This window comes from Artibeus jamaicensis, unplaced genomic scaffold (assembly GCF_021234435.1).
Source record: "Artibeus jamaicensis isolate MK-2021 breed Jamaican fruit bat unplaced genomic scaffold, CSHL_Jam_final contig_419, whole genome shotgun sequence".
Lineage (NCBI taxonomy): Eukaryota > Metazoa > Chordata > Mammalia > Chiroptera > Phyllostomidae > Artibeus > Artibeus jamaicensis.
The window spans coordinates 659,657-797,224 of NW_026521824.1; the positions used below are offsets into that span (position 1 = coordinate 659,657).

The following is a 137,568-nucleotide window of genomic DNA, read 5'->3' on the forward strand; positions in this document are numbered from 1 at the left end:
GAAAGCTCCTCAAGTGATGAGAACATAGCATATGCAAATAAATAAGCTAAGGGAAGAGGTACCCAGTCTCTGCTGTCCTTGATTCCGTAATTGGTCAAAGGATATAGTTGGCACCTGCAGCATCCTTCTTCCACTTCACCTCACACTTTTCCCTTGCCCTCAGACCTCCATTGGTCTTTACCTGATTGACCCAAACCCTCATTTCTGACATGCTTTTTGGGGGGATCTTTTGTTGTAAGTCCCTTCACTTTCCTTACACAGAAATACCGAGAAGTTCCAGGGAATCCCTTGGGGTTCCAGTCTTGGTCCTCCTGTCCCCCTTGTGTGTCAGTGTTTTCAAATTAAATAGAAACAGGGTCGTCATCCCCCAGGGGAAGCTCCTCGTTTGGGGTCCAAGACCTTCAAACCAGCAAAACCCAATTTTTCCAGGACAAGAATAAGAAAAATTTGTAGTTTGGTAATTTCATTGCAATGCTGAAAAGTGCCCATCACTCTCTGACCCCTTGATCCTTGGACCAGGGTGTTTTAGCTGTGGGGGAGTCCATGCCCTACAACGGTCTCTGGTTAAAAGCATAAGTCATCCAGAAGAGAACCCCATGACCATAACCATAGCAGAGGCTTTAGTGAGCTCAGCTGCATCCTCATGATAGGTAATGGACTAAAAACAGCACCACAGACACAAGCCCATTGCTGCATGTCCTTTGCTGTGAATTGGGTTTCCTGATCAGAAGCCATGCTGCATGGAATGTTGCAATAGTGGACAGAGGTACTGAGATACATGGCAGGCAGATTCGCATCTAGTGTGTGGGTTTATTGCAGGGAAGACAAATCTCTGCCTCTGTGATGGATGAGGCCCAGTGTAGTCAACCTGCTACTAGGCAGCTAGCTGGTCCTTCTAGGAAATGTCATCCCAAGGATTCAATGTTATTCTCTGTAAGCCAGTTAGGCTTTCTGCAGAAATTATCCTAGTGAACTTTGGTCAAGGCAAATCTATGACACTTCAGCCTATTCTAGCCTCTACCTCTGTCTTGATGGCCACGTAGTTCATGAGCCTGCCAGGCCAGCATAGTGGCTGGGGAGGAAGCTAACTCACACCTACAGGGCATGCTGGTTGCCCCCAATCATTGAGCGTCATCTGTGCAGAATCTCATGGGCACATGGGTACAGATAACTGCACAGTCTGCCCACATGGAGAGATCTGTCCCCATCTAGATCTTGTCACTCATGTTTAAATCCTGTTCCAAGTCCTTAATCATCCAGCCAAGCTGTTAGCAATTCCCCATAAATCCATGTAAATCAGTACTTTGGGGCCTCACTTATTCCAGACAAGGCGGGCAACCAGGTGTCCAGGTCCAAATCCCTCCCATTTGTAGGATTTCCTTCATTACTGTCCTGAAGGATTAGCCTCAACCATCTGGTCACAAGGAACACTTGAGGAGGCCATGCACAAGTGTCTTGATCAGGTGAGCCACCTGCTCGTGTAATTTGCAGTAACTTGTAGATGTGCCCAACTCAGTCTCTTAAATGCCATATCCCCTATGGCTGTTGGACTCAACCAACCTTAAGGCTGAGCATGTCAGACAACATTCAGTGTGTTATGGCATCCTCTGCTGCATGGTCAACTTGTTCTATTAAGTCCAAGAAGCAAACAAACTAAAAAGAAATACCTGCAGAAGAGGATATAGATTTGACTTGCTCTGCTCTGAAGTCTTGGAGGGCTGTGCTCTTTCTCTCTGATTGGTCCTTGCTAAGGTCTCCAATAAAGCCTTCTTGTTTGCCCTGGATTCTTAAGTTTGAATGGATCTTCTGGATCGTAATACTCGAGTGGTCCCACCTGAAATTGGGAGCCATGTGGTGCCTCTGTGGATGGATCAAATTAACGCACTGAAATGTATATACTGCCTCCAAAACCCAGCAAGGCCTGTGAAGTAAGCACTGTGCTGCTTTGACAGACATAGTTATTCTCTAATATCCATCAGACTTGGTAGGAGGTGGAGTTCAGAGACTTCCACTATTCTTCCAGCCGTAGTAGCCCTCATCCAATAACCACACGGTTAATGTGGGGGCACTGCTGGTTGTCAAGTGTGCCCAATGTGCACTCACACTGGGGAAATAACCACAAAATGCATGAAATATACTTCAATTTTTTAAAATAAGAATCTGTGTGTTTAATTTCTGGGCGGAATCTCTGAGGGCCAGTGTGTGCTTTTCTGTGCTCCCTTTCCCTCCGCCCTAACACTGGCCGTGCTCAGAGAGTTCAGATGGCAGTGTCCCCATCAGCCAGAAATAGTCTTGGGCTCTGTCAGTAAAAGAATAACTAAAAATGGGCAGAGGCTAGATTTACTCTTTTCACAGAACTTAACATAGTGCTTGGTCCATGATACTCATTGAGTAAGTGACTGTCCCACTTAGCTTGTGATGCCCATAACTACAGGACCCGGGCTGTGCCGTCAAGGCACTCTCAGGAAGGGAAATAAGTGTTGTGTGGTAGTCACACAATCTGAGAAATGTGAACTGCACTTAGAAGTGACATTTTACCAGTGGTTCTGAGCAGAGGCCCTGGGGCAGCTGGGGTCCTGGTGGTGGCTTAAGGCCAGGGCAGCAGGAGCACAAGAGGAGAGTGGGACGGTTTGGCCGGTTTGGCCTTGGAGACGTCAGGAGCACCAGCACAGGATGGCGAGCAGAGTCAGAGCTCGGCCACATGAAAAACATTAGGGGAACAGGAGCTACATCTTAAGGACTTGTGGAATTGCTTCCTTTAGTTAAAGGCTCATGAAAAAATAGAATTTGGTTCTGGGTGCTGCTGAGACATAGAACCAGCTGGAAGAAGGTACAAAGTGGTAGAATCTCAGACTGGGAGAGCACTGTCCCAGGAGAGCCATTGGAACATGGCAATCCCGTGTAGTCAGTTAAGGACAAAAGGATCAGGGATCCAGGATCTCACCTTCCAATGGGCAGGTGAATGTGACAGGGAGGGAGGGAGGGGAGCAAGACTAGGTGTGGAAGTTGGGGTGCAGTGTAGTCATAACAAAGGCCTAAGCCAGCCCTGCAGGTAGCTCTGGGGGTGCTGGGCTGGCCCCTCAGGGTTTGGCCCCACATTGGCTCTTAATGGATGCAGATGGTCCCCATGAAGAAGTGGAGGTATGAATGAGGTGGCCCTGGTGATTAGAGGGTAGTTCCTAGAGAAGGACTCAGCTGTGAGCCACCAACAAGCAGGCCTCCTCTGGAGCAGTACTGAACACTTCAACCCTGGGGGGCCTTGGGGGTCACCACAGTGTCCAGCCACCACATTCTGTTGTATCTCTGACACAGGCACAAAATCCCATCAGACAACAGGCAGGCTGGCCAGTTTAATCCACAGAAAACCCAAAGCACCAGCCCAAACCAATTTCATGGGACAGGATACTGTTTCCTCCCTCAGTTTCTCTGGGTCCCCAGCTCCCTGTCTGCACACAGGTCTTGGTAAATGAAGAGGCATACTCCACGTTTTACATCAGAAGAGATCTGTCCACCTGAAATCCCATACACTACCCCAGTGTGGGAGTTCATTTAAGTTGGAGACTATTCTTCATGCAACAAATTCATGAATACTGACTTTGACTTCTTAGAGCTCCATGTAACACCTCATTGTGTCCTGGTCAGTGGGTTAGCCTGCTCCCACAGAAACCAGCTGGGTGTGGTGGGGAAAGCTTTTCCCAGGAGACAAGAAATGAGTGTTCTAGTTGAGGCTCCACACTTACTGGGGGTGCTCCTGGGGCTGGCATCTTCTCTCAGAGGGCCCCTGGGATTTGTAAGGCAGGAAGGTGGGGAGGTTAACACTGATGGTCTAGAAAAGCCTTTCCAACCCTGATGTGGATGGATGTAAAGACTTTTCCTCCCTGCTTCTGATAATGGTGACACCAATCACTAAATGGGTTTAAGTAGCTAGGAGAGCAAGAGGAAATGTATTGTAAATTAACTGCATTTTTGTAGAATGTTAAAACCAGAAAGGACTTTATAGAAATGATCCGGTCAAATACCCAAATTCATTCATTCAGCAAGTATTTGATGGCCCATATCCTGTAGGCTCTGTTCTGGACACTGGGGGATAAGAAAAGACTGAAGTCCTGTTGTCATGGAGGGTGTGTTGTAGGAAGGGTACACAGGAGCTGCGGTAAGCACTGTGCAGAGGAGACTGTGCAGCAGCCACAGCAGGTGTCTTACACAGGCTGGAGGAGGAGGCTCTGCAGTGAGGCCTCCTTTGGGCAGAGACCTGCCCAAGCGCAGAAACTGGGCCTGAGCTCTGGGGGTGGAACGTTGCAGGTATACGGGACAGTGCATCCGTCCTGAAGAAAACAGAGACAGGAGGGCACTGAAGCGAGCTCAGCGCATCTGCCGTGGGATCCAGCCAGCACTGGTGATTTGTCGTTGACTCTAACAACAGAACATCCACGCTTTGGGGGATGCATGTGTGACCACTGGATCTTTAGCTTGGGTCACAGTCTGTTTTCCATGAGGACCTGGGGGGAAGTTCCTCCTGGTCTGCAAACAAATCTGTCAAGCCTCCCATGCTGCGTGTCCCTGTGATTCTCCACCCTCATAGAGGCTCCTCACTGGGTGAGGAGAGGGAAGCGCCGCTCCTCTGCTGTAATTTTAACCTTCGCTGCCGGGAGACTGGCGGTCAGACTAGAGCACAGAGCCAGGCTGCCTGGGCCTGAAGCCGGTGCTGGCTGTCTTTGGCAGAGCTGCTTGGTCAAACCCAGTCTCCTCATCTTGGAACTGGGGACACTAATAGTACTCCCTCTGTGTGATAGGGTTACTATACAGAAAACCTGAGTTCATATATGTAAAGTTCTCAGAAAAATGCTTGGCATGTAGTAAGATTTACATAAATGGTTTTTAGAAACCGAAACCTGAGATGTGTCAAAGCCTGGGGCTCCTTAGGACCTGCCTTCTGAGTAGCAAGGGAAAATGCAGTTTCTAGCCCATGGGTCGGTCTCCTGGGATACATTTGGTTTTTCCTTTCATTAGCCTTAAAATGAGAAAGTGTCAAAATAAAATAAGAAGGAAAAACCAGGTATTTTGCTAAGCTGGCCCGGGCACTTCCCTTCTGTTGGAAGCAGAGACCCAGTGGCAGACAGCTAGGCCAGTTTTATGCCTGGAACAATTGTTCTCAGGCCTGGCTACCACCCTGGGACCGCCTGGGAGGCGTCCTGCTGCCTGCACCCACCCCAGAGTCTGATTTAATTGGTCTGATCAAGGCATCAGGAATGTTTACACATTGTTTCCCAGAGATTCTAATCCTCAGCTAAGGTTAAGAAACACCAGCCCAAATGGCCTGAGGAAAATCTGAAAGCCAAAAACGCCCAACTGGAGGGTATCTAACCCTTTACAGTCTCCTTTGTTCCAAAAATTATTGGTTGGACAAAAATTCCTTTAGTTTTTTCCATACAGTGGCTCTAGTAGGGCTTAGCTGTCTTCAATTTTATTCAAAGCAATTTTGTTAGATTGTGTTGTGACAGCTGTCATACCAGCGTGCATTAAAAAAAAAGCTTACTGCCCTGGCTGGTGTAGCTCAGTGGATTGAGCATCGGCCTGTGAGCCAAAGAGCCACCAGTTCAATTCCCAGTCAGGGCACATGCCTGGGTTGTGGGCCAGGTCCTCAGAGGGGGGTGCTTGAGAGGCAACCACACCTTAATGTTTCTCTTCCTTTTTCTTTCTCCTTCCCTTCCCCTCTCTCTAAATATAAATAAACAAATCTTTTTTAAAAAAAACATCAAAAATGGTGAATTTTTGTGCAGCCATTTAAATAAGATGGAAGAAAAGATTTCTGTCATACTTATGATTTCACTAAAGGTAAAATGCAATGAAATGCAAAAAACTATGCAGTGTGGAGATAGGGCGCTGTGTCTGATTGAACGTGTCAAAAGTGGTTTTCTAAGTTTCATCCTGGAGGTTTCTTTCTGGACAATGCTCCACAGTCAGGTAGAACAGTTGAGATTAATAGCAATCAAATCGAGACATTAATTGAGAACAATCTATGCTATACCTTGTGGGAGATAACTGCCATACTAAAAATATCCAAATCAATAAAGTTATTGGTGAAAATGAAAAATGTGTCTTTATTTTACAGAAATAACCATGCAAACTTTTTGGCCAACCCAGTAATTTTGAGAAGCTTCTAAAACTGTATCTGATTCAGGGAGAGTTTTAAGGAATCAGGGAGAATCGGAAACTTTGGGAAGGGCATCTTAGAAGGTGGCATTGAAGCTGAAGCCTTCATGGCAGGAGCAGCCCCTCCGACCTAGGTGACAATGGAAAAGCATTCCTAGTAGAAGGAGCAGAAACAGCAAAGGCCCTGGGGCAGGAGTAGGGAATGAAATAACTCTGAGAGTGAGGATGAGTATAGTGGAGGGTGGCAGGTGCTGGAGCATGATACATGCTGAGGTTGAGAGGAAGCCAGGGACCAGACCATGTGAAGCCCAAAGGCCCTTGTAAGAGGCTGGATTTTATTTTGTGTCAGGAACTGATTGGAAGGTTTAAGCAGTGAAAAGACATGGTGTGATGGATATTTTAAAAAGATCTCTCTGGCTTCCAGCTGCCAGCTAGGAAGTAGAGAGCCAGAGAGGAGCCCACTCCTTTCCTAGAAATAAAAAGCTGGATAATCTACAGAGCTGTGTTTTATCTTGAACCCACCCATGCGCTGAAGTTGCAGGGCAGACATTAAGCCTAACATTGCAGGAAGGCAGGTGACTCCAAGGAGACAGGACATGACACCGGCCACCCGCAGCTGTGTGCAGGGAGGAAAGCAGACCAGCCAGGCATGTGGGGAAGAGGAATTCTGCTAAGGCTTTGAAGAACGGCTAGAGGTAGTATGAGTAGAGCTGAGAACTTCAGACAAGGGGAGATGACACCACATGCAGGCTCTTCTTTGCAGACTTCCATAGGACCCTTATAAAAAAGCAAATTCAGGCATACAGTGGGAGACCACACAGAGCTTCTCTCAGGGCACAGGCTTAGGCAGGGATGTGGTGTGGTGCCAGAAGTAAATGCAGCCCCACACAGACTCTTCCACTAGCAAACAAAAGCTGCAAACTACTGAAAAGAGGAAAGAAACCCTGTTGGCCTCAAGATATAGGTGAAAACCCATTGAGGGTGGGAAGAGGGAGAAGGAGGATCCCCTTCACTGTAGTCAGGGACGGGAAAATGTCCTGGGCCTGGAGGGCCACTGCAAAAGCCCAGTCCTCCCACCCAGGATCACAGGGCCTGCCTGAGACTGAGATGGAGCAAGAGGACACACAGCCTCAGGTCAGCAAGCACCAAGTGATGGCCAACTACCACGAAGGAGAACAAAAAAAATGGATAAAGAAGCTTTCGAGGCAGAGGCACACAGAGAAGGTGCAGGGCTGTGAGGAAGGAGTGGAAATACTGGGAACCCAGCCCCCACCCCAGAACATGGACACAGTAGGGGAGTCTGAGCCCTGAGGTGCCCATAGCAACAACAAACCCCACGCCAAGCTGGGTTGACTCCCTCCCTCACACTCTCAGCCTAGCAGGGGAAAAGGTGTGCCCACTTTTAGGCATGGACACTTCCTACTTCAGTCTCTCTATTCAGGTCTGGCATTCAATACAAAATTTCAAGACACACAAAAGAACAAGTAAAATGACACACTACCAATCAACAGAACCAGACTTGGAGATGATCCAGCTGGTGAAAGTATTAGGCAGAAATTTTTAGATAATTCAGATTAATATGTGAAATGTCATAGAAAATGTGGAACACAGCGTGAAAAGATGGGGAGCTTCTGCAGAGAGATGGAACCATGACAGAGTCAATGCAGATTCTAGAAGGAAAACACATGGTAACATGTTGGGAACCACTCTTCCTGGTTTCAGGAGTTGTAACTGCCCCCCCATAGCTAAGACTGAGTGAGCAACCTCTGGAATGCGAGCCACTAAGGAGACAAAGCTTGTCTCTGCTTCCTCCCTTGCCCCCAATGCATAGTCAGTTAGTCAATGATGAGTATGGGCCCTCAGAGGGGGGAAACCTAAGCCAGACATGGTCACTTGGGAGGCCATCATGGAAGGACTCGGGGGGCTGCAACAAAGAGGGAGTAATGGACCCTTGCCCCCCTCCCCCAGCTATTCAGACATAACCCGAGTCCCCTGTCCTCTGGGAGAACCACTTCCTGGCTCTAATCCACTTAAGCCTGAAAACCTGTGATGGGGGAGGCAGTACAGCCCCTTGCCAGCTAGAGTGGGATCTGGGGTGATCAGGCATAAGAAAGAATTCCTAAAAGTCCTGTGAAGCCTGCTTTGCTAAGAGTGCTTTCATCCATATGATAAGGGTCTGAGCAAGAAATGATATGTCTCCCAAAGTTTTTGCAACCCCCTTATCTGACAGACACTAACTCAGACTAAGCCCTCAGATTTCTTTGCAATGTTATCTACTGTTTGATCCTTACCACCTATATTCCTGTGTATTAGAACCCAACATAAGCTATTGAGGAAGGGGCCCCTGACCTTTTTCCTCTGAGAGATTGGCCACCTCTCCTCCCCAAGCAGATCATGTCTTGGTAGTGTTACTTTCATTCGTGGTGGATGGAGGGACTTGCTGGCAAAGTTGCCCCCACAGTAACATATACAGAATGGCTTTTCTGGGCCCATCAGTGAACTCACACAGATGAGGAAAGAATTGGTGAACTTGAAGATTGGTAGAATTTACCCAAACTGAAACACAAAGAGAATAGAGAATTTGGGGAGAAAACAAAATAATAGGATACCAGAGCCATGGGACAATAAACACCAAACAGTTTGAAGAGATAATGGCAAATGATTTTTTAAAAATAAAAAGTATCAAGCTACAGGTCCCAAAATCTCAGACTGCAAAGCAGGATATATAACAAAACAAACCTAAACAAAAAAACACACACACACACACACAAATAAATAAAAAAGCACCTCCTATAGACACAACTGCGCAAACTGCTAGAAAAGGGAAGATGAACATTGTGAAGGCACAGTTACAAAGGAGCAAAGCTGGGGATTTCAGCAGATGTCTTGTCAGAATCTATGCAAGCCAGAGATAATGGAGTAATAAATATCTTTGAAATACTGAAAGGAAAATACTGGCAACCATAAAGTCTATACCCAGAAAAAATATTTTTCAAAAGTGAGAGAAATACTTCTCCAAACTGATACAAACTGAGAATTCATTTCCTGCATGTTTGCACAGTAAGAAATGTTAAAAGAAGTCCTTTAGGTGGAAGGACTATGATACCAGACACTTGAATCTACACACACAAAAACGAGAATTTCCAGAAATGAAAGTAAATACGAAAGGCAATGTTTCCTTATTTTTCATTATGCTAAAATACACCGAACTCCTGCAGCAGACATAGGCACTCTGTGTTGTGACTTTGCAGACTGTGTGCAGGTGGAACACCCAGCATGTGCGTGAGAGGTGGCATGAGGATACCACCCTGCATGGCTCTCTCCCTTGACCTGGAACACTGTAATCTGAATGCTGACTGTGAGTAAAGATGTGTATTGTAAACAACCATTAAAAAATTAGAGGCATAAATAAAACGATTAGTGCTTAGAGGAACAGAGAGTAGAGTGTTGGTTACCAGGGGCTGGGGGGCTGGAGAGATGACACTCAAAGGGTACACACTTAGAGTTATAAGATTAACGAATTCTGGGAGTCTATGATGGCATGGTGATTATAGCTGATAGCACTCCACTATATACTTGAAAAGTGCTAAGTAAATAGATATTAAATGTTCTCACCACAAAAAAAGGAAATGGTAACTATGTGACAGGATCTGGTAGTCATCAATTTGCAATTAATAAGTATCCAACCAACAGCTTAAACTTGCATACTTTTAGGTGTCACTTATGTCTCAAGAAAACCAGGAAGCAGGGCAGGGTTGACCAGCTATGGCCCATGGTCCAGACCCCACTACCCTCCTGAGCAGTTCTACCCAAGCAGGAGTCACCCACCTGTTTCCTTAGCATCTAAAGCTGTGGCTGATAGGACCAAGTGTGTGGGCCCTGCAGCAGGGACTGTGTGGTCCACAAAGTCCAAGGGATTTACTATCTTGTCATTTTTGTTACGGGCAAGATGGCAACAGGGAGGCCAGTGGGGGCTGGTGCAGTCATTGGGTGAAAAGTGACAGGAGCTCAGCTTTCAGTGGCTGTAAAAAGGGGCGAGAATCAGAATATATTTTGGAGAAAGAACCAACTGCCCTTCCTGCCCTTCCTGCCCTTCCTGCCCTTCCTTCCTGCCCTTCCTGTCCTTCCTGCCCTTCCTGCCCTTCCTGAGGAGGCACAGTGGGGAGTGGCTTTGTTAAACCAACAGAAATGCTTCCCCTGGAGATCCAGGCATAGCTGCAGGCACACATGCTCTGCGGGGCCCTTCTGCAGCTGCCCCTCTGCAGTATGCGCCAACTGCTTCCGGCCCCACAAGTCAGCAAGCCCTCTCTGGAGCCTGGTGGACAGGAAACATGTAGGTCCTGGGAAATTGGAGGCTGCAGCTGCATTGTGGGGGAGCCAAGGGAGGCAGCTTGGGAGGTGGGGCCAAAGAATCTTCCCAGCTGAAGACAAGACCGAAATGAGTAGCAGGAAGGAGCCACCACCCTGGAAGGTTTTACTCCTACAAAAGGGCTCTTGGAGACTTGAGTCCAGCAAGCACAGGTGACTTTATTGCAGAAGTGTTTAGATGATGGTGACCTGCAGTAGAGACCTGAGATGAAGACAGTGAGGCCTCCCTCCCACCCTGGCTCCCCTTGCTCTTCCGTCCCCGTTTCCATTGCTCTCCCCCATCTCTCTGCTCCTGTCCCCTTCCTCTCTCTTCCTCCATCTTTCCCTCACTGACCCCTCTCCTCTCCTCTCCTTCTCTCTCTCTGTCTCCCTCCCTCCCTCTCTTTCTTTCCCTTCCTTCGTGCCCCATCCCCCACCTCCTTTCACACAGCTGGGCCCCCATCCTGGGCAGGCCAGCACACAGCCTCCGGAATGCCCTCTGGGGACAAGGACTCCATGCAGGCCCTTTGGGCCACTGCAGGGCTGGGGCAACCACACCTCCCAGTGTTTGTGGGGCTGGGGGCACCCAGCTGATCCGCACTCTCTTGGGTGGGCACCCCGCACTTGGGGAAGCAGAAGCCACAGGTCTCCACAGGTTCCTGTGGCCTGCATGCTGTGCTCCCAGCTTCCATCCTGTGATCTGTGTAGGAAGGGAAGAGAACCTTGGCCTGGGCCCCAACCCCCCTCCTCAGGCCTGTACCCCAGGGACAGCTGGCTGGGTTGTTGGGAGAATAAAATGCTTCCCGCAGATGGCACCCCCTCAAACTCCCAGCCCTCACTTCCCCATGGCCAGCTGTCCAGTGCTGTCCCTCCTGCCTGGGGGCCTGGGTGGGAGCAGGCTTTCACACTCTGCCCCCACACCCCCAGGAAGACCTCCTCCTCCCGTGTTGCCCGGCCTCCTAGGAACCCTCCAGGCCCCTGCCAACCCCGTGACCCTCACCCTACACCTGCTCTTCCTCAGGTGCCCTGTCTCCTTGCCTTTTTTTTGTTCGAACCTGACTCACCAACAAAGGAAGAAGACAGCAAGGTCTCAGACCTCTGCCAGGAAGAGCTGGCCAAATGCCCTCCATTTGGAAGCAGGGAGGCATCATCACAGAGCGAAGGCTGGCAACTCGTCCCACAAGCAGTGGGAGGGGAAGAGCCCCTTTCATGCTCACCCTTGGAGGACTTGGCCCAGGACCAACACAGTCCTGTGGGGCACTGGCAGGAGGACTGGTCCCCACTCCTCTTGAGGAAGCAGGCCATGGCCAAGAGGAAGCAGCAGATGATGGCACCGAGGCAGAGTCCCAGGCTGCTGTAGATCAGGGCCAGCTGGTCGGTACTCAGCATCAGCTGGTCAGTGGCTGCAAGACAGTGGTGAGGCCGGAGTTCAAGAGTGTTACTGCCCTGACCCTTTTCTGAAGTGCTCCCCCATTAGATGGCCGCCCCTGCCCCATAGTCCTCCTTTGCCCTCGTTCGGGCCCCTGCCACCTCCTGCTAGGGATCTGTCTGGCTGCTGGAGGTGGCTCCCGGCCTCACCCTGAGGCCTGGCTGGCATGTGCTCTGGCCCTGGAGGACATCAACATCCTCTACCCCAGGCTGATAGCAACGTCTTCCAGGAGCTCAGACTGGGACCCCTCTCCAGCTGGCCCTGTTGGCTGTCTCCATGTGCTGTGAGCATAGAATAGGGCAGTGCCACAAAAAACTGTACTTGAAAAATAACTAAATAAAATTAATTAAAATTAAAAAAAAAAAAAAAAGAATAGGGCAGTGCCAGGGGCAGACAGATGAGTGATTAGACAGATGAACAGACAGTGGTCTGGGGAGGACATCTTTGTTCTGACCTGTGCTGTCCTCCAAGGAGAAGTGGGTAGCACACTCCTTGGGAGTGAGACAGGCACAATTGCCATTGAATCTGGATGGCAGGTATGAAGCAGGAGAGCCCTGGGAAACGGGGCACTGGTAGCCCTACTTGTTAGGGCCTTGAGCCTCTGGTTTGGGTGCCAGAGGAACACTAAGCCCAGGACCAAAGCCTTCCCCTTGAAATTTCTCACAAATCCAAACTTTTCCTGGGCCCTGGCATTGGGGTGCCTCTTAGGCCCCAGAGTAGAAGGGCAGATGAGCCCAAGTTAATATGATGCGTATATGATATATTCACTTACTGGGGCCGCCTATAAGCTCCCGCTGTGTGCAGGCACTTCCTGCAGCAGCTCCCTTAACCCTCCTGCTCCTAGGAAGGAGGACTGATTACCTGCTTATAAAAACTGAGATATAATTCATATGTCATCAATTCAGCATTTAGAAGTGCCCACCTCAGTGGCTTGCAGTACATTCACAAGGTTGCACAACCATCACTGTTGCCTCCTTTGAGGACATCTGCTCTCCACCTCTGGGACCCACTAGCAGCCACTACCGACCCCCTCCCTGGGTCCTGGCACTGCCTGTTCTGGACATTTCATGTGAATGGAATCAGACTACAGGTGACCTGTGTGTCTGGCTTCTTTTACTTAGCATGTTTCTGAGGCTCATCCATGTAGTGTGGGTCAGGACTTCACTCCCTTTTATGATTGGATAAGATGTCACTGTATGGTTATACCACATTGTGTTTATCCATTCATTTGTTGATGGACATCTGGGTTGTTTCTACCTTTTTATATTATAAATAATGCTGCTGTGGACATTTGTGCAAGTGTTTGTGTGAATGCATATTTTCAACTGCCTTAGGTATATATACCTCGGAGTAGAACTTCTGAGTCATGAGTACACTCTCGGTTTAACATTCTGAGGAACTGCCAGACTTTTCCACAGTAGCTGCACCATTTTACATTCTATTTGGCATTAAAAAAAAAAAAAAACCCATCTCAAACTTACCCATTCCCACTCACGGGGCTGCAGCTGGGAGTGAGTCTGATGGACTGTAGGCCAGAGCCCTGAGCTGGTCACACAGAGGCCATGAGGGTGGACACTGCCCTCTTTTTCCTACAGCTCCATAGAGCCTGTAGTTTTATCAAGTGATGCTTGGAAATGTGTCACTGTGATATTTACAGAGGGAGAACAAGAGCTCTAGGTGGCTAATGCCCCCACCCCAGGCTAGTAGTGCAGAACTTTGGGGCCCACACCCAGAGCTCTACCATGTTGGGAACCGCCCTACCTGATTTCAGAAGCTGTAAACCCCATGGGTAAGGCTGAATGAACGACCTTGGGACCATAAGCCACTAAGGATACAAAGCTCATCTTCCCAGATGGGATCCCTCCTCTGCCCCCTTTACTTCACCCTGTCTGGCCCCAGGCAGATGACTGGTTAGCCAATGATGGGTAAGATTCCTCAAGGGAGGGACAACCTAAGACAGGAACAGTTTCAAAGGGGCCCTCAAGGAAGGACTTGGGGGCTATAGAAAAAGGGGGTGATGGATCCTGGCCCCTCAGCTTTGACATGGCCTGAGTCCTCATTCTGTATGCAAGATGTCTCCTAATCTCTTGGCTGCCTTACTTCCCCTGCCCGACTTAAGCCTGAGACAATGCCAGAGGGTGGTGCAGCCCTGGGCAGGAACAGGTGGGTTCCCTGGGGCTTTCAGGCCTAAGAAAGAATACATAAAATCCTGTGAAATCTGCTTTGATAATATCCTCAATTTAAATGATATGAGTCCAAGCATAAAATGAGTTTGTTTCCCAAAGTTTTATTGTCCTTTAGCTAACTGACCCTGACTTGGAATAAGCCCTCATAGTTCTTTATCTATTGTTTGATCCTTACTGTTAGGATGGGGGGGGGGGGGGGGTAGGACAAAATGGCGGCTGAACTACAACCCGGAAAAGACTGCTGAGGTCAAACCAGGGAGCCGAAAGGGCAGGCTTTGCCAAAACGAATATCCACATAGCAACCTGAGCCACCAATGATATATTGCCGCTTTGTTCAATGGGGACCAATCCCCATCTCCCATGAAGAGAGCCAACCAAAATAAAACCCCACCATATTTCCTACTTGGGGGCAACTTCCCCAGCCCCACTCTTTGGACTGGGGAACCTCGCCTGGGTGTGCAAACCCCAATAAAGCTCTTTATTGCCTGACTTTGTGGCTGATTGGCATTTCTTCCTCAGCGGAGCCTAAGAAAACCTTTTATTTGGTGCCAAAACCCAGGAGGAGTTGTTGTCTGCTGAAGACCATTCCTCTCCCCAGTCCCCAAGGAGGCCTCGCGGCCACCCCACCAGTCCAGACTAAGAACCAGGGTACGTGCTGCTGCCCTTAAATGTCTGGTCCCCAAATGCCAATTCCTGGCCCCCATCTGCTAAGAGAGACTGCTCTCCACCAAAACTGGAGCACTGCATTGGGGTGACCCTTCTGGGAGGCACTGCCCTCCCCTGCTGAGAGGTTCTGGGCACCAGAGGAGACATCCCTGGACCCAGACCCCCATTTTTACCAGACCGGACCAGCAGATTGGGTTGAGGGACACTGATTCCCATTTGCTGATCCTCATGGGACCAGGAATGGGAGGGCAGGAGTCCAAGCCAGATCCTAAGTCACCTCTAGGGTGCCTTCTGAAGAATTTGAAAGTAATTGACCCTGGTCTCAAGCAAAAACGGCTGATTTTTCTATCCACTGCAGCCTGGCCGTTATATCAGCTCGATAATCGTGAAACCTGGCCTCCTGAAGGCACTTTCGACTTCGTTACCCTTACTGACCTAGATAATTTTTGCAGATGGACTGGCAAATGGTCTGAGGTCCCCTACATTCAGGGCTTTTGGGCCTTGCGCTCCCACCCGGATCTGTGCACCCAATGCTCCACAGACCAAGTTCTCCTTACCCGAGGGAAACCTGAACCTGTCCGGCCTCCTAAGCCTACTGCCCCAGAGCCTCCCTCCTCCTTTTCTGATTCCCCGGAAGATCTTGCTTCCCCTCCCTCTCCCCCCTCCTTATCAGCTCCCGCCAACAGCTACTCCAGCCCTGGCCCTCCTCTCTCAACCAGATTCTCCCCCTCCCTCTGAAGACCTTTCTTCCCAGTTAGCTCACAGACTCGCTCCTGCCTGAATCTAGAGCCCCTAAACTCCCATATTTGCCCCCTTCTGGGAGTGGTGGAAGCAGAAGGTGTCATTTGGGTCCATGTCCCTTTTCACTAACTGCTCTCTGTTCAATTGAAAAACGCCTAGGCTCATCCTCCACTAACCCTACCAATTTTATCAGGGAATTCCAGTACCTGGTCCAGGCTTGTGACCTCACATGGCATGACCTGCACATCATTTTAACTTCCACCATGACCCCGGACAAGCGCAACCGCATCCGGACTGCAGCTAGGGCTTATGCAGACCAAACCCATGCCACCAATCCCCTCATGCCAGTAGGGGCTGAAGCCATGCCAGAGGCTGAACCAGGCTGGAGCTACCAGGTAGGACAGGCAGGTCGGAGATGCTGCAACCAAATGGTCGAGTGCCTGATAGCAGGTATGCACCAATCTGCCCAGAAAGCAATCAATTATGATAAGCTCAGAGAGGTCACCCAAGGCCCCAGAGAAAATCCGGCGCACTGTTTTTCAACAGACTAACCGAGGCAATGGTGCTCCATACCTGCCTTGACCCGGCTTCTAATGCTGGGGCCACTGTCTTAGCTACTCACTTTATCTCCCAGTCAGCCCCAGATATTAGAAAGAAACTGAAAAAGGCCGAGGATGGCCCCCAAACCCCATCTGAGATCTGGTAAATATGGCATTTAAGGTTTTCAATAACCGGGAAGCAGAGGCTGAGGCTGCCTGCCAGGCTCGCCTACAGCAAAAGGTGGCCCTGCAAACCCAGACCATGCTAGTGGCCCTGCTGCCAGCAGTAAACACCAGCTTGGGTGAGTCTAAGTTGAGGCCAAAGAACACCCCACTGGGGGCCTGTTTCAAGTGTGGCAAAGAAGGGCACTGGGCCCGCTAGTGTCCTCAACTTTGGCCACCAATGAATCCTTGCCCAGATTGGTGACAGCTTGGCCACTGGAGGGATGCCTGTCCCCTTAGGGGCTCATCCCCAGCGCCTCCACGCAGGGGACCAGCTGATCAAGGTGCGGACTCTTCCCTGCCTGCGCTGGAACTTCTCAGACTCCTGGGCAATTGAAGCAGCCCAGACTCGAAGACCCCCATCACCTTCACTGAGCCCAGGGAAACGCTGCAGGTAGTGGGTAAGTCCATCTCTTTCCTAATGGACATGGGGGCTACCTACTGTGTTTTACCATCTTTTTCAGGACCTCTTACTCCTTCCCAGATCTCAGTCATGGGGGTTGATGGGACACCATCTTACCCACGGCAAACCCTCCTGCTTAGCTGCAGTCTGGATGGCTTTCCCTTTTCCCATTCATTCCTTGTTATACCCTCCTGCCCTATTCCCCTTCTAGGACAGGATGTTCTCCAATTATTAGGCGCCACTCTTCAGATCGCACAAAACCCAACCCCTTCCTCCTCCTTATCCTCCCACTGTTGGAAAACCCAACTCCTCCTCCATCTCCACCCATTTTCCCTTTCCTTGTCAACCCACAAGTATGGGACACTTCTATCCCAACCGTGGCTTCTCATCACCACCCACCCCCCGTAGTCATCTGCCTGAAACAGCCCAATGTTTTCCCATCCCGACCCCAATTTCCTGTCTCCAACCAACACGTAAAAGGACTACAGTCTATCATCACCCACCTCCTAGACCAGAAATGGCCAGCCTCGAGCCCCTCCCCTCTGTGCCCCCCTGACAGCAGGAAGTAGACGGATCCAACACGGTGCTCCTTATCCTATCAAAAAGGTTGGAATATTAGGATGGGGGGGGGGGTAGGGCAAAATGGCGGCTGAACTACAACCCGGAAAAGATGGACGTCAAACCAGGGAGCTGAAAGAGCAGGCTTTGCAAAAACGGATATCCACATAGCAACCTGAGCCACCAATGATATATTGCCGCTTTGTTCAATGGGGACCAATCCCCAGCTCCCATGAAGAGAGCCAACCAAAATAAAGCCCCGCCACATTCCTTACTTGGGGGCGACTTACCTAGCCCCACTCTTTGGACTGGGGAACCTTGCCTGGGTGCGCAAACCCCAATAAAGCTCTTTATTGCCTGACTTTGTGGCTGATTGGCATTTTTTCCTCGGCAGAGCCTAAGAAAACCTTTCACTTACTGCCTGACAGTGATTGATGAGCTTTACCTGTATTCCTGTGCAAACAGACCCAATAAAAGCCCATTGAGGAATAGGCTCAAAGCCCTTCTCCTTTGAGAGATTGGCCACCTTTCCTCCCCAAACAGATCATGTCTTGGTAGACTTATTCTCATCTGTGGTGGATGGGGGTTGGGGGGGAGGGTCAGGGGGGGACTCTGTGGGTAGAGATTCTGTGGGAGCAGCAGACTCTGTGGGTGCTATGCATCTGGAGATTGGGGCCTTGAGAGGTGAAGGGTCCTAGGGAAAGTTCATAGGGCACAGAGCAGAGCAAGGTGACATCCACATTTCTCAACCCCTAGGACTCTCCATCTGTTTGTCCCATACTTGCCTCTGGAATAAAGTAAAAGCATCACACTGGCTGGATCAACATCAGAGATGCAATGTCTAGCTACCACATTGCTGCAAAGTACAAATGAACTTCCATGTTGATTCGAAGAGAAAGACCACCTCATACACTGGAATATTTCAAATGTTTTCAGCATGAATTCCAACACCCAGGCTGATTTTTAGACACTTAGTGAGTGTTTGGAGATGGCCCCCAAACCACCTTCCCACATCCTGCCCTTCATACCAGGCTGGGCTGGGCCTCACTAACCAGGAGAATGCTGCCAAGGTGTTCTGGGCCGGTCCTGCGGCCCAGGCCCTGCAAGGGCCTGGAAGCCTCAGCTGCATTGCGGCTCCTCTGTGAGCCCTGAGCCATATGATGGACCTGCCACGAGCAGAGGCTGCACCGAGAGGGGGAGGCATCTCAGCTTCTGTGCTGAGCCTCCCTGCCAAGCTACTAGCACTGTCTGCCTGAGACTGCAAGGAGACTGCAAGCAGCAGCAGCAGCACTGCCCAGCCGAATCTGATCACTCACAGAATCATGGGAAAAATACAACAGTTATTTGTAGGCCACTAAGTTTGAGGTGGCTTTTGGATGTCTCAGTAGTTGACCAGAACAGAGATTCTGCTCTGGAGGGAATGAAGGACTTATCCCATCTCCTCATCATCCCTCTGTTCAGACCAGTGATTTGAGGTTTCCTGTGGGAGATGAAACAAGTTCCTGCCTGGCAATCTACACATAAGACAAACTTTTCAAAGCCTCTGGAGTAAGAGAAAAGCAAATTAAAACTACAAAAGGTGTCACTTTCCAGTGTCTCAGAGAGAGGCACCTCAATCCTTGGTGGGGGAGGGGGTGGCCTCTTTCGAGGGCCATTTGAACCACCTACCAACTTTGCAAACGCACTTTCCTGATCTTGTGGACTCAGCAACTTTACCTCCAGGTGCGCCCCCTCACAGACACAGGCTTTCATTGCAGCAGCATCCGTAACAGCAAAGCTTGTGGCCTAACTGCCCATCGGCAGGAAAACATTGAATGGGCCCTAGCACACCCACAGCATGCGCTGCACCCGTCACAGAAACAAGTGTGGCACATTGTTTGTCCTGAGATGGAACTGTCCCCCAGAGACAGGGAGTGGTGACAGAGAAGTGAGCATTCCAGCACCTCCATGGCTAGGAAACACACAGGTTTGTATACACCTTAGATGAGAATATGTATGAATGACAAACAAAAAACTAGGAGCGGGCACTGCTCCTGTGGAGAAAAACTGGCACTGGAGGTGGGATGAAGACCTTTCCCCCAGTTTTTCAAATACTTTCTTTTAAAAATGATCTGTGTGGCCCTGGCTGGTGTAGCTCAGTGAATTGAGCACGGGCCTGTGAAGCAAAGGGTCGCTGGTTCGATTCCTAGTCAGGGTACATGCCTGGGTTGCAGGCCAGGTCCCCAGTAAGGGACACATGAGAGGCAACCACACATTGATGTTTTTCTCCCACTCTTTCTTCTTTCCTTCCCCTCTCTCTAAAAATAAATTTAAAAAATATTTTAAAAAAAGATTTGTGTGTATCAGCTATTCAAAGGAGAAAAATAACTCAAAGCTGCTCACACTTCTAAAGATTCAGGTTAAAGACTGACCAGAGGATGGGAAAGACAGAGGTCCAGGAGCTCACGGGGCCACTGCCTGGAGAGCTGCCTCATGCTTCTTTCCGCACTGCGTGGGCAGTTCAGTCACCACTAGGTCTGGCCAGGGGCAGGGCCTGCTCGACTCTCTGCAGTGAGGGCTCCACAGGACAGAGGCCTTACAAGTGCGTCATTGTGTGTGCTGGCTCCAGGAGCACAAGTTTACACTCGCAGGTTTTTGTCAGAAAAGGGATGCATTCTCTGTCCTGGTCTGAAAATCAAGTGCTGGGGTCACAGCCCATTGAGGTGCAGTTCCAGAGCACCACCAGCTGGGGCAACACGCACAGCTTCTGACTGCTGGCCCCAGAGCACAGTTTATTTCCAAGCTGTTTCTTGTTTTGGATTTGTTTTGTTTCTTGGCTGTCTCCAGAGCCATCTCTCATCTAAAAATAAAATTACCTCAAACTACGGCTGCCCTCAGCTCAGGCTCAGGCTGGCCAAGTGGGTAGCATTATATAACTTGTGGCTCAGGGGCAGAGCAAAGAGTCTTTGTGGGGCTTGGCCAAGAATGCAGGCAGCCAGTAGCCTCAGACAGGGTAACCAGGGCAAGGAGGTGGGGCTGTGAGCATGGGTCCGGCAGCCACACCTGCTCAAGTTGAATGTGGCTTTGGACATTATAGTCAACTTCAGGCCTGTTTCTGTTCTGTAAAATGGATATGATATTCCGGTCTCTCAGCAGATGCTTGGCACATGTGAGGAGTACATGTGAAAGCATATGAGAGTGGAAGGTTCTGGCCAATTTCGAAGCACCCCCACAGCTCAGCTAGCAGGGGATTCGTCCTGGGAGCAGAAGTGGGTCTGGGGCAATGGCTGTGTGGCTTCTGGTGTGTGAGGCGTTCTCCTTCCTCACAGAAGACTCAGCACAGGGCTCATGGGAAACATCCATGCAGATGACGCACCCATCTTGCACAGCATCTTGCACTTGCCCATCTTCCCCACGTTCTACACATGCTGGGGATATTGGTTGAATGTTTGCACTTGGGGAGGGGGGCGTTCACATAGAACACCTTCCCCAGTCTCGTGTGTGTGTGTGTGTGTGTGTGTGTGTGTGTGTGTGTGTGTGTGTGTGTAAGAGAGACACCTGCTAGGGAGGGGGTAGGGGAGAGACTGTTTCCAGAATGCCACATCCCCCATTCCACCCACTACCCAACTGAGGCCTGGGGTCCCCAAGTTCCCATTCTTTCTGGTGCCACTTTTCCTGAGGGTGGACCCCTGAAGACACACTCACAGCTGCAGCAGAACCGGGTGAGAGGGCAGCAGGAGACTACACAGACTGTCAGTAGCGACTCCTGTCTCAGCTTCTCCCTGGCCTTGGGTCATGACCATGGCCTTTCCAGGGACTCAGATTCTTCCGTTAACAAAGGAAGTGCTGAGTGCAGTTCCAGCTCCTGCCCTTGCCAGGCCTCCCTCCACAGCCTGCACTCCCCAGAGTCGCCTCCTTTTTTGCACCTCCATTCCTTCACCCTCTCCTCTCTGGCTTCTGCCTGCAATGTTTCATCAAGCAGATTTCACTGTTCAGCCCTGGAAGGCAGGGGCATGTGGGGCTGCTCCACTGTGACATCATACGCTGAAGTCAGGATGAGGGAACACAGTGACGGGAGTTAAGAGACAGCAGCCCACACCCTGAGGTAAACAAACAAAAAGCCAACAGCAGGGACATCATGTTCAGCTTCAGTTCCCAAATGAAAGGAAACCTTGAGCAATTCCTGACACAAAAGTGGCATTGTCCCTGACCCCACAGTGCTGATCCCTGACTTTTCTGGATGCAACCACAGCATAAAACAGCTGTTTCCCACCCTGCACAAATGCCCACAAACCATTGAACTTCCACTGTTTCTTTTCTTCGCACACCTGCTGAGTGAAGGCAGCCTTGCTCCCTTCTCTCCTCCAATCCCTCCCCACCCTGCACCACCAGCAGGCACTCCTCACCTCCTGCTGTCCTGGACACTGCTGGCCCAGCTTCCCCATACCCTCCTCTGGCTCCAGTCACACTGCCTGCCACCTGCCCATGGGGCTCTGGGCCCAGGCTGGACACCCTGAACTTTTTGCAGAATGTATGGGGCCTGAATGGCCCTGCCTTCCACATTCTTATCTGGTGGGAATGGGTGAAAATGGACCCAAAAGTGCATTAAAGGACAGGTGGCAAGGCCAAATGGGGAAGGAGGCCTGGCTTACTGCCTCAGGGATGGTGAGAGAGGGAATCTCTGCTTGTGGAGTGGAAGAACCCACTGCTCTTGCCCATTTTCTCTGGTCAGGGGCCACCTCCATCCAAGGACACCTGGAAATGCCCTTCATAGGGTTCCCTGATCTTGTGGCCAGAGCTGGTGGACACTTGCACCTTCTCTGTGGTGTGACCAACTTCAAAACCTTTCCTCTTGGTTTGTCCTCATGGGCACACAGCTCATCAGGCTCTGCTCCATCCCAGGCCTCTATGGACTCTCTCCTGACCCTCAGGTGCAAACCACCCCCCACATAGGGTCTCCCCCTCCATCCTTTCTCCTCTCACATGGGGGTCCCTCAGTAACCTTTTCCATTCCTGTGGCTACAGCTGACATATTCTAGGCCAGTGAAATCTAAGCACTTCAGGTAAGATACTCCCCAGATCCCTAATCCATGTGGTGGTCCTGGCTGCCCCAAGGCTGGCATCACCTGCCCATGGGAGGACCCAACTCAGGGTTCTTAGGCTCCCTCCTCCTCACTCCATGCAGCAGGTTGAATGGTGCCCAACCCCCATACTGAAGATGTGCCCTCTCATAAACTGCAAATACAACCTTATTCGGAAGAAAGAATGTAACTTTTTTCCACCTTTGCAGGTGTAAGTTAAGGGTCTGGAGATGAGATCATCCTGGATTAGCATGGTTCAATGCTAAATTAAATAACAAATGTCCTTAGGAGAGAAGGAGAGAAGACACACACACAGGAGCAGCCATCTGACAAAAAAGGCAGAGACTGGAGTGATGTGACCACAGGCCAAGGAATGCCTGGAGCCACCAGGAGCCAGGAGCCAGGAAGGATCCTCACCCAGAGCTTCCACAGACTTCCAGCCTCCAGAACTCTTGAGAGCATGTCTGTGTGCTTCAAGTCTCTAGAACTTGCTGGGCACCATCCCACATTCTCAAAACCCAGAATGAATCGGGCCTCCTGAGACTTCTGTGGGGACTGTGAGGCCCGAGTCTGTTGGCCAGGGAGGTGGGGCTAGAGGCCAGGTGCCCGGGGTGGGGTGGGGGGGATGGTGGCTGGTGAGGGCCTGCCTTGCATCACCACCCAGAGCTCCTGGCTTGAGACTCCAGGGCCCCTGGGGAGGGTCTGGGGGCTCCGTGGACCTGGATAGGAAAAGCAAATCTTCATATTCACTGGTGACCAACGGAAAGTTAGCCTTTGCTTCCAATGTGAGCAGAGGCCCCAGACCCCAGTTTGAGCTGTGGCGGTGCCCTTGTCACAAGCAGAGTCACAGGGATCCCCATATCTTACCACAGCAATTTGAGGCAGCCCAAGATGCTCCTGGAAACCCCAGGCACCCCAACCCACCACTCCATCTTGTTATTGAAGATGGAGAAACTCATACATTCACTCTTATATAGCAACATGGGCAATATTTTGGTATTATTTAATATTTAATTTGGGACTTCCACCAAGATAGAGGCATAGGTGGAGACGCCGTGCTTTCTCATACAACCAAGTTTAAAGACAATAAAATATTAGCAACAGAAAACACAGCCAGAACACAGAAAATTGAACTTTTCAGAAGTCCGATAACAACAAATTCTTCAGCCTGACCAGTAAGAGAGGCGAAACCAGCAGCTGGCAGAGTGGGATTGCACAGGAAAACTCAGTCAGATGGACTCAGGCGCGCGGATCCCAGGTGTGGGGTTGCAAAGGGCTGACCCAGTGAGCGACCGGCGGATCCGGCCGAGAGTGAAGGGCGGCGGGTTGACTGTGCTGGCGCATTCCTGCACAGATAGACCGGTGAGGCAGTGAGCCGGGACTGAGTGGGTCCCAGTGAAGGGAGACAGCAGAGACAGCCGCCATTTCCCAGCTCTGACCCGCCCCCACATACAGCGTCACAACCCAGCGACCTGAGCAACCCTACCCCGGTGAACACCTAAGGCTTTGCTCCTCACCCAGCGGCAGGAAGCAGGAGAGACGGCCGCCATTTCCCAGCTCTGACCCCACCACCACATACAGCATCACAACCCAGTGACCCTGCCCTGGAGGCCCTGCCCCGCCCCTAAGGCTTCGCTCCTCATACTTAATGGGCCCGAACAGACCAAAAATGGCTCAAGAAGATCTCAAAGCCCCAGAACCCATAAATCTAAGTGACCAAGAAATAGCAAAACTTTCAGATGCACAGTTCAAAACACTGGTGATCAAGATGCTCACAGAACTCGTTGATTTTAGTCACAAATTAGAGGAACATATGAAGGCTAAACTAATTGAAATGAATGGCAATGCACAGGAAACCAATAGTAATGGAAAGGAAACTGGGACTCAAATCAAAGGAGTGGACCAGAAGGAGGATAAAAATGACCAACCAGAAAAGAATGAAGAAATAAGAATTCAAAAAAATGAGGAGAGACTTAGAAACCTCCAGGACATCTTTAAATGCTCCAACATCCAAATTATAGGGGTACCAGAAGGGGGAAAGGAACAGCCACCAGTGGAAAACTTATTTGAACAAATAATAAAGGAGAATTTCCCCAATCTGGCAAAGGAAATAGACTTCCAGGAATTCTAGGAAGCTCAGAGAGTCCCAAAGAAGTTGGACCCAAGAAGAAACACACAAAGGCACATCATAATTACATTAGCCAAGATTCAAATGAAGGAGAGAATCCTAGAAGCAGCAAGAGATAAGGGGACAGTCACCTACAAAGGAGTTCCCATCAGACTGTCAGCTGATTTCTCAAAAGAGACCTTACAGGCAAGAAGGGGCTGGAAAGAAGTATTCCAAGTCATGAAATCCAAAGACCAACATCCAAGATTCGTCTATCCAGCAAAGCTTTCATTTAGAATGGAAGGGCAGATAAAGTGCTTCTCAGATAAGATCAAATTCAAGAAGTTCATCATCACCAAGCCCTTATTATATGAAATGTTAAAGGGACTTATCTAAGAAAAAGAAGATAAAAAAGATGAACAGTGAAAGGACAGCAAATGTACAGTTATTAACAACCACATCTAAAACAAAAGCAAACTAAAAGGACAGCTAGATCAGGAGCAGAACCATATAAATGTAGATCTCGTGGAGGGTTAGCAACAGGGGAGTGGGAGAAGGAGAAGGGGGGAGAAGGCACAGAAAATAAGTAGCATAGACGGTAGGTAGAAAATAGGGGAGGGCAAGAATAGTATGGGAAATATAGAATCTAAAGAACTCGAAACACATGGTCATAAACTAAAGGGGGGGAATGGTAGGGGTGAGGGGTACAGGGTGGAGGGGAATGAAGGGGGGAATAGAACAACTGTAATGGCGTAATCAATAAAAAAATATATTTAATTTGGCTTACTATTTTGAGGCACTATTTTGTCAGTATCTAAACATCATTGGTTTCTTTGTAACCCTATGTGTTGTGTTTGATGCACTTTAGAACGTTATTCCAAGATGGGGTTTACAGGCTCTCTGAGCCAAGGTACCATGGGCCTGGGGACTGCTGCATGAGATACATGCAGAGCTGGCCCAACATCAGGTCCTTTCCGTCCCACCAACCCCATGTCAGTGCATTGCCCCTCTGCCTCCATCCCAGACTGTTGTCATCTGTGGCCTCCATTATTGCCAGAAACTGCCTCTTGCAGGGTCCCTGCCACCACAGCTACTCTCTGTCCCCAGGGACACAGTCCAGTTCAGGCTCCTTACCCATGGCTGCTCACCTGCCTCCAGGAGCACACCAGTCTGCCCGTTCAGGGTCTGGCAGGCAGGGCTCTCTGGCGTCTGGCATCTGACTCCTCTCTGGGCCTTCTTCAGCTGCCCCTGAAAGCTTGCCCTCCTCCGTCTCAGTCCTCCCTGTGCATGGCGCCCCCCGACCCATGGCAGAAAGCTCCTCTCAGCCTGAAGTCACCTACCATCTGTCTCCTTGGAGTAAGTAGTCAGACTCCACAGTTTGGTGTTCAAGGCTTCCCTGTCCGCTCCCCATCTGGGCCAGCTGAAAGGAAGGCCTGCGTGCTCCCTGCTTTGATGCCAATGGCAGATTCAAACTACATAAGGCCCTACCGCACAGGGGAACACATGCATCCAGCCCCAGCCACCAGGAAACCCCAGCCTGGGCACCTTCCCCATGCTCTTCAGCCACTGCCAGACAAGCATGGGAGCCCACCCTGCTCTCCCTGCTGACAGCCTCGTCACTGTGTTACAGTCTTCCATACCCTCTGGGCCAGTTGAGTGGCACCATCTGTCTCAGTACCCAGAATATTCCCAAATTTGGGTGGAGATCCTTCCTGCTTTTGCAGAGGGGCCATCATGCTTCCCAGCCTGGGACTCCCTGATGCAGGTTTAGTCTCATTCTGCTCAGATCTCCAAGTATCTACCATAATGCCCTCCTAGCCCTCCATGGCTCCATTCCTTCACCTCACAGCATTTGCATGCACTGTTCCCTTCCTCCACCTTGTCTCTTAAACACATATTTTCTTTTTAAATGAGCAGCTACTATATGCTGTGTGGGCTCTCACTTATTTTCAGACTAATCACTTAAAATCTTCTCAACTCCACGAAGTCACATGATCTCGGTCTCACAGAACAAAGGCTCAGAGAGGTGAAGTAACTTGCTCTAGATCACACAGTTACTGAGGGGTAGAACCTGGGCCTGGCTCCAAAGCCTACACCATCACCCAGTCTGTCTGGAGTGTGATGTGGGGCAAGGAAGGGACCATGCACTGAGTTTAACTTATCATTTGCATGAGTCTTGCCCATCTGCTGTCTGTCCCATCAGACTGTGACTTGTGTGGGGCTGGGGACAGAATAGGCCTTGCTCAAGCTGCCTCCCCCATTCACATCATGCCCTCTGCAGTAATTAATCATATTAATGAATGACAGTCTGAGAGAACAAATGAGAGACCTGAAGCAGGGTTGAGCTAGGGCCTACAGTGGTGAGGAGTGAGTAGGGATGGCAGGATTTGGGGAACCCACCATTATGTGTAGCTGGATGTAGCCTGGTCACACATAGTATCCTGCAGTCCCTGCCCTCAAACAGGCCCATACCTGGTCCCTCTCCTGGGCATGTGGCCCCATGTTTCTGTTTATAATCTACACTAGTCCCAGCTCCTGCCCTTCTAGCACACAAGGAATCAGAGAAAAGAGCAGAACAGACATAATCACAGAACTCTGGAGAGACCTGGAGCTGGGCAGGCACTGCAGGACTGGGAGCCAGGGGACCCTACAAGGGCTGATGGTGTTCTACCTCCAAGCCGTGGTATGAGTGCAACAGTTGATGCAAGCAGGGTCAGGCATGGCCATGCTGACTTAACTGTCTCCCCACCATGACCTTACACAACCCCATCTACTACTCATCCTGGAAGATCCATCCCCAGAACCAAAATGAGGCTCCCAGCTTCCACCCAGTGCCCTCCAAGGATGGGCCTTGGCTGGTGGTCACAAACAGGAATAACAAAAAGTGTTCCATGGGCAGCAGGTCACCTTCAGGGAGTGATATCCCATGGACACCACTCTGGGATTTTGCTCTTAGAGTGGAAAAACTTCGAACCCATAGACTGAGCCTGAATCCCAGTTCATTATGCATTTGCTGTGCAACTTGCAGCAAGTAGCTTCAAATTTTGAGACTTAGTTTCTTGATCTGTCAAGTGGGTAGGATTGATCCAGATGGGAATGTATTGCCTCAGAGGTGGGAAGGGTTCCAGGTTTGGCTAGAAGAATCAGATATGTCACCGGCTGCTCGGCAGGCATACAAGTCACCAGATATGGGGGTAGCAGGCATGGCCTCCTGCTTCTAAGGTTCAGCTTATCGCCCCTCTGTACCCGTGCCCTCTGCATGGCAATCTTCAATTCCTCCCATGAGAAAGAGGCTGTGCTGGATTAAAACCCACAACTCACCATGGCTACAAATTTATTTGCCTCTTCTCCCCTGAAGAGATGGCATGTATTTGCCCTTCCTTAAACCCAGCTGGCTTTGCCACTTGAGAATGCAGAAGGCATAATCCAATTCAAGTTTCTAGCCCAGGCATCAAGAGGCCTTGCATTTTCTACCCCTTCCATTTCTGCCATCAGGACCACCTTCCCAGACCATTGATCCAGGAGGAGGATGAGAGACATATGGAGCAGAGCCACCTTTAGCTGGGCCAGCTGAGCACAAACTGGCCCCAGACAAACCACAGAGTCATGAGGAATAATGAGCCACCAAGTTCTGGTATTTTGGCACTAGGCTCTGGCCTCATGGAAATGATATTATGAGGAAAGTCACAGCAATGGAAAGAAACCAACAGGCCCTCTGGGAGCTTCAGACCTGTTGCTTTTCCACTAACCAGCCAAGAGCAATGTAAGCACCAAGTGTTTACGGATCCACATCACACCCCCTCCTATACTTTCTGACACCACAGAGTAGGGGAGGTGAAGCAAGAGGTGTTTTCTGGGAGGATAATTAGATCATTTTTAATGCTTGGCACTTGGTAGATGCCCACTTCAGGGGACACTTCTCATCATGTCCAAAGTGGCACACACAACCCATAAAAGGGACACCCTGGTTAAGTACTAGGGAGATGAGTCATAGGGACCCACAGGAAACCTACTTCATAAGGTTTCCCTGGCAAGACTGGAAGATATAGCAGATCTACCTAACACGTAGAAACAAACAGAGGATGCGGTCAATGTGAGGGGACAGAGGAACATGTCCCATCTGAAAGAACAGCATAACATTTCATTAAAAAACAAAAACAAACAAAATGGAGTCAATTAATCTACCAGGAGCTGGTACCTGAAAAGAAGATAAACAAAATTGATATGCTATTACCCAAACTAATGAAAAAAAGAGAGTGAGGGCCCAAATAAATAAAATCAGAAATGAAAGGGAGTGATAACTGGTACCACAGAAATAAAAAGGATTAATATGACCAATTATATCCCAACAAATTAAATAACCTGGAAGAAATGGATAAATTCCTAGAAACATATAATCTTCTAAGTCTGAATCAGAAAGATACCTACCAATAAAATCAAATCAGTAATCCAAAATCTTCCACCAAACAGAAGCCCTGGACCAGATGGCTTCACAGGTGAATTTCACCAAACATTAAAAAAATTACAACCTATTCTCAAACTGTTCCAAAAAGTTGAAGAGTAGATAGAGTCCCAAACTCATTTTACAAGGCTAACATTACCCTGATATCAAACCAGACAGACACTACAAAAAAACTTTAGGCCAACATCCCCAATGAACATAGATGCAAAAATCCTGAACAAAATATTAGCAAACCACATTCAGCAATATATTAAAAAGATCATACGTTATAACCTGGTGGGATTTATTCCTGGGATGCAAGTTTAGTTCAATATCTACAGATAAATTGACATGATACACCAAATAAAATGAAGGATAAAAGTCATATGATAATATCAACAGATGCAGAAAACCTATTTTAAAAATATCCAACATCTATTTATAATAAAAAGCAAAGTGGGAATGGAGGAGACATACCCTAACATAATAAACGCCATATATGCCAAACCCACAGCTAACATCATACTCAAAGATGAAAAGCTGACATTTTTTTCTTTAAGATTAAGAACAAGACAAGGTTGTCCACTGTCACCACTCTTATTCAATATTGTATTGGAATTCCTAGCCATAGCTACTGAACAAGAAAAAGAAATAAAAGGCATCCAAATTGGAAAGGAAGAAGTAAAACTGTCATTATTTGCAGATGGCATGATACTATATAGAGAGAACCCTAAAGATTCCACCCAAAAAGTGATTAGAACTGTTACATTAATTCAGAAAAGTAGGATAGAAAATTAATATTCATAAATCAGTTACATTTTTATACACCAATAACAAACTATCAGAAAAAGAAATTTAAAAAACAATTTCATTTACAATTGCATTGAAAAGAATGAAATATCTAGAAATAAACTTAATCAAGATGGTAAAAGACTTGTATTCAGAAAACTAAAAGACACTGGAGAAATAAGTTGAAGGAGATATAAATAAATGGAAGGATATACTGTGCTCACAAATGGGAAGAATTAACATCATTGAAATGTTTATACTACCAAAAGCAATCTACAGCTTCAGTGCAATCCCTATCAAAATAACAATTTCATTTTTCACAGAACTGGGCCAAATAATCCTAAAATTTATACAAAACCACAAAAGACCCCAAATACCCAAAGCAATACTGAGAAAGAAGAATTAAGTTGGAGGTATCATGCTGCCTGATATAAAACTATGCTACATGCTGTAGTAATCAAAACACCATTGTCCTATCATAAAAATAGACACACAAATCAATAGAACAGAATAGAAAGCCCAGAGATAAACCCACACCTATATTGTCAATTAATTTATGATAAAGGAAGCAAAAATATACAATGGAATAAAGATAGTCTCTTCAATAAATGGTGTTGGTAAAATTGGACAAATTTATGCAAAAGAATAAAACTGGATCACTTTCTTACACCAAATACAAAAATAAACTTAAAATGGACTGAAGACAAATTTAAGACCCCAAATCATAAAATTCCTAGAAGAAAACATAAGCGGTATACTTTTTGAAATTGCTCTTAGTAAATTTTTTTTGGATATGTTTCCTTGAGCAAGGGAAATGAGAGCAAAAATAAACAAATGGGACTTCATCAAACTAAAAAGTTTTTGCACAGTGAAGGAAACCATCAACAAAATGAAAGAACAATCCACTGACTGGAAGAATGTATTCACCAACAATACATCTGATAAGGGGTTAATATGCAAAATATATAAAAACTCATACAACCTAATACCAAAAAGACCAAGCAATTTAATTTTAAAAATGGGCAGAGGACCAGAGCAGACATTTCTCCACAGATGGCCCATAGACATATAAAAAGATGCTCAACATTACTGATTATCAGGGAAATGTAAATTAAAACCACGGTGAGATATGACCTCACACCTCTCAGAATGGCTGTCATTAAAAAATCAACAAGTGTTGGTCAGAATGTGGAGAAAAGGGAATGCCTATGCACTGTTGGTGGGAATGCAGACTGGCGCAGCCACTATAAAAAACAGCATGGAGTTTCCTCAAAAAATTAAAAATAGATCTACCTTATAACCCAGCAATTCCACTTTTGGTATTTATCCAAACAAATCCAAAGCACCAATTTGGAAATATATATGTACCTCTGTGTTCAATGCATCATTATTTACAATAGCCAAGATATGGAAGCAACATAGCTGTCCATCAGTGGCTGAATGGAAAAGGAAGATATGATACCTATTTACAAGGGAATATCACTAAGTCATAGAACGAATGAAATCTTGTCATTTGCAACATCATGGATGGACCAGACAGGTATTATGCTAAGTGAAATAAGTCAGACAGACAAATACTGTATGGTTTCACTTATATGTGGAATCTAAAAAACAAAATAATGAATAAAAAAGCTCAAACTCATAATTAGAGCATATTTATGGTTACTAGATTTGGCAGCAGGGGTGGGGGCGTGGGGAGGATAAAAAAAAAAGTGAGGGGATTAAAAAGTACAAATTTTGCCCTGGCTAGTGTGGCTCAGTGGATTGAGCACTAGCCTGTGAACCAAAGGGCTGCCAGTATGATTTCAAGTCAGGGCACGTACCTGGGTTGAAGGCCAGGTCCCAAGTTTGGGGTGTGCAAGAGGCAACCACACATTGATATTTCTCTCCCTCTTTTCCTCCCTCCATTTCCCTCTTTCTAAAAATAAATAAATAAAAACTTTTATTAAAAAAAATGAAGTACAAATTTCCAGTTATAAAACACTCATGGGACTTCCAGCCAAGATGGATGCATAGGTAGAAATACTGTTCCTCCTCACACAACCAAATTTAAGGGCAACAAAGATTTAGAAACAAAAACACAACCAGAACAGACAGAAAATTGAACTACACTGAAGCCCGACAACAACAAACCATTCATCCAGACCAGTAAGAGGGGTGGAGTCAGAGGCAGGAGGAGAGGGGTCCTGGCAGGAAGAGGTGGTGGTTGGCACAGTGGGGTATGGGTGAGCAAACTTAGTGAGATGCGCAAGGCAGTTGGCTGACTGGGGACACACATTTGTGTGCAGATAAACCAGGCAAAAAACGGGTAGTGAGACAAACCACACAACCCAGGGCCCCAGCACTGGGAAATAAAGGCTAAAAATACCAAATGAAATAACTTTCCAGGGTTGAGGTACCTAGAGAGGCTCCCAGCCTCACAAGAGAGTTTGTTGGAGAGACCCACAGGGTTCTAAAATGTACAGTACACAAGCCCACCCACCCGGGAACCTGAGAGAGAGCAGAACAAGCGCCATTGCTCCCTCTCTGACCCCACCCCCACATAGAGAGTCACAATCCAGTCACTGGGTTGACCTGCCCTGGTGGACACCTAAGGCTCCGCCCCTCATATGTAACTGGCATGATCTGACCAAAAATGGCTCAATCAGGACAAATTAAAGCCCCAGAGCCAATACTTTTAAGTGACAAAGAGATAGCCAACCTATCAGATGCACAGTTCAAAACACTGGTGATCAGGATGCTCACAGAACTGGTTGATTTTGGTCAAAAATTAGATTAAAAAAACTAAAAGCTACACTAAGTGAAATGAAGAAAAATGCACAGGGAACCAATAGTGATGAAAAGAAAATTGGGACTCAAATCAATGGAGTGGACCAGAAGAAAGAAACATCCAACCAGAAAAGAATGAAGAAACAAGAATTCAAAAAAAAAAAATCAGGAGAGGCTTAGGAACCTCCAAGACATCTTTCAATGTTCCAACATCCAAATTATAGGGGTACCAGAAGGGGAAGAGGAAGAACAAATTGAAAAGTTATTTGAACAAATAATAATGGAGAACTTCCCCAATCTGGCAAAGGAAATAGACTTCCAGGAAGTCCAGGAAGCTCAGAGAGTCCCAAAGAAGTTGGACCCAAGAAGGAGCACACAAAGGCACATCATAATTACATTAGCCAAGATTCAAATGAAGGAGAGAATCCTAGAAGCAGCAAGAGATAAGGGGACAGTCACCTACAAAGGAGTTCCCATCAGACTGTCAGCTGATTTCTCAAAAGAGACCTTACAGGCAAGAAGGGGCTGGAAAGAAGTATTCCAAGTCATGAAATCCAAAGACCAACATCCAAGATTGGTCTATCCAGCAAAGCTTTCATTTAGAATGGAAGGGCAGATAAAGTGCTTCTCAGATAAGGTGAAGTTGAAGGAGTTCATCATCACCAAGCCCCTATTACATGAAACATTAAAGGGACTTATCTAAGAAAAAGAAGATAAAAAAGATGAACATTGAAAGGCCAGCAAACTCACAGTTACTAACAATCACACCTAAAACAAAAGCAAACTAAGAGGACAGCTAGATCAGGAGCAGAACCATAGAAATGGAGATCACAAAGAGGGTTAGCAACAGGGAAGTGGGAGGAGGAGAGGGTGGGAGAAGGTACAGAGAATAAGTAGCATAGATGGTATGGAGAAAATAGGAGGAGGGCAAGAATGGTATGGGAAATATAGAAGCTAAAGAACTTATGACACATGGGCATGAACTAAAGGGGGGAATGTGGGTGGGAGAAGGTGTGCAGGGTTGAGGGGAATGAAGCAGGGGAAATGGGCAACTGTAATGGCATAATCAATAAAATATATTTAAAAAACCCCCCAAACCCCAAAACACTCATGGTATGTCCCCATAGACAATAGAGTTAGTAATATAGTAGCTACTATGTATGGTGTCAGGTGACTACTACACTTGTTGGGGGGATTGCTTCAAAAGTTATATAAATGTCTAATCACTGCACTGTACATCTGAAACTAATATAATATTGTATGCCAACTTTAATTGAAAATTGTTTTTAATTTAGAAAAAGAAAAAGTCTCAATGATCAGGTCTTTTCTTCTCCTGCTTCCTGCCTGCCTGTAGACTTCTGAGTATTTTGACTATTTCGTCTTTTTCACCCTGTGATGACCTCCTTTTACCTCGACTCCTGACTCCCCACTCTGAAGACCCTCTGTAGTTAGTCCTGGTGCCTTCCACCCACTCAAAGACCATGCAGGTAACTTACCTGGACCGGACTCTAAGCCTCTGTTCTCTGATCCCTGGTACCTTCCCCAGTTGTCTGATTTGGTTTCAGCTTTCCCGGTCTTCTGTCTCTTGAGCTCTGATTGGAGGGTCACGTGGCTCGGGAACTTGTTCTCACAAAAGTACATGCATTGTTTAGGGTGACGTCCACAGATAGAGGTGCAGCTGATACAGTCCCTCAGGAGCTGGTCATAGTACCTGCCTTGCTCCTTGTGACAACTTAGTGCCTCTGAAAGACAGATATGAATGATGCTAGTATGTAATGGAGGCCTTTAGAAACTGTGGGTCTGGCCTCATCAAAGGGCATCAGAGTTTTTTAAAAATCACAATCTAGTTCCCCCAAAGCAATTCCATGGTAATCCTAGTCCTTTTTCAATATCCAAATATAAGGCAAACAATAGTACCTTAAGTATTGTTTTAACCATGTCACAGAAATTTTGATATGTAGTATTTTTATATCTAGTATTAAATGGTTTTACTTTTCATTTTTATTTCTCCTCTGACCTACATATTATTTAGAAGTACATGCTTTAGTTGCTATACATGCAAGGACTTTTCAGTTATCTTTTAAAACTGATATGTAGGCAATTACATTGTCACTAAAGTTTCTTGTTTGCATTTTTCAAGCCTCATGAAGAAGAAAAATATTTTATGTCAAAATAAGGATTGAAGAGGAAAGACATCATTCTCCTTGGCAAGTTGGGAGAGGTGGGTGGGAGGAAGGTAGGAAAGCTGAAAATATTGGTAGTTCATCTGCCTTAGTAATACATGAGTATTGCAGGAGTTTATACAGGCATCAGCGCCAAGCAGCAGAAGCCAACCACAGCAAGGGGTAACCACACTTCCATTAAGAGAACAACTTTGAGAGCATAACAGAAATCTATACTTTCCCAGGGCATCTTTCCATTGTCTTTAAAATAAGACCCTATTTATATAAAAATGTGGCTCCCATGGGGGCTTCTAAGGGCACATTTCAGAGGCAATGCAAGACAAAAGTTAACAACACAGCCTTCAAAGCCAAGTAGTTCAACTACTTGCAAGTTGTAGGGTCTTAACTTCTATATGCCTCAGTTTCCTCATTTCCAAGCAAGGGGTAATAACAATATTGACTTTTTAAGGTTGTTATGAGGATGTGAAGTCCTCAGCACAATACCTGACACATAACACATGAATGCTCAGTTAACGGAAGGTTTAAGTAGAATATTCACTGTGCCTCTTTGCAATACAAACACATAAACAAGATTATGCCCTTGACAGATTAATAAAAAAGACCATAAAGATGGTGAAATCATGATCTCAGGAAGTCTCTGATGATCCTGATCTACTAGTGACCTCCCTTGCCCTAGCCCTGCCCTGTCCCCAGGGTTCCACTGAGCCACACAGGACTACTGCCACTGCCATTCATGAGACAGAGTTAGCCTGATGGCTGCAGTGTTCCTTGGGGTTTTCGTGACTTCCTCCCCTCCTCAGGAATCCTAGTGTGGCTGTTGCAGGTGGTGCTTGAGTTCCCCAGACCACCAACCCTCACTGCCTGACTCACAAACCTTTCCTCTGGCCCTTGATCTTCCCTGTTCTGTTTTCCCGTGTCCATGCCTTTGTCCACACTCACTCCTCTCCAAGGGTGCCCTTCCCCCTCACCGGACTTTCACATCTGCAAGCTCTAACAATCCATTTCAGGGGGCACGTCCTCTAAGAACACTTCCGTGCTCCCCAACCTATCAGCTAGAGGTGGTTTCTCCCTACTGTGGTGTTTTATGGTACTTTACCTTTATAGCTTAATACGTAGTCATTTCCCCCATTAGATGATAACTTTCTGTTATTGGGTCATGTGAAATTCCTATTTTAAAGGGGCTAGAGAGTTCCATGAATACTTGCATAATGACACCATGAGTGTTTTACTTCATTAATGGATAATGACTCACAGTCATGGTTTTAGAGTCAAAGAGTTCTGGCTCAGATCCTAACTTTTCCACCACCACGCTGTGTGATCTTGGGCAAGTCATTAAGCCTCTCTGAGCTCCACTTAACAAATATTTATGAAGCACTTGTTATGTGTCAGGCTGACAGTCTGGCAGTTGAAACAGATATGTAACAAGTATATATGACAGAACATAATACAAGTTGTGATAAGTTCCACTAAGAAAAAGAACAAGTAATGCAAAAGAACAGCAAGCAAAATGTATTTTTCAAGACAATCAGAGAAAATTAGGTATGGCCTGAGTAAAACAATGTTAAGGGATTATTGCAGGGGGTGATAAGATATTGATGTTATATTTTAAAGGCCCTATGTGTTAGGGATTCACGATCTAGTATTTACAGGTAAGTGATGTGAAGTTTTTGATTTGCTTTAAAATATAGAAGCTAAAACAAGTGCTTGGGTAATAAAAAGGCAGAATTTTTAAGGCTGATTGCTAATGAATAAACAGGAGTCTATTATGCTATCTTCTCTATGTTTGATAATTTTGTAATAAAACATTTCAAAAGAAAGAAAGAACAGAGGACAGGGCCTAATTTCTGTTGGGCAGTCAGACCTTTGGCATTTGGGCTGAGACCTTGAGGCTGGGTCAGAGACAGCCAAGGGAAGAAGAATGAGGAAATGCTCTTCATGCAAAAGGTGCAGCATGTACAAAGGCCTGAGGCAGGAAAGAACACAGCATGTTCAAGAAACTGCAGAGAGGCCAGTGTGGCCAGAGCAGAGAGATGGAGGGCAACAGGATACCACATTGCACATGGCCCTCCACAACCCCTCCTCAGGCAGCCAAGTGCAGTAGGGCCAGAGGGACCGTGGGGAGGTAAAGAGGGGTGATCCAGCCACCCTCTTGGCTCAGGCCCCAGAACTCACTGCAGAAGGTTGTACAAGAACGTGGAATCCGATGACTGCAGATGGATTTGCAGGAGAGGCAGACGTTCAGCAGGGTGTCCCAGTATTGTTCTTCGGGGCACGGCTCCATGGTGATGGCAGGCTCTGTGGAGCAGAGGGGCAGGGAGCATGAGGGCAGCTGGCACACTGCTGGAGGCTGGACAGCAGGAGACCTCTCCTGTTCATGTCCCCAGACTCTGTCTCAGAGAGCAGAGGGAAACCTAGACAACGCTGGCTCCCACCGCCTGCTGCAGTAGCTAGGGGACCTGGAGCAGCCACCTCACCTCCCTGAGCCTGCGTTTTCCAATCTCCCTCTCATCAGCCATGCCCCTCTTGGCACCGTTCTCTGCTGTCTTTAATGTGCCATGCCTCTTCCTACCACAGGATTTTGGCACATGCTGTTCCACTAACATAAAATGCTCCCTTCCCCCTCCTTAGCTGGTTGTTTCCTCCTCTCCCGTTAGATCACTGCTTTAACTTCATCTCCTCAGGGGACCCTTTCTGACCCTTCCACCCAGACAGACAAGGAGAGACGCCTTCCTTCCGCACACAGATATGCCCTTTAGTTGTCACTTCACTTTTCTGAGTATGATTATTTAATATTGACAGTGAACATCATGAGGGTAGGGGCACCATATAATTTTTTGTTCACTGCTGGGTCCTCAGAACCTAGATAGTGCCTATAATAAGTAGGTGCTCAATGAATGAATAAATAAAAACAAAAGCGGGCCTAGCTAGTGTCCTGCATACAGCAAGCACTAAATAATTGACCATGTCTCTTCATTTTTTAATTAAGGTATGAGACACACACAATGTCATGTGTAACATACACAAATGTCAAATGTGCAGCTTGATAAATTTTTCTTTATGTGTATGGTGGTCTGTCTTTTCTTGTGGGGGATACATTCCAAGAGCCCCAGGGGATTCCTGAAACTGCAGAGAATACCAAACCCTATATGTATTGGTTTTTTTCCTACACATACAAAGCTGTGATATGTGTTTAACTTATAAATTCAGCACAGTAAGAGATTAACAACAATAACTTATAATAAAATAGAACATTTATAACAACATACTATAATAAAAGTTATGTGAATGTGGCCTCTCTCAAAATATTTTATTCTACTGTACTCACCTTTTCACATACAAAAACCAATTCTCAGCTTCTCTTTGGTGCATCTGAATGGGGAGCGTCACCGCCTTTGTGCTCTGAGGTTGTTAAGTGGAGTGACACAAGCAGTGCAGCACAGTGGCGGCTGCTCTGATCACTGAAGTGTAGGCAGTGGAGATGCTGGACAAAGGGGCGGAGTGGGACCGTGTGAAATATCATGCTGCTCAGAACAGTGCACAGTTTAAAACTTTATAAATGGCTTATTTCTAGAATTTTCCATTTAATATTTTTGGACCACTGCTTACTTGGGGTAGCTGAAAGTGCAAAAAACAAAACTATATGTAGGAGGGCATCTGTGTCACTACCACCCATACCAAGGCAGAGAATATGCCTCCCACCCTGAAGACTCCCTTGGGCCCTCTCCCAGCCAATACCCACTTCCAGAGGTAATTCCTCTCCTGACTTTTATCACTGGAAGTTGTTAAATTGCCCATTCTTGGGCTTGATGTCTGTGTGTGTTGGCCCCAGGAAGTATCAGGGACTCCTCCCTGTCGCAGGGTCTGCCAGCAACCTGCCTGCAGTAATGAATTTTTCCTCTGTGCAAACCCATCACCTCTCCATTGTGCTCTGTCTGATTCCATGACACTTGCTTCCCCAATAATTTTGCCTTTTAAACACCCTGCAAGGCACTTAATCTCATTTTTTTTTAATGAAAGGAAGCTGAGAAAAGACCAGTGGCTCCCTGCTTAACATGGCAACTTAAACACATGGGTTTATTTTCTTGTCCTCTTGAAACCCTCCTAAGAGAGCAGGAAAAAATATCTGTTCTCAAAGAAAAGAGAACAGAAGAAGTTACTCTAGCAGGGTACAGATATCAGCAGCATTTTGGAAGATGTGAGGCAGATGGTGGGGGTGAGTGACTTTGGTCTAAGATCTCTCTGCTCTGATGTTCCTAGAGGGGACAGATCCCTGGGCAGTTTCTTGAACTGGAGGCATCAAGTATCTCTGATAGTGGGGAATAGGAAGGCAAAGTAATGAAGAAAGTATTGGTTAGATATTTATATAAAGAGGGCTTGCCCTTAGTCAGATTTTCATCTCCTGGCAGGCAATAGCCCCTTGTCCCCCAGGCGGATGATCAAAGGTCTCCTCAGATACTCTCCCATGCACTAGGGAACCAAAGCCTTAAGCCCGGCATGTACCCTGACTGGGAATTGAACTGGTGACCTTCTGCTTTTCAAGATGACACCCAACCTGAGCCACATCACACTGGTCATGGTGTGGCTATGTTTTTTAAAATTTCTTCTTCACAGTCCTACTGTAATGGGGGAGCACCCCCACTGGAAAGGAGGAGGAGTGGAGAAGCACCAAAGACTACAACTGGCTGGGAGCTAAATTGCCAGAGGGATTGTGAGTGATGCTGCCATAGGGCTCCAGGACCTACCTATCTGGGAGCTCAGTAGACTTGGGGTTGGAGGTCGGGGTGGAGAGGCTCAGGAGGAGGTCAGCAGGGAGGCTAGGGAGCACACAGAGGGAGACTCAGCCAGCAGACTTGGAGAGGGCCAGGGTTACAAGTCCTGTGTTCCTCCCCCAGGTGGGAAGATATGGCAGCTGCTGCCCATCCATGCCCCACACCTCCAGCCCAGGCCAAGCCCCACTCCCCATCCCAAGCTGGAAGCCATAGTGGCTGCTGCCTGCCTGTGACCCATGCCAGTGCAGGCCATTTGGCTATAGCCCCAGTGCAGCTAGGGAGGGTCAGGGCCAGAGTTCCTCCCTGAGCACTTTAAGCTTGACCCAGAGCACTGCCGGCATCAGGAGCAAGGAGCAAGGCCTGTAAGAAGGGGGATAGGAGATTAGGGCCAGGAGGTCCTGGGAGGCAGATCCCAGGAGGTGGTCTGTGGCCCTTCCCTGGCAGAAAATCACTGTGGTGGCCACCCGATGGCAGGTTGCTTGCTTCCCTGGCAGCAGGGGCAAGAGTGGGCATCAAATTTATATATATATATATATATTCCATTTACCTTTCCATCAGACTCTTGTCTCCAGTTATTGCCTATGGGCAGCAAGCAGTGGGACCCCACTGGTTGTTTGGTTACAGCAGTGGTGCCCAGTGTGGGCCCCTAGCTGCTTGTGGCAGGTCAACCCCCACCCCCTGCACCAGGGAGTGGGACTGTGGGGCTTCCCAGTTGCTGGGAATTTCTCTACACACCCGTTGGGGCATGAGCCACTTAAACATGCCTGGTAGATGGAAAGGAAACAGGTCTGGGAAAGAAATAGACTCTGGGAAGGAGGATCACCTGAGTTTTAGGGCTGTGAACTGGAGTCCAGGTGGGAACTGGCCATTGTTGGGGAGGCCATTGCTTGAGTTCACTGATTGTGAGACTGGCTTACAGAAAAACTTGCTGGTGAGCATTTGTTGAAATAATAGAATTGCAGATGCCAATATTCTCTGTATGTTCCCAGGTTGCCTGGCTTCTTTTGGTCATAGGGTTGGGCCTGTTGTGTATCTGGACCAGCAGGGGTCATTCTGAGTTGGTTCCTAGAGGGAGCCCACTGTGTAGATTTTAGCAGACTGGGGTATGTATAGCCATTATCCAATGTCTAAGGAAGTGTTAGTTTATTACTGTAATACCCTGTGGCCTATGTATGTTTTGAATTATGGGGAAAGATGGCCCATGGGTGATTCCCTAGACCACCATACTATTATGCAACTGGAACAGTATTGTCAATAGTTGCATAAGTGGGATGAAATCCATTATTTCAAGGCATTTATGTCATTGCATAACAGGGTTCACCAGAGACAGATGTCCACTTAATGGTGCAGAGAAGTCAAGGGCCCTTGAAACACTTTCCTGACTGTACAAAGGAAGAAAAGAATGAGGAAATGGGCCTTGTTAATGTCCTGAACTCAAAAGACACAAGTTGCATGGCAGGTGTCCCTCTGTTGTCATCCCCATTGGAAGCTACCCATGAAATAGGGCCCAAAGAACCAATGGTCAAACCCCTGTATGATGAAGAATGGGTCTCTCCCTTGAAGACCTATCAGGGGACCCAATTTGACCAGGGAGCCTCCCTATCAGGAAGAAAGCAGTTTCCTTTGAGGCAGTACCCTATAGGTGGAGTAAATCAGGAAGGCCAGCCTGCTGGCTACTATTGGGCCCATATTCCACTCTCCACTTCAGACTTGCTGAATTGGAAGAATTTCAGCCCCTTATACAGGGAAGATCCTCAGAGAATGGCAGACCTTATCACCTCCATTTTTGCCACTCATCATCCAACACAGGCAGGTCTACAGGCTCTCCTCAATGCTTAGTTAACAGCAGATGAGAGACAGCTGGTTATAAATAAGGTTAATGAAAAGGCCCAATGTCTCTAAGAGAATTGTAATAGGATCCCCGACCCAGCTGAAGCAATGCCCTTAACAGAGCCTGGCTGGAATCCAAATGGTGGGGACCTACCCTTCCTGGAACATTACAGAAAGTATATTCTGGAAGGGCTTAAGGAAAGGGTGCCTAAGCCAAAGAGCTTGAACATGATAATACTAGCTCTTTGGCAAAAGCCAGATGAGGATTCTTCTGAATTTTTTGAGAGGATCTGTCAGGCCCACAGAAAGTACACTTTCCAGAGTACATATTCTCTGATGCTGATCCATAGGCACCAGAGAATGTGCAAATGGTGAACATGACTTTTATTGGGCAAAGTGCCCTGGATATCAGAAGGAAACTCTGGTGTTTAGATGGGACATTGGGAAGAATCCCTCTCAGCTGGTAGACTTAGTTTTTAAAGTCTACAATGACTGGGAAGCAAGGAAGATAAAGCAGGGCATGATGTTCTTGGAAACAAGGTGGCGAGACCAGAGGAAGTGGTGGGACCCTAAAGACAAAAAGAGAGGCCCACTAGGTGCTAATCAATGTTCTTATTGCAAGGAGGCGAGCCATTGGAAAAAGGAGTGCTTGAAATTCAAAAGGGAAAGTAGGGATGAAAACCCTCTGGGTAATGCTAAAAAGGTGAGGGGAGTCTAATGATGAATGAGGATGAGTCCAGGGGCTCTTTTGGACATCTCCCAATATATTACTGTATAACCACAGAAGACCTGGGTACAGTTGATGGTGGGGGAACAAGCTAATTGATTTCTTTGTAGATATGGGAGCTACATACTCAGTGTTGAATACAAAAGTAACCAAGGAAAGTTCAGATACAGTAATGGTTACTGGAGTGACAGGACAATTACAAAATCAGGCATTCCTTCAATGCCTAGGATGACATCTTTGTGATTGAAAGATCATACATAGTTTTCTCAACATGCCAGACTGCCCTATTTAATTGCTGGGCTGTGATTTAATTTGCAAACTGCATGCATAAATAACTTTTTCTCCTGAAAAGCAGCAACTATGTATAGAGGTCCTACTGGAAGATGTCCTCCAGCTCCAGACACTTCTGACCTGTCTGGAAGGTCCTGGAGGTGAACTCTTCCCACCTGAGATCTATGAACGGGCGGATCAAACCATTTGGACTGATGGAACCCCAGGTAAAGTAGTTCACATTCAACCCATAAAAGTTAACCTAATAGAGCGGGCACAAATTCCCATGGAAGAAACAGTACCCCTCAAAAAGGAGGCTTTAGAGGGGATTCAGCCAGTATTTCAGAAATTCTTAAAATCGAGACTAATTTGGTCATACCAAGCTCCCTATAACACTCCCATTTTGCCAGTCAAAAAGCCTTACTTGGACAAATATCAATTTGTACAGGATCTTAGAGCCATTAATGACATTTTTCAGGACATTCATCCTACAGTGCCTAATCCCTATACTCTGTTGACCATGGTGCCTGGAAATAGTATATGGTTTTCAGTCCTACACTTGAAGGATGCCTTTTTCAGCATCCCAATAGACGAACAGGCTCAACTACTATTTGCCTTTGCATGACACGATCCAGAAACAAAAGCCACACTCCAGTACTGCTGGACTGTGCTGCTGCAAGGACTTAAGAACTCCCTGACTACATTTGGTGAAGAAAATGACGTAAGGGATATGCGACTGAAATCAAGAGTTCTTCTACTATATATAGATGGCATATTGTACCTAGTAGCACCTATGAGGACTGTTTACTCAAAACCACTACAGTCCTAAATCATTAGCAAAAGGGGGATATAAGGTATCACCTCACAAGGCCCAGATTTGCAAATAAGAGGTGGCATACCTAGGATTTCAACAGAAACAGGGCCCTAGGAGCTTGATAGCAGATAAAAAACAATCCATTGCTACATTAAAAAATCCAAGAAAACTGAAGACAACTTTGTGGGTTCTTAGGGATTACAGGGTTCTGCAAAATTTGGATTCCAAACTTTGGACTCATAGCAAAATCACTGTATGATTCCTTGGATGGACTGGACTCTGAACTTTTCAAATTGACAAGAGATTATCTGGTCACATTTGATACCCTGAAGGAAACACTAGTTTCAGCTTCTCTCCAATTTACAGAAGCCTTTCAAACTGTATGTTCATGAAAGGCAGGGAATCAAACTGGGTTTACTAACCCAGGCTCTGGGAATATTCCCCAATCCATAACCTATCTCTTACAGAAGCTGGATCACATGAAAAAGGGATGGCCCCATGTCTTCAAGCAGGGGCAACCTGTGACATTGTGGAGGAAGCCCAAAATTTCACTTTTGGGACAGCCTACTACTGGGACAGTACTACTACTACTTGGTGCCACGCCAAGTACTAACTCTATTGGGACAGAAAGGAGGGTGTTGGCTGACAGCAGGGCACATGGGGAAATACCAGGCCATTCTGTTGGACAATCCAAATCTAGCCTGCGGACTACCATAACTTTGATTTCGGCCACTCTGTTCCCAGACACAGGGAAACTCAGCCCTCCACCATGACTCCTTGGAATTATGACTCCTTGACCACGTTTATTCTAGTAAGCTTGATCTACTAGACAAGCCACTGGTGGCACCAGACTGGGAGATGTACACAGAAAAAAGAAGTTTCATGGACAACAGCCAATGGCAAGCTGGGTACACAGTAGTCAACTTAGACAAGGTGACAGAAGCCACCTTGCACCAGGAACTTCAGCACAAAAAGTGGAACTCATAACCCTCAGGAGAACCTTAGTACTGTCCTGGGAAAAGAAGATTAACATCTACACAGACTCCAAGTATACCTTTATGGTAGCCCATGCCCATGGAGCAATATGGAAGGAGAGAGGACTCTTAACCTTAGGGAACAAGGATGTTAAACATGCAGAGGAGATTTTACAATTGATAGGGACAATGAATACACCAGACCAGGTTGCTATAATGCACTTCACAGGATACAAAAAAAAATGGCTCCCAAACAAGCCAGGGAAACCAAACTGCTTAAAGCAGCAAGACAAGCAGCTATAGGGCTGCCACACTTAGGGGTTTTGATCACCTACTTGGACTTGGCAAAATTTAAACCTCATTACATGGAACAATATGAGGAACAAGTCCATAAATGAGGGTTCATTAACACTGGTCCCAATTCTATGTGGAAGATCAACACCCCTGTATGATCTTATCGCCCAAATCTGTAGTGTATCCCATCCTCAAACACCTACACAAAGGGACCCATTATGGAAGGGATGCTTTGATGGGCCTCATTAGTCCACTTTTAAAGGGCCCCCATTTACAAAGGACCACTCAGATGTTTACCCAAGGCTGACAGATAAGTGCTAAAAACAATCCTAAGATGGAACACACTGCAGCTAAAAAATGAGTGTAATATAAAGCATTACACCCATCTGAGGACTGGCAAGTAGACTATGCAAATGCCTAAAACCAGAGGGAATTTCAAATTTTTACTAGTTTTTGTAGACATTTTTCCAGATGGATAGAAGCATACCCCACTAGAACTGAGAAGACGACTGAGGAAGTGAAATGTAAAGAAATAATTCCCAGGTTTGGACTTCCACACAGCATCCAGAATGACAATGGACCATCATTCACCTCCAAGATTTCCCAGAATGTTGAATAGGCACTGCAGATAAGATTGAAAACACATGCATCCTGGAGACCTCAATCTACAGGAAAGACCGAGAAAATGAATCACACAGTAAAGAAGACCCTGGCAAAAATATGCAAGGAAACACATTTGAAATGAGACCAGGCACTTCTCATTGCTTTGCTCTGGATTAAGGTAGCACCCAGAAGTGGGCTTAAATTAAGCTCTTTCGAAACAGTTTATGGGAGACACATTTGCAAGGAAACACATTTGAAATGAGACCAGGCATTTCTCATTGCTTTGCTCTGGATTAAGGTAGCACCCAGAAGTGGGCTTAAATTAAGCTCTTTCGAAACAGTTTATGGGAGACCCTTCCAATCTTGGTTCTGGGAATGTTCCCCACCCCCAGATTTGGAGCACGAGTGGAAAGTTAAGCAATATGCACAACATTTAGGGCAAACACTAATCAATCTGCACAAGTTCGCTCATTGCAGGTCTGCCTACCCATCTGACCAGCCCTTCTCACACTTTTTTCCAACCGGAGGACCAAGTCATAGTAAAGACCTGGAAGACTCAAGGACTTGAACAGCAGTTAGCCAAGCAATAGACTGGTCCCTATGATGCCCTACTGTCAGAGTGGGCACAGGTAACCAGGTTCTTGGTGATTGGGACAAAAAATTAAACCAAACACCCAGAGTTTATAACCAAGAACATGGGAGCAGGCCAACTCCAAGCAGAGATTGACCTCATGGGCTGGAGGGACTCTATTCTTATAGGGAAGATCCTTCCTGGCTAGTTTTGGCAGGCTTTTACTGTGACAAATAGTTGTAAAGCTACTGCACATGTGGTCTCCCATGGTTTTCCTGAATTGGCCACCAGGGAAGCGGGCCCCACAATGTTACCTAGTTGACCCTACCTTCTCCTGGGGTCCCCCTGTACTAGGTTCACCTTTCCCTTCACCCGAGAATTATAGCTCTCCATGTTAAGAGATTGGTGAAAAGGAAAGGAATTACTTATTCAAGTTATACAGACTTAAGAGTAAGGACTTAATGTCTTCATCAAAATCCTGAAGTCCCTTAAAACATCCACAAACACACACAGCCCTTTGCCCAGTCCAAGGTACTGTATCTCAGGAAAAGAAATAGAAAGCCGTGTGGTGATTCTCTACTAAAGCTGCGTGATGGTTCTCTGCTAAAGTCGAGTGATAGTTTTTTGCTAAAGCCACATGGTGGTTCTCTACTAAAGCTGCATGATTCTTCTCATAGCTGCAGAGATTGGGGTGGGGGAGGGCCACTCTGGCCAAAGCTGTGTGGTTCTCTTTGCTAAACCTACATGGTGATTCTCTCTCACATGGATCCAGGACTCCCCATTCTGACCAAAAGCACGTGGTTCTCCTTCCAATGGCTGCGCATCTGCATTTAAATCCCTGTGCCAATCTTTCTCTGCAGCTCCATTTCCGGCTCCTCCCACAATCGGCTCCACTTGCCAGGACTCCCATATCCTTCCAGCTTTACTTTGCTGCCATAGTGAGTCTGGGCAGGCATGGCCCCATGGCGTGGAGCCAATCATCTCCAAGCTCTCATGCAGGTGCTGTAACAGGGGCTGGGAGTTGCCTCCCAGTTACATTTTGGGTGGAAGTCATTCCCTTCTCCCTGGCTTAAATCATGGCTGCAGCTATTTAACATATCTGTGAAACCAGTTAAAGGTTATAGGTATGTTAAATGACCGTTCTAGAGGTTATCTGTGAAACTGTTGCTATGCAAAACAACTCAGTGGCCCTGCTTCATGTATCCCATCCCCCAAGCTCAGACTTGTGGGGGTGAGGACATCCCATATTTTTAATATTTCCTGGACACCCTGAGTTCTGGACCCCATTATAAATCCTTCTTTTGGGGGCCCCCTGGCTGCACCCTCCTACACTACTGACAACACGTTCTTCTCTGAAGCTCATGGGAATTAAGCCTTGGATCCACCACACACAAATAAAATGGGCACCACCTGAGCAAGGTGTGAACCCAGCTGCTGTGGTTGATGCTGAAAAGGAAAGCTGGACCTGAACTGGAAGGAGATTTGAAATTTCTATTTTAGAAGAAAACAGAAGGCCCCAGTGCAGAATGACAATGTTCTTTTACTTTATTAATGTGTTTGCATATTTAGGGACTTTTAGTTTGCAAATACTGAGTTTGAGTGTGGTCCATCCCATCATTAAACAGAACAAGGATTGAAAGTGAGTTATAGTTATCCCAAAGTGATTAAGAAGGTCTGTGAAGGTTGCAGAAGGTGTGTAGAAAGTTGTAAGGCATATAGAAAGCTTTAAAAAAAGAGGTGGGGGTGATAGTTGTAGAGGCCATAGAAAGGTGTGAAATGTTTTTTTAAAGAAAAGAAACATCAGTGCTCGGGTTAAGTTATTCATTGCTTTAAGTTTTGTTTTGTTTCTTGCTTTCTGATCTTTTGGGGACTTGGGGAACTTAACAGTTTTGTTTATACTGAGAATCCTGTCTCTGCAGTTTGTATCCTCATGTCATTTGGACCTCATAAAGGTCATTTGCAGTACTGGCTAGCATGAGTACATGCCTTTGCCATTTGGGGCTTTGTGCCATTTGAGTCTAACAAAAGTTAGACTAAAGGCATCTTGTGCCAGTTACAGCAGGCTGGGGCAAGAGATCATGTCTCTGCCATGAGACTGGTTGGTGAGAGCTTATGTCTCTGCCAGTGTACCAGTGGACACACTGGTAGATGGGAGAATACCTCTACTACTGGGGCTTTCATGCCATTGGTGCTGGGTAGAATCAAGCTCGCGTGAGAACATATCCTTGTCATTTGGGGCTTTATGTCATTTGGGACCTAGAAAAGGTCATCCGGTGCCAGATAAAGCCATCTGGGGCAAAAGAATGTCTCCATCATCACAACTTTGTGCTATTTGGGATCTGAAACAGGGTGTCTGCGTGACCAGCTAGTGGGACCATTTGGTGGGAGATAAAATTCTAAGTTCCCTCTTATTTCCTATTCTTTGTAATTTTTTTAAAGGTTTTATTCATTTATTTGTAGAGAGAGGAAAAGGGAGGGAGAGAGAGAGAGAAACATCAATGTATGGTTGGCATTCACGCTCCCCCTACTGGAGACCTAGCCTGAAATTCAGGCGTGTGCCCTGACTAGAAATTGAACCAGTGACCCTTTGGTTCGCAGGCCGGTGCTCAATCCCCTGAGCCACACCTGGCAGGGCTGTAATTCAGTTTTTTGTTTTGGATTTTTTTGGTTTATATTTTGAAATAAAATTCAGGTTCCTAAGGCTTAAAACTTTACAATAAGTTAGGAAGTAAAGCAATGAAAGATGTAAGGCATGGAACTGCAATTTTGGCAGATATTGGAAGGACAAGGATTTTCCTTTTTGCCTTGTATTTTTTTTTCTCCCTACCTGATCTATCTAGAACTTGGCATTCTTAATGAGTAATGTTATAAAATTTTCTTTGCATGAAACCAATAAGATGGGTTTCAAATTATGGTTTGTAATAACCAAGACTTTGACTGGAATGTCATTCCTGAAGAGGGCATGCCTGGGCTCTAGTTGTTACCAGAAAGCCTTGAGGAACTAAGATCGACTTTGGAAGCTAAGAAAAGCCCACTGGATAAATGGCCTGGTACCTCATTTGGTCATGTGGCTAACTGCCCTGTGAAGCTGGGAGTTCCTCCAGCCACTGCAACCCCCACAGGTTTTTTCAGTCAGAGGTTTTGAGGCTTTATTTCCTTCACACTGGAACCCTGGCTACACAGTTTGTCTCACACCCTAATTGCTCCTCCCTGTTTATCCGCATGCAAATGCGGGGCCACCCATTCTGCCATCCACCATTCTCACCAGCTCTGGTCCTCCATCCGCCACCTTGCCATGGGTCCTCTCGCCCTGGCTGCCTGTGTCCAATCCTCCTATTAGTGTGCATGAATGTTTCTTCTTTAACTCCTTGGTTGTCAGACTTCCATACACTTCAATTTCCTGGCACTTCTGGTTAATTTTTGTTTCTACATTTGTTGTTGTCCTTCTTTTGGTGTTGTGAGGAGGCAAAGTGTACCTGCCTATGCCTCCATCTTGGCTGGAAGTCTTCTAGAGAACATTTTAATGGTTGCCTGATGGGAAAGGGGCATGAGAGTTGGGCAAAAATGTGAAGAGATTAAGTAGTACAAATTGGTAGTTGCAGAATAGTCATGGGACTGTAAAGTACAGCACAGGAAATAAAGTAGCCAAAGAATATATATGTATGACCCATGGACATAGACAATGGTGTGGGAATTGCCAGAGGGAATGGCAGTGGGGATGGGTGCAGGGAAGCAAAGGGGGAAAATTGGGACAACTGTAATAACATAATAATAAAATATAACTTTAAAAAAGAATGAAGATGCCCTAGCTGGTGTAGCTCAGTGGATTGAGTGCGGGCCTGTGAACCAAAGGACTGAGGTTTGATCCCAGTCAGGGCACATGCTTGGGTTGCAGGCCAGTTCCCAGCAGGGGACGCACAAGAAGCAACCATACATTGATATTTCTCTCCCTCTCTCCTTCCCTTCCCCTCTAAAGATAAACAAATAAAATCTAAAAAAAAAGAATGAGGAAAAATTATACAGTCATTTTAATTGATGCACAAAAAGCATTTCACTAAATTCAAAACTTTTTCATGATGAAAACAGTGAAGTGGAAACAGAAGAAAACCTCCTCAACATGACAGAAGCCATATATGAGAAACCCGTAGCTGACATCGTACTCAATGCTGATAGAGTGAAAGCTTCTCTCCTGAGAGCAACAAGACAACAATACCTGCTTTTACTATCTCAATCACCAGAGTACTGAAGCTCTAGCCAGAGCAATTAGGCACAAAAAAGAAAGAAAGGTATCCACATAGAAAAGGAGAAAATAAAATGATCTCTGTTTACAGATAACATAATCTTATATGTAAAAATCTCTAAAAATAACACACAAAAATAGCCATTAGACCTAATGAAAGAATTTAGTAAGCTGCAGGCTACAAAAGCAATACACAAAAATAAGTTCCATCCTGATTTCAAAACTTACTGCAAGCTAAAGTAGTATTACTGTATAATGTGATACTGGAATTAAGACAGAAACACAGATTGGTACAATAAAACAGAACCCAGAAATAAACTCTCACATATATGGTCAACTGATTTTCAGTGGGGTTGCCAAAACCTTTCAAAAGGGAAAAGACTATCTTTTCAACAAATAGTGCTAACAAAACTAGGTATGCACATGCAAAATGGTGAAGTTGGACTCTTACCTTACAACATATACAAAAGTTAGCTTAAAATACATAAAAGACATAAACTTATGAGTTAAAACGATAAAACTTTTAAGAAAAAGTAGGGGAAAATGTTCATGCATTGAATTTGGCAATGACACTTTGGATATGACACCTAGATAAATTGGACTTCATCTAAGTTAACTTTTGTGCACCAAAATATACTATCAGGAGAGTGAAAAGACAACTCACAAAATGGGAGCAAATATTTACAAATCATGTCTCCGTTAAGGGATTAATATCCAGAATATATCAAGAAGAACTCTTAAAACTCAATGACAAACAAACAAACAAACAAACCTCAAGTCAAAATTTCTGAAAAGATTCCATTCAACATTTCTCCAAAAGAATATATATATATATATATAATGGTCAATAAGTTCACAAAAAATGTTCAACCTCACCAGTCATGAAGAAAATGTAAATCAAAACCACAATGAGATACCACTTTATCACCATCAGGACAACTATTATGAAAAAAGGGAACGTGGAGGCTGGTCTAGCAGCTCCCAGGGCTCCCAGGGACAGAGCCCCGCAGGCAGGCACCAGGCGACTCTGCTGACTGAGAAAAGTGACTCAACCAGGGCAGAAGAGACCATCAGTGGCTGAGAGACGTGATGTCATCTGTGCCCCCCTTTTGAGGGGCTGCTGGAGAAGCACAGGAGAGCGCCCTCAGAGGCTTCCAGTGACCTCTCCGAGGCGGAGCCTGCCGGCTGAAGTGCCAGGGACGCAGGAAGACAGCAGAGGGAGCGAGGCCCTTCAGAGAGAACAAAAAACTAGGTTGCCCCAGAAGGGGAAACAAATAACAAGTTCAGAAACCCCAGTGCACCCAAGAGGCCTCCTTCGGCCTTTATCTTGTTTTGTTCTGGGTATCAGTGCATCCCCGCCGACCTGAGCGAGGGAGAGCTGCAAAGCCGCGGGGGGGGGGGGGGGGGGGGGTAGTGATGCGCCACAGCCGAGACCGCGAGGCGGCTCCGCCCAAAGAGACGCAGGGGTGGGGTCCTTGCGGCTCAAGCTAAAGGCAAGCCCCGGGAGGAAGAGAGGTAGTCTCAAGGCTGACAATGGTGAGAAAAAGAGGAAAGATGAACAGGAGGATGAAGATGCTGATAAGGAGGAATAAGGTGATTGCGCAGTTTTTTCTTGTCTATAAAGCATTAACCACCCTATACACAACTCAGTGTTTTTAAAGGAAAAAAATTGAAATGTAAGCCTGTGTAGGGGTTGTTTTTAAACTGCACGGTGTCTTTTTCCACATAGTAAATACCCTACCAAATGTGTCCTTCACACGGCGCGCTGCCCTGGCCACATCCTAGCTGCTTGCTGCAATCCACTAGGGCTGCTCCGGCTGTTGGCCTGGAGTTGGGAGTAGGTGCCCACGGGCGTGGCGCCTGTCCGGCTTCAGTGGGCGTGGCAGTTTGTCCTGCCTCGGTTTCGTTGATGCAGCTTCTACAAAATTGTTCTGTGCACTGAATATGACTTGGTAATTGAAAAAACAAAACAAAACTGTTTTGTTGACATTCTGAATGCTTCTAAGTTAATACAGTTTTCTTACTTTTTTAAAAAAGGGAAAATAGCAAGTGTTGGAGAAGATGTACAAAATTGGAAACCTCATGAGAATGTGAAATGGTGCAGCCACTATAGAAGACAGTTTAGCAGTTCCTCAAAATATGAAATGGAACTGTGACCTGCCAATTCCACTTCTAGGTCTACATCCAAACAGATGCCTGTGCACCCATGTTTATAGCAATATGATTTACAATAGCCAAAAAGTACAAAACTGAAGTATTCATCAACCTGAAAGCAAAAATAAAATGTTATATATACACGTATGTTAGAATATTATTCAATTATTAAAATGAAGTACTGACACATGCTACAACTTGGATGAACCTTGAAGACATCGTGCCAAGTAATATAACCCAGACACATGGGGACAAATATCGTATAATTCCACTTATATATGGCAACTAGAATCAAATCCATAGAGTTAGAAAGTAGATTAGAGGTCACCAGAAGCAAGAGGGAGAAGGGAATTTGGCATTACTGTTTAATGGATACAGAATTTATGTTTGAGATGATGAGAAAGTTTTGGGTATAGACAGTGGTGGTGGTAGTACAATAGTATGCCATTTAATGTCACTAAATTGCACACTTAAAAACGATTAAGTGGTAAATTTTGTTATATATATTTTACCACAAAAAAGTAAACCAAGAAGGAAGAAGAAAGTGGCAATGCTGCAAATTCGTGATAGAAAACTGCTTTCAGTATAGAACAATACATATTATCAATCAAGTATGGGGTCAAATAAAGATGTTATGAGGAATACAAGATCTCAAAAATGTTATCTTCCACCCACACACCATTCCTTAGTAAGCTACTGGAGTACATGTTTCATCAAATCTAGGGAGTAAATAAAAAAATGAGGAGAGGGGAAAAAAACAGGACCCATCTTGGCCAAGAGGTGAGTGTAGAAATCCTCAGAATGATGGAGAAGGAAGTCTCCAGGGACAGCTGCTTGCGGGTGTGGAGGCAATCTTATCCCAGCCAAAATAAAAGAAAAGAGGAGGAATTTCTCCAATGAAAACCTGGGAACAATAGATAAGTGAGGATGTTTGACCAATTGACAGGCTGGATCTGTCACAGAGCTGATATATGCAGAGAAAACTGAGGAGTTACCAACTCCTGAGAAATTATAGTAAATGTGAACAAAATTTACATGATCATAAATATGTAAACAACTATCAATGAGTAATTCAAAGGCTTTGAATTATGTCTACTAAAGCATAGTTTTCTCATTTGTGTGAGGACAGATAGACCATTGTCAAGGACCAAAGGCAATAACGCGGCTTCTAAGAGATGGTGGTGACAGAAAACTACAGGACCTTTTACATTCTGAAGTAAACTGATTAGCTGGCAGCAAAAGAAGCAGTCTATAAGCCCCCTGGTTGGCTAGGGGGATCCAAGACACTTTTGGCTGTTTACAGATTCTCTGGAAAACCCTGAGGGTGTTAATATGAGCAGATGTGTCAGGCTGTCTGGCTGTAATGTCTGCTGGTCCTCCCACCTCCACCTGGGGTCACTATGTCCACCATAGGGTCAGCCTCACTCCCTGCAGCAGAGTTGCTCACAAGTCTCCATGGATCTAACTCAACACTGTGCCGTGAGACACTTAGTGGAGGGGAGGTAATGTGTATGCATATGGTGATATAAGAGTTAAACAAGGCGCTTCTAGCCAAGATGGAGGCATAGGTAGACACACTCTGCCTCCTCTCACAACCAAAAGAAGGACAACAACAATTTAAAAAACAAAAAAACAACCCCAACTGAGAGAAAATCAAACTGTATGGAAGTCTGACAACCAAGGAATTAGAGAAGACACATTCATCCAGTCCGGTAAAAGAGGTAGAGACAGAGAGCCAGGTGGAGAGAACTCACAGCAAGGCAGCTGGAAGACCCAGGGAGGCGGAGGCTGGAGGAGCAGGCGGTCCCACATTGGCATGCACATAAACCAGGAGGAACAACAGGGGAGCGAGACAGACTGCACAACCCGGAATTCCAGCCCGGGGAAATAAAGCCTCAAACCATTGATTGAAAACACCTGTGGGGGTTGAGGTGGCAGTGGGAGAAACTCCCAACCTCACAGGAGACTTCACTGGAGAAATCCACGGGGTCCTAGAATGTACACAAGCCCACCCACCTGGGAATCAGCACCAGAAGGGCCCATTTTGCTTGTGGGTAGCAGGGGAAGTGACTATATCCAGCAGAGAGCAGAGCAAGCACCTTTGTTCCCTCTCAGACCCCTTCCCCACAAACAGCATCACAACACAGTGATGAGGTTGCCCCGCCCTGATGAATACCTAAGGCTCCGCCCCTTACTACACAACAGGCACATGGAGACAAAAAAAAAAAAAGCCCCAAATGAAAGAACAGATCAAAGCTCCGGAAAAAATACAACTAAGCGACAAAGAGATAGCCAGCCTATCAGATGCAGAATTCAAAACACTGGTAATCAGGATGCTCACAGAATTGGTTGAATTTGGTCTCAAATTAGATGAAAAAATGAAGGCTATGCTAAGTGAAATGAAGAAAAATGTACAGGGAACCAATAGTGATGGAAAGAAAACTGGGACTCAAATCAATGGAGTGGACCAAAATAAAGAAAGAAACATCCAACCAGAAAAGAATAAAGAAACAAGAATTCAAAAAAAAATGAGGAGAGGCTTAGGAACCTCCAAGACATCTTTAAACATTCCATCATCTGAAATATAGTGGTACTAGAAGGAGAAGAGGAAGAGCAACAAAACTTATGAAGAAATAATGAAAGAGAACTCCCCCAATCTGGCAAAGGAAATAAACTTCCAGGAATTCCAGGAAGCTCAGAGAGTCCCAAAGAAGTTGACCCCAAGGAAGAACACACCAAGGTACATCATAATTACATTAGCCAAGATTAAAATGAGAGAGAGAGATGCCCTGGCTGGTATAGCTCAGTGAATTGAGCACAGGCCTGTGAACCAGAGTATCGCGGTTAGATTTCCAGTCAGGGCACATGCCTGGGTTGCAGGCCAGTTCCCAGCAGGGGATGCATGAAAGGCAACCATACATTGATATTTCTCTCCCTCTCTCCTTCCCTTCCCCTCTAAAGATAAATAAATAAAATATTTTTTAAAAAGTTAAAAACAAATAAAATAAAATGAAGGAGAGAATCTTAGAAGCAGCAAGAGAAAAGGAGACAGTTACCTACAAAGGACTTCCCATCAGACTGTCAGCTGATTTCTCAGAAGAGACCTTACAGGCAAGAAGGGGCTGGAAAAAAGTATTCCAAGTCATGAAATCCAAAGACCTACAACCAAGATTGCTCTATCCAGCAAAGCTTTCATTTAGAATGGAAGGGCAGATAAAGTGCTTCTCAGATAAGGTCAAGTTGAAGGAATTCATCATCACCAAGCCCTTATTATATGCAATGTTAAAGGGACTTATCTAAGAAAAAGAAGATAAAAAAGATGAACAGTAAAATGACAGCAAACTCACAGTTATTAACAACCACACCTAAAACAAAAACAAAGGCAAACTAAGCAAACAACTAGGACAGGAACAGAAGAAGCACAGAAATGGAGATCACATTAGAGGGTTATCAGCAGGGGAGTGGGAGGGGCAGAGAGGGGGAAAAGGTAGAGAGAATAAGTAGCATACATGGTAGGTAGAAGATAGACAAGGGGAGGGGGTAAGAATAGTATAAGAAATGTAGAAGCCAAAGAACTTATATATATGACCCATGGACATGAACTATAGTTGGGGGGGAGGGGGAATGTGGAAGGGAGGGGCAGAGGAGAGTGAAAGGGGGAAAGTGAGACAACTGTAATTGCATAATCAATAAAATATATTTAAAAAGAGTTAAACAAGAAATCAATTTGTAATGTCTAATATTGAAAACTCAAGAACTAGCAGTGTAAGCATATATTCTGAGACTTTATGAGAGTGAACCCAGTAAAGCCACCAGGAACAATGGTTTGGAACTGCTGACTATATATCCCAGGTCGAGCACTCCCTAGCTATGTGGACTTGGGCAGAATTTCATCTCTCTGGAACTTGATGTCCCTGTCCATAAAGTGGGACTGCCATTCTGAGCATTATATGAGTGGCTCACTACCTTGCATTGTAGTGAGTGCACACCAGTAAAGTCATAGCCCCCTGAACTCTTGAATTCATTGACATTACCCTCCTTGAAATATGATGTGCCATGTTTGCCAAAGCCTGGGTCTGGGCCAGGAAAAAAATAAGAGGGCCACAAGGGCCTAACACAATTCCATCTCTTTCTCCACAGTGGTCTGAGAGGTATTGTCGCCATGAGAAGGAGCAGATGGATGACAGTGTTGGCTCCTCACTCTTTTTTAAATTTTTATAATATTTTTTATTGATTATGCTGTTACAGTTCTATTCCCCCCTTCATCCCCTCCACCCTACCCCCCTGTCCCCACCATTACCCCCCTTTAGTTTATGACCACGTGTCTCAAGTTCTTTGGATTCTATATTTCCCCTACTATTCTTGCCCTCCCTCTATCTATTTTCTACCTACCATCTATGCTACTTATTTTCTGTACCTTCTCCCCCCTTCTCCTTCTCCCACTCCCCTGTTGATAACCCTCCATGTGATCTTCGTTTCTATGGTTCTGCTCCTGATCTAGCTATCCTCTTACTTTGCTTTTGTTTTAGATGTGGTTGTTAATAACTGTGAGTTTGCTGTCCTTTCACTGTTCATGTTTTTTTAACTTCTTTTTCTTAGGTAAGTCCCTTTAACATTGCATATAATAAGGGCTTGGTGATGATGAACTCCTTGAATTTGATCTTATCTGAGAAGCACTTTATCTGTCCTTCCATTCTAAATGAAAGTTTTGCTGGATAGAGCAATCTTGGTTGTAGGTCTTTGGATTTCATGACTTGGAATACTTCTTTCCAGCCCCTTCTTGCCTGTAAGGTCTCTTTTGAGAAATCAGCTGACAGTCTGATGGGGACTCCTTTGTACATGACTGTCCCCTTAGCTCTTGCTGCTTCTAGGATTCTCTCCTTCATTTTCATCTTGGCTAATGTAATGATGATGTGCCTTGGTGTGTTTCTTCTTGGGTCCAACTTCTTTGGGACTCTCTGAGCTTCCTGGATTTCCTGGAAGTCTATTTCCTTTGCCAGATTGGGGAAATTCTCCTTTATTATTTGTTCAAATAAGTTTTCCACTGGTGGCTGTGCCTTTCCCCCTTCTGGTACCCCTATAATTCGGATGTTGGAGCCTTTAAAGATGTCCTGGAGGTTCCTAAGACTCTCCTCATTTTTTTGAATTCTTGCTTCTTCACTCTTTTCTGTTTGGCCATTATTTGCTTTCTTCTGGTCCACTCCATCAATTTGAGTCCCAGTTTCCTTTTCATCGCTATTGGTTTCCTGTGTAATTCCATTCTTTTCAATTAGTTTCGCCTTCATATGTTTGTCTAATTTGTGGCTATAATCAACCAGTTCTGTGAGGATCCTGATCACCAGTGTTTTAAACTGTGCGTCTGAGAGTTTTGCTATTTTTTCATCGCTTAGATTTATAGGCTCTGGGGCTTTGAGATCTTCTTGAGCCATTTTTGGTCTGTTTGTGCCCGTTAAGTCTGAGGAGCGGAGCCTTGGACTCCCAGGTCGCTGGGTTGTGACTCTGTATGTGGAGGCAGGGTCAGAGTGGGGAAATGGCGGCCCCCTCTGCTGTTTCTCGCAGCTGGGTGAAGAGCAGAGCCTTAGGTTGTTCACTGGGGCAGGACCACTTAGGTGGCTGGATTATGATGCTGTATGTGGAGGCCAGGTTAGAGTGGGAAATGGCAGCACCCTCTGCTGCGGATTGCCACTGGGGCTGCTGGCTCTCATCCAATCACCCACTCCCTCACTTGTCTATCCACACACGAATGTGCGACCACAGTCAACCCGCAGCCCTGCTCCCTCGCTGTTTCCCCGAGATTGCTAGCTGAGTTGCCCACCAGGTCCAACCCTGCGCCTGGATCCCGTGCCTGAGTCCGTCTGACGGAGTTTTCCTGTGCTACCCCGCTCTGCCAGCTGCTGATTTCGCCCCTCTTACTGGTCAGGCTGAAGAATTTGTTGTTATCAGACTTCCGAAAAGTTCAATTTTCTGTGTACTGGCTGTGTTTTCTGTTGCTATTATTTAGTTGTCTCTAAACTTGGTTGTGTGAGGAAGCACAGCGTCTCCACCTATGCTTCCATCTTGGCAGAAGTCCTCACTCTTTTTTAAAAAATATATTTTATTAATTATGCCATTACAGTTGTTCTATTTCCCCCTTCATTCTCCTCTACCCTGTACACCCTCCCCCACCATCCCCCCCTTTAGTTTATGACCATGTGTCTCAAGTTCTTTAGATTCTATATTTCCCATCCTATTCTTGCCCTCCCCCTATCTATTTTCTACCTACCATCCATACTACTCATTTTCTGTACCTTCTCCCCCCTTCTCCTTCTCCCACTCCCCTGTTGCTAACCCTCCATGTGATCTTCATGTCTATGGTTCTACTCCTGATTTAGCTGTCCTCTTAGTTTGCTTTTGTTTTAGGTGTGGTTTTTAATAACAAGTGTGAGTTTACTGTCCTTTCACTGTTCATATTTTTATCTTCTTTTTCTTAGATAAGTCCCTTTAACATTGCATATAATAAGGGCTTGGTGATGATGAACTTCTTGAATTTGATCTTATCTGAGAAGCACTTTATCTGTCCTTCCATTCTAAATGAAAGCTTTGCTGGATAGCGCAATCTTGGTTGTAGGTCTTTGGATTTCATGACTTGGAATACTTCTTTCCAGCCCCTTCTTGCCTGTAAGGTCTCTTTTGAGAAATCAGCTGACAGTCTGATGGGAAGTCCTTTGTAGGTAACTGTCTTCTTATCTCTTGTTGCTTCTCCTCATTCTTGATCTTCAAAATTTTTCCAAGAAATTCTGTCAGTGGGACTTGAAAAGAGAATATAGTAAAAAGCTCCAAGACAGGAGGAATTTCTCATTCACTCTTTGAGCAAACACAGCGTGAGCTATGTTGTCACTGGTGAAATGTAGGCAGGAGGGGATCCCAGTGGAGAGATGGGATATGGGCCCTAAAACCTGGGTGACACAGGAGGATTGACAATGACCATTTACAACCTCACTTTTATAAATTATGAAGAAGGGGGAGGAGGTAAAGAAGAAGTGGCAGTGGGGTGGGGGGGGCAAGAAGGAAAGGAAGGGAGGGGAGGAGAAGAAGAAGGAAGAGGAAAAGGTGAATTTTTATTTCAGTTAGTTGTATATGTTTTCTCATCAGGCTTCGTTGAAATACTGAAAATAGCTTTTAGACCTGCCCTTGACAGCCTCTACTTCCACCCAACATTAACTCCAGAGATTGTTAGAATGTAAGTCTTCCCATGGAAGACTAAAGTCAGAACTAAATTATTGAATAGGTCCAGTGAAGGCACTCTCTCAGTTTTCTTCCTGTTGTAATTTTTACCTCTTGTTAGCTGATTTTGACCATGAATTTGCCACAGTTCAGTGACAGATGTGTATGAAAGTGACAGAACCTGTGTGATGACAACACAGCTGAGTCACAGCCAGGTCACCCTCAGAAAGGGCCTGCAAAATGCAGAGTGCAGGCTGGCCTTTGCTGAGAAAACTTTCTCAAGCACACATACATGATAAACATGTGCCTGGACAAAGACATGATTGCCAAATGATAGTTAATATTCTGATGTAAGTGGTATAAAAGATAATTGATTACTTATAGTCAATTATATTGCCTCGAACTAGTACTCCAGACCTGGGACCTGCTCCTAGAATCTCAACTTGTAGCCCAAGCATAAAAAATTTCCCCAGAGCTGCTTTGTTACTTTGCCTCTCTTCTGAGCTATATCACAGGTACCTTCCTGGATGATCATGTGGCCTGAGCACCCTCAACCTAATCATGTGTCTAGTTTTGTAATTTGACAGTTGAGGGTGTAGCTCCTTTGGCTCCGTATGCTATGTCATTCCTCTCTGCATCTGGTGCCTTCCATAGTACCAGGCACAGTGTAGGTCCTTGATAAATGCCCAGAAATGACCAACTACCTCACACATAGTTGTCCTCAGTAAAGACTTGTGAAATCAAAAGCCATTCTGGTTCTGGCACCGTGTTACAGACAGCTGGACTGGGATAATATTTGAGTTCCATTCGGTTCCCTCCTTGCTTGATTTCTCTATTCACATAAAACTTAGGGGAACTCTGGCTGGTGTGGCTCAGTGGTTGAGTGCCAGCCTGTGAATCAAAGAGTAGCTGGTTCAACTCCCAGTCAGGGCACATGCCTGGGTTGTGGGCTAGGTCCCCAGTAGGGGGCATGCAAGAGGCAACCACACATTGATATTTCTCTACCTCTCTTTCTTCCTCTCTTCCCCCTCTCTAAAAAAATAAATAAATAAATATTCAAAATAAATAACAAAATAAAACTTAGGGGAAACGATCCTTGATACAGATGAAGTGACTGGGCTAGAAACCAGCACAGAAAATAATTTCTCCTAGATTAAAAAGGAACGGCCCAGTGATTTCAATGTGTAAATAGAATATAATTATTTTTGAAAGGGCTTTCTAATTATGACCCAAAATCCAAAATCTATAAAAGAAAACATTGTTGAAATAGACTACACAAAACAAACAGCCCAACAAAAACTTCTGCATGGCAAAACAAACAAACAAACGAGAACAAAAAACACCTTAAGGAAAGTCCGAAGACAAGCAAAAAACAGGAACAAAACATTTACAACTCATATCTAAAGACTAAACAAAAATGAAAAGACCAGCTACCCAACAGAAAATCAGGCAAAGGCAATGAACAGATAACTCACAGACAAGGAAAAACAGCATAAAGATGCCTGGTCTAGAGATAAACAAATTCAGACTACATGGATACTACCTTCCACCTAGTAAATTATTAAAAATTTAGATGCTTAAAAACACCTGTGGCAAGGTCACAAGGAATATGGCAGTCTCATTATTATGGAAGAATAGGAAATAGGAGTGACCTCATGAAGGGCAATTTGGCAACATTTGTCAAAATTACTGATGTATTTACCCATTAATACAGTGATTAAACTCCGGGATTTGTCCCAAAGTGCAAAATGATAAATGCATTGCAGAAATATTTGTAATGACAGAATATCGAAAATAACCTAAATGTCCACTAATGGGGGATTGACTGAGTAAATTATAGGAAGTTTATAACTGGACTACCAGACAGGTATAAAAAAGGAATAAGAAGGCTCTCTATATATTGCTAGAGAAAACACTCCAAGATATATTAAGTGGAAAAACAAAAATAAAAACAAAACAAAGTACTGTTATAATGACATGGCTTATAAGCTCCCTTCCTGCTTTCCTTCTTTCTTTCTGCAAAAAGGAGGAAAATTGTAATCTGTAAATTGGTATTTTGTTATGTACATAGAGAAACACTGTAAGAAATCAAAACCAATGTTTTGAATAAAATATTTAGGAATAAATTTAACAAAAAATGCAAACGTGGTACATTGAAAACTATAAAACATTGTTGAAAGACATTAAAGAAGACCTAAATAAATGAAGCAACATTCCATATTCATTGATTAAAAACTTAACATTGTTAAGATGGCAGCCCTCCCCCAACTTTTCTACAGATTTAATGCAAACCCAATAAAAATCCCAGATGGCTTTTCTGCAGAATTTGACAAGCTAATCCTAAAATCATACAGAAGTTCAAGAGACCTAGAAGAGCCAAAACAACCTTGAAAAAGAAAAACAAAGTTGGAGGACTCACACTTGCCAATTTCAAAACTAACTACAAAACAAGAATAAAATAAGACATTGTGGTACTGGAATTATTGATAGACTGATCAATTAAATAGAATTGAAAGTCCCAAAATAAAGCCTAACATTTATGCTCAATTTATTGTCAGCAACGGTACCAAGACAATTCTCTGGGAGAAAAGAGCTTCTCAACAAACAGTGCTGAGACACATCCAAGAGAATGAATTTGATCTCTACCTCAAACCATACACAAAAGTTAACTGACAATGGATCATAGATCTAAATGTAAGACGTAAAACCAGACAAATTTAAAAGAAAACAGGAGTAAACTTGTGGGTTAGGCAATTATACCAAATGCACAAATGATTAAAGAGAAGACTGCAAGATTGAACTTCATCAAAATTAAAAACTTTTGTTTCACAGAACACCATCAAGAAAATAAAAAGACAATCCACAGACTTGGAATATATACTTGTAAAATGCTTATCTGATAAGAGATTTGTATTTAGAATATATAAAGAACTCTTATAACTAATAGAAAGGAAAAATTGTTAGATAGGACAAGAATCTTAAGGTCTGGGCCATTCTTACTAAACACTATTCTCACCGACTGTTAAAATGTAGCACAGTATTTTACAGACCACCTGTAACTGGATGAACTTGACAGCAACCCAACCCAGTAAGTGTAGTCAATGGAAATCAATGTGTAATCGCCCAAATAGTACTTATGAGCAATGGCTAAGCCTCCTTTCCGGATGCAGAGCTTTGGATATGAATACATGTTCTCCTTTACTTGCTGAAAGTAAATAAAACCACCTTGCAACAAGCATGTCTCTTTTCTGAATAGAGCATCCCGGGTGGTGAACCCCTTGAGTTCAGTACCAGATTTGATGACAGTGGATGGGACTCTTAAAAGAACTACCCTCTGGGCCTGGTGGGGGCACTTGGAGGAGCAGTCGGCAGTGAGCTCATCCAGGGCTTACTCACCTGCGTCTCCACTGGACGGGGGGTCTGTTCTATGGGAGACTCCCCCTCAGCACTGAGCATGGGAACTTCAACAGCGAAGCAGAGTGGCCACCCGAACCTCTTCCGCGCAGTGCTTCAGCAGGGGAGAGGGTAGTCACTTTAATTAGCGTTTCTATTCCTGTTAGTGTTGTCAGAAAGGTAGTTTCAGTTCTGGTGCGCGCTTGTTTCCGGTTGGTCAGGTAGAAACTGTGTCCAGGATGCCAGATTCAGGGCCTGACCTGAGGGTTGAGGGATGCCTGCAGGGCAATCCAAGACATTTGCAGTGACAAAATCTCTGGTCTGGTTGTCTGGTTGTCTGTCCTGCAGGAGATGGATTTTGTCCTTTGTGTGGATATTTGTGTTTGCCTTGTCTAATATGTAAATGTGCTGGCTATGGGAAAATTAAATTTAATAACTGATTGCAGCCCCTGGGGTGTACTCATTCTTCAGAATTTGATAAAAAGAAGTCTGTTTATTTGACTTAAAGACATTAAGCTCTGCATAAATTAAGAAATATGACAAACGGATCAATGGTAGGAAACCATCCTGTCAAGGTGGCCCTGCTCCAGGCTTGGAGTCGGCTGTGCATTAGGGAGGCACTATTTCCCAAGTGCAGTGTTGCAGGCTGACCAGGCACTGGCCCTGCCAGGAAGCCCAGGGTGGGGCAGCCCCATGCTTTGTCCCAGCAGGGGCAGCCATGGGGGCTAGGAACAGAACTCCTCTCTGCCACACGTGGGCTGGGACAGAGACAGCTGCAGGGAGGCCACACCACCCAGAGCTGTCCTTTCAGCAGACTGGGTCTGCCCTGTGGTAGGTGAGCCAACCAGCCTGGCCTGCCCTCTGCCTCCCACAGGCCCACATGTCTGGGACCTGGGGCTGCAGTAGCAGGTGAGTGCTGTGTGGGTGTCTGCAGCTGAACCGAAGTGAGGCAGCGCAGTGCCTCCTGTGAACAGCCCCTGCCACATGGCTGACTCTCCTTACTTTTCTGTCTCATGACAACCTGTGCCCTCACCTCCTTCCTGACTTCACTGTCAGTCCTGAGCTCTTATTGTTTCCAAAATGGGGACAAGGGGTGACAGAGCCACAGTCTGTAATAGGTGGGAACTGTGGCCTGTACATACCTCAGGTGACCTGCTCTTCTCAAGGCTCATCCCAGTGCCTGCTATGCAGTCAGTTTTGGGAACAAAGAGGTTGCCAGTGAGTGATGCTTTCTCCCCAAATCCTGATTTTCAGAGGGGCATTTGCCTCTGAGCTGCAGCTGTGTAGCTGGCTAACTGAGGGCGGTGTCTAACAGGATGTCTAATCACAGAGGGCCCGGTGCTGTGTGGGCCAGGAGAGGGTGGCCTCATGTGTGTGGCCTTATTCTCCTCCCGTGCGTGTGATTGTATGTACACACATAGAGCTTATGTCCCCTGTGAGCCTGCTGCCTCACAGGGGGCTTTTCTGTGGTGCACTGTCCCAGGGGAGTGGATGCAGAAGGCCGTGTCCAGCTTCCCTCTCCCAGGCCCAGATGCCTTACCAGGTGCAGCTCTTTACTTGGCAACAAGGGTCAGTGTGGCTGAGAAACCATGGAATGCTGACTGCATGTTGTATAGACCTGTCACATCTGGTATCCTTTCCTCCTCTGGGGCCGCTGGGCTTCATCCACTGGGCTTGCCCTCTGCACAGGGTCACTTCCTGCCCAGCTTCTACCTGTCCTAGCAGCTCGATAGGTGACCCCTGAATAAAAACCATGGCTGGGTGTCCTGAATTTTATGGGAAGAGATTCAACTATGATAGCACCTCCCCTTTGCCCCCTTGCTGGCTCCTTTGTCCTCAGGGAGGCTAACAGCCTGGTCCATCTTGCTCACTGGAGCCCCACCAGAGTGTGAGTTCGTGGGTGGCAGGGCCTCCATCTCCATGGTTCTTCCCACTGCTGCCTCACCCCTTGTGACACATGCCTCCTGTTAGAGTAGAGCTCTCTTCAAGCCCTTCTGTCCTCAGGACCCCCAGAACCTAGGGGGCCCCAAGGCTTTCATAAGATAGGCAGCCAGACTTTCACTGCTCCATGTCCAAACACACACTCCATCCATGTTCAACAGGAACCAGTTAGAGAAAGATGGCCCTTGTCCCTATTCCCTTAAGAAAGAGATGTGAAGTTGCAATTTCAAGATGGCGGTGGAGATTTCGGTGGAAGCTACACTTACCTCCTCCCAGGACCAAACTGGAATTACAACTAAAAGAATGGTCATCCTGAATAACCAACTGAAAACTAGCTAAAGAGGAGTCTTTTTTTAAAATAATTTTTAAAAAGAATTTATTTATTTATCTTTAGAGAGGAGGGGAAGGAGAGAGGGAGAGAAATATCAATGTATGGTTGCCTCTCGTGCATCCCCTGCTGGGAACTGGCCTGTAACCCAGGCATGTGCCCTGACTGGGAATCGAACCGCAATCCCACAGTTCGATTGAGTGTGGTTTGCAGGCCCACGCTCAATCCACTGAGCTATACCAGCCAGGGCTAAAGAGGAGTCTTATTACTAAAAATTTATGGAAGAAGTCACATTGAAACTGGTGGGAAGGGCAGAGATGCAAAAGGCCTGGCCCCACTCCCAGGGGCAGTGGCTGAGGTTCCAGAGGGATATCTCCACTGTGGGGGTTTCTCCATGAGAAGTGTGGGGTCTAAACCCAAAGCAGGGCTCTACAGCCAGGCTCTGAGCCAGGAAGGTGCCCACATAACATCTGTCTGTGAAAATCAGCACAGATTCTTTCTACCAGGGAGAAATAGAGTCTGTTGAAGCCACAGACACCCACTTAAAGGTCCGATGCACAAAACCTGGGCTCCAGTGGAGGGAGAGCAGAGCAGACTAAAATCGTGTGAGGAGAGACTGGGGTTTGTGTCTCTGGGGAGAAAGGGAACAGCCACCAGGCTCCCTGTGCTGAGTCACTCTCCCATACTGCAGATACCGTCTTTCCTGGCTGGAATACTTGCCTCTGTGTGGTATCAGCCTGGGAGAAAGAAATAGCCCTACCCTTGGGGCTCTATCTTGCCCCACTCTACAGAGCTTGGACCCTGCTGAGGAGTCAGCTGCCCTGGCCAGGGTGTAGAGGTCTGGGCAGACTCACGAGGTATTAGTGACTGACTTGTCCAGCTTTTGGGTGCAGTCATTCCCCTCACTTTTCCTTGAACCTGACTGGCACATTCACCACATTGGTGATTCAAAAGAACCACCTCCCAGCTCCCAGCAGACCCAATGTCAGGGCTCTGGAGGCCCTACCCACCTGACTCTTAGTGTCTGTGCTCTGCTGAGGCAGGGGAAAATCTGGGACTGACTGAGTTCTGTGGCATGAGGCCAGAGACTATACCAACCATCTTTTCTGAAGCCTGAATGGCACCTTCTTCTTACAGAAGATCCACAAGTCCCATCCTCCCACTGGATGCTCCGTCAGTGACTGAGCCTAACAGACAGCCAGCAGGTAGAGCTAGGTGTAGACAGATCTTGAGGTGCCTTGGGACTTTGCTGACCTGCTCCAGGGCCCACTGCTGGTAAAACCCAGCTTTGATGTGCAGCTTGGTCCTTCTCACAAGCATCCAAGCCCAGCAGATGCAGTCACAAAATGTGCATAACTCTTAACTCCAAACAGGTTGCCAAGGCCCAGACACACACAGCATCTGGCACTGGCCTACACCAAAGTACCTCCCAAGAGGCCCAGAACCAACATACCCCAGTGGCCAGCTTCAGAAAACATTAAAGCAGGATCCAATAAGCTTCACAAAGAGCATATCCAAAGGGAGAACTCGGCAGGCACTAAACCCGACTGAGGTGAATTCGTGTATAATGGTCAGCACCTGTACAATATCTCACACACTAGATCAGGGTTGTGCCTCACAGTCAGCAAGCCTGAGGGTTGATTCCACACACAAATGATCCAACAGCAATAAAGACTCAATTACAACAGGAGGGTACACATAACTCACAGAAGGGATATTCCAAGAGCACTCAGGTCAAGTGATCAAGGAGATCTGTGTCCTGTGGGACTGCACTACTGGGTCCCACAGGACACCTATTATATAAAGCCACTCTGCATAGACTGGGAGTCATAGCAGATCTACCTAATGCATAGAAACAAACACAAGAGGCAGCCAAAATTGGAAGACAAAGAAGAAGGCACCAAATGAAAGAACAGGAGAAATCTTCAGAAAAAGAGCTAAATGAAATGCAGGCAAGCAATTTATCAGATACAGAGTTCAAAGTAATGGTTATAAAAATATTCAAGGAACTTAGTGAGAACTACAACATGTGAAAAAGGACATAAAAGCCATGAAAAAGAACCAGCGGAAATGAAGAATACCATATCTGACATCAAGACTACACTGGAAGGAATAAAAAGGAGGCTAGATGAAGCAGAGAATAAAACGAGAGACTTGGAAGACAAGGTAGAAAACAACACACAATAAAAACATCAAAAAGTCTAAAGAACTAAAAAGAAAGAGGGTAGTTTAAGGGACCTTTGAGACATCATGAAGCATAGCAACCTCCACATCATAGGGGTGTACCAGAAGAAGAGAGAGAGCAAGGGATTGAGAACATATTTGAAAAAATAATCACCAAAAACTTTCCTAACCTGTTGAAGAAAAAAGACACACAAGTCCAGCAAGCACAGAGAGTCCCAAACTAGATGAGCCAGAGAGATCCACACCAAGACACATCATAATTAAAATGGCAACCATTAAAGAGAATCTAAAAAGCATCAAGAGAAAAGCAGTTAGTTACCTACAAAAAAATCTGCCCTAAGACTCTCAGCTCATTTCACAAGAGAAACATTTCAGACCATAAGGGATTGGAATAAAATATCCAAAATAATGAAAAGCAAGGACCTACAACCAGGAGTACTTTACACAGTATCATTTAAAATTGAAGGAGAAATAATGAACTTTCCAGGAAAAAAAGACCTAAGACTTTATTACCACCAAACCAGTATTACAAGAAATGTTAAAGGGCTTGGTTGAAGAAGAAGGAGAACAGGAGGAATAGAAAGGGACAGAGAAAGGGAAGGAGAAGGAGAAAGAAGAACAAGATGAAGAAGATAAAGACAAGAAGAAGGAGGAGGTGAGGAAGAAGAGAAGAAGGGAAAAATAGGAAGAAGAAGGAGGAAGAGAAGAAAGAGGAGGAGGGGGAGGAAAAGCAGGTGGAGGAAGAGGGAAAAGAAGAAGGAGAACAAGCAGAGGTAGATAGATAGTTGAAAAAATAAAATGGTAATAAATACATACCTATCAATAATCACTTTAAATTTGTATGTCTTATATGCTCTACCCAAAAGACATAAAGTAGCTGATTGGATAAGAAAAGAAAACCCATTATTCATTTTTCCTTCTATGAGAAACCCACCTCAGAACAAGATACACAAAGACTAAAAGAAATAGAAAATATATTTCATGCAAATGAAAAGAAAACCTGGGAGATATATATATATATATATATATATATATATATATATATATATATATGACAAGACAGACTTTAAAACAAAGGCTACAGTATGAGATGAACAAAGACACTACATAGTGATAACGGGAGCAATCCAACAATAGGATATAAACCTTGTAAACTTTTATGCACCCAACTTAGGAGCACATAAATATGTAAAGCAAATCTTGATCCATCAGTAATACAGTCATAGTAAGAGATATTAACACCCCATTGACATCATTGGATAGATCTTCTAGACAGAAAATTAGCAAGGAAGCAGCAGCCTTAAATGACACACTAGATCAGATGGATTTAATTAATATCTTCAGAGCATTACAACCAAAAGCAGAGGAGTATACATTCTTTTCAGATGCACATGGAACATTCTCTAAGATAGACCACATGTGTGAAAGCAAAACAAGTCTCAATAAATTTCAAAAGATTGAAGTCATATCAAGCATCTTTTCTGACTTTAATGGTATGAAACTAGGTATTAGTCACAAGAAAAAACCTGAAAAACACACAACGTCATGAAGGTTAAATAATATGTTACTAAACAGTGAATGCATTAACAATGGGATCAAGGAAGAAATCAAAGGATACCCAAAAGGACCCAAATAAATGAAAACGAGAACCCAACAACCCAAAATCTATGGGACACAGAGAAAGAAGTCCTAAGAAGAAAATTCACAGCATATTAGGCCTATTTCATGAAACAAGAGAAAGCTCAAACAAACAACCTAACTTTAGACTTAAAAGAAGTGAACAAAAATTATATACAAAGCCCAAAGTGAGTAGAAGGGAGGAAATAATAAAGATCAAAGCAGAAATAAACAAAATGGAGTCTAAAAACTACAAAAGATCAATGAAGTTAGGAGCTGGTTTTTTTGAAAGATAAATAGATTGACAAACTTTTAACCAGGCTCATCAAGAAAAAAAGAGAGAGAACACAAATGAATGAAATCAGAAATGAAAAAGGAGAAATAACAACTTACACCAAAGAAATACAAAGGATTGTAAGAAAATATTATAAACAACTGTATGCCAACAACCTGGAAAAGATGGATAAATTTCAAGCAACATACAATCTGAATATACAAATTACTCCTAGTGAAATTGAAGCAGTAATTCAAAAACTTCCAATAAACCAAAGTCCTGGACTAAATGGCTTCACATGTGAATTTTATTAACTATTCAAAGAAGAACTAACACCTCTCCCTCTCAAACTATTGCAAAAATTTCAAGAGTAGAAAGACTACCAAGCTCATTTTATGATGCCAACATTATTGTAATTCTAACACCAGATAGAGACACAACAAAGAAAGAAAAATATAGGCTGATGAACATAGATGCTAAAATCCTCCACAAAATGTTAGCAAAACAGATCCAGTAATACATTAGAAAGATCATAAATTATAAGCAAGTGGGATTTATTCCTGGGATGCAAGGTTACTACAATATCCACAAATCAATAAATGTGATAGACCTCATAAACAATACCTGCAGAAAAAGCATTTGATAAAATCTAGCACCCATTTATGATAAAAACTCAGCAAAGTGAGAATAGAGGGAACATACTTCAACATAATAAAGGCCATATATGACAAACCCACAGCCAACATCGTACTCAATGGGCACAAACTAAAAGTCTCTTTTTAAAAATGAAAAAAATAAAAAGCTTTTCTTTCAAGATCAGGAACAAGACAGGGATGTCCTTTTTATTACTCTTATTAACAAGTCCTAGCCACAGCATTAAGACAAGAAGAAGAGGCATTCAAATTGGAAAGGAAGAAGAAAATCTGTCATTATTCTTAGATTGCATGATACTGTATATAAAGAACCCTAAACATTCCATCTAAAAACTATTAGAACTGATCAATGAATTCAGTAAAATAGTAGGATACGAAGTAAATATCCAGAAATCAGTTGCAGTTTTATACATCAGTAATGAAGTATCAGAAAGGGAAACTAAGAAAACAATCCCATTTACAATTGCTTCAAAAAATATAATACCTAGGAATAAATTTAACAAGGATGTAAAAGACTTGTACTTGAAAAATTATAAGACACTGAAGAAAGAAACTGAAGAAGATACAAATAAGTGGAAGTATACACCACGTTCATAAATAGAAAATAATTAATATCATTATAATGTCCATACCTTTAGATTCAACATATGTTTAGATTCAATGCAATTCCTCTCAAGATTCCAATGGTATATTTCACAGAATAAGAACAAATATCTCAAAATTTTATGGGAAACTCTGAAAGAGCTTCAGCAATCTTGAGAAAAAAGAATAAAGTTGGAAGAATCATGCTAACTAATATCAAACTATACTACAAGGCCATAGTAATCAAAAACAGACTATAGATCAGTGGAACAGAATAGAAAGACCAGAAATAAATACATGCCTCTAGTTAATTACTTGACAAGGCAGGTGAAAACCTGCAATGGGGTAAAGGTAGTGTACTCAATAAATGGTGCTGGGAAAAGTGGACAGATGCATGTAAAAATATGAAACTAGATCACCTTCTTACACCATACACAAGAATAAACTCAAAATGGATAAAAAACTTAAATGTTACACTTGAAATCATAAAATTCCAAACAAAAACATAGGCAGGAAAATCTCAGACATTTCTCATAGCAATATTTTTATATCTCCTCAGGCAAAGAAAGCAAAAGAAAAAAATAAATGGGACTTCATCAAACTAAAAAGGTGTTTCACAGCAAAGGAAACCATCAACAAAATGAAAAGACAACCCACAGAATGAGAAAACATAGTTGCCAATACATCTGATAAGGGCTTAATATTCAAAATTTATTAGGAGCTTATAAAACTCAACACACACACACACACACACACACACACACACACACACACACAAACAATTCAGTTAAGAAATGGGCAAAGGACCTGAACGTACAGGTCTCCAAAGATGACACACAGATGGCCAATAGACATATGAAAGGATGTTTGATGTCACTAATCATCATAGAAATGCAAATTCAATCCCAATGAGACTCATCTCACACTTGTAGGAATGACTATCATCAATAAATCAACAAAAAACAAGTGCTTCTGAGAATGTGAAGGGGAACCCTTTTGCACTGTTGGTGGGAAGCTAGACTGGTGCAACCACTGTGGAAAGCATTTAGTCAATGCAAAAAAATTAAAAATGAAACTGCCTATGACTTAGCAATTCCACTTCTTTTTTAAAAATATTTTATTCATTATGCCATTACAGTTGTCCTACTTCCTCCCTTCATTCCCCTCCATCCTGCACATCCCTTCCCCCACCATTCCCCCCTTCAGTTTATGACCATGTGTCACGAGTTCTTTAGATTCTATATTTCTTATACTATTCTTGCCCTCCCCCCTGTCTATTTTCTACCTACCATCTATGCTATTTATTCTCTGTACCTTCTCCCCCCTTCTCCTCCTCCCACTCCCCTGTTGCTAACACTCCATGTGATCTCCATTTCTATGGTTCTGTTCCTGATCTAGCTGTCCTCTTAGTTTGCTTTTGTTTTTGTTGTGGTTCTTAATAACTGTGAGTTTGCTGTCCTTTCACTATTCATATTTTTTATCTTCTTTTTCTTAGATAAGTCCCTTTAACATTTCATATAATAAGGGCTTGGTGATGATGAACTCCTTGAATTTGGACTTATCTGAGAAGCCCACTCTATCTGCCCTTCTATTCTAAATGAAAGCTTTGCTGGATAGAGCAATCTTGGTTGTAGGTCTTTGGATTTCATGACTTGGAATACTTCTTTCCAGCCACTTCTTGCCTGTAAGGTCTCTTTTGAGAAATCGGCTGACAGTCTGATGGGAACTCCTTTGTGGGTGACTGTCCCCTTATCTCTTGCTGCTTCTAGGATTCTCTCCATTTTAATCTTGGCTAATATAATTATGATGCGCCTTGGTGTGTTCCTTCTTGGGTCTATCTTCTTTGGGATTGTCTGAGCTTCATGGATTTCCTGGAAGTCTATTTCCTTTGTCAGATTGGGGAAGTTCTCCCCTATTATTTGTTCAGATAAGTTTTCCACTTGTTGCTCTTCCTCTTCCCCTATGGTACCCCTATAATTTAGATGCTGGAACATTTAAAGATGTCCTGGAGGTTCCCAAGCCTCTCCTCATTTTTTTGAATTCTTGTTTCTTTATTCTTTTCTGTTTAGTCATTTTTTTCTTCCTTCTGGTCCACTCCCTTGATTTGAGTCCCAGTTTCCTTTCCATCACCATTGGTTTCCTGTGCATTTCCCTTCATTTCAATTAGTTTATCCTTCATTTGTTCCTCTAATTTGTGACTAAAATCAACCAGTTCTGTGAGCATCCTGATGACCAGTGTTTTGAACTGTGCATCTGATAGGTTGGCTATCTCTTGGTCACTTAGAAGTATTGGCTCTGGGGCTTCGAGCTGTTCTTGAGCCATAATGTCTTGGTCTGTTCGAGCCTGTTATGTATGAGGAGAGGAGCCTTAAGTGTTCACCAGGGTGGGGCGAACTAGTTGCTGGGTTGTAATGCTCTATGTGGGGGCGGGGTCAGAGAGGGGCAATAACATTTGTTCTGTTCTCTCTTGGATTTCAGTCCCCTCTGCTGCTTCCCTCAAGCAAACTGAGCCCCCCCTGGTGCTGGCTCCCGGGTGTGTGAGCCTGTGCACCCTCCAGGACCCTGTGGGTCTCTCCAACAAACTCTCTGTGAGCCTGGGAGCTTCTCCCGGCACCTCGACCCCAAAAGGTTTTCCAACTGGTGCTTCTAGGCTTCAATTCCTGTCGCTGGGGCCCTAGCCTGCGTAGTCTGTCTCACTGCTCACTCCTCTGCCTGCTTTATCTGTGTGTGAATGTGTGACCGCCATCAGCCAGCTGCCTTGTGCCCCCACTGGGTCTGCCCATTGCCACTCCACACCTGGGATCTGCCAACCCTGGCTGCGCACCTGGGTTGGTCTGGCCACTTTTCCCTGCACAACCCCGCTCCGCCAGCTGCGGACTCCGTCCCTCTTACTGGTCTGGCTGAACGGTTCGTTGTTGTCGGACTTCCGTACAGTTCAATTTTCTGTATTTTGTTTGCGTTTTTATTACTAAAACTTTGTTGTCTTTAAACTTGGTTGTGCGAGGAGGCACAATGTTTCCATCTACTTCTCCATGTTGGCTGGAAGTAGCAATTCCACTTCTGAGAATATATCTGAACAAACCTGAAACACTAATTCAAAATAATATATGCACCCCTATGTTCACTGCAGCATTGTTTACGATAGCTAAGCTTTAGAAGCAGCCCAAGTGCCCATCAATGGTACATTTATAATATGGAATACTACTCAGGAGTAAAAAAGAAGAAAATCTTACCTCTTGTGACAGCATGGATGAACCTGGAGAACATAATGTTAGGTGAAATAACCCAGTCAGAGGAAGATAAATACTATATGATCTCAGTCATGTGTGGAATCTAATGAACAAACTGAACTAATACGTGAAATGAAGACAGACTCATAGGTACAGAGAACAGACTGACAGCTGTCAGAAGGGAAAGAGTTAGGGGCTGGGTGAGAAGGCTGAAGGAATTAAGCAAACAAACAAAGAAAGACTCATAACTTGAATGACAGTATAGGGACTGACAGAAAGAAAGGGGTCGAGGGCAGGTAAAATAAGATAAAGGAGTGATGGAAAGAGACTTGACTTAAGGTGGTGAACATATAATATACAAATGGTGTATTATAGAATTGTACACCCGAAACCTGTACAATTTTATTAACCCATTACCCCCCAAAATCAATAATAAATAAATAAATACATAAATATATAAATAAATTCAATTAAAAAAGAATGAGGAGTGAAAAATCTCAGGGGGGATTTTTAGGTAAGACAAGGATCTCTCAAGCTTGGTCTGGGCCTTTCTTACTAACTGTCATTCTTGCTAGCTGTTAAAATGTAGCACAGTACTTTACAGACCAGCTGTGACAGGATGAACTTGACAGCAATCCACCACAATAAGTGTAGCCAGCGGAAATCAATGTGTAATTGACCAAATAGTGTATGTAAGCCATGGCTAAGCTTTCCTTCAGGGAGGCAGAGCTTTGAATATAAATCCTGCCTCCTTTACTTGCTGCAAGTGTATAAGACTACCTTGTCTTGTTTTTGAATGACTTTCTAGACCTGTCCTCTTACATTTCTTAGCATTTTCTGTGAAGAAGAGCTTTTAAATTTTCTGTTATTGAAATATATACAGAAAATAACCATGAATAATATAACAAAACCCCCATTCGCATCACTAAGAATTATATGTTATTAAGTTTGGCATACTCCCTTTCAATTTTTTCTTTAAAGAAAGAAAACAATAAAATAAAAGTTCTGAAATTCCCTGCCCTCTCCTCGCCTCACCAGGTGGAACCACCATCATCAACACATCTCTGTCTTCCAGGTTTACTTTTATACCTTTATAAATATGTGTTTATTTATGAATAATACAGTAATTACCACTATTTTGCCTGAGTTATTTTGAGGTTTTGACAAAAATAGTGTTGCAAAACACTATTCAGTCTAGATCATTATGCATCTTCCTATTTTCAACCAACATTGTTGAGATCAACTCATATTAATTCATAGACAGCTGGTTTGTTCCTTTTTGACTGCTGTATGGCATTCCATACCTATTCTTCCCTCTACTGAGGAACATTGTGTCTGATACCTTGCTGTTGTGAGCAATGCTATTCTGGCCAGAGCAGTGCAGGCCTCTTTGTGCAAATGTCTCAGAATATCTCTTGGGTGGATGTTCTCAGACAGGACTTCCGAACTGTGGGATGTGCACTTTCCCAGTTTCACTAGGTATTGCCAAACTGGTCGTGCTAATACTCACTTCCACAGGCAGCATGGGACTATCTGCATACCCACATGTCTTTATCTGCATGGGATAACATCAGACTGTTGCATGTAGAGTCAGACTTGTGAAGATCTAACAGATGAGAAATGATAACTGGTAGCTTTAACCTGCCTTTTTCACTCTTGCTATTGAGGCGGTGCACAGACATTCAATTGGCCTTCAGGAGGAGGAGGTGCTTCCCAGAGGCCAACAGGCATGCACTGGGAAGGAATGGGTGTGACAGCAGGGCATATGGTGGTGGAAAGGTGCATGGTGTGAGCATCTGAGCTGCTGGCGAATGCACACTTTTCTCTGCAGATGGCTGGTGGCCTTGTGCTGCATCAGCTAACTTCAGGTAGCTCTCCTGGGGGGAATGTCATTCTTTTCAATCCACAATGTTCCTACGTTTCTACTAATGATAATACTTGCCACCTATTACTGGCTTACTGTGTGCCAGGCACTTTACAGACCTTACTTAATCTTCTCAGGGATTTGTTTATTAGTATTTCTAGTTCATTGAAGAGGAGTCTGAGGGTCAGAGAGGCACACTGACTTGCTTAAGGTCATAGAACTGCTGTATGATCCACCTCCAGTGCCCAAACACTTCCCTTTGTGCAACATTGCCCCCATGCACTCCTCCCACTGCCCAGGTAATTCCCAGAGAATAAAAGAAGGGCTCTGAGGGAAAGAAGAGGTTCTGGTGGTCCTGCCCCACCCCTTGACTGTGAGCAGAGAAATTATTAACCAAGAATGCAGCCCAGCAGATCGCTAACAGCTCTCTGGCCCAGATTTCTGGGTGGGGAGATAGAGGCTGTTGAGAGCACTTTTCTCTCACTGCAGCTCAGGAAGGAAGAGTGGATTTCTGATCTAATAGCTTGTAGTTTGGGGATTGACTGTAGCCAGGGTGGGTAGGTGGGCAATAGAAAGCCAAGACTCAACAACTTGTTGTATCTTATATTTAGGTCCCAAAAGAATCCTCCTTCTCTCTACCTTTCTGTCTCTCTCTCTCTCTCCCTCTGCCCTGCTCCCAAGCCCTCTGTTATAACTGTGATGTTGGGCAGACATATTCCCTTCTCCATCAGCATACAACTCTAAAAGAGAAGTATTACCTTATGGATGTCAACTCTAGCCTGCCCATTGTGTAGGTAGGAAAGCTGAGGCACTGAATCCTCCAGGCTCTGGGCTGCCAGAAGGCATCAGTGTCTTATTTCTCCACAGAGTCCAGTAACCTATTCAGTGACAATATACATTTTACAAATATTTGTTGAATGAATAAATGAATGACTGAGAAGCCTGGAAATTAAAAACAAGCAAAACCCTCAATCTTGTAGCTCCTTTGGATTCTGCTGGGTAGAGGTGACCTATTCAAGGAAGGAGAACCAGTTGTAGCGGCCTGCCCAGGAGGGGGGCTAGCCACTGAATCAATAGGATGAATGTAGTAGCCTGCCTAGGAGGGGGGCTTGTAGCTGAGTCAATAAGATCAGGAAGAGCAGGTAACTAAGTAATAACTGGGAAGTAAGAACAAAAGAATTTTGTATTAACTCCTATCAGCAGTTCTGCTTTCTTGGTTCTGTAAACTGCTTCTTGCTTTCGCACCAAAGGTACTTGTCTGAGAGACAGACTGCCCCCTCACCCTATATAAGCAATTGCTCCCCACTGATCGGGGCCCAGAATTTGGAGACTGTCTCCTCTGGATCCGCATGCATAAATAAAGTTCCAATCTGTACGCCCGAAAGTGGCTGAGTTGTTTTCTGTAACATTTTGGTTTCCTGACTGGGAAATGACTCACGCGAGCAGGGCTTTTTTGCTTCCGGTGAAGGCAGCAGGGGAGTGATGGAGAGGGAGCCTGGTGGCTGAAGGGAAGTGCACACCCCAGTGATTTTGGGTCCCCGACACCCCGGGCTCCATGTAAGTCATCCTCCAGACTGCTCTTCAACCCAGGCAGACGGGGTGCAGACTGGAACTATCCAGACCTGAGAAGGTGCTGATTGGTAAGTGCCCCGGGAACCAGAGCCCGAGACCAGAACCACCCTTGTGGTGGAAGGAGAGACTGATCATCTTTCAGGCAGGCTGTAAGTCCTCTGGAGGCCAATTGGCCATCTGGAAGGGGAAACGTATCCCCACTAGGTTAGGGCAGTCCTACTCGGGCGGGACTGTATAAACTCTTGGATGTTTGTTGGTATGTTTGTATGAGTGACTGTGTTTGTGGCTCCACAGGTGAAAAACCTACAGAGCAAGAGTGGGCCTCAACCTGCGGTTCCTCGGTCTGTCATATGGCATAATGGCTGGGAGTTTAACCCGGATTCTATGCAGGCAGCCTTAGCCAAGACAGACCCAAGCACCTCGAGAGAGGGGAGGCCAGGCAGGCAAAACAAAAAACCCCTTTCCTTTGTTTGTCTCCATCGTTCTGGGAGGATCACCATGGGTGGAGGACCTTCCACTGAGTTAGACTGCATGCCGCAAAACTCTGACTGATTCCGGTGCCAGGAACCTAGTATGGATGCCAGTCAGTTAGAGGTCTTCTGCAACTCTGAGTGTCCAACATTTGGAGTAGGCTGGCCCCCTGAAGGAACACTGAACTTAGGTATAATTAGGGCAGTTCACTTCATAGTAACAGGCAAGCCAGGACACCCCGATCAGTATGTTTATATAGACTGCTGGCAGGAATTAGTGCAGGACATGCCATCATAGCCCTGACAGTGTGAAGGTCAGAAGCCTAAGACAGTAAGAAAGGCTGGTGGTAGGCGAAAAGTGGTGCAATCCAGTGTTTTAGTTGCCTGGTCAAGAGAAACACGCCACTCACCCCTCATTTTCGAAGGAGAGCCAGAGGAAGAGCCACCTATCAGTCTGCCTACCCTAACTATATTCTCTGGAAACTCTCTGCCAGACCCGGGGAAGCAAAGACCCTTGTCTGTGACCTAGATTCTGGCTCCTGCCGGTCTCTGGTAGCAGAGTAGAGACCCTGTTCAAAGGGGTCGGCCTCTCTAAAATATGCCCCAGTATGACAGAGCAGTCGCCCAGCGAGGCAGCAGGCAGTGACCCCCTGTCCCCCACCACTGGAGGGATGGGAGGCAGCTGAGGCCCCCATGGCCCCCTGCACCTGGTCCTGCTAAACGGGTCACCAAGGAGACGAGCAGCGCTGCCCCAGCCGAGGCCCTGTGATTGAGCCAGGAGCGAGCTGTGAAGGCCTCCTGGGCCCACCATGGCGGCCCCGGCAGTGGGTCCTTTGGGAAACCAGATACCTCCCAGGAGCAGGGAGCCACCAGATTGCCTACGAAAGGAAATAGACCAGCACACCGGAGCATGGAACGAGACCGGTGCACCTACTGCAGAGAGAAGGGGTACTAGAAAAGAGAGTGCCCCAAAAGGAAAAAGAAAACGCCCATGGGCAGGCGACAAAGACCAGGGTTACGGGTGCCTACAGTCCTCAGGTTAGCTGGCTTAGATCCAGACCAGACTGCCCCAGGGCTTCAGAGGCTCTCCCACTCCCCTCGGTGAGGCCTTGGCCAGAGATCTAAAATCATTCACCGAGAAGGAAACTGACCCAGTGTTTCTGCGGTGTGTAGATGACATCCTTTCAGCCACACCAACCCGAGACCAGTGCTGGGAGGTGCCTTGCCAGCTGTTTGAACTGCTAACCAAGACAGGGTACCGGGTGTCATTAAATAAGGGGCACAAATCGAAACAGAGTGGGCACAGCAAGCTGGAGACAGGAAACTGCTGAGGAGAATTGGAAGTTGCCAGATGGGAAAATATATGTCCCCCAGGGGCAAGCCAGCAATCTAGTGAGGCAGTGCCACAGCCTCACTCATATGGGCAAGACGTCCCTAGGAAAACTGTTAAAAACGTACCTTTGCTTCCCTAACCTGGCTGCGTTCTGCGCCTCTGCAGCGACACAGTGTGTTATATGTGCCTGGAACAATGCAGCAGGGCACCCAGGGATAAAGCCAGGAGTACAGCACTCAGGGAGGCAGCCGTTCGAGGACTTGCAAGTGGACTTTACCGAAGTCAGACCCAGCCGAGGGTATAAGTACCTCTTAGTCTTCGTCTGCACCTTTTCTGGGTGGGTAGAAGCCTTCCCCACCAGAACTGAGAAAAGCCGAGGAGTCACCTGGCCCTGATGAGGGAAATCATCCCAAGGTAATGATTGCCCTGACTTTGGGAGTGACAACAGTCCGGCTTTCATCTCAAACATAATACAGGAGGTAACAAGGCTCCTCCATATCACATGGAAATTGCACACTGCATACTGACCCCAGAGCTCAGGAAAAGTAGAGCGCATGAACCGGACTCTCGAGGAAACTCTAGCTAAGTTCCACCAGGAGACTGGACTACCTTAGACTGATTTGCTGCCACTGGCACTACTTAGGGTTAAGAATGCCCCTAACCCTTCAGGTCATACCCTGTGTGAGTTAGTCTTTGGGAGACCTCCTCCCATCCTCAGAATGGATAAAGGGGGGCCTCAGATCTCCCATGGTGATGCTGCCTTCTGGGGAGGTAAGGCCCACTACAGCTTCTCCCACCCTGCAAGTGGAAGAAGTCTCCACCACAAATTCGCAGCCTCTGCAAATGGGCTCTGCTCACCTGCCACATCAGGGGTTGGCAGGGGCCTCTTTGGCTCCCAAAAACGGAGCCGCAGGGCCCCCACCTTCACAGGTGGGCAGAGCCTGCTCTCCACCTGCATTGGTGACTGCAGCCTCAGCACACCACCCCTAATGGGTGGAGGATGGCTCTGAGGTGCCCCCATGCCCACAGGTGGAAGGGGCCTTGGGGGCCTTGGGGGCCTCCTTAGCTCTGGAGACTGAAGCCAGAGCCTCGGGGCTGCCAACACAGGTGGGCGGAACAAGAGGCGGGGTGCTGCCATTTTGGGTAAAATGGATGAGCCACGTGAGTGCTCCACCATGGAAGACAGAGCATTCATGGGCATTGCCATCTTGAACAACCCTGCATGCATGGGTGCCACCATCTTAGAACTGGCTAAGGCTTCTTTTCAGATTATGAGCTGTATGCTGCTGCTGTGTGGACACTGCAGCAGTCAGGTTCTCTGTGTAACTAGTTCTGATAAGAATAGCTTTAGTTTTGAAGGTCATGGACTGAGGTCCAAGGCTGACCATCTGATTTATAGGGTGTTTGCAAGGTCTAAGCTTCAGAAAGGTGCAAAATGTCCCTGCGAATCTAGGGACTTTTAGTATAAGATGCCTATAGTGCTAGGGACTTTTAGCTGCCACATACTGAGTTCAAGTGCAGTCCTTCCCAGTGTGGTAAAGGAACAGGGATTAAAAGTGAATTATGGATAAGTCTGGACAGATAAAAAGGCTACAGAAGGTTTGTGAATATTGCAGAAAGTCTGTGGGAAGCTATAAAAATAAATGAAAATGTGAAAATTTTGGAAAGAAATTATGTGGTGTTAGTAATAGAAGGTATAAGGCATGGAGATGCATCTTGATGGGTATTAGAAGGAAAAAGATTCTCCTTCAAGCTTTGTGTTTTTCTCCATACCTGATCCCTCCAGAATTTGGCATTCTGAAAGAATAAATGAGGACATAAGGTTTCTTTGCATAAAACCAATAAGACCAATCATTAATAGTGGTTTTGTTAACCAGGACTTTGACTGGAATGTCATGCCTGAAGGAGGCATGTATGGGTTCTGGTCATTACCAGAGAGCTCAGAGGAACTGGGATTGACCTGTGAAGCTAGCAAAAGTCCACGAGAAAAGCCTAGTACTTTGGTTGGTTGTGCAGTTCGAGCCAGTCTTTCCATGGAAGAAATGAAGGTTGCTTTCCTGAAAGATGGCTAAGAAGGAGCCTATAGGCACAATGGAGGCTCAAGGATTTGCGTGAAACAACTGGTACAGGCAAAGCCAGATGGCAGATGTGTGGCTATGCTTCTGTGCCCCAAGGGGCGGACTGAGAAGTCAATCTAAGGGTTCCTTGTGTGAGTTCCAGCAAAGCGAACTTAAGGATAATAAGTGATCCAGGCTGCTCTTGGCATGTATATGCAAATAAACAGTCAAAATCAAAAGCGAGACCCAAAGTAGTGCCTGTAATAACAGTGAGGGTGATCTTAAGGAGAAAAACTGTGGTTCAAGGAAAATCACTATGCTCAGTATTGGATATCAGAATGGTGCAGCTAACTGTTTTGAAAGTTTGTTTTCATTTAAGAGTTGAAACCAGCCCTGGCTGGTGTAGCTCAGTGGATTGAGCACGGGCCTGCGAACCAGACAATCGCGGTTCGATTCCCAGTCAGGGCACATACCTGGGTTGCAGGCCGGTTCCCTGCAGGCCAGTTCCCAGCAGGGGATGCATGAAAGGCAACCATACATTGATGTTTCTCTCCCTCTCTCCTTCCCTTCCCCTCTAAAAATAAATAAATAAAATCTTAAAAAAAAAAGAGTTGAAACCCAGTTTGTGATGTCACCAGAGATGTATAATTTACAGATGCAAAGGACCTGTCAAATTGCCACTGTTAAATGTCATTGCAGGAAGGACCTTGCAATGGAATGTCTTCCCAAAAGACAGTCTCACAGGCTCAGAGACTGAGGATTATAGGGGATTATTGTGTGAATTAACCTGTGTGTTTTTCTGTTTTCATAGGGCGTATGCCTATGACCTGCCTATAGCCATGAGTGATTGGTTGCAATATAGGCCTCACTTAAGGAGCCCATCTTCGTCATCACCCCCCTAACCCCCAAGACTCAACAATTTGATTGAACTAAGTAGTTAGGTTGATAAAGGGTTGGGGTAGTCTATGGGCTTCACTTTAGAACTGATTTTCCCTTTTCTGTCTTGATAGCTTGGACAGAGAGGGCTCAGAAATCTGAAAGGAGGGAAATCCTAATGTATTCCCCTCGGCCAGAGTTCGGTATAGTGGGCCACAAGAGTCTTGGATAAGTGTAGCATGCCTGTACACCTTCCTCCAGATAAACCATTCTTTACTGAAGTCCCTGACTTTGTCATTTAATAGTTATGATTTAATTGTGCTTCCAACTTCTTGCCTAGTCTGTCACCCCCAGAATATGACCTGACCAGAAGGCCAATGGTCCAGTAATGCCAGCCTTTGGACACCAAGCCCGCAACTTTCTAGTGACATCCAACTGACCAGGATCCTGTAAGGTCCTTCCCTTTGCAGGAAGGACTCCCTGCGTGCCGCACCCCCCCGCCCTTTCAGGGTACCCCTGACCCAAGGGTAGGTAGGACGACGTCCATGTCCAGCTGGAAGTAGTTATAAGATGAGACCTTCATCCATTTTCTTGTATATGATTCCAGAAGGAGAAAGGAATCTCAGAACCCCTCCCTAATAGTAAATCACAGGAGGAGAAAAATGATGAGGAAAGAAATCTCATTAATGCTCTGAATCCAGGGAAAGGGGGGACCTGTATGTTCCTAGGAGAAAAATGTTGCTACTATGTAAATCAGTCAGAGATCATAGCAAAGAAAGTTAAAGAAGAGAATATAAACCGCTGCACCAAAGAAACAGAAAGTTACAATTAGAGAAATTAGGGACTAAATCCCCAGGCCTGGCTCCAGTAGATACTACCCTTCCTTGGGCTGCTAATCATACTTTTCTCAGGTTTAAGCTTCGGCCCCTGTATCCTACAGACCATAGTTCAGAACTTAGAAACAACAGTTACCCACAGGGCAACTGCCAGGATCCTGTCCCTCAAGCAATACCATTATCAGAAATTACAACAGCCCCCTGATGCACAAGAAAAACCGTAAAGTGATGCTAGAGCAGTCAACAGCACTGTCAAGCATCAAAAGGGGGGAATATAGTGGCCTGCCCAGGAGGGGGGCTCACAGCCGAGTCAATAAGATCAGGAAGAGCAAGTAACTAAGTAATAACTGGGAAATAAGAACAAAAGAATTTTGTATTAACTCCTATCAGCAGTTCCACTTTCTTGCTTCTGTAAACTGCTTCTTGCTTGTGCACCAAAAGTACTGGTTGGGGTGACTTTTGCTCCCCACTGATCAGGGCAATTGCTCCCCACTGATGGGGGCCCAGAATTTGGAGACCGTCTCCTCTGGGTCCGAGTGCATAAATAAAGTTCCACTCTGTACACCTGAAAGTGGCTGAGTTGTTTTCTGTAACACAGTGAACCAGGTCCTTCATGAGAAGATGGGGCTGGGCCCCACAATGCAGTTTGGCAAGCTCTCACATGCACAGTTCACTGACTTACAGGTGTCTTGAGCAGGGAGAAGTGCAAAGCCAGGAGCAAAGCCCCACATAGGCTGGCCCCACTGCCACCCTGCTCTCCTCTCCCACCTCTCTCTCCACTCCTCTTGGAGGTGTGCTGGACATCTTCTCACCTGAGGGCCTTTTCTGCTCTCCTTGTCAGGACCACTCAGCTGCTGGCTCTTTGCATGACCCAGTCTTATCTGTAGCAGCCCCTCCTCAGTAGGGGGGCCTTCCCAACCACCTTGGCCAGAGGCCCAATCCCAGTCACTCCCTACCATTTTGACCTGGTGTATTTCCTCTAAGAACTACTGCTTAGAAGGAGCTGCTCTGTCTACCTACTTACAGGCAGATCATCTTCTCCAGGTAAGCTCTAGGAGCCAAGGGGCTTCATCTTGATGTCATTGTCCTGGTGCCTGGAGCTGTGCCAGAGCTGAAAGGCATGACACACACAATTGCTGCATGAATGAGAGAAGGAAGTGGGCAAGGGTCTGGTTTCTGTGTAAAGGCCTCTGGCATCCCTGTCTGCAAGCAGTCAGAGCCCCAGGGGAGGAGGGGACTAGGCTCCACAGTGAAAGTGATGGTGTGTGTGTGTGTGTGTGTGTGTGTGTGCGCGCGCGCGCGCACGCCTGCAGGCTGGGGGAGCAATGGGTGAATAATAAGGGACCACAAAGTATTGAACACCTACTATGTGCCAGGCATAAATTTTATTTTACAATGCTTCAACCTCAGAAAAAGGTAGATGCTGTCATGGCCCCCTTGTTACAGACAAGGGAGTCAAAGCTTAGAGAAACTGAGCATTTGCCCATAGTTTAGGACACAGTAGAACAGAGATTTTCTTTCATGGGGTCTGACTCCGGCGCCTGTGCTCTCCTAGAGGGGCTGTTACAAAGTCTCATTGAGCCTCAAAAGGAGCCTGAGTTCCTGTGTGGCTCTGAGCTCTCCTGCCCAGGAACCCCAGCCCTCTCAGAGAGGACACACAGACTTGGAAGCAGAGTTTTTACTTGCTTCATCCACAAACATTAATTAAGTACCTACTGTGCACAAGGGTGCTGGCATAAATCAAAGTTCCTGTGCTCACAGAGCTCACGGTCCAGGTTTGGGGGAGGGGAAAGGACATCAATATAAGTGGCTGGTGGAAGGGCAGACACTGGTCTGAGCTGGTGTGAAATGCAGTGACAGGACCAGGGGGGTGTGTGTGGGGTGGGGGAGGGTAAATAAGAAAGACCCGGGACCCTTGGAATGGCTACAGGTAGGAGAGGTGTGTGACTTCAGACCAGACATGCAACCTCCTGGTCTTCAGTTTCTCTTTTTGTCAAAATCCGGGAGAGTGGATGTTGTCCAACAAACAGTCCCAACTTACACCTTGAGCATCTATAAACACAGTGTGCACAGTGCTTATCTGATAGGGAAACTGCCAAAGCCACCTTGACCTTCCAGAGTGGGTTTCATTGAGACCATAACTGCTGCACCTGGGCCTGTTGCACCCCAGGCCAAAGGCAAGGTCAACTGGGCCCCCCTCACCACCCCCACTCTTTCCTCTAGGGAGAGACCAGGTTTTCACACAGAGCAGCCAAGGCCCATAAATAGCTGCCATCCACCGGGAGGCCAGCACTCTCAGGCTCAAAAGAGGAAGTGAGAAAAAGGCGGGCATTTGTGTTCTCTCTGCAGAAGAGAACTCTTTCTGCAGTTCCTCTGCCAGGTGCTCCCCAGGGCCCAGGCAGCCCTGGCCCCCGCACCCCACTGCTCCTCTGTGTGGTAGGTGGGCCAGGCCTGGTGGGTGGGGAGAGAAGTACAGACCTCTAACAAGGAATGCACTGAAGATGTGCTCAGGGACCTCTGTCCTGCATTTTCCTATGAATTGCACCTTGTTCAATAGGGTCTCATTGACAAGACTGCAGAGATGGCACTGTGTAAAGAAAGCCCCTGTGGAAAGTCCTCTGAGGTGACTCTCCAGGAAGTGACTCGGGGTAAATTCTTTTGTGAGGTACATTCACTTGCAGATCTAAATAATCATACCCTCCTTCTCAGGTAAAACTCTCTGTTTGAGAACAGCCTGACCAGCCAGGCCCCATGTTGCACTTAGCAGGAAAGATCTGCATGTTGCTTTGCAGAAAGATCTGGCCCTGTTCACTCCTTTCTAAAGAGTTCGTTCCATCAGTTCCTTTTTGTTTTGAGCTTCGTCTGTTCCTGCCCAGATCCTGCTTGATACATCAATAGGGAAATGGATGAATAAAATGTGATATGATCTTACAGTGGAACATTGCACAGCAATAAAAGGAATCAGCCAGGTCTGTGTGTGCCTCTATTACAGACTCTCAAAAACATGACACGAGTGAAGAAAAACAGGTCACAGTGTGGCTTCACGGGTGTGAGTGCACACTCTGACCCCATGCAGCATGGGTGTGATCCATTCATACTCATGTATGTAAAATGGATTGGAAACACACCAACCACACTCACAAGAATTGTTACTTTGCAGGAAGGGAAAGGTGCTGCTGGTGCACTTGTCAGGGAAGGGACTTGTGCACCAAGCTCCAACCGTTACAAATGAGGCCCGCTCACTGGATGTTTGGTAAATTATTTCTTGCACTGTTCTAAATGTTAAAATCTTTTATGCATTTTTCAACAGCTGAATCCTGACACAGAATTTGCTGAGAGCCCTGCTATCTGCCAGGAGGTGGGCATATAGCATGGATGGAACAGACCAAGGATCACCACTCTCTCCAAGTGTGTTGTCTACTCAGGACAGACATGCAATAAACAAGATGAGTGAGTAAAATATACAGCCTGTCAGATGCTAATTAGGGCCCTGAGAGATAACAGAAAAAAGTGTATACGCTGGGCTCTGCTCCTACAACCCCTGTGACTTCCTGAGTGACAAGAGCACAAGTGTAGGAGGGTGCAGCCAGGGGGCCCTCAAAAGAAGGATTTGTAACGGGGTCCAGAATTCAGAGTGTCCAGGAAATATTAAAAATATGGGATGTCCTCACCCCTACAAGTCTGAGCTGGGGGTATGGGACACATGGAGCAGGGCCATTGAGTTGTTTTGCATAGCAACAGTTTTGCAGATAACCTCTAGAACAGTCATTTAACATACCTATAACCTTTAACTGGTTTCATAGATATGTTAAATAGCTGTGGCCATGATTTGAGCCAGGAAGAAGGGAGTGACTTCCACCCAAATTGTAACTGGGAGGCAGCTCCCAGCCTCTGTTACAGAACCTGTGTGAGAGCTTGGAGATGATTGGCTCGATGCCATGGGGCCATGCCTGCCCAGACTCACTCTGGCAGCCCAGTAAAGCTGGAAGGATATGGGAGTCCTGGCAAGTGGGATATGGGAGTGCAGCCGATTGTGGGAGGAGTCGGAAATGGGGCTGTGGAGGAAGATAGGCGTGAGGATTTAAACGCAGATGTGGCAGCTGTTGAAGAGAGAACCACATGCTTTTGGCCAGCCATGGGGACTCCCTCAGCCACGTGAGAGAGAATCACCATGTAGCATTAGCAGAGAGAACCACGTGGCTTTGGCCAGAGTGGGGGGACAAACCCCACCCCCCGCAGCCATGAGAAGAATCATCACGCAGCTTTGGTGGAGAATCACCACACGGCTTTCTATTTCTTTTCCTGAGATACAGTACCTTGGACTGGGCAAAGGGGGAAAGAAGGACTGTGTGTGTTCGTGGATGTTTTAAGGGACTTTGGGATTTTGATGAAGACATTAAGTCTTTACTCTTTAGTCTGTATAACTTGAATAAATAATTCCTTTCCTTTTCACCAATCTCTAACATGGAGAGCTATAATTCTCTGGTGAAGGGAAAGGTGAACCTAGTACAGGGAGACCCCAGGAGAAGGGGGGGTCAACTAGGTAACATTGTGGGACCCCTTCCCTGGTGGCCAATTTGGGAAAACCATGGGAGACCACATTGCAGTAGCTTTACAACCACATGTCACAGTAAAAGCCTGCCAAAACTAGCCAGGAAGGATCCGCCCTATAAGAATAGAGTCCCTCCAGCCCATGAGATCAATCTCTGCTTGGAGTTGGCCTGCTCCCATGTTCTTGGCTATAAACTCTGGGTGTTCGGTTTAATTCTTTGTCCCAATCACCGAGAACCTGGTTACCTGTGCCCACTGTGACACAAGGAGCATCTCTTGTTCTAATGGGATGACTCTGGGTGGCTCCAGGGCAGGGTTAGTCACCAGAGAGACCAAGCCTGGATCAGAAACTGTGGATTCTCAGCCTCATCCCCACATCTCCCTAGAGGGGAGAGGGGCTGGAAATGAAATAATCATCAGTTGTGCCCATGTGAGGAAGCTCCATGAAATTCCACCAGTAAAGGGTCACTGGGCTTCTGGGTCAGTGAACACAACCACACACCAGAAGGGTGACACACCCCAACTCCATGGGGACAGAAGCTCCTATGCTCAGGACTCTCCCAGACCTCATCCTGCATCTCGTCATCTGGCCAGTCATCTGTGTCCTTATCATAGCTTTTGATAAACTGGTAAATGTGAGTAAACATTTTTCTGAGTCCAGTGAGCCACTTGAGCAAGTTAATTGAACCCAAGGAGGGGTCGCTGGAACCCCTGACCAGTCAGTTGGTCAGAAGCCCAGGTGACAACTTTGACTTGGGACTGGCATCTGAAGTGTGTGTATGTGCTGGCAGGGAGGGGCAGCCTTAGGGAACTGAGCCCTCACCCTGTGGGATCTGACATGGTTTCTGGGTGCATAGTGTCAGAATTGAGTTAAAGTGCAGGACATCCAGCTGGCACTGCAGAGAACGGTTTGGTGTGGAGGGAAAACCTTCACATATTTGGTGACCATAAGTATCAGAAGTAAAGTGTTGAGTGTGAGTGAGACTCATGAGAAAGGAAGACATATTAGGGTGTTTCCTTACACAGGATGAAAACTGAGTTTTTCCTTTACAGGCTCTGAGGGAGACTGAGGCAGGGAAAGAAGGCAGAAATTCCAGGTGTGGGAACTGCAGTTTTAATGTTTGGCTTATTAATATCTTGTGGCTGCCATAGTAAACAAGCAAACAAAAGCTTTGTGGCTTCAAACAATGCCCATTTATTTCCTCATAGTTTTAAGTTCATAAGTCCCAACCTCCGTTGCTGGGCTGCCATCAAGGTGCCACAGCACTGGCCCTTCTGGAGCTTCCAGGGAGGCTGTCCTGCCTCTCCCAGTTCCCTTGGCTCTTTCTCCAGCTTCACTGCCCACAGTATGGCAGCTGATCCTTCTGTCACCACTCTCCCTCTGCCTCCCATTCCTGCGGACATAGCAAAGGACTTTCAGGGCCCTGCTGGATAATCCAGATCATCTCCCCATCTCAAGATCCTTTAACCACGTCTGCTAAGTCCTTTTGTCATCAGAGGAAATACCCACAGACCCCAAGGATTAGGACCTGGACATCTTTGTGGTCAGTGTTTAGTCTGCCGTAGGTAGCAAAGGAGATCTCATGTCAAAGTGAAGTTTGAATAAAGACCTGATGCAGAAAGAAAGAGACCAGTGTGGTTCTCTGTGGAAGAACATTCCAGAACAGCACATGCAAAGGGAACAGGCCCTGCAAGTTTGAGGAGCAACAGAGAGGCCTGCAATGTCCAGGCCAAGTGAGTCAGGGGCGAGTTGGGGGAGGGCTGCTACAGAGCAACGTCCAAGCAGGGGGCCTCTGGCTTGGAGGTCAGGTTTTGCTGAGTGAGGGGAACCCATGGAAAGCCTTGGGGAGTCTGGCTGTGCCTTAAGCCCCTGGCCCCACGCTGTCAAGGACCTGCCTCCTCTAGGACACGCCATTCTTTCTCACTGCTGAGTAGCACTCTGTTGCTTCACTTACCAATTCATCTGTTGATGGACATTTTGGTTCATTACAGTTTGGGGTAATTACCAATAAAGGTGTTATAAACCTTCATGTACATGTTTGTATGGACACATTTTTTCATTTCTTTTGTGTAAATATCTAGAAGTAGAACTGCTGAGGGTATATGTTTAAAATTTTGTACATGTATGTTTAAAATTTTGAGAACCTACCTCATAACTTTTCAATACAGTCATACAGTCTATATTCTGACCAGCAGGCAACAAGAGTTCCAATCGTTCCACATTCTCAACAAGACACGCAATGGTCATCCTTTTTTTTTTTAAAGATTTTATTTATTTATTTTAAAGAGATGGGTAGGGTGAGAAAAAGAGAGGGAGAAAAACATCGGTGTCTGAGACATACATCAGTTGCCTGTCACATGCCCTAGGAACTGAACCAGTGGCCTTTTTGCTTGCAGGCTGGCACTCAGTCCACTGAGCCACAAGCAAACCACTTAAAATGGCTTTAAATTTTAAACATTCTAATAGCGGTGCAGTGATATATCACTATAGTTTTAGTTTTCATTCCCTAATGATTAATGATGTTGAACATCTCATGTGCTTATTAGTTATTCACATATCTTCCTTGATGAAGTGTCTGTTCAAATCTTTTGCCCATTTTGAAAAATTAGGTTGTTTTCTTATTACTGGGCCTTGAGAGCTATCTATATATTCTGAATACAAGTATTTTACCAGATATATAATTTGAAAGTATTTTCTCCCAGCCTGTGGCTTGTCTTCTCATTCTCTTAACAGCATTGACTAAACAGCAGAATGAAGTCAATTTATCAATTTTTTTTAATGGATTGTGCCTTTGGTGTTGTATCTAAGAAATCTTTGCCTAACCAAGGGTTTACAAAATTTTTTATAGTTTTGTACTTTTAGGTTTTGCTTTTAGGTCTATAATCCCTTTGGGGTTAAATTTTGTATATAGCATATTAACTCTATTTTATATTAATTTTTAAATTTTATTTATGTATTTATCTTTAGAAGGGAAAGGAAAGAGAGAGGGAGAGAAATATCAATGTACGGTTGCTTCTTGTGCATCCCCTGCTGGGAACTGGCCCCCGCTGGGAACTGGCCTGCAACCCAGGCATGTGCCCTGACTGGGAATCAAACCTTGATCTTTTGGTTCTCAGGCCCATGCTCAACCCACTGAGCTAGACCAGCCAGGGCTTTATTTTATATTAATTTTTGTAAGTGGGTCCAAGTTCACTTTTTTGCATATGGATTTCAAATTGTTCCAGATTCTCTATTCTGTTCATTGATCTATTTGTCTATGGCTACACACTCTTGATTACAGTCTCCACCGTGGTCCTTTTTCAAAGTTGTTTGGGTATGCTAGGTTCTCTGGAGAATTTTGACTTTTACACTTAGTGCTTAAACAGTGTCTGACACATAGTAGGCAGTAAATACTTGTTGAAAAAATTATTAAGCTTATGTTTATTTGTCAGCACACCCTCAGCACCTGGCACTCAGAACAATAAATGTGTAAGAAGCAATGAGGGCAGAGCACTTGCATGAGTCTTTCACAAATGTAATCTTTTCGTTTAAGGCCTGAAAACCCACCAGAATTCTGTCTAATGAAATGTTCACCTTGTGGGGGTCCAGAGTCCTTGAACTTTTGTCCCTAAGATGGGTGACTTCAGAGGCCTTAGACACACCCCTCCTCTTCTCGCCCAGGTTTTGTCTCCACGAGGGTGTTGTCAGCCAAGGCCAGTCTGCTCCCCAGGCAACCAGAGGACAAGCATAGAGACCCTACTGATTGCCTCCAGGGCAGAGTGAGCAGGAGAGAAGGTTTAGGAGATGGTGGCTACTGGCTTCTAGTGGTATGAGGCCAGGGGTGTTGACAAACATCCTACTATGTACAGGACAGCCCCACAGCAAAGAATTATTTGGCCCAAAGTGCCAATAGTGCTAAGGGTGAGAAGCTCTGATCTACAATAGTCACTGATCCAAATGTTCCATGTCTGATTCCCATCCACAAGGCTTTCTGTATGCCTTCCTTCAGAATTGTGCAGCTCTCCCTGGCCAGTATGGCTCAGTGGATTGACTGTAGGCCTGCAAACCAAAGAGTCGTCGGTTTGATTCCCAGTCAGGGCATATGCCTGTGTTGCAGATCAAGGCCCGTAGTAGAGGGTGCACGAGAGGTAACCATACACTGATGTCTCTTTCCCTTTCTTTCTCCCTCCCTTCCCCGCTGTCTAAAAAGAAATAAATACAATCTTTGAAAAAACAAAAAAATTGCACAGCTCTTGCGTGGGAGGTTGTGAAACTAGGTAAAACCACAGCAAAATTTATTTGTTTGACAGGGAACGTAATGGATACCACAGCCATTCTAAGAAGTTTGCATACAGGAGTATTTTGTTTTTGAAAACTGAAATTACAGAGCAAGCACCCAAAGAGGAAAGAGAGAAAGAGCTTCACTACATATTGGGGATCAAATTAGCAACCAAAGTATTCTTGGCTCCTGGAAGAAAGGTGGGCATTACTTTCGGACAGGCACAACTGTAGAGGCCATGGGGTTTTGTTTTGACCAGATCCTCCCCACTGCTGGCACAAGAACAGCAGATGTTTGGGAGACCAGATGACTAACTGGGCAGGCAAAGAACAAGATTCATGTGCAAATAAAATAGTTTTTAATAGAATAAACAGATCTACTTATTGCTAACTCGGAATAAGCTGAGCTGATGAGCTGACCTTGAGATTTGCAGTGTGGCCCGACCAAACAGCTGGCCAGAGCACAGGGAGGACATGAACAAGGCAAGGTCCCACTGGCATTAGCACCCATCTAATTCTACTTGATTATGGCTGTGGAAGGGGTCCCTGGGGAAGTAGCTTCACACTGTTCACCTATATTCTTACTCTCCAATGTGCTAGCTACTAGTCTTTGGTTGCCACTTAAATTTAACTTTAAAGCAAACTGTAAAATTCAGTTTATCAGTCCCACTAGGCACATTTCAGGTGCTTAGTAGCCACAGTGGCTAGTGGCCACAGCTCTGCATCTTGGCTTATTCACACAAGCCACTATGGACAGGACCCCAGATCCAGGCCACCTCTGAGAATGCTGCTTCACTCCTCCTGACAGCTCTGTCCTTTCTTCACTCGGCCGCTGCTGTCGCCGGCACGCCCCAAGCCAGAAGCTATCTTTCCTTCTTCAAAACTCCCATAATCTCTTACATAAGCTTGTGACTTATTATTTTGAAATGTGTGTGTACTTGTCAGAATAAAAGCTAATAGTCCTATGTTGGCATCAAAGCCCTACTTCATCTACCCCAACTGCATGTTTGAGCACATCTCCTGCCTCCCACCCTCACTCTCTCCACCCCAGCCCACACCTGTTTACAGTTCCTTGATTGCTTCAGGCAGATCTTCCTTCAGGGACTTTGCAATTGCTGTTTCAACTGCTCAGAATGCTCTTCCTCCCATTCTCTTACTTCTATGTTGGTTTGTTTAACTTTATTTATATTGTTGAGACTATTACCAATGTCCCCCTTCCCCCCCCTTTGCCCACCTCCACCCAGCACCCCCTTTCCTCTGGCCAACACCACACAGATGTCTGTGTCCATGGGTCATGCATATATGATCTTTTTGACTAATCCCTTTGACAGACCTAGGCAGGCCTAGGAGGAATGGAAAATCACCAGGCAGGAGAACTGCACCGTGGGAAACTACCGTGGGAAACTGCCTGCCTGGGAAACTGCTGACCCTATCCAGGACAAACAGACACTCAGCTAAGATTGGGGTCTTGGGTCGGCCTATCCAGCATAACAAGATGCAGCTTTAACGTGAGGCTGACAAGATGTGTCAAGAACTATGGTCAGCAGATAGGCACCCAGCAACCAGCTCTAGCCAATCAGACTCTGACTCCCCAACCAGTTACCCTTTGCAGGTTTTTGCACTTAACAACACTGCCCTAAAAACAACAGAGCCAGTCTTAATTTCCCTTGGTTGGCTCCACTTTTCTCTCTTATTCCCAGCTAATAAACCCTGCTCCTTGGCTTGCTGCATCCATCCAGTTTCTTGAGCAACTCCGACCTAACACCTTTTACCTACTTTCATCCAGTTCCCGCACCCCCCTACCCCACACCTCTCCCCCCTGCCCCCACTGCCCCCACTGCCCTCTCCACCCTGACAGCTTCCAGGTCTCTGGTCACATTTCCCATTCTCAGGAATATCTTCCTGACTATCCTGTCTAGTATAGTTCACTTGCACATGCGCCTACAACTCCTGAGGCTTATCAGTGAGTTCTGAGACTTGGTGCCCCTCTCCTGCCAGCTTCCTTCGGTGCCCCAGAGGGTGGATCTTCAGCAAGTCCTGCAGGCACACGCTCTGCAGCGATTCCCCTTCCATGCAGCTCGACAGTCATGCCCACTCCAGTTAGGTCTGGGCTGGTGTGGCCTGCTCCATCTCATCCTAGGGGTAGCAGCTGCTCCCTATTCTGTTATTCTTGTGCTCTTTTTTATCTTTTAAAAACAGCTTTATTGAGATACAACTTATATACCACATAATTCATCCATTACTGTGTGCAATTCACTTTTTTAGCATATTACAAATATGTGCATCCATCGCAATAGTTTTAAAATATTTTCACCATCTTTTGTTCTTTTATTTTTAAATTACAGTTGACATACAATATTATATTAGTTTTAGGAATACAACAATGACTCAACATTTGTATACCTTACAAAGTGATCCCTCCAATAAGTCTAGTTCCCATCCGACTCCACACATAGTTATTACAATGTTACTGACTGTATCCCCTATGCTGTGCTTTACATCCCTGTGACTTTTTATAACTGGCAAATTACATATATTAATTCCTTTCACCTTTTCCACCCATCTCCCCAACAACCTTTCAGTCTGGCAACCCTCAGTCTGTTCTCTGGAACTATGAGTCTGTTTCTGTTTTATTTGTTCATTTATTTTGTTTTTTAGATCCTACATATAAGTGAAATCATACAGAATTTTTCTTTCTCTGTCTTGACTTATTTTGCTGAGCATAATACCTTTTAGGTCTGTCCCTGTTGTCACAATTGGCAAGATTTTATTTTTCATTTATCTTTTACTCAGGATAATTTACTCAGTCATAAAACTGAGTAAGATTTCATTGTATATCTGTACCAGTTTTTTATCCATTAATCTTTCAGTGGACCCTTGGGTTGCTTCCATATCTTGGCTATTGTAAATTATCCTACAGTGAACATATAGCTGCACATATCGTTTCAAATTAGTGTTTTGAATTTCTTCAGATAAATACCCAGAGGCAGATTTGCTGGGTCACATAATAGTCTATTTTTAATTTTTTCAGGAACCTCCATACTGCTTTCCACAGTGGCTGCACCAGTCTGCATTCCCATCAACAGTGCGAAAGGGTTCCCTTTTCCCCACATTCTCACCAGCACTTGCTGTTTGTTGATTTGTTTATGATGGCCAGTCTGACTGGTATGAGGTGATACCTCATTGTGGTTTTAATTTGCATTTCTCTGGTGATTAGTGATGTTGAGCATCTTTTCATCAGTCTATTGGCCATCTGTATGTCCTCTTTGGAGAAGTTTCTATTCAGGTCCTTTGGAATTGTTTTCTTCTTTTTTTAAAAAAAATATATGTTATTGATTATGCCACTACAGTTATCCCCTTCACTCCCCTCCACCCTGCACACCCTCTCTCACCCACATTCTCCACCCTTTAGTTCATGTCCATGTATCATACTTATAAGTTCTTTGGCTTCTACATTTCCCATTATATTCTTACCCTCCCCCATCTATCTTCTACCTACCATCTATGGTACTTATTCTCTGTACCTTTTCCCCCTCTCTCCTCCTCCCACTCCCATTGCTAACCCTCCATATTGATCTTCATTTCTGTACTTCTGTTCCTATTCTAGTTGTTTGCTTAGTTTGCTTTTGTTTATGTTTTAGGTGTGGTTGTTAATGTGAGTTTGCTGTCATTTTACTGTACATGTTTTTTATCTTCTTTTTCTTAGATAAATCCCTTTAACATTTCATATAATAAGGGCTTGGTGATGATGAACTCCTCAAACTTGACCTTATCTGAGAAGCACTTTATCTGCCCTTCCATTCTAAATGAAAGCTTTGCTGGATAGAGCTATCTTGGATGTATGTCTTTCCAGCCCCTTCTTGCCTGTAAGGTCTCTTTTGAGAAATCAGCTGACAGTCTGATGGGGACTCCTTTGTAGGTGACTGTCTCCTTTTCTCTTGCTGCTTCTAGGATTCTCTCCATTTTAATCTTGGCTAATATAATTATGATGTGCCTTGGAGTGTTCCTTCTTGGGTCCAACTTCTTTGGGATTGTCTGAGCTTCCTGGATTTCCTGGAAGTTTATTTCCTTTGCCAGATTGGGGAAGTTCTCCCCTATTATTTGTTCAAATAAGTTTTCCACTTGTTGCTCTTCCTCTTCCCCTCTGGTACCCCTGTAATTTAGATGCTGGAACATTTAAAGATGTCCTGGAGGTTCCCAAGCCTCTCCTCATTTCTTTGAATTCTTGTTTCTTCATTCTTTTCTGATTGGATGTTTCTTTCTTCCTTCTGGTCCACTCCATTGATTTGAGTCTCAGTTTCCTTCCCATCACTATTGGTTCCCTGTGCATCTTCCTTTATTTCACTTAGCATAGCCTTCATTTTTTCATCTAATTTGAGACCAAATTCAACCAATTCTGTGAGCATCCTGATTACCAGTTCTTTGAACTGTGCATCTGATAGGTTGGCTAGCTCTTCGTCACTTAGTTGTATTTGTTCTGCAGCTTTGATCTGTTCTTTCATTTGGGCCATTTTTTTTTTCTTGATGCTCCTGTTATATAGTGAGGGGCAGAGCCTTAGGTGTTTGACTGGGCAGGGTAACCCCATGTCACTGTGTTGTGATGCTGTATGTGGGGGGTGGGGTCTAAGAGGGAACAATAAGAGGGAACAATGGCACTTGCTCCAGTCTCTGCCAGATTTCAGTCCCTTCCACCACTTCCCCCAAACAAACTGGGCCCTTCTGGTACTGATTCCTGTATGGGTGGATTTGTGTATGTTCTGGGACCCTGTGGGTCTGTCCAACGAACTCTTCTGTGAGGCTGGGAATCTCTCCTGGCACCTCAACCCCCACAAGTGTTTTTAATCAGTGTTTTGAGGCTTTATTTCCCCATGCTGGAACCCTGGGTTTTGTGGTCTCGGTCCCCAGTTTCACCTGGTTTATCTGTACATGAATGTGGAACCACCTGGTTCTGAAAGCCACCTTGGGCACCAAGCCCCTCCACAGTCTGCTGCCATACTGGGTCTGGGTCTGCCCACTGCCACCTTCCATGCCTGTCTGGTCCACCAACCACCACTTTTTTTTTTTTGCTGTGACCCCTCTCTGCCCGGCCGCCCAACTCCTCCCCTTCTACCAGCCTGGATGAATGTATCTACTTAAACTCCTTGGTTGTCGGACTTCTGTACAGTTCAATTTTCTGTCCATACTGGTTGTTATTTTGTTTCTCAATTTTTGTTGTCCTTATTTTGGTTGTGCAAGGAGGCACAGTGTGTCTACCTGCACCTCCATCTTGGCCTCCAAAGTCTACACTCTGTGTCTGGAATTGTTTTCTTAATTTCTTTCTCATAGTTCATTATTGGTGTATAAAATTGCAAGCAACTTCTGAATATTAATTTTGTATCCTGCCACTTTGCTGAATTTGTTTCTTAGTTCTAATAGTTTTTAGTGAAATCTTTTAGGGTTCTCTATACAGGTTATATAGCTTCATGTCATCTGCAAACAATGACTGTTTTACTTCTTTACAATTAAGATGAATTTTGTGGGTTTTTTTCTAGTCTTATTGCTGTGGCTGGGACTTCCAATACTATATTGAATAAAAGTGGTGAAAGTGTACATGTCTTGTTCCTGATCTTAAGAGAAACACTTCCAGCTATGAGTTCTGGCTTTGTCATATGTGGCCTTTATTATGTTGAGGTATGTTCCCTCTCTTTTCACTTTGCTGAGAATTTTTATAATATATGAATGCTGGATTTTGTAAGTTACTTTTACTGCATCCACTAATATGATCATAATAATTGTTATCCTTCATTTTTATGTGGTATATCATGATAATTGGTTTGCAGATATTGAATGAAATTTACATCCCAGGAAGAAATTCCACTCGATCATGCTGTATGAACTTTTTTATGTATTGCTGGATCCAATTTGCTAATATTTTGTTGAGGATTTTTGCATCTATGTTCATCAGGAATATTGGCCGATAATACTTTCTTTCTTTCTTTCTTTCTTTCTTTCTTTCTTTCTTTCTTTCTTTCTTTCTTTCTTTCTTTCTTTCTTTCTTTCTTTCTTTCCTTCTGCAGTGTCTTTGACTGCTTTAATATCAGGGTAATGCTGGCCTAGTAAAATGAGTTTAGGAGCCTTCTCTTTTCAATTTTTTTGAATAGTTTGAGAGGGATGAGTGTTATTCTTATTCAAGTGTTTGGTTACATTTACCTGTGAAGCCATCTAATCTAGGACTTGTTTGTTGGGAGTTTTTTTAATGGCTGTTTAATTTTGTTAGTAGTTATTGGTTTCTTCACATTTTCATTTGTTTCTTTCTGATTCAGTCTTAGAAGATTGTATAGTTCTAGGAATTCATTCATTTCTTCCAGGTTGTCCAATTTGTTGTCATATAATTTCCTTACAGCCCTTAGTATTTCTGTGATACCAGTTGTCACTCCTTTTTCATTTCTGATTTTATTTGGACCCTCTCTTCTTTTTTTCTTGATGGGTCTGGCTAAAAGTTTATACATTTTATTTATCTTTTTTTATAGTTTTTTATAAGATTTTATTTATTTATCTTTAGAGGGGAAGGGAAGGAGAGAGGGAGAGAAACATCAGTGTATGGTTGCCTTTCGTGCATCCCCTGCTGGGAACTGGCCTGCAGGGAACTGGCCTGCAACCCAGGCATGTGCCCTGACTGAGAATCGAACCACAATTGTCTGGTTCACAGGCCCGCACTCAATCCACTGAGCTACACCAGCCAGGGCCTATTTATCTTTTTAAAGAACCAGCATTTGGTTTCATTGAGTTTTTCTATTGTTTTTAGACTCTATTTTTTTATTTCCTCTCTAATCTTTATTACTTCCTTAGTCTTGCTCATGTTGAACTTTGTATTTTTCTTTTTCTAGTATCTTCAGGTATAAGGCTACATTGTTTGAGATTTTTCTTGTTTATTTTTAAATATATTTTATTGATTACGCTATTAATGTTGTCCCATTTCCCCCTTTTTATTCCCCTCTGTACTGCACCCCTCCTCCCACCAGCATTCCCCCATCCCTGCCCTTAGTTTGTGTACATGGGTCGTACATATAAGTTCTTTGGCTTCGCCATTTCTCATACTGTTTTTAACCTCCCACTGTCTATTTTGTACCTACTAGTTCTGCTTCTTTTTCCCTGTACCTTTTCCCCATTCTCCTCCTGCCCCCTCCCCGCCAATAACCCTCCATGTGATCTCTATGTCTGTGGTTCTGTTCCTGTTCTAGTTGTTTGCTTAGTTTGTGTTTATTTTTAGGGTTTTTTTTTTAGGTTCAGTTGTTGATAGTCTTGAGTTTGTTGTCATTTTACTGTTTATATTTTTCATCATCTTGTTTTTCTTAGATAAGTCTCTTTAACATTTCATATAATAAGGGCTTGGTGATGATGAACTCCTTTAACTTGATCTTATCTGGGAAGCACTTTATCTGCTCTTCCATTCTAAGTGATAGATTTGCTGGTTAGAGTACTCTTGGATTTAGGTCCTTAATTTCATGACTTTGAATACTTCTTTACAGCCCCTTCTTGCCTGCAAGATTTCTTTTGAGGAATCAGCTAATATGAGAACTCCTTTGTAGGTAACTGTCTCCTTTTCTCTGGCTGCTTTTAAGATTTTCTCCTTCTCTTTGATCTTGGGTAATGTAATTATGATGTGCCTTGGTGTGTGCTTCCTTGGGTCCAACTTCTCTGGGACACTCTGAGCTTCCTGGACTTCCTGGAAGTCTATTTCCTTTGCCAGATTGGGGAAGTTCTTCAAATGTGTTTTCAATTTCTTGCTCTTCGTCTTCTCCTTCTGGTATTCCTATGATTTGGATGTTGGGATGTTTAAAGTTCTCCCAGAGGTTCCTAAGCCTCTCCTCTTTTCTTTGAACTCTTGTTTCTTCATTCTGTTCTGATCGAATGTTTATTTCTTCTGTCTGGTCCAAACCATTGATTTGAGTCTGGGTTTTATTCTCTTCACTGTTGGTTCCCTGTACATTTTCCTTTATTTTACTTTGCATAGCCTTCACTTCTTCCTCTATTTTGCAACCATACTCTACCATTTCTGTGAGCATCCTAATTATCAGTGTTTTGACCTGTGCATCTGGATAGGTTGGCTATCTCTTCATTGCTTAGTTGTATTTTTTCTGGAGCTTTGATCTGTTCTATAATTTGGGCCATATTTTTTTTTAATCTCAGTGTGCCTGTTACATTATAAGGGTCAGAGTCTTAGGTATTCACCAGGGCGGGGCAACCCACATCGCTGGGTCGTGGTGCTGTGTGGGGGGGAGGGGTCAGAGAAGGAACAATACTGCTTGCTTGTCTCTCAGCTGGCTTTCAATCACTTCCCCTGCTACCCACAAGTAAATTGGGCCCTTCTGTGCTGATTCCCAGGTGGGTGGATTTGTGTACGTTCCAGGACCCTCTGAGTCTCTCCAATGAACTTTCCTGTGAGGCTAGGAGTTTCTCCTGCTGCCACAACTCCCACAGGAGTGGGGATTCCCAGGAGTTTTGTTGTTTTTACGGTCAGAGGTTTTGAGGCTTGATTTCCCGGTGCTGGAACCCTATGTCTCGCTCCCCACTTTTTCTTCCCGGTTATCCACAAACCAATGTGAGAATTCCTGGCCTGCCAGCCACCAACCCCCTACCCCCGCCCATTCCTCCAGCTGCTACCTTGCCACGCATCCTCTCCATCCCAGCTACCCCTCTCTGCCTCTCCTACCATTCTGGATGAATGTTTCTTCTTTAACTCCTTGGATGTTGGACTTCCATGCAGTTCAATTTTCTGGCAGTTCTGGTTATTTTTTGTTTTGAAATTTGTTGTTGTCCTTCTTTTGGTTGTACAAGGAGGCAAAGTGTATCAACCTACACCTCCATATTGGCCAGAAGTTTTTTCTTATTGTTTGACAAAAGCCTATATTCCTGAGACTTTTCCTTTTAGAATTGCTTTGGCTGTGTCCCATAGATATTGATTGGGTCATTGAATTTTCAATTTTATTTGTACCAAGGTATCTTTTTAATTTCTTCCTTGAGCTCACTGTTAACCCATGCATTGTTAATAGCATGTTATTTAGCCTCCACATGTTTTGGTGTTTTTTTAGTTTTCTTCTTGTAATTGATTTCTAGCTTCATTCCATTGTGATCAGAGAAGATGCTTGATATGATTTCAATCTTAAATTTATTAAGACTCATTTTGTGACTTAACATGAGACCTATCCTAGGAAATGTTTTACAAGATCAGGGTCCCTCAAAAAACTGCAAGTGTATTCTTTCATGTGGGTTCCTTGTAGTACCTGCTTAACCTACTAGGTGAGTGTTTAGAAGCCCATCTCTATCAGTGTACCAGTTGGTGGTGTTGTGACAGGCTGCATTTGGCTTCAGTAAATTTTCTGAAGACTCTTTCAACACATTTGTTCATTTCCTGATGGGTTATTTAGAGAGCACTTGCCCACATGTCAATGAGTGTTCAGCAGTTTTTAGCCAAAAATGGCATGACCCATCTGCCCCACCAGCTCTGTGGATGGTTCCTTTAAGAGAAGTGCCTCTCTCTAGCAGCCCTGTGTCTTTGTCTTTCTTAGATGCAATCCCAGCTGGTTTTCATAGTCAGATGTTACAGGAACTCCTCTTCCTGGCACTGATGCTCCAGGCTGGGGGTCTGGTGTTGGGCTGTGACCCCTCATTCTTCAGGGAGACCTCTGCAGCTCAGACACCCCTCCCAATTCACAACTGCCACATCGTGCATGTGGGACTGTGCATGTGCCTGTTCTTCACCTCTGTCCCTCCTACTAGTTTCAACATGGTTTCTTTATGCCATTAGTTTATAAGAGTTCTGTTCAGCTAGTCTTCAGGCAGTTCTCAGTAATGTATTGCTATGTTCTTTAGAATTATCTTTACCTCTCTTTAGTGAACCTTTGTTACACTAATCCTTTATTAGTGATTCTTTATATTAAACATTCCCTATTTTCATGATGGTGTGGTTTCTGTCTCCTAATTGGACACTAATGAATGCAGAGTGACATTGTTCCAGCTCTGTATCTGCCCACGGAGCCTAGTATGTTCTGCATGTTTGGTAAATGTTGGGTGAATTGATGAGTAAATGATAGCTCTCTTTTCTGATTCATGCCATATAGTGGTTTCTGGTTTTCATCCACCTATGGAAGGGAGCAACAAGATCTAAATAGTAGAAATGAATGAACCTATACCAAGCACCTGTGGTGTAAGGTATTTTCTAGGTGCTGTGGGAGAGCCAAATAGAGTTCTCTCCAAAGAGAATAGGCAAGCTGCTTACATTTACTCAAGTTTACGGAAATGCTACTGGCAAAGCCTGCCATGATTTTTATAAGCAAAAGCATATGGTAGACCTCACTCTACAGGGTGTTGAAGGAAGATGGTCCCTAGTAAATGTGACTGACATCAGCTCTCAGACATGGGGCCTCAGCAGTCTTTGTCTCCCAACTGCTGGGGATTCATCCCTGCTGGGGCCGCCATCAGCATCTGGGAGCTTGGAAGCCCTGCCCTGGGTTTCTAGGCTGTCCTTACTGGCTGTGTGTCATTGAACAAGTCACCTGACATCTCTGAACCTCAATTTTCTCCTCATTGAAGTGAGAGAGTTGAAGTTCTGATCAGGTTGGGTGAAAACAGCTCTCCCCTAGATACTGAGTGGTGGTATAAATGGATTAAATTTTTTCTGAAAGGAAATCTGATAATATAAATTGAGACTAGAGGTTCACCTTGAAGAGTGCCCCGGAGCCAGGTGAAAAAGAGTGAGCTCCTTTCATACACTGGCAGCTCTGGTCTTTTAAAAAAAACTTAATTGAGGTAAAATTGACCATTTAAAATATGCAATTTGGTGGCTTTTAGTACACTGACAGTGTTGTGCTTCCATCACCACCGTGTAGTTCCAGAACATTTTCATCCTCAGAAGGAGACCTCATCCCCATCAGCAGTCATTTCCCATGCCCCTGCCTTCAGCCCTTGGCAACCACTAATCTGCTTTCTGTGTCTATCACCTATTCTGTACATTTAATAAAATTGAATCATACAACATATGAGCTTTTCTGTCTACCTTTTTTCTTTGGTGTAATATTTTAAAGGTTCATCCGCATTGTAGCATGTATCAGCATTTTGTTCCTTTTTGTGGCAATAATATTTCAGCATATGGATACACCACATTTTGTTTTTCTGTTCATCTGTCAGTACATTTAGGTTGTCTTTACCTCTTGGCCATATAAATAATGCTGCTATTAACATTTGTGTACAAGTATTTGTTTTTAATTCTTTTGGATATATTCCTAGCAGTGGAAATGTGGGGTTTATATGGCGACTCTATGTTTAATTTCCAGGAAACCATGCAACTGTTCTTAGCAGCAGCTGCACCATTCTACATCCCCACCAGCAGTGTAGGAGGGTTCTGGTTCCTCCACATCTTTGCTGACACTTGTGGCTTTACTTTTTAAAAAAATTATAGTCATCCCAGTGAGTGTGAAGTGGTATCTCATTGTGGTTTTGATTTGCATTTCTCTAATGAGATTACACATTATTTCATGTACTTGCTGACCATGTGTATGTCCTCTTTGGGAAAAGGCTATTCAAGCCTTTTGCCCATTTTATTTTACTTTTTTAAAGGTTTTGTTTATTTATATTTTTAGAGAGGGGGAAAGAAGGGAAAAAGAGAGGGAGAGAAACATCAATGTGTGGTTGTCTCTCATGTGCTCCGCACTGGGGACCTGTCCATCAACCCATCTTTGCCCGTTTTAAAATTGGGTTGTTTGCCATTTTTGTTGTTGAGTTATATGTTCTTTATGTATTCTGGACACTGGGCCTTTATTAACTATATGCTTTGCAAATATTTTGTCCCATTCTCTGGGTTACCTATCTTTTGATAGCACCCTTCACTGCATGAATGGTATTAATTTTGATGAAATCCAATTTATCTATTTTCTCTTTTGTTGCCTGTGCTTTTGGTGTCAAGTCCAATAAATCTTCACCAAATCCAAGGTAGGAAGATTTTCCCCTTGGTCTTCTTCTAAGAGTTTAATAGTTTTCACTCCACAGTTAGGTGCTTAATCTATTTTAGTTAATTTCCATACTTGGTCAGAGGTAGGAGTCCAGCTTTACTCTTTTGTGTAGATGTTTAACTGTCCTAGCACTGTCTGGTGAAGAGCCTGTTCTTTCCATATTGAATAGTCTTGACATCCTATCAAAATAAAATGACCACTGAGCGCGGGCCTGCAAACCACACGATTGTGATTCGATTCCCAGTCAGGGCACATGCCTCGGTTGCAGGCCAGTTCCCAGCAGGGGACTCATGAGAGGCAACCACACATTGATATTTCTCTCCTTCTTTCCTTCCCTTCCTCTCTAAAGATAAATAAATAAAATCTTTTTTAAAAAAAGAAAAAAGAAAGTGACCATGTATGTTTGGGTTGACTGTGGACTCTTACTCCAATTCGTTAATTTATATATTTATCCACATGCCAGCACCACACTGTTTTTACTGTAGCTTTGTGCTTAGTTTGAAATCAGGAAGTGTGAGTTCTCCAACTTTGTTCTTCTTTCTCAAAATTATCTTGGATATTCATGATCCCTTACAATTCCATATGAATTATAGAATTAGCTTTTCCATTTCTAAAAAAAAAAGCAATTGTGATTTTTATAAGGATTGCAGTTATGTGCACATGGCTTTAGGTAGCACTGCATCTTAACAACGTTAAGTCTTCCAATTCATGACTTCCTTAGCTGTAAGTCTTTTACAGTTTTCAGTTTACAAATTTTTCACCTTCTTGGTTAAATTTATTTCCATGTATTTCATTCTTCTGGATACTATTGAAGGTGAAATTATTTTCTCAATACTCCTTTTTGAATTGTTCAGTGCTAGTGTATAGAAATAAAAATGACTTTTGCATATTGATCTTGTACCTGGAAACTTTGTTAAATTGGTTTGATAAAGGGACTTATCTAAGAAATAGAAGAATATCAAAAACTATGAACAGTAAAATGACAACAAGCTCACAACTATCACAACCTAACCTAAAAGAAACTAAAACAAGAACTAAGCAAAGAACTAGAACAGAAACAGACTCAGAGAAGTGGACATCACATGGAGGGTTTTCAGTGAGGAGGGAGAGGGGAGGAATAGTGGGGGAATGGTAGTGGAATAAGAAGCTTAATAAGTAGGCATTAAATAGACAGGGGGAGGTTAAGAATAGTATGGGAAATGGAGATGCCAAAGAACTTATATGTATAACCCGTGGACATGAACTAAGGTGGAGGAGAATGCTGGAGGGTTGAGGGGTGCAGGGTTGAGGGGGGATAAAGAAGAGGAAAAAATGCAATAACTGTAATAGCAAAATCAATAAAATATACTTAAAAAACTAATAGTCATTCAGTGGATTCTTTGAATTATCAACCTAAAAGATCATGCCTCTTTGTGAATAGAGATAGTTTTACTTCTTCCTTTTCAATTTCTTTCTTTATTTTTCTTCTCTTTTTGCCTAAATAACTCCAGCAATATGTTGAATAAAAGTGGCAAAATGGGCATTTTTGTTATTTCTATCCTAGGGGAAAATGTTCTGACTTTCACCAATGTAGTCTATTACATTGATTGAGCAGCTCTGATTTTCCAAGGAAGCTGGAAGTCTGAATTTTAATAAGAAATCTTAACTTTAAATCTTGAGGTGCGTTTAAAAAATTGAGAGCCAAATTGGCTTAGGGCCACTAGTTTAAAATATTTGATCAAGAAAAAATTATTCTTCCCTTTCATTTATGAATTTCACTTCTAGGAATCTATCCAGAAGAAATGATCTAAACTGTGGTAGAAGTTTTAACCCTACATTTGAGTATTTTTTTTCAAACCCAAACTTGGAAAGCCCCAGACAACCCCAAAGTGAAGGGCACTTAAGGGCCGTGTTTGCCCCAGTGGAACCAAAATTTTGCAGCCACTTAGGATGGTTTCTTTTTTTTTAATTTTTAATTTTTTAAAAATATTTTATTGATTATGCCATTACAATTGTGCCATTTCCCCCCTTCATTCCCCTCTACCCTGTATTCCCCCTCCCCCCCATTCCCCCTTTCTAGTTCATGTCCATGTGTCACAAGTTCTTTAGCTTCTACGTTTCCCACACTACTCTTGCCCTCCCCCTGTCTATTTTCTCCCCACCGTCTATGCTACTTATTCTCTGTACCTTCTCCCCCCTTCTCCTCCCACTCCCCTGTTGCTAACCCTCCATGTGATCTTCATTTCCATGGTTCTGCTCCTGATCTAGCTGTCCTCTTAGTTTGCTTTTGTTTTAGGTGTGGTTGTTAATAACTGTGAGTTTGCTGTCCTTTCCCTGTTCATCTTTTTTTATCTTCTTTTTCTTAGATAAGTCCCTTTAACATTTCATATAATAAGGGCTTGGTGATGATGAACTCCTTGAATTTGACCTTATCTGAGAAGCACTTTATCTGCCCTTCCATTCTAAATGAAAGCTTTGCTGAATAGAGCAATGTTGGATGTAGGTCTTTGAATTTAATGACTTGGAATACTTCTTTCCAGCCACTTCTTGCCTGTAAGGTCTCTTTTGAGAAATCCACTGACAGTCTGATGGGAACTCCTTTGTAGGTGACTGTCCCCTTATCTCTTGCTGCTTCTAGAATTCTCTCCTTCATTTTAATCTTGGCTAATATAATTATGATGTGCATTGGTGTGTTCTTCCTTGGGTCCAACTTCTTTGGGACTCTCTGAGCTTCCTGGACTTCCTGGAAGTCTATTTCCTTTGCCAGATTGGGGAAGTTCTCCCCTATTATTTGTTCCAATAAGTTTTCCACTGGTGGCTGTTCCTCTTCCCCTTCTGGTACCCCTATAATTCAGATGTTGGAGCGTTTAAAGATGTCCTGGAGGTTCCTAAGCCTCTCCTCATTTTTTTCAGTTCTTGTTTCTTCATTCTTTTCTGTTTGGTTGTTCTTTTCTTCCCTCTGGTCCACTCCCTTGATTTGAGTCCCAGTTTTCTTCCCATCACTATTGGTTCCCTGTGCATTTTGCTTCATTTCAATTAGTGTAGCCCTCATTTTTTCATCTAATTTGCAACTAAAATCAACCAGTTCTGTGAGTATCCTGATCACCAGTCTTTTGAACTGTGCATCCAATAGGTTGGCTATCTCTTGGTCCCATAGAAGTATTGGCTCTGAGGCTTTGAGCTCTTCTTCTGCTTGAGCCATAATGTTTTGGTCTGTTCGAGTCTGTTACGTATGAGGGGCGAAAACTTAAGTGTTCACCAGGGAGGAGGGTCAATCCAGTCACTGGGTTGTGACTGGGGGTGGGGTCATAGAGGGAGCAATGGCGTTTGTTCCTCTCTCTCTCAGATTTCGGTCCCCTCTGCTGCTCCCCACAAGCAAACTGGGCCCTTCTGGTGCTGGTTCCTGGGTGGGAGGGCTTATGTACTTTCTAGGACCCTGTGGGTCTCTCCAACAAACTATCCCGTGAAGCTGGGAGCTTCTACCCGCTCCCCAACACCCAAAAGTTTTTTCAGTTGGTGCTTTTAGGCTTTATTTCCCAGCACTAGAGCCCTGGGTTGTGCCATCTGTCTCACTGCTCATTTTTTTTCGCCTGGTTTATTGGTCTGGATGAATGGTTTGTTGTTGTCAGACTTCAGTACAGTTCAATTTTGTGTCTGTTTTGGTTGTTTTTGTTTCTAAATTTTTGTTGTCCTTAAATTTGGTTGTGGGAGGAGGTACAGTATTTCCACCTACACCTTCATCTTGGCCAGAGGTCCATTTAGGATAGTTTTAATGGACATTGTGGAATGTCACCAACAGAGGTAAGTGATTTAATATTAACAATTGCCATTTAATATAATTATAACTGTTGTCTACTACAAATATACTCCTTTTTTTCTCCCCTCACAACAAGAAGCAGAGGGACTCCCTAAGACCTCCCTCGTGACTGGTTGACCCTGGTTGGGTCAACACCAGCCCATTTCCCTACCCATCCCCTACCTCCCCTCTCTTTTCCAAATGTGGCACAATATGTTGACATACCTTTTCTTTTTCCTTTTTGTCACTTTCCACATTTGATTCACAGGCCAGTTTAATCACAGAACCACAATTCCACATACCAATTTCCTTTTTGTGCTTCCATGTTCCACACATGGGTGCCCTGCCTGTCAGAGACAGGAAATGCTTTGGGCAGACATCCATTCCCCTGCCTAGACTATCCCCATTTTCTGTAAGCACTTCAATCAAAACAGTCTTGACCATCATTTCTGGCGTTGCTGGCTGGCAGGGCCCACACTTCTTCAAGAATTAAACACCAGTATTTACTATGCTGCTGCTTTAAACTATTCAATATTTATTTATGTGTTTTTTTTTAATCTGAGAGAGAAACAACAATTTGTTGCTCCACTTCTTCATGTACTTATTGATTGATTCTTGCATGCATCCTGACTAGGGATTGAACCTGCAACCTTGACATATTGGGATGACAGTCTAACCAACTGATACCCAGCCAGTGCTGCTTCAAACTATTTAAACTGTAGCCTTTTCACTAAGCAACTTAGAGAAGTGGGTCTTTTTGAGATGCATTTTGCGACTGAAGGCACACCGCAGAAACCCGACCATTCCTTCCATGGGTTCATTCTGAGGAGCCTGCATTCCAGTGTGAGTTCTCCAGGTCTAGGTGTCCACGACAGCACCTTGATGGGATGGAAAAAATACTGGTGCAGTTTGAGCACTGACTTGGGCACTGTCCCCTTGTACCCTGTAATAGGGGGAGAACAGGGGCTGGGGCTCAGGCTGGGTTTCCCAGAGGAGGTGATGCCTCAGTTGGGGGCCAAGAGGCAGATTCACTCAGGAGAACAAGCTACACAACCACTGTGTCCGGTGCAGTCATAAATGTGATACAGGCCCTACTCGAGCCCTGCTGAGGCTCAGAGGACAGCGAGTGTTCTCCAGGGACCAGGGAAAGCTGCCCGGAGGAGGTAGCATTTGAACCCTTTGTGCTGGGCTTAAGAGTGAGCCCACAGAATTCATGTCCATTTGGATCATTGAATATGACCTTATTTGGAACTATGGTCTTTGCAAATGTAATCAAGTTAAGATGAGGTCATAACGCATCAGGGTGGGCCCTGATCCAGGAAAGTCTGGACTCACGTGCACTGGGAGGGAGGCCACGGCGAACACAAGACAACACAAGACGAAGCGACTGGAGTGTGCATCTGCACTGCCCGCCACCAGAAGCTGGGGCAGAGTCAATAAAGGCTTCTCCCCTCAGCTTCCAGGTCGGGCGGGGCCCGGCTGACACCTTGAAAGACTCTGGCTTCCAGAACTGCAAGAGAATTCTATTGCTTTAAGTCCCCAGGTTGTTCTATTTTTTAATGTAGATCTAGCAAACTACTGCAGCTTTGAAGGACACCTTGTCAGGGACGCACCTCGGTGCCATCCCCATGGTTCCATGGGCCACGCGCTTGGGTAAAGTCCCTAGCGGCCCACTTCCCATAGAACACAGGCTCTCCCAACTGTGGCCAGCAGGGGTCGCCCCTGGCTTACGCTTCAGCCCCTTTCTCTATAGGTTTGGTTCTCGCCCTGGGTTTGCTGCCTCCTGGGGGCCAAGGCCGAAGGTGGGCGTTGGGGGGTGTGCACTAGTAAGCTGTGTTGCCTCCTTATGCAGGGGACTCGTCCTCAGAGGCAGACGCGGTGGGATGAGTTCGTGCTGTATGATGCATGGAGTACGTTGACCAGGAATACCAGGGATGCAGGGATCCAACCAGGAAAAGGAGAGCCCCTGGCACAGAAGAGCAGTGGACCCTCCCCCACACACACTGGCATGGGAGAGCAGTGGGCCCTCCCCCACACACACTGGCATGGGAGAGCAGTGGGCCCTCCCCCACACACACTGGCATGGGAGAGCAGTGGACCCGCCGCTCACCTGTCAGTGGTCTGCTGACCAAACGATCCCCAATGGGTGTCCATTGTGTGCCAGTAGGTAGGAGGTGCTGGGTACTGCCTACAGGCCCAGTTAGGGGCACCCCTCACCAAGAAAATGATGCTCTCCAGGCTGCTTGTGAAAGATGGGAGCCACCAGGGGCTTTCAAAACTATCATTTCTCGCCCTGGACAGCAGCAACACAAATACAAATAGTAACACTAGCAGCCTCCCTTCCTGGTGCCAGGCTTCATGGGAAGGCTGCACCCTTCGCAGACTCTCAACAGGAGGGATCTGGAGATCCGTGTTTAAGAACGTGGATTCTAGAACTCCACTGTCTGGATCCAGCACCTGACCTGCGAGTGGGGTGGTCTCAGAGTCAGAATCTGGGGTAAGGATTCAAGGGTAAGTACTTGATTCAGGATGTACTGTCAGGGGAGTGGGCAATGGGGCAGGAAAAGGAAGGGACCTGTAAAGGGGTTGTTATCAAGGATGTTACCACTGGGGCGCTGGGGCTCAGCCCACCGGGAGAGCAGGGAAGAGAACATGCAGCCTGTCCTGGAGTCTGCCCGTCCAGGGCCATTGGTGCCAACCAATGAGCTGAGAACTTCTGCAGCAGTAACTCCCAGACCCCAGCTGTTTCAACTCACCTGCTCTAACAACTGGATAGAGCCCTGAGGTCAGTCACAGGCGTCCCCAGACTTTGGCATAATGGGTTCTGGGGGTGGCCTCAACGCAGGTCAGGGACAGTGTCCGCTTAGTGGCTGGGCATCCTCAGGCAGTCCCTCCTCCTCTCTGTGTCTGTATCCTCACCTGTTAAGGGGCCAACCCTTCCGTAAATGTAGAGGGTGTATTGTAGAGTGGGGAATTGAGGAGTACAGGGGGTGGAGGGGGTATCCCGTTTGGTCTCTTCCACAGAAGAGGGAGGCAAGGTAGAGAGTGGCAAGCCTCAGGTGCACCACTGCACAGCATGAGGGGCAGAGACACACTCACAGAACTTCCTGTCTAGGGCCCTCCTGGGCCTCCAGGAGTGTCTCGCTCTCCCATTGAGCAGCTGTCTCCCAGGAGTGACTATAGCACTGACCCTTGTCCTCAGCAGGGCCTTCTGAATCCCTCCAGAAAGCCTCTGGTCTGCCTCTTGAGGATGGGGCAGGGTGCATGCCTGCAGTGTTCAGCAGGCAGGAAGCCAGAAGAGGAAGGGAACTCCAGGGCACACCCCCCCCCCTGCCCTCACAGGAAGCCTCTGTGAGTTGTCTCACTCAGTGGAACCACCCAGCCCACCTCAGCATGTGACAGTCATCTGCAGACCCCTCAAGCTCCTGGTCCCCTACCCCCACCCCATGGCAGCACCAGGATGTTACCCAGAATCTTTGGAAGCAACCTCTGTGAGCAGTTTGGCTTGGCCTCCTACAGGACAGAATATTTACTTACACATTTTCTCATTCATTCATTCCTTTGCTCACCCATCTTTCTCAGCCTGGCCAGGGCTGGGCCCTTTCCTAAGCCTCCCACCAATGTGCAGCACGAGTTGCACTAGCTGTGTGGCCAAGTCAGGGGAGGCTCTGCAACTTGCTTGGGGTGGGGATGAATGAGAAAATGCTCATCCTAAGCACTCAAGAAAAGTTACCTGACGGTATTACTCTCTTTATAGATATGTAGGAGGGCCAAAGCCCCTGCCCTATACTCATTGGAATGGAAGGATGTGCAGGTGAGGCTGGAGAGTTGAGCTCCAAGGAGATAGGACTCAGGGTAAGGGAGGCAACAGTGAGCCTTACACCAGGGCCAGGGAGGGAGGGCCTTCCGGATAGTTTTATCAACCACTTGAATCACCATTGTCAGCTCTGTGGAGTATGCATGCAATGTACACTCCAGGTACAATTTCAGTAACTCCCTGATCCTCCTATCCTCCCAAGCCTTCTGTGAGGCCTCCTCTCATTTCAAAGGTGAGGAAATGGAGGCCCAGAGAGGTTCATTAACTTACCCAAGGTCACACAGCCAGTGAGTGGTCAAATCCCAGTAAAGTTCTGTGTGCCTGCACACAAGCCAACTGCCCCCTTGAACCCCTTCCTCCACTGTGATGCCCAGGCTCCAGGATGCCCAGGCTGTCCAAGTCCTCTCCCAGTGGCACCTTCTTGAATTGCAGGATTTATTGGTGGATGGGTCATCTTCACTCCAAGGAGAAGCATGTCCCAGCCACCTAATGTTGATGTCAAATCACAGATCTCTCTGGCCCATCTTTCCTGGATCTCCCCCACAGGCCTCTTCACCTGCCTTCCCATGAGCTCACTCTGCAGAAGGCCCGGTATTTATGTGCCTAGCCACCGTGATGACATCTGAGATGGCTTGTTTCCTGATGACATTACAAGGGAAAGTGAGACTGAGGCTCAGCCTGGGAGAGGAGGACACCCAGGAGCAGCTGGACAGGCAGCCTCCCTGCTGGAGGGCCTGGGCCGGGGCCCCGTAGACAGCAGGCATTCAGCAAACACCCGCCAGTATCTGAATAAATGAGAGAGAAGGGTAAGCATGGACCTTAGCCTAGGGTCTTTGGTGACATTCAGATCTGGGTTAGAATCCCAGCTCTTACAGTTGAACAGGTCACTCTTCTTCTTTAAGCCTCAGTTTCCCAACCTGACCTCTCAGAGGGGTTGTGGGTGTGAAGGAGGTAAGTAATGTTAGCCCACATCTGCCTGGGTCCCTTCATTCAGACCTGTGCTCCCACCCCAGCTCTGGGTGCTGGCTCCCGCCCTTCCCCAGACAAGTCCCCAGGGCTGCTGGGACAGAGTCTGGAGAAAGTGCTCTCCTCCCTCTCTGCTCTGCGGCCCTCAGCTAATGACCAACAAGTGCCGATGTCTGGAAGCCCCCTGCTTCCATCTCAACTTTCTCTGAGAAGGAATTTATACCCCTGAGCTCCTTGCAGAGTCAGGCTGAGGCCAGACTTTTCTGGAATAAACCACCAACTTCCAGATTCAGCCTAATAATCCTGCATAAATTCCCCCACCCCCACCAAAGAGCAGGAGCCAGCCTGGCATTGTCATGTAATACAGTCTTTCCTTATCTTGAAAAGCATCTACAGTTACTAGGTTCTAATGTTTAAAGGTTGTTCTTAAGGTAAGGACAGTGCTTCCTTCCCAAGGGTGCATTGCAGGCCCACAAGGAAGGAGAACCAGCGGCATCAGCACAGCCCACTTAGGCATTAGGTTTCAAAAATCAAGCTCACTTGCTTTAAGCAATCGCTAGCACTAGAGAGTTCCTTGTTCTTCAGTATCCCAAATCAGGTAAAAGAAGCTGGACTGGATGTTGTCCAGGAGCCTACTCATGGCTTGTCCAGTACACCTTCTCCCCATCTTCCTAGGTAACCAGGTGAGCAGCTAAAAGTCTACATTTCCCACTCCCTGTGCAAATAAGGACAGCTACTGAGATCTGAGCAGAAGCTGTTAGGCAGCACTTCCAAAAAGCTCCAGCAAAAAAACACCATCCAGTGGCCATTTCATGACTTGGAGGATGGAGCGATACTAAGCACTGCAGGGCAGAAGGACAGGGCATGTGTAGGTTCCTGATGATGTTCTAGAAGTCCATCTATGCCTTTGACTTGTGAGAATAAACCTCTATCTTATACCACTACCTTCTGGGTTTCTGGTACTTGCAACTGGATACAATTCCTAACTAATATAGATGTTGTCACACACAGGTCTACAGTTTTGGTCCAAAGTGAAGTAGTAGGATTCTCTCTTCCTGGCCCCTGCCACCACAGGCCACCTGGTCCTGCTCACAGAGACCTGACTACAGGAGCAGGGGATCCTTTTACATCACTGAGAAGGCCCCACCAGCTCTGGTGCCTAGGCCTGCTTAAGATCATGGGAGAATTTCACCCTCTGGAATAGGGCCATACAGGTATCAGGTAACCCCCCCGATACTGCACAGAATGGAGAGAAGCAAGAGCAGAACACTCCCTCCCCTGGGGTCCTGCGATCTCCATCTAGTTACAATAAGAAAGAAAGCACCAAAGCAGCACGATCTGTAATGATGGGGAGGGAGAGACCCGGAAACAACCCAACGTCCATATACAGTGAAATGGGCAAATAAACTGAGCTGAGTCCAGCCCATGGAATACCACACAGAAATGCAGATGAGCCTTTGCAATTTGTTCAGGCCAACACATGTTTGTTGAGTCTCTCTTATATTTTCTTGGTTCACTTGGGAGAGGTTAAGTGTCTGCTATATGCCAGGCTCTCTTCTATGTGCCAGGGGGTGCAGCCCACAGCAATGGTGTCAGTTTGGGCCCTCTGGCATCAAGATGGAGTGAGAAAGAAAAGCAAGCATGGTGTTGGAGGACACCTGTAGTCACCAATGTTCACTGCTCGCACACAAACATAGATCTCGCTTGCAGGCATCCTGTCCAACAGAAGTCAGACACAGGGCTGTACGCTGAATGACTTCATTGTAAACATAAAGTTCAAGACCTGGCAACACTGGTGGGAAGTCAAGGTAGGTGTCGCCCTCAGGACAGTGCCCACTTCTCATCTGGACTGCAGTCACACAGGCATGTTCACTTTTCAAGGTTTGTCAAGCTCTTTAATTAGAATTTGTGCACGTTTCTGTGTGTGTGTGTGTGTGTGTGTGTGTGTGTGTGTGTGTGTGTCAAACTCAAGGAAGCTCGATGGTGACAGCAGCAGAGGAAGAAAGCACCCGCACTTCAGCTGGTCTGAGAGCAGGCACCGGCAGCACTCATGGCACGATGGGGTCTCGGACGGGTGCTATGAGCCATGTGGACTGGCCGATAGAAAGGGCTGGGTGCTTCTCGGTGTTTGGATCAACTTTAAAAGGGACTTAATTAGCCTTGGCTGGGTGGCTCAGTTGGTTGGACCTTTGTCCTGAACAGCAAAAGGTGGCAAGTTTGATACCTGGTCAGGGCATATTCCTAGGTTGTGGGATCAATCCCAGGTCTGGGAGTGTGTGGGCAGCAACCGGTCTATGTTTCTCTCTCACATCGATGTTTCTCTTTCTCTCCGTCTCTCCTTCTCTCTTTCCCCCTTCCCCTCCCTCTAAAAAGCAATAAACATATCCTTGGGAAAGGATTTAAAAAAAATAATAAAATAAATAAATAAAGGAGGACTTAAACGAATGACAACTGCTATGGGCACTTGACATGCTATGGAGGGTGGAGGGTGGAGTGTGGAGGTGGTTATGGCGAGTATCTAGCTAGACTGCCTGAACCCACCCTCAAAGCCATACCAAGACACCCTTCCCAGTCACACTGAGAGGCTTGGCCTGTTTCTGGGTCACAGGGCCAGGGGCAGCAGCAGGGAAATGCATCTATTATGCACAAGGCTCACAGTCCATACCCCAGACACCCTAGGCTGTCTTTGCAATAATTCTGTAAGCTACTTGTTGTCATCACAGTCAGAGTCAAGCAGGTTCCTCTGGTTGCAAATAAAGAAAATCAATTCAAACTGGCTCAATGAGAAAGACAGCAAGAAAGGGAGAGAGGGACGGAAAGAGGGGTTGATCCATTGCTTCAGCACCTTAGTTTGGGGTCTTCCCAAAGTCATGTGTTTGGGGGTGGCCCCAAAAAGCACTGTGTGGGTGTTGGGAAGCAAGAGAAGGACAGGAGGGGCCAATGCAGGTGTGTTAATGGGCTGGTGACTTCTGGGAATCTTCCCAGCGCCCCTTAGAACACATCTCAGGGTCATACAGGACACCAAGGAAGTTGGGCAGTTACCACTCACCTCTTGTCCCCAGTGCTTGAGGTCACTTTGAGGCACGAACTCTGTGGCCCTTCTGGCCTGCTTCACCGATGTTCAAGTTCCACCAGAGGGTACAGCAGGGTACCTCCATGAAGGCCAAGGGGACACGGGCAAGAACCAGGTCACAGAAAAGCAAGTGACTAGATGTGGGCCTTGGGTGATATCACTGGCAATGCCCTCTCTCTGTGCCCTGGCTCCCCTTCCCCACATGCTCTGCATCTCCACACAATGTTCTTACCCAGCCCCAAGCTTCCACAACTCCAAGGCAAAGGAGCTGCCCCTGCTGTTCCAGTGAGTCACAGCAGGGGCACTTCTGACTCCCAACGTGGCCACAGGTCCTTCCTTAAACCACCTGCTGAGGCCCTGGGAGTGTTACCTGCTCAGCGAGGCCCCTGGCCATGCACTCAGCTGAAGGGGGTGGATCTGGGACTCCTCATACAACACAGCCCAATGCTGCAGGTACAGCAGCTTTCCAGAGAAAACTGAGCTCTGTAAGTCAAGTGGGCAAAAACGCAAATGCCCAGTCTGCCCCATGTAACATGAGAAATTGGACGCTCACCATTAGACCATGACTTGCTCCCAGTCACACAGCTAGTAAATGATGGAGCTGTGGCTCAAACTCACATCTGACTCCAAAGCTCCCACTTAAAGTGTTTGAGGTATCGAGGGGGAAGAGTATAAAAGTGCTTCATAAATATTTTTCTAATAAAAAAATTTTACTGAACATCCCTTAGCTCAGCATCCAGGATCATCAGCATGCACAGATTGATACAGTGATTAGTAAATGTTTAGAAAAAGGTGTGCAAAGATGCATGCTAAAATGATAATGGTTGTCACTGCTGGTGAGGGGAGCAGAGGCAGGGCCTGCATGTGCAGGTCAGGCTGTGCCCTGCACAAAGTTGTCCAACCAAGGGGGCAGGTGGTGTCTGTCTAGCCTGTGTTGCATTCTCCAAGTCAGGTGTCTTTGGTGCAGAAGGAGCCTTTTTCTGATTCTCCCAAAGGTGCTACATGGAGAGCTATAAGTCCTGGGGAGAGGACCAAGTCTTGCAGGTCAGACTCCTTCTTGGAGGGGACTCAACCCCTAGGGTTCAGGAAAACCCCAACCTGCAGGCAGCCCCTGTGGCTGGAGCCAGTCTGTTTTCATTGGCAAAGGGGTTCTGTGGCAGGGGAATCCCACACCCAGGTGAACTGGTGGATGGCTGGTTCCCCACTGCTTTGCAATCTGCTCAGGCCAACACATGTTTGTTGAGTCTCTCTTATATTTTCTTGGTTCACTTGGGAGAGGTTAAGTGTCTGCTATATGCCAGGCTCTCTTCTATGTGCCAGGGGGTGCAGCCCACAGCAATGGTGTCAGTTTGGGCCCTCTGGCATCAAGATGGAGTGAGAAAGAAAAGCAAGCAGGGTGTTGGAGGACACCTGTAGGCAGTAAAGAGGCAGCATGACAGAATCAAAGGTATGGGGTCATTTGGAGGGTTACCAGTTGGGAGGGAGGTGGAGAAGGGGGGAAAAGGTGCCCAGATTAAGTAGTACAAATTGGACTTCCACCATGATGGGGCATAGGTGGAAATATTGTGCCTTCTTGCACAACCAAGTTTAAAGACAACAAAGTTTTAGTAACAAAAAACGTAGTCAAAACACAGAAAATTTAACTATACAGAAGTCCGACAACAACAAACCATTGAGCCAGGCCTGTAGGCAGAGTGGAGCCAGCAGTGAAGCAGGGTCGGGCAGGAAAGATCCCCCAACACAGGCACGCGGGCAGCCGTGGGCGGATCCCAGGTGTGGGGTAGCGACAGGGGGACCCAGAGAGGGTACAAAGCTGCAGGCTGACTGAGGACACACATTCGCGCACAGATAAACCAGCAAAGGAGCTAGCAGTGAGACAGACTGCACAGGCCCTAGCGATGGGAAGCAGTGGCAGGAAGCAGCAGAGGGGACCCATATTGCTCCTCTCTGACCCCGCCCCCACATATAGCGTCACAACCCAGCAACCTGGGTGGCCCACCCTGGTGAACACCGAAGGCTCCCCTCCTCATATGTAACAGACAAGAACAGATCAAAACATGGCTCAAGAAGAACTCAAAGCCCCAGGGCCCATAACTCTAAGTGACCAAGAAATAGCCAGACTTTCATATGCACAGTTCAAAACACTGGTGATCAGGATGCTCACAGAACTGGTTGATTTTAGTCACAAATTAGAGGAACACATGAAGTCTAAACTAATTGAAATGAAGGGAAATGCACAGGAAACCAATAGTGATGGAAAGGAAACTAGGACTCAAATCAAGGGAGTGGACCAGAAGGAAGAAAAAAAATGACCAAACAGAAAAATACGAAGAAACAAGAATTCAGAAAAATGAGGAGAGGCTTAGGAACCTCCAGGACATCTTTAAATGTTCCAACATCTGAATTATAGGGGTACCAGAAGGGGAAGAGGAACAGCCACCAGTGGAAAACTTATTGGAACAAATAATAGGGGAGAACTTCCCCAATCTGGCAAAGGAAATAGACTTCCAGGAAATACAGGAAACTCAGACAATCCCAAAGAAGATAGACCCAAGAAGGAACACACCAAGGCACATCATAATTACATTAGCCAAGATTCAAATGAAGGAGAGAATCCTAGAAGCAGCAAGAGATAAGGGGACAGTCACCCACAAAGGAGTTCCCATCAGACTGTCAGCAGATTTCTCAAAAGAGACCTTACAGGCAAGAAGCGGCTGGAAAGAAGTATTCCAAGTCATGAAAGGCAAAGACCTACATCCAAGATTGCTCTATCCAGCAAAGCTTTCATTTAGAATGGAAGGGCAGATAAAGTGCTTCTCAGATAAGGTGAAGTTGAAGGAGTCCATCATCACCAAGCCCTTATTATATGAAATGTTAAAGGGACTTATCTAAGAAAAAGAAGATCAAAAATATGAACAGTGAAAGGACAGCAAACTCACACTTATTAACAACCACACCTGAAACAAAAGCAAACTAAGAGGACAGCTAGATCAGGAGCAGACCCATAGAAATGAAGATCACATGGAGGGTTAGCAACAGGGGAGTAGGAGAAGGAGAAGGGGGGAGAAGGTACAGAAAATAAGTAGCATAGACGGTAGGTAGAAAATAGGGGGGAGGGCAAGAATAGTAGGGGAAATACAGAATCTAAAGAACTTGAGATACGTGGTCATAACCTAAAAGGGGGGAATGGTGGGGGAGGGGTGTACAGGGTGGAGGGGAATGAAGTGGGGGAAATAGAACAACTGTAATGGCATAATCAATAAAATTAAATTAAAAAAAGAAGTACAGATTGGTAGTTACAGAAGAGTCATGGGGATGTAAAATACATATAGAGAGTAGAGTAGCCAAAGAACATATATTTATGACCCACAGACATGGAGAACAGTGCAGGGACTGCCTGAGGGAGTGGGGGAGGCTGGGTGGAGGGGGGCAAGGGGAAGACATCTGGGACAACTGTAATAGGATAAACATTAAAATATAATTGTAAAAAATAAAAGTGTTATTGCTGAAACCTGCAAAAAAAAAGTACAAATTGGTAGGTATAGAATAGACAGGGGGAGACTAAGAACAGTAGAGAAAATGGAGAAGCCAAAGAACTTATATGCATGACCCATGAACTAAGGGGGGGTTGCCAGATAAAATGTGGGTACAAGGAAGAGGGGGCAAAGGGGGGAAACTGGGACAACTACAATAGCATAATCAATTTTGTATATGTAACTATACATATATACATATATGTGTGTATACATGCATATGCATGCATATATGTATACACACATATGTTTGCATACATAAAAGAGGGAGCATGAGCATGTGGGGAGGCTCCATCCCACAGCAGAGGAAGCAGGAGAGTGACAGAGTAACTCGGTCTGCCCACTCAGTGCTCCAGAGCAGAGCCTGCCCTGACAGAGGCTGTCAGCTGACTTTATGTCTTGTGGCAGCTTCTCTCTCGAGGGGTAATCCAGGAGGCACCTCCATGGAATGCAACTGATGTCCCGTGGAGCGTGCAGGGGCAGACAGTGCACCACACAGCAACAACATTTCCCACCTAGGACAGAGATCCAGTGGCAATGTCTTAAAGGGGGAAAGCATGCCCCTTTTTCCTTTCTTCCCCCTGCTACTAAGGATATAGACATGGTGGTAAATGAGCCACATGGACCAGAGAAACAACCGAGGGATGCCCAGAGGTGCCTGGGTCCCCAGGTAACTGCATGGAGCAGAGTCCCCATGCCGTCCCTACACAGCCTGCTTCCAGACCCGACACAGGAGAAACGGATCTCCATCTGCTCAAGCCACATGCAGCTGAACCTGTATTCTAAGTACGGGAACCTCATTCCTTCTCCACACTGGAGTCTGTCCCACAAATAGTGGTTTGGAAAAGATTTCATCAGCTCACAAGCCCAGCCCTCAGCCTAGGAACTTGGTTGGGGGTGAGGCGCAGCAGAGGGAGAACTACTTTTGGGTACATAATGACACTTTCTGTTGGTAAAATATGTATAATGTAAAATTTATCATTTTAATCATTTTAAATGTACACTACAGGGTCATTGAGCATATTCACATTATTGTGCTACCATCACCACCATCCACCTCCAGAATCTTTTTATCTTCCCAAAGTGAAACTCTGCCCATTCCACACTAATTCTTTAGACTCCTTCCCCTAGTGCCTGCCAACCACAATTCTACTCTTTTTCTCTATGATTCTGACAACTCTGGGTGTTTCTCGTAAGTGGGATCATACAGTATCTGCCTCCTGTTTCTGGCTCACTTCACTGAGTACAGCATCTTCAAGGTTGATCCATGTGATAGCAGGTGTCAGAATTTCCTTCCTTTTTAGGCTGGATAATATTTCATTGTATGTATGGGTCATATTTTTGTCTATCATCGATTACACTTGTGTTGTTCATATCTTTTGACTACTGTGAATGATGCTGTTATGAACATGATGTACAAATATCTATCTGAGCCCCTGCTTTCAATTCTTTTGGGGGTATATATATATATCTCCAGAAGTGGAATGACTAAATAACTGAACCAAAAAACAACAGTGGCAGAGAAGTCCTGTGGCCATTAGACCTGCAGGGAAGGTAGTCAAGGATGGCTCCTTTGGGACCAGCTTATCCTCTCATCTACCAGCAGGGCAGGCTCTCCCTACCATGACACCCTCCCACATCTGTATTGCTCCCCACATTCACCCCAGCTGCCCTTTGCCTCAGCTACCACCCACGGGTTACCGGACAGGGCTAGGGGCCTCTGCATCCAGCCTGACCACTCGGTGTACCCAGCTGACTTCATCTGGTGCCCAGCCAGTGAAGTCATACCTGCTGTTAGTGAGATGGCTCCCCTCTGCCCTTTAGGGGACATTTCTGGGATTGTCAGAGGTAAATGACCACAGATAACTTGCTTTACCTCCCAACTTTGGACCATAATCTCCCTGTGGGAGGGCATGTTTTTCAATAGAACTCATAACCTTCCTCCTATTTGCAAGCTTTATCACTCAAAAGAACCCCCCATCCCTACCCAGCAAAGCCAAAGGTCCCATCCCTTACCTTGGCCACAGACACTGAATGCCAGCCACCTTACTGGCTTCCTCCTTGCTGTTTTCCCTCTGATTTCCCTCCATGGAACCCCTAGCTCTTGCTTATTTAGCTTTTCTGATAGTGTCACTCCGTCAGTGTGCCTCTGAATGTGCCTGCATGCTCCTGAGCTTGGAGGAGCCCCTGCCCTGGCTGTGGCATGTACCTATCTACCTTGTATTCAAGTGCACAGGCCAGCAGTTCTCAGAGTGCCTGCCTGCACCAGGAGCCTCAGGAGTGCCTGTGGATGGAGGGCTGAAAGCATTGGAAATGCAAATTTCTGGGCCGTCACAGGCCTCCTGCTTCAAAGACTGGGGAAGAAGGCCAGCAATGTTCTCCTGGCAAAAGCAAGTCCAGCTCCCAGCTCACAGAACTACGGAGTGAGGGTGGTGGTGGACTAAAGGAGCTGACTCTCAAGGGGCCGCAGCGACGGACTGTAACAGGCCCCCATCTTCTTCCTGTTTCTACTCTTTAAAATTGAGGTATAATTGACAGTGAAGTGCACCAACTTAGGCCTGCACCATGTTGCCTTCTTACAGGTGTGCAGACTGCTATAGCCAGATGTGGAGGCTTCCTTGTGTCTCCTCCAGTCCCCCTCCCCCGCTCCAGGAAACCACTGCCCTGATTCCATCACCACTGATGAGCTTTGCCTGTTTCTGAATTACATCTAATGGAATCATTCTGTCTGTGCTCTTGTTCTGTCTGCATTCTCCTGTCTCCGTGGGTGTCATCTGAGTTGCTGCATGGGAGAAGACTTGATTCTTCTTCTTTGCTGTGTAGGGACCCATGGCAGGAACATACCACACTTTATCCAGCATGCTATTGGTGAGTATTTGTTTCCAGTTTTTGTAGAAGACAACAGTCTTTGGGGAGCGGGTATAAGCCCTTATTTCTCATAAGTGCCTGACCCTTCTGTGCTTTTTGACCCCTATTCTTAAGTTCTTTAAGAATAAGGCATTTCCTCTCTCCAGCTCTGGGCCCGCTGGGTAGCACTTGCCTGAAGTCCAAGCCCCAACAGCGCTGCTTTGCTCCCAGCTAACGGAGCTGTTCTGTCTTAGCCAGGAGTCAGCCAGTCCTGTCCACCGGGGCCAAGCCAGGCCAGAGCTCCAGGTGCTGTGGCCTGCACATCTGAGGTGTGTGGTGTTACTGGGCTGGGTGCTACAGCCGATGGCACTCTGTTACCGTTGTCTGTGGGGACTCAGAGTCGGGACCCTGCTCTGTGTGTGGCAGCGAGGTAAGATAGGCTTCTTCTCCTGGCAAGTGTGGCGCTGGGTGCAGTATCCTCCCAGCATGGTTTTCAGTGGATTCTAAGTATCACATAGCTGGCTGATTTTCAAGAAGTGGTGGCAGAGGTTTGTGTGAAGAGTGGGTGGAGCTGTCTATGTGCCAACAGAAATGTCACTCTGAGGTCAGGTGAGAGGAGACAGGGTTGGACTGAGAAGCCCCTACAAGCTCCGGGCCACTCCCCAGAGGCCAGGATGTGGACAGCTACGGCCAGGCTGTCAGGGTGCATGTGACCTCTTCGGGCCACCCCAGTGTGGATGCCGACTTGTAGCTCAAGTTGCCCAGCCTCCTCCACACAGACCAGAGGGATCCTGGGGAATCTGGAAGTGAGGGGCGGGCTGGGAAACGGGGTAAGTGGCCCCAGGCCCTTCCCCTGCTGAGCCATGGGAGGGGTGGAAACGGCATGGGCTGAACCCGAGAGGGTCCAGTCTTGCCCTCTCAGGGCCTCGCCTGGCTCTGAGGTGAGTCTCACCTGCCAAACTGTGGTAGGACCCTCTTTGGGGTCAGGGCCCTGCGCCTCCACGGAAGGCAAGCAGGGAGGGGAGGCTCTGGGGGAGCAGGAGTGGCTGGGTTAGCCTTTCAGGGGGATGCCCCACCCAGGCCTGGGCTGCTGGAGGCATCTCTTAAAGGAAGTTGTGAAATCTACCTCAGGACTAAGTTGGGTTTTGATCTGGAGCCAAGAGGCCTAACGCTGTGGCTCTGAGAATGTTTTTAAGTGGTAGGCGTTCCTCCAAACCTTTGCTCAGGGAACAGTGGACTCTGGCTCTTCCACCAACTCCTGTGGTGGAGGCCACCCCACTCACTGAATGCAAAGCCTCCACATGTGGGGAGGGGACAACTCGCAACAGTAGGACTGAGGGCAGATTTCCTTAATGTGCAAATAGTGGCACCATTTTTCTTAGTTCATGGTGTGTGTGGTTCATGGGTCTGAGCACTGCATGTGGATTACCTCCCTTACCCTCATCAGTCCCTTCTACAGAAGGGGAAGCAGAAGCACTTGGAGGGTGACAGCCCAGCTGGGTGGCACCACCAGCAAGCAACAGAACCAGAATGCAATCCGGGCAGTGGCCTGGAAGCCTTCCATGTGCTGCTGTAGCTCCTCACAAGAATCACTGCACATCAGTCCTCACAGCCACTACCCATCAGTAAGAAAAACACAGTGACAAGCCAAGAAAAACGGACTAAGGACCATTAACAGACAATGCACAGAAGGACAACAGAAATGGATGTACCTGTAATCAAGGAAAACAACTAGATCCAGTGGGGACACCTTGGACTGGCAAATGATTTAATGATTTGTAATAATGCCAAGCTTGTCAGGGAGTGGGGGCGCAGGCCCACTGGGTGTTCCCTGGTCTGGCTGGTCTGGAATGCTGCTCAGCAGGACCGGCCCAGTGCCTCCAACAGCCTGGAGTCCCCTCCTCCCAGCACTCCATCTTCAGAATCCTCCTGAGGATACTGTCACCTCGAGGGGCAGCAGAGATGAACATGGATAGTTCATCGAGGCATCATTTACAGGGGTGAAAAAGCAGAAAAGTACACAAATTCCAAAAAACAGGACTAGCTAAAGAAATCATGGACATAATACTAAGGGACCATTCAAAGTGATATTTCCTGAGAAAATTTGGTAACACAGAAAAATGCTCATGTAATCACATTACATGAAAAGAGCAGAACATGAGACTGCATGGAGTGTGGGAACGACGGCGGTGTGGTTGCTCACAAGCCACTCGCCAAGGCCGGGTCCTGAGAGCTGCGTGTGGAGGCCCAGGTGCCAGCAGAGCCCTGACTCCCTGCACATGCCTGTGTGTGGCTAGACTCTGTGTGCAGGTATTATTTTAAAATGTTCTATTCTGAAATCATTTCAAATCTACAGAAAATTTACCTGGGTTTAAAAAAGAACTTCTATGTAGACTTTACCTGGAGTCACGCATTAGCATTTTATCACATTTCTTTTTTCTTTCACCATTTGTGATAATACATTATACATTATATTATACATTATATATGATATGTTATATATAATGTTATAATTACATATCATTATACACACACACATATATATGTATATATGAAGATAAAGTTGTTTTTCTGAGCTGCTTGTGAGTGGACCACAGACCCCAGGCCCTTCACCCCAGTTAGTCAATGTGACTTCCTAAGATTCTAAGATGAAGGGCATGATCTTAACCACAGCACAGCAGATTAAATTCAGAAATCTATTGTAAATCTATCAAGTATACAGTTTCTGTCCAAATTTTGCCACATGTCCCAGTAACATCCTTTATAGCATTTTCCCTCAACCCATCCTCCAAACCCTGCCTTTGGTTGTCACACCTCCTCCATTGCCTTTAATCCTGGGCTAGTTCCTCAGCTTTCTTTATCTTTCATGATCTTTATTTTTCACAAGCATAGACACTTGCTTTGTGTTATAATGCCCTACTTTGTGTTGGTCTGATGTTTCCTGGGGATTCAACCCACACTGGTGTTTCTGGAGCATCACAGTGGGAGTTCCACCAAGTTGGCCTGGCTCACCCCTGGTGATGTGAATGTGGACCATTTGGTTAAGGGGTTGCCCACCAGTGTCTCCAGGGGAAGCTCAGCACTCCCTTTGTAATGAGTAAGTAATTTCTGAGTGACAGTTCTCTGCGAATATACTGTTCCCCACCAAATTTTTATTCATAACTTAGCATCCATCAAATGCCTGAGTCAACTATTATTATGATGGGTGCAAGTATGTAATACTTTCCGTTTTTAAGATTTTATTGATTTATTTTTAGAGAGAGGGGAAGAGAGGAAGAAAGAGAGGGAGAGAAATAGCCATTGACTCTCTCATGCTCCCCAACCAGAGACATGACCCGTGATCCAGGCACATGCCCTGAGCAAGAATCAAACTGGTGACCTTTCACTTTGCAAAATGATGCCCAGACAACTGGGCCATACCAGTCAGGGCTCAAGTAGGTATTACTTTTGTAAGTTAAAGTAAAACTTACTTTTAAAAAATCAGGGGAGATTGGTGCAAGGGTAAATGCAAACAACTGTATTTGAACAAAAAAAAATCAAAAATTTTAAAAATTGGTGATTTTTCACTTCTAAAAACTGTGGGAGATAGATGAAACAAGACTGAAGAAAATGCTGATGACTGGTGAGCCCGGGGGTTGGGTGTTCCAATAGATTATACTATTCTTTCCACTTCTGTGCATCTGAATATTTTCATAAGAAAAGTTTTTTTATTTTACTCTGATTAATGATATTCGTGTTAAAGTATTTTGGGAGCCCTGGCTGGTGTAGCTCAGTGGACCGAGCACAGGCCTGTGAACCAAAGGGTGGCAGGTCCCATTCCCAGTCAGGGCACATGTCTGTGTTGTGGGCCAGGCCCCCAGTGCAGGGCATGTGAAAGGCAACAGCACATTGATGTTTCTCTCTCTCTCTTTCTGCCTTGCCTCCCCTCTCTCTAAAAATAAATAAATAAATAAAATCTTAAAAAAAATTCTTTTAAAAAGTGTTTTGGGAAAGCATACTATTGTCTTCAACTTAATTTGAAATGTATCAGAAAAAAAGATAAATGGACGGATAAGTCCAGGCCTGGATAACGGCTAGAGCTGTGAGCCAGAAACAGAAGTGTGAGTTGCAGAATCTAAGTGGTGAGTGGGTGGGAGCTCTTCATACAGTTCTTCCAACTACTCTGAATGTGTGAATGTGTCACCACAGTGTTGGAAGGAAAGTGGTTATTTCCAAGTGGCAAATAATTTTATCTTTCTACTGTACTTTTCTGTGTTTTAAAACCTCTGTAAAAAACACAAGCCACTTTGTTTTTTATATTTATTTTCAATTCTCAGGAACTTAGTAGCTTTAACAGGTGATGCCCAGGAGGTTGCTCCCACAGCAGGAGACAGGTGGGCCCTGGGCTGGCATGTGTGGGGTGGTCCTCCACAGACAGAAACGCCAAGTGTTCCTCAGGATCTGAGGGCAGGAAGCCCTTTGAAGAGGAATGGCTCCTTCCTCCCTCCTCATCCCTTTCCTGGATGCCAGAGTCACTTCCTCACCAAGCAGACATTCACCTTGCAGGGAGATGCTGTCCACACAGGCACAGGTTTGGGGCCCTGTGCACTCCGTTCCCTCCAAGGTGCTTTTCTCACATATTCCTCTTCTATTCTCCCTCCGTAAGAGCAGGGCTTGTGGAGAAGGAAAGAACAGACAAGAAGAAAAGAGCCATGTGTACCCTCAAAGCATGGGGTGGGGGGCCAGGGAATATGGTTCCACCCTGCTCCAGCTCTCCCTACTTCCTTCAGAATCAGGTTGCTTCCTTTTCCTATCTTATCAATGAGGCACTGAGTCTAACAGGTTCATATCCCAGCCTCACCACTTCCTAGACAAGCATGTTCTCCTTTCTGAGCCTTCCTTTATCTGGACAGTGGAGCTGCCCTGAGAATGAAGGAGATAATCCATACCAGCAGTGTGCCTATTCATTCTGCAAAGGGGCCCGACCAACGGTCATTGTCCTTTATCCACCTGAAGCCTTGTATGTGGCCATCACTCTTCCAGACAAAGAAGCAGCAGGAACAACATGCAGTTCTTGCTCCTTTGCAGGTGAGGCTCAAGCTACAAAATTATTATCAGTCAATGTAGTCCAATAAAAAATATTATCAAGGACTTCCGCCAAGATGGAGGCATAGGTGGATGTGCCGTGCCTTCTCACACAACCAAGTTTAGAGACAACTAAATATTAGCAACAGAAAACACAGCCAGAACACGGAAAATTGAACTTTTCGGAAGTCCATTAACAACAAATTCTTCAGTCTGACCGGTAAGGGGTGAAACCAGCGGCTGGTGAAGCGGGATTGCACAGGTCTCGGTCAGCCGGACTCAGGCGCGGAATCCAGATGCGCAGAATCCAGGTGCAGGGTTGGACCTAGTGAGCGACCGAGCGAGCCACCAGGCCAGCGACCTCGGGGGAGACAGCGGGGGAGCGATGCTGCGTGTTGACTGTGGTCGTGCATTTGTGTGTGGGCGGACAGGAGAGGGAGTGGGCCGTTGGACTGGGGGCGGGCCGTCCCCGCGGCAAGCGGCAGGGAGAGCGCCGCCATTTCCCTGCTCTGACCCCACCTCCACATACAGCGTCATAACCCAGCGACTCTGAGTGGCCCGGCCCAGGTAAACCACCTAATACCTCGCCCAGCTGTGAGAAACAGCAGAGGGGGTCGCCATTTCCCCGCTCTGACCACGCCCCCACATACAGCGTCACAACCCAGCGACCTGGGAGTCCAAGGCACCGCTTCTCACACTTAAAGGGCCAGAACAGACCAAAAATGATGCAAGAATATCTCAAAGCCCCAGAGCCCATAGATCTAAGCGATGAAGAAATAGCAAAACTCTCAGATGCACAGTTTAAAACACTGGTCATCAGGATCCTCACAGAACTGGTTGATTATACCAACAAATTAGACAAACATATGAAGGCGAAACTAATTGAAATGAATGGAATTGCACAGGACACCAATAGCAATGAAAAGGAAACTGGGACTCAAATCAATGGAGTGGACCAGAAGAAAGCAAATAATGGCCAAACAGAAAAGAGTCAAGAAGCAAGAATTCAAAGAAATGAGGAGAGGCTTAGGAACCTCCAGGACATCTTTAAACGCTCCAACATCCGAATTATAGGGGCACCAGAAGGGGGAAAGGCACAGCCACCAGTGGAAAACTTATTTGAACAAATAATAAAGGAGAATTTCCCCCAATCTGGCAAAGGCAATAGACTTCCAGGAAATCCAGGAAGCTCAGAGAGTCCCAAAGAAGGTGGACCCAAGAAGGAACACACCAAGGCACATCATAATTACATTAGCCAAAATTAAAATGAAGGAGAGAATCCTAGAAGCAGCAAGAGCTAAGGGGACAGTCACCTACAAAGGAGTCCCCATCAGACTGTCAGCAGATTTCTCAAAAGAGACCTTACAGGCAAGAAGGGGCTGGAAAGAGGTATTCCAAGTCATGAAATCCAAAGACCTACAACCAAGATTGCTCTATCCAGCAAAACTTTCATTTAGAATGGAAGGACAGATAAGGTGCTTCTCAGATAAGATCAAATTCAAGGAGTTCATCATCACCAAGCCCTTATTATATGAAATGTTAAAGGGACTTATCTAAGAAAAAGAAGATAAAGAAACATGAACAGTGAAAGGACAACAAACTCACAGTTATTAACAACCACACCTAAAACAAAAGCAAACTAAAAGGACAGCTAGATCAGGAGTGGAAACATAGAAATGAAGATCTCAAGGAGGGTTAGCAACAGGGGAGTGGGAGGAGGAGAAGGGGGGAGAAGGTACAGAAAATAAGTAGCATAGACAGTAGATAGAAAATAGATGGGGGGCAAGAATAGCATGGGAAATATAGAATCTAAAGGAATTGAGACACATGGTCATAAACTAAAGGGGGGATAACGGTGGGGATGGGGGGGTAGGGTGGAGGGGAATGAAGGGGGGAATAGAACAACTGTAACAGCATAATCAATAAAAAATTTAAAATTAAAAAAATAAAATGCAAAAAAAATATTATCAATAAATATTATCAATTATCAGTACACCAATAAAAATATTTTCTGCCAATGTGGTCAAAAGCCCCTGACTTACTCATAGGTTCAAGGGTAGAACCCAAGACCCTGGATTAGAAAAGCAGTGAAGTGGAAAGTGCAAGGGACATCTGTTTAGATCCTGTGTGGATACCAGTGCCATCTGGTTGTAAGTGGTGACTCAGGTGAGCTCAGGTGCTTTATCACAGGGATGCCTAGGGCAGGAGGAACCCAGATTCCTCCTAGGAGCCACATGACAGGGTCTCCAGGACAGGAGGAGGGTCAAGTTGAGGTCAACCCTATCTACTAGTCACCTTAGGAGCTGATGTCCCTGTACAGCTCCCACCAAAACACACTTACATTTTTCTTGATTTTTCAGCATCTCGTTGGGCTCTTGGCTTCCTGTGAGGTGGCCTTTATTTTTCCTGCCCCATCTTTGGTGGGGCCCCATCTTTGGTGAGCCCTACAGAGAAAAGGACTCCAATCAATCGCTTCTCCAATGTGGAGGGTTCTCCTGGGTAGGACTCTCAGGTCAGTGTTCCTGCTGGGATGTGGTGTCTCTGGCTGGTCTGCTGAGTGGACCCTGCCCCTGGCTTGAGCATATGCTGTGTGAAACTTTGTGCAAGTAAAGATAGTTCACCACAGTCTTTTAAGACCACTGTCTCTTTGCAGCCCATCTTGCCCTTCACCCTCCCACTGGCAGGAATGCTGTCGGAGTGGGCATGGAATTTCAGGGTGTTACAGGGAAGCGAACTGGAGCTAGGGTTTTGCTGGAACTAGGGTTTTGCGGGGGCTGCGTGGGTTTTACTTACATCCGCAGCACTTCCTTGTATAGTTAGTTTTTTACAGGCATCTCAGTGTGGGATTGGCTTCTAGGAATATTCCTTCCTCCTGGGGCTGACTCACTCACCTGGCGTCTGGACACAGAGCCTTCAGGGCCAGGGGTGGAGTTTTGCTGTTCAGGGCAGCACGTGGGCTGTGGAGGAGAAGCAGGATTGGAATGCAGGAAGTCTTGCTGGTAAATTATGCAAATGTTTCTCTCTAGTAAATTATGCAACAGTTCCTTTACTCTGTCTCATGGTACCCAGGAAACCAGAAGACCCTAGCTCACTGCATTGGGGACTGGGCACCTTTCCAGATCCCTCTCTCTTCCTACCCTGCAAGCATGGCTGCTGCCCAAATCCTGCCCACCCTGAATGTCCCATTTCTCATCTCAGAATTTGCTTCTGAGACAGGAGCTATGTGTTTATGAAAGGAAGACTGCAGAGTAGAGAAACTTTTTGGAAAAGCAAACCTTGCCCTATTTCTCCTTCTTTGAAAATGTAGATTTTCCTGGCACATGGAGCTTTCATGCTCACTACACTATGTTAGTTTCAATATAATAGTGGATATGAGTTGGACACTGGAGCCAGATTTCAAAACAAAAACTTCAAAACCCCTTGCAACTTCCCAGGGGAGCCTGAGACAAGTGGCTCAGCTCTAGGAGCCTCCCCAAGGTGCAAAATGGGAGCAATCGGAATACCTACATTATAAGGGCTGTGGTTGGGATGAGGTGTGGTGATGCAGATGCAAAGCCCCACCCAGGGTCTCACACAGAGACCCTGCTCAGTACATGGTAGATGTTTTGTTAATATTACTGTTTAGTATTTTTATTAATATTACCCACAACTCTACTGTGAGGAGGTATCTAGCATTGTAAGCCCTCCATGCATGTGGGAAGGCAGGGGAGAGGTAAGGAGCCAGCAAAGAGAGCAGGTGTGTGGGTCACAGACCCCAGAAGCAAACCGGGACTGATGCAGCAGTGGTATGCTAAGGAAGCACTCCTGAGGAGAGTGGGAAGGGAGCCAGAGAAGAGAAGAAATCAGGCAAGGCTGTGCACCCAGTAGAGACCTGCCAAGGGGGCTTCCCTTCCCCTTGCTTTCAGAACTGAGCTACATCCCAAATTTTCTAGCCTGAGCTAAAATGCTGGATGTTCATGCTCCCACACCTGTCAGTTCCCTTTTAAAGACCATCCTGGGGAGAGGGGGCACTTTCAGCTCTCTTCAAGGAGGCACGGTGACTCCAGTAGTCTGGGGACAGCCCACTCTGAAGAATCTCAGGTGAGAACAGTTGGAAGGCAAAGCACACTCAGGCAAAGGGGGGCCATATGGAAACACCCAGATCAGACCTGGGCAGAGCAGGAAGTGAGGCCCCAACGGGATAAAGGTGTACACCCTGGGTTAGGAGATGGGAAACTAAGGCTTTCACAATTGTTTGTACAAGTATAACACTTTTCCCTTGAACCTTGTTCTTTTCACTTAGTAGTTTATTTAGGTGATCATTCCAAATTTTGAACATAAAAAGTTGCCATATTCCTTTTTAACAGCTTTAGTGTTCATTGAGTGGATGTTTTTATGGAGCTTATCATCTTCTACTGACAGGTATTTAAGTTGTTTCCAGGCTTTTGCTGTTAAAAACATACTGCAGTGAGCATCCTGTACTGGTGTCATTTGTATACGTGCCGAAGTCCCTGCAGGGCAAATTCCTAGGGTGCATTGAGGTCAAAAGGCACAAACATTTAAACTTGCTTCTTGTTTAGATTTTATTTATTTATTTTTAGAGAGTGAGAGGAAGCGGAAGAGGGAGAGAAACATTAATGTGTGGTTGCCTCTCATATGCCCCGCAGTGGGGGACGTGGCTTGCAACCCAGGCATGTGCCCTGACTGGGAATCAAACCAGTGACCCTTTGGTTCAGAGGCCAACACTCAATACACTGAGCCACACCAGCCAGGGCCATTTAAACATTTTTGATAGCTCTGTCCCACTAGTAATATATGGTAGTACTGGTCTCCTACACCCCACCAACACAGTGTTATTGAAGTTTTGAATCATTGCCAATCTGAGAGGTGAAATATGGTATTAAAATGTAGTTTCAATTCACATTTCTATTTTGAGTAAGACTAAACATCTTTTTAAAAGTGTAAGAGTCATTTGTGTTTCCTGTTCTGTGGACAATCTGTTCATATTATTTATTGTTCATTTTTCTATTGCAATTTTATTTCTCTTATTGTTACATATTAAGAAAATTTGAGTCTTGAGCAAAAATGTCTCAAGGATGGAAGCAGAGGGAGCACATTCATCCCAAAGGCTGCCCATGAACTTTGTTACCTAAATCTTGTGACCAGATCACAAGATTTGCTTCCCAATGCTTGGTTCTTCACTCGCTGTTTGGCTTCCGTGAGCTCATCTATAACCTCCTGAGGGATGTTTTGTTTGGGCTCAGTTTTCCCGAGTGGTGTCAGTGGTTTCAGGAGCCACAGCCTGTGTACCTGCCTTCCCCAGCTTCAGGGTCCATGGAAAGCAGTTGAGTGTGGTGTCTCCCTCTTCCAGCAGGGACTCTGTTTTCTCCACAGTGTCTCCCATTTCAGATCCCAGGTGACTAGTGCCCTGTCTTCACAGTGGCCTGTGGGTCCCACACAGCAGCAGGAAGGTGAGGGCACTGACTGGCCTCAGAGCCTCTGTGCTTCTGGCTCTAGGAGTGTGGACAGTGAATCTCCCTCAATGGCTCTGTCCTGGACCCTTGAAGGGCAGAGCCAGCAGAGGTCGTGGGAAAGGTAGGGACCAGTCCTGCCATAGATGGAGGAGACATGGTGCAGGGGAGATGCTAACCCAGGTTGTGCACCTCATTAGGGACACCTGTGGGTCTGGGGCTCCTGTTCATTGGTTCCCCAGACATTCCTGAAAGGCTGGGCTCAGACAGGGCCACTAACAAGTGAATAGTAAACCTGGTCTGATGCATAGCCCTGACAGCTGCTGAGTAGGGACAAGGAGGCAACACGGAAAATGTCCTCAATGTGGAAGGCTGTCGGCCAGGAGACCATTCCTGACCAAGACCAGGTAAGAATAAAAACAACAGGGCAAAGTGCATACTAGGCCATGAGAACAGAGCAAGAAAGCCCTTAGCACTGGAAAGGGTAGACAAAGGTCAGGGAAAAGCTGGAGGTGAGCCAGGCTGGAGCACAGCACATGGCAGAGAGTCAGACAGGACAAGGCCACATGCTGGTGGGACCCAAGACACATCAGGTTCAGGCCATTGCTGTCTAGGCAACCAGAAAGACAAGCTTGTATCTCGAGTATCCTTAGGCGTAACTGGGCAACCCTCAAAAGTTTTACATGCTCATGCTGAGAGGGTGGCAGTGGGAGGAAAGAGTGGGACTCCCTGTGGAAACCACCCTTCCTTAGATGGCCTCACAAAGGTCCTGAAAGATTGCAGCTGAAGCGAGCACAGGGCTACCCTAGGCCACCCCTGGAAGGGCTTTATCCACGACTCTTTGAGTCCCAGGGGAAACGGCAGAATGAACCCTACCACCCTCAACCTTGAAGCAGCCCACAGCCAATGCGTGTGGGAGAACGAGGTACCAGCTGGCTGGTGGTGGGGTTGGGCTGGTTCTGGGGACAGTTCTGTGAGGGAGGCAGCCCTAGTCCCCACTCATGCAGCTCATCTGGGCTCCTTCACTTTCCTGTCTTGCTTTCCCACTCACTATGGTGTTTTTGGATCACTTCCACATAAGCCACCTGCACTCAGATCCTTGTCTCAGGCTGGGGGACGCTAGTGAAGGTGGAGTTCTTAGAAGAGACCCACACATTGCCCCACTTCCACACCCCAGCCACAAAAAACTGGGATCCCCATTCTTCCCACATAGCCTGCTGCTGACCCTAGAGCTCAGGCAGAGTGCCTGGGGATGTTGTCGAGTGTGGCTCCTACAGAGAAGGCCAAGAAGCTGGGGAGCCCCTGGGAGCAGGGAGAGGCTAGGCCACGTCTCCCGGCCCAAACTGCCGGGCCTTTTTCCAGGTGACCTGGCCATGGGTGCCAGCAAGGGCTGCTCTGGAGGACGTAGTGCCTGCTTCACCCCTTTGGCCTCCAGGCTCCTACAATGAAAAAAGATGGTACTTGGAGATCCTTCCAGGAAGTCTGGGGGAGCAGTGCTAAAGCCTAGCGTGTTGGCTCCTCACCCAACACTCTTCCAGCTGCTTCAGGTGCCTCTCCTGGTACCCCATCACCACTGGCCTCTGATGCTGGGACTAACCAGGGGCTGGGAGACTTGAGGGGACCCGAGTAGTCTGGTGCACACTGTCTCTTAGGGAGAGGCCGAGGGCAAGGGCTCCTTGCACTAACAAAACTGTCATACCCTCAGGCAACTGCCTGTCCCCTCTGGGTCTCAGCTCTCCCTTCAGTGAGGAAGTAGAGGAAGGTCCCTTCCAGCTGCAGATCTGCCGAGCTGGGGACAGGGAAATGGGGGGCAAAGACAATTCCCAGAATCCCAGGAGTCCTAAAATCACCCTTTGTCTAGCAATTCTGAGAAAGGCCGAGCGAACAACATTCTCGGGACTCAAATGAAGTGGGAGGGGGCCATCAGCTCAGCTGTCTGTGGTTCAGGGCAATGAGAACCAAGAACATTTGGGCCGCAGACAGCCAGGTGGCTGGCCTTCCCTGCATCATTGATGGCTTGCAGTGCCAGGCTACAGAGGGGAGGCTGCACAATCTTCCTCTGCAAGGTTTCAAGGAAAGAAAGCCAGACCTGTGGGAGGTCTGCCCTCCCTCCCAACCCCATCTTGGCTTCTTCTAAAGCTCATTCAGGAGAAACACTACCGTACCTACTCCCTGAAGGAGGGGACCAGCTGACGGCCTTTCTGGGCTCAGCCAGTCTGGGGCTGGGGCAGGGCCTGGTCTTTCATTAGACTTGGGCGAGCATACCCATCTGCTCCCTCCACCTGCAATCCACACAAGGGTCTGAGGTCCTCTCCTCCAGGCCTCAGGCTATATTTCCAACACCATGCATAAAATTTCACCATCATGGCATAATTCTTACCTGTTGAGGTATCATCTTGGGTGAAAAAAGTAGATTTCCCTGCTGTGAAATGCATTCATCATGAAATTTAAATGGACTGACAATAACACAGGCAGCTTTTTTCAATGCCTGGCCACAAATGCCCAGAAAAAGCTCCTGTAAACAAGTAGCATCTGGGAGACCCAGAGTGGCGTTGCCCCCTGATGCGCCTTTGTGGGCTGCTCCCATGCACTGAGAGAACTGAGACCCCATGGTTAGCTAAGCTGGGGAGCCTAGGGCCTTTGACCTGCTGCTGGTTCTGTGAGTTAACAAGCAGGGTGTGTAGTATAGAATAAGCTTGAGTCCCGACTGCCCCTCCCCAATCATGAGACCTTGGCCAGTGCTTTGCCCCTGAGCCCCATCTTTCACATAGGAGTCCTTAGGGTCCTCCTCTCAGAGGTGCTCAGAGGGTGAAACTCAACATGAAGCCCAGAGCTGATGCCTGGCACACATTGAGTATTCAATGAACAGTGGTGATGCATTAGGACAGGTGCGGCTCCCAAACATATTTGGCCTCTGAGACCTTTACACTGGGCCATGCCTAGTAGAAGGTGACCCTGGGGCTCCCGTCCCTGGTGGTTGTCAAAGTGAGGGTTGCTTTGTAAGGCAAGGAGCTCCCCATCAGTGTGTGAGGCAGGTTACCCAGGCCTGGCAGAAAGGAGCCTTCAAGGAGGGAGAGCAGACAGCTGCAGTGGCTGGGGATGCTGGCACCTGCAGGGCCAAAGTGAGCATGGATGGCTCCTTCCCACAGCAGCTGGGCCCACCACTCTCAGGAAACAGTCCACACTTCTCTGAGCACCAACTTCATTCCACTCTTCCTGAACCAGGCCTGCTCAGAGGCAGCCAGAAGAGAACATCGTGGGTATGATCCTGCTCTAGCAAGGCTTGTGTCCAAGGCAGCTAGGTGGCATCCTTGTCCTGTCACAGGTCACAGGGACACGGGAAATTGGGAAAGAAGGTTCTGGAATCCTTTTTCTTTTTCTTTAATATTAGACCCATTTTAACAGCCATTAATCTTCCTTCAGTGGCTGCAGACTCATTGTCTAGTATGTGTCTTTAAAATATGTTTATTAGCATTAAAAATGATGAAACCTTTCAAACATCCAGAAAAATACAAAGAAACATAACAAAGATCCATGTTCTCAGCATTCTAATAAGTGTGAACATTTTACTATATCTCAGATCCTCTTTCTAAAACAAAATGAAATTACACATCGACAAATGAATGGATATATAAAATGTGGCATATATCCATGCAATGGAGTATTATGCAGCCTCAAAAAGGAATGAAGTGCCAATATATGCTACAACAGGGATGAACTTTGAGCACATTATACTAAGTGGAAAAAAAGCCATTCACAAAAAACTACATATTATATAATGCCATATATATACATAGATGTGTGTGTGTATATATACATATATATGTATATATATATATATGTGTGTATGTGTGTGTGGCATCATACAATATGTGTTTTTTTTTGTGACCGGCTTTTTTCACTTAGTATAATGTGCTCAAAGTTCATCCATACTGTAACATATATTGGTGCTTCATTCCTCTTCGAGGCTGCATAATACTCCATTACATGGATATGTCACATTTTATATATCCATTCATTTGTTGATGTGTAATTTCATTTTGTTTTAGAAAGAGGATCTGAACTATGACAAAATGTTCACCTTTTTAAAGGGCTGAGAACATGGATATTTGTTAAGTTTCTTTATATTTTGACCCTTGAATAACACATGCATCAAATGCACCTTCCCCGACCCTGTACAGTCAAAAATGTGGGCATAATTTTGGACTTCCCAAAAATTTAACTACAAATAGCCTAATGTTGACTGAAAGGCTCCCCAGTAACATAAATAGCCAATTAACACATATTTTATATATTATATATATCGATATTATATGTTGTATTCTTACAGTAAAGTAAGCTACAGAGAAGAAAATATTGTTAAGAAAATCATAAGGAAGATAAAATACCTTTATAGTAGTATTCTATATTTATCAATACTATAAATCTATGTCATATATTTACAAGATGAATAGTTTCTGTCAGTACCTATGTCACTATAATGCTGTCTTACATGATTTAAAACACTGTAAATGTTCTACATATTACTAACACTAGACATCAAAAAATGAAAAGGTCCTGGCCAGATGGCTCAGTTTGTCAGAGAGCCACAGTTGTGGGTTCAGCCCTGGGTTAGGGTGCACACAGGAATCAACCAATGAATGTATCAATAAGTGGAACAACAAACTGATGTTTCTCTCTCTCTCTCATCAATAAAAAAAGAAAAAGATAAATGAAAACAAAATTCTATTTATTGACAGGCATTAACAATTCATGTATTGGTGACAAAGAAGCAGCAATATGATTGCTTTATGGTAGCCTAGTATAATTGATACAATTACTTCATGATAGCCTAGCCTATACAGTAATGAATGAATTGTTACAAAATTTTATGGTGTACAGTATTATAGCCATATTCATAATACAGTATTGAAAACATTTGGCTCTGGCTGGTGTAGCTCAGTTGATTGAGCATCGACCTGTGAACTAACTGAAAGGTTGCTAGTTTGATTCCCAGTCAGGGCACATGCCTGGGTTTTGGGTCAGGTCTCTAGTTGGGGCACATGCAAGTGGCAACTGATGTTTCTCTCCCTCTCTTTCTCCATTCCTTTCCCTCTCTCTAAAAGTAAATAAATAAAATCTTTTAAAAATAGGAAACATTGTTACATTTTTTGAAAACCATTTACCTGTGAAGGTAGGCCAATACACAGTTTCTCCAGTTACGAGAAAAAGAGAGAGAAAAGCACCCAATACAGTAATTTATTTCTTTGAGCATTTAAGTCATGAAACACTAAGAAAATTAACACATTGTTAATTCTATATTAAATATCACTCACCTCATATCTATGTAAAAATAGACCATCCACTTCCACGCAAGTCCTGCACACGATGTTCTACATGACCAACCCTCTGGCAATGATGATGATGACACAAAAACATCTCACACAATTCTTGCTGTGCAGCTAATAGATTTCCACACAAAGACACACATACACAACAAACAAGTATACTGACTGTATGGCCTGATGACTATTTGCTACTCATGAAGGAGAGGTGGTCTTCATCCTCATCACCTTCACCCGGAAAAGGCTGAGGAGGAGGAAGGGAAGGCAGGAGAGGCAGGCACACTCAGCATAACTTTATGGAAACACATCATAATTTCTGTCTGACTTCTTTGCTTTTTCATTTCTTTAAAAATGTGTCCATGCAGTCCCAATCCTCCTTCCACCATTTCCTTAGTTTTACTGCCCAAATCATAGAAGGGTCCATGCCATAAAAGAAGTCAAAGTAGTCTTGCATAATTAGAACCCTTCTGCCAGATTGTCTGATGTCCAATGTTTTCTGGTTTTAACAGAAGTTGTCTTCTGTTAATTCCTCTGGCATGATGCCTACTGGCTCTTGAATTTCTCCAAAACCCATACATCTTACGACACCCACCCCTGCCTTTGGGCCATATCTGAAATCTCTTTCATGATTTCCGTGACTGGCTCTGTTGTATGTCCTGTTAAGTCATGCA

The 137,568-nt window shown here is 45.7% G+C and overlaps 1 protein-coding gene and 1 long non-coding RNA gene across 9 annotated transcripts; both read right to left on the minus strand.

Moving 5' to 3' along the window:
- Positions 1-4,265: 4,265 nt before the first annotated feature.
- On the minus strand, positions 4,266-83,380 carry TNFRSF13B (TNF receptor superfamily member 13B). 8 transcript variants are annotated; one of them, XR_008391708.1, is made up of 6 exons: positions 62,439-62,561; positions 36,766-36,888; positions 33,907-34,152; positions 11,718-11,903; positions 9,982-11,200; positions 4,266-4,325 (listed from the first exon to the last, which is right to left on the minus strand). XR_008391708.1 is itself a non-coding variant. In XM_037163236.2 (6 exons), exons 3-6 carry the CDS (start codon positions 36,872-36,874, stop codon positions 10,944-10,946), a joined length of 798 nt encoding a protein of 265 aa, XP_037019131.2. In that variant the 5' UTR covers positions 36,875-36,888; positions 37,919-38,074; positions 83,277-83,373; the 3' UTR covers positions 6,075-10,943. The 8 variants fall into 8 exon arrangements, 7 of the variants coding, with proteins under 7 accessions (XP_037019131.2, XP_053521688.1, XP_053521686.1 ...); XM_037163236.2 differs by lacking the exons at positions 4,266-4,325; positions 62,439-62,561 and adding exons at positions 37,919-38,074; positions 83,277-83,373 and having other exon boundaries at positions 6,075-11,200; XM_053665713.1 differs by lacking the exon at positions 4,266-4,325 and having other exon boundaries at positions 6,075-10,175; positions 10,938-11,200.
- Positions 83,381-125,464: 42,084 nt separating this feature from the next.
- LOC128627510 (uncharacterized) lies at positions 125,465-129,080 on the minus strand. Its single transcript, XR_008391709.1, has 3 exons — positions 129,015-129,080; positions 128,465-128,567; positions 125,465-125,711 (listed from the first exon to the last, which is right to left on the minus strand). It is a non-coding gene; the product is annotated as an uncharacterized LOC128627510 (long non-coding RNA).
- Positions 129,081-137,568: the final 8,488 nt, after the last annotated feature.

Excerpts from the sequence above, each read along its gene's own strand:
- TNFRSF13B (XM_037163240.2), bottom strand. The coding sequence starts at position 36,874 with ATGGAGCCGTGCCCCGAAGAACAATACTGGGACACCCTGCTGAACGTC. Across the intron at positions 11,904-33,906 it reads AGGCTTAGAGTCCGGTCCAG|CCACTGACCAGCTGATGCTG; the intron begins GTAAGTTACCTG and ends ACTGTCTTGCAG. Across the intron at positions 11,201-11,717 it reads CTGGGCCAAGTCCTCCAAGG|ATCACAGGATGGAAGCTGGG; the intron begins GTGAGCATGAAA and ends CTTCCTACACAG.